The sequence below is a fragment of the Carcharhinus amblyrhynchos genome, chromosome 17 (assembly GCF_965287045.1).
Source record: "Carcharhinus amblyrhynchos chromosome 17, sCarAmb.v2.hapA, whole genome shotgun sequence".
Lineage (NCBI taxonomy): Eukaryota > Metazoa > Chordata > Chondrichthyes > Carcharhiniformes > Carcharhinidae > Carcharhinus > Carcharhinus amblyrhynchos.
Genome location: NC_137340.1, coordinates 50,687,320 through 50,831,498, shown reverse-complemented (window position 1 = coordinate 50,831,498; position 144,179 = coordinate 50,687,320). Strand labels below are relative to the sequence as shown.

The window sequence follows — 144,179 nt, the reverse complement described above, 5'->3', positions numbered from 1 at the left end:
TTTATCCTGAAGAATTCCTATGTTAAGCATCCAAATGTGAAATTAAATTTTAATGACCGATGAATTAAAAAAAGCAGTACTTCTGTTGAATGAGTGATCACAGTAGAGGACCCTTGTCAAAATATTTAGTGAGCTGTTAGTAGCAAAATCAATTCACCTAAATTTGATACCCTCTCCGGGGATAGACATTGTGAGAGCGCGTTGCATCAGAACATTGTTCTTTATCCACACTATACTCTCCATATTCCTGTCGACATGAGCAATTGGATTTTCTGACCATTGGATGTCATAGAATCATAGAATTCCTGCAATACAGAAGGAGGCCATTCGGCCCATCAACTCTGCACCGACAACAATTCCACCCAGCCTGCATCCCCGCAATCCCATGCATCCACCCTGCCATTTCCACTAACCTACACATCTTGGGACACTAAAGGGCAATTTAGCACAGTCAATCCCACTAAACTACATATCTTGGGACACTAAGGGGCAATTTAGCATGGCCAATCCCACTAATCTACATATTTTGGGATACTAAGGGGCAATTTAACACGGCCAATCCCACTAAGCTACATATCTTGGGACATAAGGGGCAATTTAGTGTGGCCAATCCCACTAAACTACACGTCTTGGGGCACTAAGCGGCAATTTAGCATGGCCAATCAACCTAACCTACACATCTTTGAATATCTAAAGCTTTAAGGTTTCTCAGACCCCTGGTTTCTGTCATTGGGATTGCATCTGTACTCTATAACGTGGCAAGAGCAAAGGAATTCTGACGAACCTTTATTAAACATTGGTTTAGCCTCAGCTAGGGCGTTGTGTACAATTCTGGGCACCACAATTTAGGAAGGATGTTAAGGCTCTGGTGAGATGGGAAAAGGTTAATAGGAATGGTTAGAGCGATGAAAGATTTCATTCCTGTGGGCAGACAGGGAAAATGGGGCTCCCACCCTTGGAGAAGAGGAGCTTGAAAGGAGAAGTGTTCACATTCGTGAAGAGTCTGGATGGATTAGATAGGTAACGACTGCCGCTATTGGCAGAAGAGTCAAGAAACAGCGGACACTGGTAATTGACAAAAGAACTCAAGGCGATACAGAATCCTTACAGTGCAGAGGAAGGCCATTCAGCCCATCGGGTCAGCACTGACCCTCCGAAAGAGCATCTTACCCAGACTCATCCCTTGCCCGATCCTCGTAACCCTGTATACTCTCCATGGCTAATCCACCTAACCTGTACATCTTGGGGCACTAAGGGGCAATTCGGCATGGCCAATCCATCTAACCCACACATCTTTGGACTGTGGGAGGAAACCGGAGTACCCAGAGGAAACCCGCACAGACATGGGGAGAATGTGCAAACTCCACACAGACAGTGACCTAAGGCCGGAACCGAACCCGGATCCCTGGCGCTGTGAGACAGCAGCGTCAACCACTGTGCCATTGTGTTGCCCTGCCAAGAGGAGGAACATTTTCACACGGCAAGTGTTTATTTATCTCAGGAGGTGTACCTCCTGAGAGTGTGCGGGAGGCAGTGGCATCATGGTATTGCCTTCTGTCCCTACTTGTGACTCCAGACCCATAGCTACATTGTTGACTCTTACATGCCTTCAGAGATGGGTAATAAATGCTGGCCCACCCACTGACACCCATAAACAAATATTTTAAAAAAAGTTTCGAAAGGGAACTTCGCAAGATAAAGATAAATGTTGCAGGGTTAGAGGGACAGGGCAGGGGAGTGGGATGAGATTTGTAGAGAGCCAGCCTGGGTACAATGGACCTCTTTCTTATGATTCAAAGCAGAAATCCAATTGGGATTTGAAGGGATGAAAGGAAGAAGTGGAGGAATACTTTAGAAAGTATGTCAAAGCCTTCCAGGAGCTCCATGTCTTGGACTGGGAGAACATTGTTCTTTATCCATGCCATACGCTCCAAAGAACAGAGAACAACCCAGCATGGGAAACAGGCCCTTCAGCCCAACGAGCCCGCGCCACCATCTTAACAAAGCATTTTCCTACACCTACCTTGACCCGTGTGTATGCGTATGGTACCCCCATTGGAAACCAGATTCAGGGGAGAATAGTTTAGGGACAATTTGTTACACCAATCAGCCTAAGAGCACATCTTTGGGGTGTGGGAGGAAACCGGAGCGCCCGGAGGAAACCCACGCCACCACAGGGAGAATGCGCAAACTCCCACAGACACAGGCCCAAATCCATGTACCTGCACAGCGAACAGTGATAGTCACTGAGCTGTTGTGGTGCCCATCTGCTGGTCCAGTTTTAAGCACACACAACGACACAAAGTACTAGGCCACTCTCAAAACATCCAAGAGCAGCCCATGCACGACCCACCGTGTGCATGCCCCTCACTAGACAACAAGGTGGACCGACTCACCTGCAGAGTAAAAGAGACAAAATATCAACATGTAGCATTAGATTTCCAGTAACGTCCCAAGGCTCTGACCCTTTTTAAAACCGTCTCCTATAACCCTCCATCCCTGTTTCACTCATGTGTCTATCTAAGTAAACCTTAAACAAGTCCAGCGCGCCTGCCTCCACCACCTTACTTGGTAGTGCATTCCATACCCCCACGACCCTCTGTGTGAAAAACCTCCCTCTAGTATCCAAATTATACCTCGCCCCCCTCACCCTTAGCTCGTGACCCCTCATGATATTTGTCTCCAATCTAGGGAAAAGCCTGCCACTGTTTACTCTATTGATACCCTTCATTATTTTATACACCTTTATGAGAACCCCCCTTAATCTAAGGAAAAGACCCCCAGTTTACCCAATCTTTCCTCATAACCCAGTCCTTCCATACCAGGCAGCATCCTGGTAAACCTCCTCTGCACTCTCTCCAGGGTGTCCACATCCTTCCGGTAGTAAGGTGACCAGAACTGGATGCAGTACTCCAAATGCGGTCTAGCCAACGTTCTGTACAACTGTAGCATTAGACGCCAGCTCTTATACTCTATACCCCTTCTTATAAAGGCTAGCATACCATAAGCTTTCTTCGCAACCTTCTCTACCTGGGATTGCCACCTTCAGAGACTTGTGCACTTGCACTCCCAGGTCCCTTCGCATTTCTATACTCTTAATTGGTCTACCTTTTATCATGTAACTCCTCCCTGCATTATTCCTTCCAAAATGCATCACCTTGCATTTATCAGGATTAAGTTCCATCTGCCATCTATCTGCCCAGTATACCAACCTATCTATATCCTGCTGTGTCACCTGACAATCCTCCTCGCTATCCGCCAATCCTGCCATCTTGGTGTCATCTGCAAACTTGCTGATCACACTACGTGTGCCCTCTTCCAAGTCATTTATATATATTACGAAGAGAAGAGGTACTGAGCCCTGCGGTACACCACTAGTGACAGACCTCCAGCTAGAAAAGGACCCTTCCACTACTACTCTCTGTCTCCTGCTGCCCAGCCAGCTTTCAATCCATCTAGATACCTGTCCTTGTATCCCATGTGCCTTAACCTTTTCTACCAGCCTACCGTGAGGGACTTTGTCAAACACCTTACTGAAATCCATATAGATGACATCAACGGCTCATCCATCGTCAACCGTTTTTGTCACCTCCTCAAAAAATTCTACCAGATTCGTAAGGCAAGACCTCCCCTGAACAAAATCATGTTGCGTATCCCTAATCAGATCGCAACGCTCCAAATGCGCAAACACCCTATCCCTAAGAATTTTTTCCAACAGCTTTCCTACCACTGATGTCAAACTCACTGGTCTGTAATTACCAGAGTTATCCCTACTACCCTTTTTAAACAGCGGTACCACATTAGCTATCTTCCAGTCCTCTGGGACCTCACCTGTGTCCAAAGAAGAGACAAAGATCTGCGTCAGAGGCCCAGCAATTTCATCTCTCACCTCCCTAAGCAGCCTGGGATAAATGCCATCAGGCCCCGGAGCTTTATCAGTTTTTATGCTACCTAAAAACCCTAACACATCCTCCCTCGTAATGGATATTTCCTTCAACTGGTCTACAGCTCCCTCCAAGACATTACACGACACCAAACTCCTCTCCTTCATGAAAACTGATGCAAAGTATTCATTCAGGATCTCCCCCATTCCCTCAGACTCGATGCATAGTTCCCCTCCTTTGTCCCTAAGAGGACCTATTTTCCCTCTAACCACCCTCTTGTTCCTAATATAAGAGTAAAATGCCTTTGGATTTTCCTTAATCCTATCAGCCAAAGCAATTTCATGCCCCCTTTTCGCCCTTCTAACTCCCCTTTTGAGCTCCCTCCTGCTCTCTCTATATTCCTCCAGCGCTCTCTCCGTTCCCAGTTGCTTAGACCTAACATATGCCTCTCTCTTCTTCCTGACCAAGTCCTCAATATCCCCTGTAATCCACGGCTCTCTAATCCTGCCTTTCCCATCCTTCCTCTTTGCCGGCACATGCCTTTCCTGCAACATTATCAGTTTGCCCTTGAAAGCCTCCCACTTGCCAACCGTGGACTTACCCGTGAACAACCTCTCCCAATCAGTGTTCTTCAGCTCCTTCCTAATCCGGCTATAGCTCACCTTCCCCAGTTCAGCACCCTCCCCTTCGGACGGCACTCATCCTTTTCCATTTTTATCCTAAAGTAGACGGACTTGTGGTCACTGTTAGCCACAAGTTCGCCTACCTCAACCTCAACCACCTGCCCTGGCTCATTACCCAACACTAAATCCAGTATAGCCCCCTCCCTAGTCGGGCTAGTTACGTACTGCTCCAAGGACCCTTCCAGCACACATTTTACAAATTCCTCCCCATCCGAACCCCCAGCTCTAGGCACCTTCCAATCCACTCCAGGAAGATTAAAATCACCCACTACAACCACCTTATTCTTTCTGCACCTATCTAAAATGTCTTTACAAATGCCTTCCTCCCCTGCCCTTGGGCTGTTGGGTGGCCTATAGTACACCCCGAGCATAGTAATCTCTCCCTCCCTATTCCTCAACTCCACCCACAGTGACTCAATCCCTAACTCCTCCATATTGTCCTCCCTCTACTGTGATGTGCTCCTTTACTAACAACGCCACCCCACCACCTCTCTTCAACCCTCCTCTGTCACACCTAAAACACTTATACCCAGGAATATTCAGCTGCCAGTCCTGCCCTTCCTTTAACCACGTCTTCGTCACTGCCACCACATCTAAATTCCTCAAGAACATCAAGGCTCTAAGCTCATCCGTTTTACCCGTCACACTCCTTGTATTAAAACAGACGCAATCCAACCCTCCATATTCCTGTCTACATGAGCAATTGGATCTTCTGACCATTGAATGTCATAGAATCATAGAATCCCTGCAATGCAGAAGGAGGCCATTCAGCCCATCAACTCTGCACTGACAACAATCCCACTCTGAAGAGGGGGCTCACCAGAATCGTAGCAGGGATGAGGGTTTTCAGTTATATGAAGACAGAAGAACACACCTGACTGTGGAAGAACCTGCACTGCAGCGGTTCAAGAAGGTGGCACTTTACTATCTTTTCAATTAAGGATAAGTGATTAAATTCTGGCTTTGCGAATGATGGTGGCCACATCCCTTGAATGAATAAGCAAAATGACATGTGTCCAAATGAAGCAGTCACATATGCTGAGACCTCAAAAACCATGGGCCTCTGTAATTGTAATAGACGCATTGAATTGTACAGTGTAGTGTATTGAAAAATGCATTTTGCATTTTGTCCACACTTATACCAGCAGAGGGAGTCTGTTCGGAAGAGGTAATAAAGGATCCAGCTCGCACAATTCTAATTCTAAATGCCTGAATATTAGACTATTTCTCTCCCAAGAACTTCACAGCAGGAATCCATTAATCCCACTGAGACCACGCTAGGTCTTTCAAGGAACAGTCCAGTTAGATTTTCCCTACATATCTCCCCCCTCCCTGCTCTTTCCCCCATCCCTGCAACCTTCTCCCCTTCAAAACCATACCCTATTCCATATCTGAAGCTCCCATTTACCACCGTATCAGACAGAATGCCAGTTTCAGAAAAATATTTTTCTTCAAGTTGCCTCTTGTTCCTTCACCTTTCACCTTTCACACCTGTGCCTTCTGGTTATTGGCCCTGTGGCCATTGGAAACAACTTTATTTATCCACTCTATCTAAAGCTTTAGTGATTTTCAACACCTCTATTGAATCTTCTCTTAACCTTCTCTGCTCCAAGGAGAAAAATCCCAGTTTTTCTAATCTCCCACATAATGTAATCCCTCATCCCTAGAACCATTCTAACACATCTCTTCTGTGCCCTCTCCAACACCTTCACATCTTTCCGAAGGCGTTGTGCCCTTAATTCCCTTTAAGGTCTGCATTGGTTTGCAGTACGGTCTTCTGGGGGGTTGGGAGGCAAGGACGATAAGAACAGCCAGATCCTCTGAAGCGTACAATAAATTTTCCGCAGGATCTGAATGTGCTCACACTGGCTAATACCTTCGGGAAAGCAAACAGCAGGATCATAACTCTCCACTAACAATAACAAGAGCAATTGGTTGTGCGGAGAGAATGGCAAGGTATTAGTTACAGTCTGTGTATTATTGTTAAAGAGTTTTATTGGTGTTTGGAATGTTGGTGGGGCTGGGCCAATTGTACACTTGGTGAGGAGCTCCCTTTTTGGATGGCTGTAGTCCGTGTGATGAAGTTGACTAGTACAATATGGGGGGGCAGGGGTGGTGGTGGGCGGGGGGGTGGGGGGAGGTGGTGGGCGTGGGGGTTGGGTGTGGCGAGCCGGGGGGTTGATATGGGGGCAGGTTTGGGATGAGTCAATCTGGAGGCCAATTAAGAGTCAGCCACGATCGCTGCGGGACTGGAGTCACATATCGGCCACACTGGGCCAGGCCAGAAGGTTTTCTTCCCCTTTCAGGACATTAGCAACCAGTTGTGTTTTTTTTAATGACAATTTGATAGCTTTACACTCACTTTTACTGATTCCAGTATTTTATTTATCCAGTGATTCCAAATTCTCAAACTGTCAAGGTGGGAATTGAACTTGTGTCCCCTGGGTTGGAGAACCATTGTACTACTGCTCTCCTAACAGCATGAGCTCACTTTGGATATAGCTGGCAATGTGGGGATTGTGGATTGCTTGCCCATTACATTACCCCACCTATTACGACACCTCACTTTTTATAGTACCCGAATTGTTACAACACCTCACCCATTATAACACTGCGCCCATTGCAACCCCCCCATTACAATACCCAGATTGTTACAACACCCTGCTCATTACAACACCCCACCTGTTACAACACCCCCATTACAACATCCTGCTTTTAAAGTTAAAGCTTATTTATTAGTCACAAGTAGGCTTACATTGAAAATCCCATATTTGTAGCACTCCGGCGCCTGTTCAGATACACTGAGAAAGCATTTAACATGGCCAATTCACCAAACCTGCACATCTTTTGGACTGTGGGAGGAAACTGGAGCACCCAGAGGAAACCCACACAGACATGGGGAGAACATGCACAGACAGTGACTCAAGCCAGGAATTGAACCCGGGTCACTGGCACTATGAGGCAGCAGTGCTAACCACTGTGTCACTGTTACAGCACATGCTCATTACAACACCATGATCATTACAACATCCTGGTCAAATACAACACCTCACCCTTTACTATACCCCGACCATTACAACATTCTGCTCATTACAACATCCTGGTCAAATACAACACCTCACCCATTACTGTATCCCACCCGTTACCACATCTTTCCCATTACAATATCCTTCCAGTTACAATACCCCGTCCATTTAAAACACATTCGCTGCACTGTCAGCCATTAAACAGCCTGCTTGTTAGACACCTGCCCATCATGCACCCTACCCACTATAGATCCTGCCTGTGTGAGCACTAATTTTTCAGCGACTTATGTAACTTGAATACACTCAGTTACTGGTGGAATCAAAGTTCCGTTGGCCTTTGGTTTCTCCTCTCTGAGGCCCTTGTGATGGTACTGTGCCTTTAAGGAAAGCATTTTAATTTTTTTTTGCAGGGTTTTCTTAAGCAGGCCTGGCTTTTTGTTTTGATGCTGTGCTGTCTGTAACCAGTATTTTCTATTGTTGCTAATTGATAATTGGAGCAATGTTTATTTTTAGCCTGGCCTACTGCAGTGTCCTGGAGGTTTTATGACCCTTTTGAATTGTTGTTGGTGAATGATTGACAGGTCAGGTAGTGCCTGGAAGAATTCTTTCACAGAAAAGTCTCAGGGTTTCATTTCATTTTGGTTCAGAAGCTGTTTGGACTTGAGGCAGAATGCGTCATTTTTTGTTTCTCTCTCTGGGGTGAAAATTCTGCTGTCTTTGAGTTGCTAGCTAGAAACTAGAGGCAAGCGGCCTCTCTACATTGGTCTCTCATGAGGTATGCTGCAAGTTTCAGGGCTGGGAAGTCTTAGTTGTAATCCAATATTTCAAAGGACCAGTTCCCAGCTGGTATTAAAAGCTGCATAATCCAGCATCACATGAGTATACTTGCTTTCTGGGCCAAATCAGAAAGATGCGCATGTTTGTGGGGTTGTTTGATTTGGAACAGTATAGTTAGCTGTTAAAATTTATACAATATTATGTTTTTTTTGTAGTTGGTAAAGGTTGTGCTAATTATTTTTGTTATACTGTAACTGTATTCTTAAATTTTGTATAGTAAAAGCTCCCTAGTGGGTCACTTGAATCATACCTGGAGTGAAACATCTCATTCTTACCCATGCCAAAATCAAAGTGAAGAAGTTATGCTCTAGGCTGACTTTGTCAAACATCTTGGAGTTTCTGGCCTGGATCATATCACCCTTGCTCACCCTCGATTTTCCCTCTTTGCCACCTTACTTTCCCTTTTCCACTGCTCTGGGTGACCTCCTGCTTCTCAGAACTGATTGTTCAAAAGCAAAACCGTAAACCAAAGGTCAACCGCAGGGGACTGACAAAGCTGCAGAGGTTAATTGGTCAGAGATCAGGTGATCAGGCATCACATGAACATATATCACATAATTGGCTGTCATATGATGAAGATGACATGTGATTAGATCACCATACAAAGAACAAAAAGCAAAGAAAAGCACAGCATAGGAACAGGCCCTTCAGCCCTCCTAACCTGCACCAATCATGATGCCTGTCTAAACTAAAACCTTATGCATTTACAGAGTCCGTATCTTTCCATTCCCATCCTATTCCTGTATTTATCTAGATGCCCCTTAAATACCGCTATCGTACCTGCTCTCACCACCTCCCCGGGCAGCGTGTTCCAGACATTCACCGCCCTCTGTGTATAAAACTTGCCTTGTACATCTCCTCTAAACTTTTCCCCATGGACCTTAAACCTATGCCCCTGAGTACTTGACTTTTCTACCCTAGGAAAGAGCATCTGACTATCCAGTCTGTCCATGCTGCTCATAATCTTGTAAACGTCTATCAGGTCACCCCTCAACCTCTGTCATTCCAGTGAGAACAAACCCAGTTCATCCAACCTCTCCTCAAAGCTAGTATCCTCCAGACCAGGCAACATCCTGGTGAACCTCTTCTGTACCCTCTCCAAAGCATCCACATCCTCCTGGTAGTGTGGCAACCAAAATTGAACACAATATTCTAACTAAGACTTAACTAAGGTTCTGTACAGTTGCAGCATGACTTGCCAATTTTTATACTCAATGCCCTGACCGATGAAGGTAAGTATGCTCGAAGGGCTAGATGGCCTACTCCTGCTCCTATTTCTTATGTTCTTATGTATGCCTTCTTGACTACCTTAACCACCTGCGTTGCCATGTTCAGTGATCGGTGGACATGTACACCCAAATCTCTCTGCCTATCAATACTCCTAAGGGTTCTACCATTTACTGTATAGTTCCTACAGGCATTGGACCTTCCAAAAGGCATTATCTCACATTTCTCCAGGCTAAACTCCATCTGCCATTTCTCTGCCCAAGTCTCCAACTAGTCTATATCTCGCTGTATCTTCTGGCAATTTTCTTCACTATCCCCATCTCCACCAATTTTTGTGTTGTCTGCAAATTTACTAATCAGACCAGTTACATTATCCTCCAAATCATTTATATATACTATGAGCAGTAAAGGTCCCAGAACTGTTCCCTGTGGAACATGGCTAGTAATCCAGAACTGTTCCCTGTGGAACATGGCTAGTAATAGCCTTCCATTCAAAAAAGCACCCCTCCGCTGTTATCCTCTGTCCTCTATGGCCAAGCCAACTCTGTATCCATCTTGCCAGCTCCCCTCTGATCCCGTGTGACTTCACCTTTCATACCTGTCTACTGTGAAGTACCTTGTCAAAGGTTTTACTGAAGTCCATGTACACAACATCCACTGCCTTTTCCTCACTATCATCTTCATCACTGCCTCAAAAAACATCGATCAAGTTAGTGAGACACGACCTTCCCTTCACAAAACCACACTGTCTATCACTAATAAATCCATTTGTTTCCAAATGTGAGTAAATCCTGTCCCTAAGAATCTTTTCCAGTAATTTCCCTATCACTGATGTAAGGCTCACTGGCCTATAATTTCCTGGATTATCCCTGCTGCCCTTCTTAAACATTGGAACAACATTAGCTATCCTCCAGTCCTCTAGAATTTCACCTGTAGCCAATGATGATACAAGGATTTCTGTCAAGACCCCACCAATTTCTACCCTTGTCTCCCTCAGTATTCTGGGGTAGATCCCATCAGGCCCTGGGGACTTATCTACTTTAATACTTTGTAAGACACCCAATACCTCCTCCTTTTTGACATTGACATGATCCAGAATATCGACACACCTTACCCAAAGCTCCTCATCCATCAAGTCCCTGTCTTTGGTGAATACTGAGGCATTTAGTATCTCGCCCATTTCCTCTGGTTCCGTGCATCGATTCCCTTCACTAACCTTGAGTGGAACAACCCTTTCCCTGGATAGTCTCTTGCTCTTTACATATGTGGAAAATGCCTCAGGATTTTCCTTAATCCTGTTTGCCAAGGACTTTTCATCAGCTCTTTTAGTCCTTCTAACTCCTTCCTTAAGTCCCTTTCACCATGTGGTGAAACCTCCAGAAATGCCTGAGATGGGAACTGACTTGTGAAACCAACTGTTGAAATCAGCCTCCAGACTGTTGGCGAAGTGCTGCAAATGGATTGCCTCTGCTGGTCTTCACATACCAGTGGTAATCTAATTTCACTAAAAATCCATGCTGCATTCTTCAGGTTCCTGACTGGATTTCCAGCAAGACTTCCTGGCATTTCTGGAGTTCTGAGTCATAGATAAAATAATGGAATTTGACACAAAAACCTTTTGCTAATGAAAGAAACAAGTAGCACTTTGTTTTTGGATTTTTGCAACGCATTTTCTCCCTCTTCCTGTCCCAGATCAAGTTCTGTTCTAGAGCACAAGATGGATATAGTGTTACCCAGCCCCCACTGAGGGGGGAAAGGAGATTAGCCAATCATCTTCCACTTTCTACCCTGTGATGTGCCTTGATTAAGAGATTAAGGGAAGGGGATATTAAGCAAAGATTTATGGAGTTGGGGTGGAAACTAAAGGCGAAGTCAGAAAGAGTAGTTATATCTGGACTCTTGCCTGTGCCACGGGATAGTTTAGAGAGGAATAGGGAGAGGGAAAGTTTGAACTCGTGGCTGAGGGGATGGTGCAGGAGGGAGGGGTTCAGGTACTTGAGCAATTGGGGCTCATTCTGGGGAAGGTGGGACCTCTATAAGAGGGATGGTCTACACCTGAACCAGAGGGGAATCAATATCCTGGGGGGTAAATTTGCAAAAGCGATGCAGGAAGGTTTAAACTGATTCGGAGGGGGGGAGGGATAGTGAGGAAAGGGGGTGAAAGTGAGGGGGGCATAGTTGGGGAATGCAAGGCACGGCATAGTGGGGGTGGGGCGGAGCAGGGTTTGAAATGCGTGTACTTTAATGCGAGGAGTATTCGCAATAAAGTGGATGAACTTGCAGCGTGGATCAGTACCTGGGACTTTGATGTTGTGGCCATTTCTGAGACATGGATAGAGCAGGGTCAGGAATGGATGTTGCAGGTTCCGGGGTACAAATGCTTTAGTCGGAGTAGAGAAGAAGGTAGAAGGGGGGGTGGGGTAGCATTGTTAGTCAAGGACTGTATCACAGTGTCGGAGAGAAAGTTTGATGAGGACTTGTCAGTTGAGGTAGTATGGGCGGAGATTAGAAATAGGAGAGGAGAGGTCACCCTGTTGGGAGTCTTTTATAGACCTCCTAAAAGTTCTAGAGAGGTTGAGGAAAGGATTGCGGAGACAATCCTGGTTAGGAGTGAAAGTAATAGGGTAATTGTTATGGGGGACTTTAACTTTACGAATATTGATTGGAGTTGCTATAGTTCTAGCTCGCTAGAGGGGTCAGTGTTTGTACAAAGCGTGCAGGAAGGTTTTTTGTCTCAGTATGTAGACAGGCCAACTAGAGGTGAGGCTATATTGGATTTGGTGCTGGGAAATGAGCCAGACCAGGTGCTAGACTTGGAAGTTGGTGTGCATTTTGGTGATAGTGACCACAATTCGGTTACGTTCACCTTAGTGATGGGAAGAGATAGGCATGAACCTCGGGTCAGCAATTTTAGCTGGGGTAAGGGCGATTGTGAGGCTATCAGGAGTGAATTAGGAAGCATGGATTGGATTAGGGGATTACAGGGACTGGGAACGTCTGAAATGTGGAGTTTTTTCAAGGAGCAGCTACTGCGAGTCCTTGATAGGTATGTCCCTGTCAGGCATGGTGGATTTGGTAGATCTAGGGAACCGTGGTGCACTAAAAGAGTTGAGTCGATGGTTAAAAAGAAAAAGGAGGCTTATGTTCGGATGAGATTGGAGGGCTCAGATAGTGCACTAGAAAGCTTTAGATTGGCTAGGAGGGAGTTGAAGAGTGAGTTGAGAAGGGCTAAAAGAGGACATGAGAAGACTTTGGCTGATAGGATTAAGGAGAATCCTAAGGCGTTCTATAGGTATGTCAAGAACAGAAGGTTGGTCAGGGCAAGATTAGGGCCAGTTACAGACAGCAGGGGGAAGTTGTGTGTGGAACCGGAGGAGATTGGAGAAGTATTGAACCAATATTTCTCTTCGGTGTTCACGCAGGGGGACATGAATATAGCTGAGGAGGACATTGGGTTGCAGGGGTGTAAAATAGACAGTATTACGGTTGATAAAGAGGATGTGCTGGAAATTCTTGAGGGGCTGAAAATAGATAAGTCCCCTGGTCCGGATGGGATCTACCCTAGGATTCTCTGGGAGGCTAGAGAGGTGATTGCAGAGCCTCTGGCTCAGATCTTCAGGTCGTCATTGGTCTCTGGTGTAGTCCCGGAGGATTGGAGGATAGCGAATGTTGTCCCATTGTTTAAGAAGGGGAACAGAGACTTTGCCGGGAATTATAGACCGGTGAGTCTTACTTCTGTTGTGGGCAAGGTTTTAGAAAAAATTATTAGGGATAGGATTTATAGTTATTTGGAGTGTAATGAATTGATTAGAAATAGTCAGCATGGTTTTGTAGCGGGTAGGTCGTGCCTTACTAACCTTATTGAGTTTTTTGAGAAGGTGACCAAAGAGGTGGATGGGGGCAAGGCAGTTGACGTGGTATACATGGATTTTAGTAAGGCGTTCGATAAGGTTCACCATGGTAGGCTTCTGCAGAAAATGCAGATGTATGGGATTGTGGGTAATCTAGGAAGTTGGATCAGGAATTGGCTATCAGATAGGAGACAGAGGGTGGTGGTGGATGGTAAATATTCATCATGGAGTACAGTTACGAGTGGTGTGCCTCAGGGATCTGTTTTGGGGCCACTGTTGTTTGTAATTTTTATTAATGATCTGGATGAGGGTATAGTTGGGTGGATTAGTAAATTTGCTGATGACACCAAAGTTGGAGGTGTGGTAGATTGTGAGGAAGGGTGTCATAGTCTGCAGGGAGACTTAGATAGGTTGCAGAGCTGGGCCGAGAGGTGGCGGATGGAATTTAATGCGGAGAAGTGTGAGGTAATTCACTTTGGTAGGAGCAACAGATGTGTCGAGTATAGGGCTAACGGGAGGACTTTGAATAGTGTGGATGAACAGAGGGATCTAGGTGTGTGTGTACATAGATCCCTGAAAGTTGGGAATCAAGTAGATAAGGTTGTTAAGAAGGCGTACGGTGTCTTGGCGTTTATTGGTAGGGGGATTGAATTTAGGAGTCGCAGCGTTATGTTGCAACTGTACACTACTCTAGTGCGGCCGCACTTGGAGTACTGTGTGCAGTTCTGGTCCCCGCATTACAAGAAGGATGTGGAGGCGTTGGAGAGGGTGCAGAGGAGGTTTACTAGGATGTTGCCTGGTATGGTGGGGAGGTCCTATGAGGAGAGACTGAGGGATTTAGGGTTGTTTTCGTTGGAAAGAAGGCGGCTAAGAGGGGATCTTATTGAAACATATAAGATGATTAGAGGTTTAGATAGGGTGGATAGTGATAGCCTTTTTCCTCGGATGGAGAAAGCTAGCACGAGGGGGCATGGCTTTAAATTAAGGGGGGGTAGCTACAGGACGGATGTCAGGGGTAGGTTCTTTACCCAGCGGGTGGTGAGGGATTGGAATGCCCTGCCTGCTGCGGTTGTAAATGCGTCTAGTTTGGGGGCGTTTAAGAGATCTCTGGATAGGTTTATGGACGAAAAGGGATTGGTATAGGCTAGTGGGTCATTGTTTTTGTAACTGGTCGGCGCAACATCGTGGGCCGAAGGGCCTGTTCTGCGCTGTAATGTTCTATGTTCTATGTTCTATGTTCTATTGTCTCATAAGAACATAAGAAATAGGAGCAGGAGTAGGCCATCCAGCCCTTCGAGCCTGCCCCGCCATTCAATAAGATCATGGCTGATCTGAAGTGGATCAGTTTCACTTTCCCGCCCTCTCCCCATAACCCTTAATTCCCCTGATTATCAGAAACCCATCTACCCGTGACTTAAATATATTTAGCGAGGCAGCCTCCACCACTTCAACGGGCAGAGAATTCCAGAGATTCACCACCCTTTGAGTGAAGAAGTTCCTCCTCAACTCCGTTCTAAACTGACCCCCCCCCCCCTTATTTTGAGGCTGTGCCCTCTAGTTCTGCTATCCTTTCTAAGCGGGAAGAATCTCTCCACCTCTACCCTATCTATCCCCTTCATTATCTTATATGTCTCTATAAGATCCCCCCTCATCCTTCTAAACTCCAACGAGTACAGACCCAGTCTATTTAGTCTCTCTTCATAGTCTAACCCCCTCATCTCTGGTATCAGTCTAGTGAACCCCCTCTGCACTCCCTCCAAGGCCAAAATATCCTTCCGCAAGTGCGGTGACCAAAACTGCACACAGTACTCCAGCTGCGGCCTCACCAAGACCCTGTACTGTCTCTCTGTAGCCTACCTTCCGGTTCATGGAAAGGAATTCATCCCCTGTCAGATTTTTTAAAAAACTGTGCATGAGACTTACCTTTCCTTTCTAATTTCTAGAATTATGGGATCATATAGTGTACAGGAGGCCATTCAGCCCATTGAGTCTGCACCAAACACTATCCCACTCAAGCCCTATCCCCATAACTCCATGTACTTACCCTCCTAATCCCTCTGACACGAAGGGACTATTTAGCATGGCCAATTCACCTGACCCACACATCTTTGGATTGTGGGAGGAAACTGGAGCACCCGGAGAAATCCCACACAGACACGGGGAGAATGTGCAAACTCTGCACACACAGTGACCCAAGCCAGGAATCGAACCTGGATCCATGGAGCTGTGAGGCAGCAGTGCTAACCACTGTGCCACTGTACTGCCCCAAATAAATTCCCTTTGCGATGGCTGTCATGTTGGGGTTTTATGGGCAAAAAAGGATCCGTTCTTGCGGGGCCAAGTCAAAGGATCCAAGATGCATACTGCTGCCACACAGTGGCATGGTGGTACAGTGGTTAGCACTGTTACCTCACAGTGCCTGGGACCTGGGTTCAATTCCCGTCCTGGGTCACTGTCTGTGTGGTCTCTATATGTTCTCCTTGTGTCTGCATGGTTTCCTCTGGATGCTCCGGTTTCCTCCCATGCTCCAAAGATGTGCAAGACATAGATGGTAGGAGCAGGAGGAGGCTATTTGTCCCCTTGAGCCTGCTCCGCCATTCAATACAATCATGGCTGATCATCCAACTCAATAGATTAATCCCCCCTTACCTTACCTTCGGTGATTGGTGCACAAGGACACCCAGGTCCCACTGCACACTCCCCTCTCCCAATTTACAGTCAGGTAGTAATCCGCCTTCTTGTTTTTGCTTCCAAAATAATCTCACACTTATCCAAATTATACTGCATCTGCTATTGATTGGATCACTCACCCAACTTGTTCAGATCATTCTGAAGGATCTCTGCATCCTTGTCACAGTTCACCCTTGCGCCCAACTTGCTATCATTTGCAAAGTTTGAGATGTTACATTTTATTCTTTCATCCTAATCATTAATATATATGATGAATAGCTGGGGTCCCAGCATCGATCCCTGTGGCAGCCACTAGTTACTGCCTGCCAATTTGAAAAGCACTCATTAATTCCTACTCTTTGTTTCTCTCTGCTTACAGTTCTCTATCCATCTCAATACAATTCCCCCAATCCCATGGGCTTTAATCTTACATGACAATCTCTTGTGCGGGACTTTGTCAAATGCTTTCTGAAAGTCCAAATATATCACATTGACTGGCTCCCCCTTGTCAACTCAACTAGTTATATCTTCAGTGAATTCCAACAGATTTGTCAAGCATGATTTCCCCTTTCCACGCTGACTCTGTCTGGTTTGGCTACTGCTTTCCAAATGCTCTGCAATAAAGTCTTTGATAACGGATTCGAGAATTTTCCTCAGTACCGATGTTAAGCTTACTGGTCTATAATTCCTATTTTCTCTCTATCTTCCTTTCTGAATACTGGAGTGACATTCACTACCCTCCAATCTGCAGGGACTATTCTCCACTCTATAGAATCCTGGACGATGGCCACCAATGCATCCACTATTTCTAGAGCCACTTCCTTAAGACTCTGGGCTAAAGATCATCAGGCCCTGGGGATTTATCTGCCTGATCCCCATCAAATTTCCAAGTCCCATTTCTCTACTAATGTTGATCTTCCTCAGTTTTTCCTTCCCACTGAATCTTGCATTCTCCAACATTTCTGGCATTTGATTTGTTTCATCTTTTGTGAAGACAGAACCAAAGTATGTGTTCAGTTGCTCAGCCATTTCTTTGTCCCCTATTATACATTCTCCTATTTTGTCAGTAGGGGACCTACATTTGTCTTCACCAACCTCCTTCTACACACATCTATAGAAACTCTTAGCGTCAGTACTTATGTTCCCTATAAGCTTACTTTCGTACTGTATTTTCCCCTTCTAAATTAAGTTGGAAATATATTGCCATTCCTTCACTGCCGCTGGGTCACAATCCTGAAACTCCCTCCCTAACAGCACTGTGGGTGTACCTACATCACATGGACTTCAGTGGTTCTAGAAGGCAGCTCACCACCACCTTCTGAAGGGGCAATTAGGAATGGACAATTAGGGATAGTGACACCTACATCCTGTAAGTGGATATGAAGAGACCAGCTTTCAATTCTAGACATTTTTTAAGATTGAACTCAAATTTCATTTATTACGGAATGATATGGCCGCAAAACTCAAACATAGTCTGGCCTCTGCATCACGAGGACAGCAAATATCACCAACTTTTATAGGTGCACCAGAGAAACCATTCTTTCTGGTGGCAACACAGCTTGGTATGGCTCCTGCTCTGCCCAAGACTGCAAGGATCATGTATGACGCCCAATCCATCACACAAACCAACCTCCCAACCATTGACTCTGTCTACACTTCCTGCTGCCTCGGCAAAGCAGCCAACATAATTAAGGACCCCACACACTCCGGACATTCTCTCTTCCACCTTCTTTCGTCGGGGAAAAAGATACAAAAGTCTGAAGTTATATACCAAACGACTCAAGAATAGCTTCTTCCTTGCTGCTGTCAGACTTTTGAATGGACTTACTTTGCATTAAGTTGATCTTTCTCCACGTCCTAGCTATGTCTGTAATGTTACGTTCTGCATTCTCTCATTTCCTTCTCTATGAACGGTAGATTTGTCTACATAGCGCGCAAGAAGAAATATTTTTTATTGTATGCTAATACATGTGACAATAATAAATCAAATCAAAAACATCATTGCCTCCCTCATCGCTTGTATTTAACACACTGCTCATGAAGCTCATTAGAACATTCTGAGGCATGTGAAAAGCACTTTATAAGTACAAGTTTGTTTATGTAAGGTGGAATTATAGTGTTTATTTTCAGTGCAACAGTAAAATGATTCATATTTCAATTGGAGGCATCTTTCTCCACTACCTCGGAGGTCTTGTTCCTCAGTGGGATAGTGTCTCTGTCTCTGAACCAGAAGCTCTGGGTTCCAGTCCTGCCCCAGGACTTGATGGCCAAGGAAAGTGTGTTCATAATGCGGCCAAACAGGTTGAGTGTCAACCTGTAAATCCTTCTGAACATGCCAATAGCTGGCGGTAAGAGTGGTAGAGACTCCTGGTCAGTCATACTTAATGTGGAGTGGCGCCCCTCAAACGATATGTTCCTGGCGATAGATTAGCGATCTGTTCCAGGGAGTATCAGCAATGGAAAAGATGAAAATCTGCCTCAGTGCACCATCAGGTGTTGGATCCGAATTGGATTGGGAAATTTCTCAGGTACCTTATTCTGAAGATTAAGTCCGGAATTCTCTCAAAAAATTCATTCTAAGTATCGAATTCATGTGAAAACTGGAGTAACTCACTTTGGTTTTTTTTCAGTGGGAGTTCAGAGAAGAATCTCTCACACTCTGTACACTGCAGAGGTCACTGGTGTGCATCTCATTAGAAATCAGTGCGCAGGGCCTATTCCTACTCGGGAAGCCGGCAGCATGGCACTGAGGGGGCCACTGCGCGTGTGCCAAGATTGGCGCATGTATAGTGGCTCCGTATTGCCGGCTTCCTGATTGTTGACCAGCTCGATCACTAACCAGCCATGCGATCCTCACAACACCGGCCCTCCAGCCCCCTCTACGGCCCAATTACTAGCTCCCCCCCGAACACTCTCTGGCCCAGCCTTGACACCCCCCTCCTCCTGGCCTGCCCCCGATCTCTAACCCCGTTGACCCCCAGCTGTTATCTCCTCCCTGCAACACCAACACTGCATTCAGCACTGTGTTTCCTTTCCTTCTCTATGAACGGTATGCTTTGTCTGTATAGTGTGCAAGAAACAATACTCTTCACTGTTCACTAATGCATGTGACAATAATCAAATAAATCAAACCTCAAGCCAGGAGGTGATTCACTCACCGCAGTAATTCTAACCTCTGACCTGCTGTTATAGCCACAGTCTGTGTATGTCTGAGCCAGTTCAGCTTCTGGTCAATGGTAACCCACCAGTCTATTTTGTTATAAAAACTAAACAATCTTTACTCAATGTTGCAATGATTTACAGAGTTAAATATTACAGGCAGACAGCTCCTGAATCATTCGCACACATGTTGGGGTCTCCTGGTCCCTCCTGCCAGTGGCATCTTACTGTTCCGCCTAAGTTGACTGGAAAATGTCAGCCATAATTTCAAATGTGTCTCTTTAAATAGGCTGAAGTGAATCCCCAGTGATGCCCACCAACTGCACGCAACAAAACTCGATTCAACACGAAGGTGATGGCCAAGTGTTATTTTCGCTAGACTATTAATCCAGAAACTCAGCTAATATCCTGGGGACCAGGGTTCGAACCCCACCATGGCAAGCGGTGGAATTTGAATTCAATAAAAACTATCAAAGGATCTACTGATGATCATGCAACTATTGTCAGAAAAACCCATCTGGTTCATTAATGTCCTTTAGAGAAGGAAATCTGCCGCCCTTACCTGGCCTGGCCTACATGTGTCTCTAGAGCCACAGCAATGTGGTCGACTTCAACTGCCCTTCAAGGGTAACTGGGGATGGGCAATAAATGCTGACCAGCCAGCGACGCCAATGTCCCATAAATGAATTTAAAAATATATTTTGGGAGAGTTGGGAGTTCGGCGCCGGTACTGGGGGAGGGACGGGGGCCTAAACACATCAGGGAGCCTGGCTTCAGAGCACTTGGGTGCTGTTGCACAAGGGCGACCCGGTTTTACAGTGTGCTGGGTGGCCCCCACCCTCCCCCAACACCCCATGGATGTCAGGAACCCCCATCACATCAGTAGCATGTTATCCCACCCCCTCCCTGACATGGGTCACCTGCATTGGGGAGTCAGGGCTTTCTGAGGGGTTCCCCTGCCTGACCCTCAACATCCCCCCATCAGGAAGCCCCACATAATCCTCCCATCACAGCCATTCCCATCGCAATCCCCACCACCCTCTAGGCACTGCCCTTGCCACACTAGTGCTACCCAATTGGCACGGCTGGGGCACCCAACAGGGCCATTGGGGTCCGAGCTGGGTCCTGCCAGGCCTGATGGACACTGCCTGGCCATACACCCAACTCCCCAGGGTCTTCAATGGCTTCTGAGACCCTCCCACCTGCAGTGTCTCCATTACTCCAGGTCTCTGCTTGTGAAGACCAGTAGTAACCTGTACCATTACGGCATCGTACCCGAAGTGCCGGAAGATTCCGTGGGTGGGCCATGCCTATTTAATTGCTACTTTAAATACGCTAATCTGATTCCTGCTGTTTCTGGGCCCAATCTGGTCTCTGCCATTGGAAAGAGACTGGGGGAATCACAAACTGTTTAGCGCCAGGTCTGAAAGCGGATTTTAGGTTTGCGTGTTATTCTCCGGGATTGGTGCTGTTTGCAGCGAGGCCAGACAGAGTAAGAGTATGGCAGCGTGGTATCGGTTACCAAGAGGCTTGAGGCTGCACTGCAGACCCTGTGGGCATGCGGTGTGAGCAGAGGCTGGTGATTTTTCATTGTCATCGATTTCAGGAAGCGAAAAGGAGAACATGCCCCGTTAGACATCAACGGGGACAAAGCAGAAAGGGTCGATAGCTTCAAGTTTTTAGGTGTACAGATCACCAACAACCTATCCTGGTACCCCCCATGCAGGCACTACAGTTAAGAAAGCCCACCAATGTCTCTGCTTTCTCAGAAGACTAAGGAAATTTGGCATGCCACCTACGACTCTCACCAACTTTTACAGATGCACCAGAGAAAGCATTCTTTCTGGTTATATCACAGCTCGGTATGGGCTCCTGCTCTGCCCAAGACTGCAAGGAACTACAAAAGGTCATGAATGTAGCCCAATCCATCACATAAACCAGCCTCCCATCCATTGACTTTGTCTACACTTCCCGCTGCCTCTGCAAAGCAGCCAACATAACTAAGTGCCCCACGAACCCCGGACATTGTCTCTTCCACCTTCTTCCATCAGGAAAACAATATAAAAATCTGAGGTCATGTACCGAACGACTCAAGAACAGCTTCTTCCTGGCTGCTATCAGACTTTTGAATGGAACTGCGTCGCACTTAGTTGATCTTTCTCTACACCCTAGCTATGACCGTAACACTACATTGTGCACTCTCTCCTTTCCTTCTCTATGAATAGTATGCTTTGTCTGTATACCGCGCAAGAAACAACACTTTTCACTCTACGCTAATACATGTATCAATAATAAATCAAATCAAATCAAAAATTAAATCTTGTGGCCCTGAACATTGTTCTAACCAGACACTGCCTCCACTGCCACCAGTCTCTGCTCTACACAGATGAATGGACGCTTGTGTTGAATAAAAACTGCAAGCTTGCAAGAGTTTGGAGTAGAGGGGGAACAATAAAAGAAAGGCTACAAGTGTGACATTATGGCTTGTTTTACAATCTGTATGTACCATGGAAAGAATATTAGGGGGGGCGCATGTGACGTGGGGAAGGTTGTGGGAGTGCGGGGTGGTGGGTAAGACAGAGGCAAAGCAGTATGGATAAGGGAGCGGCTTATACTCAGCAGTATGCTGATGCAATGCCTAACGTCAAGGATTCCTTCACAAACTGTGCGGAATCCAAGATAAACAAAAACTCAGCAATCTCGCCTCTCACTCTGTCTCCAGTTCCTCGCCTCTCTGGCTGCCAAGCTTGCATCCTGAAAGTAATAATCATCTGTTGCCTTTTCTCTTTGAAGGCATTTTCTGAGGCAAATAGTTTGTGCAGGATGAATGCAGTTTGTGTGCAATTCCAGCTTTTAACCCCCAACCCAGCAAGGAAAGAAAGAAGCAATTAGTGCATAGTTTGACCAACAATCTGATTGGACCTCTTGTGGCATTGCTCATGGTTCATCTGACAATGGTTTAAAGTTTATTTATTAATGTCACAAGTAGGCTTACATTTGGGGCAACACGGTGGCGCAGTGGTTAGCATTGCTGCCTCGCAGCGCCGGGGACAGGGGTTCGATTCTAACTTGGGTTACCGTCTGTGCTGAGCCTGCACATTCTCCCCGTGTCTGCGTGGGTTTCCTGTGGGCGCTCCGGTTTCCTCCCACAGTCCAAACATGTGCGGGTTAGGTTGATTGGCCGAGCTAAATTAACCATAGTGACAGGGGGATTAGCAGAGTAAATATGTGGGGTTACGGGAATAGGGCCTGGGTGGGATTGTGGTCAGAGCAGACTCGAAGGGCTGAATGGCCTCCTTCTGCACTGTAAGGCTTCTGTTAACATTGCAATGAAGTTACTGTGAAAATCCCCGGTGCCTATTCGGATACACTGAGGAGAATTTAACACAGCTAATGCACTTAACCAGCACATCTTTCGGACTGTGACAGGGAGCCCACATTAGTTTCTGATCCATCATTTAACATATGTTTGAAGTGCAGCAGCGTGTAATGTGCTGCGTCCCTTTAAAGCCACAAGTTGCGGTTGTTATGCTTTCCTATGTCAGTTAAGCATTAATTACAGTGAGAAGTCTAACAACACCAGGTTCAATTTGGCAACACAAGCTTTCAGGGCACTGCTCCTTCATCAGGTGAGTCCAGCCCTCCGAAAGCTCGTGATACCGAATAATCCTATTGGACTTTAACCTGGTGATGTGAGACTTCTCACTGCGCCCACCCCAGTCCAACACCGGCACCTCCACAACTAGTTTTAATTAGGCTGTTTTGTTCCCTGGGTCAGTGCCTTTGTTCAAAAAAAAAGTGCAATTCCAGAACAAATGACCAAAACAGCGATAACGGGAATGATGATCTTGACTTGTAAGGAATGTTTGAGGACTCTTGAGTCTGTTCTCGGTGGAGTTTAGAAGGATGAGGGGGGGATCTCTTTGAAGCTTACAGAATACTGGAAGGCCTGAATAGAACGGGCGTGGGGAAGATGTTTCCATTAGTCGGAGAGATTAGGTCCCCAGGGTACAGCCTCAGAGTGAAGGGAACAACCCTTTAGAACAGAGATGAGGAGGAGTTTCTTCAGCTAGAGAGTGGTGAATCTGTGGAATTCATTACCACAGAGAGCTGTGGAGGTCAGGTCATTGAGTGCATTTAAGAGAGATAGATAGTTCTTGACGGGTAAAGGGATCAAAGGTTACGGGGAAAAGGCGGGAGAATGGAGTTGAGAATCATTTCAGCCATGATTGAATGGCGGAGCAGACTCAATGGGCCAAATGGCCTAATTTTGTCCTATTCTTAAGGTCTTATGGGCTCCCATTTATATGGTGCCTTTATATGGAAAGGTGCCTCAAGGAGTGTTGTCAGTGTAGAAAGTGTTGGGTTGCAATAACTGGCAACCAAGGATTAGCAACAATGAAGATTTATTGATTATACAAAGCCGCCCTTACATTCTGTGTGTCTGCGCACTCCACAGGGGAGAACTTCCATACTCCCAACACACAACACCTTTTTTGCCCGCGTCCTCCCAGCGTCCATACAACCACCCAATCGACACACACTGACATATATAAAGAGACATTAGGACAAGTGAACAATAGCTTTGTCACAAGGGCAAGTAGGTGAGAATCATGGTGAGGTTTAGGGAGGGAATACCAGAATCAAACCCCCAAACAGCTGGAAGCATAACCATAGCTGATGGAGTAATTAAAATTGAGGTTGAGTAAGAGCTTGCTTATTTATTTATTTTTTAGTGTGACAAGTAGGCTCACACTACCACTGCAATGAGATTATAGTGAAAATCCCCTAGTCGCCACACTCCAGTGCCTGTTCGGGTACACTGAGGGAGAATTTAGCCAAGCGAATCCACCTAACCAACACATCTTTCAGACTCTGGGAGGAAACCGGAGCACACGGAGCAAACCCAAGCAGACACGGGGAGAACATGCAGACTCCACACAGATAGTGACTCAAGAGAGGAATCGAACCCGAGTCCCTGGCACTGTGAGGTAACAGTGCTAACCACTGCGCCACCGTACCACCCTGAACTGGAGGAATGCTGAGATTGCTAAGGATTCTAGGGTTTGAGGAGGTAATGGATATAAGGAGGGGGGTCAAGAAAGTTTGAAAATATGTCTGGTATGTTGAGGGAGAGAGGGGAGAGATTTCCATGGGGAATTAATTGAAGTGAGGTAAGTAAGTTGCATAAGGCGCCAACTTACTTGCCTTGAAGAAGGAGCTCTAGTGAGGTGGCAAAGTCTCAAAACTAGCCACTAATCCTAAGAAATTGGTGTTTAATGTGGCCATGCGTTCTCACTATTTCCATGTAGTCGAAAGGAACTTGTGAGCGTGTTAACCAGGAAATAACTTAGAGTACTACTGGAAATCTATCTGTGCAACTTTCTGTCCAAAGGTGTGTAGGTTAGGGTGGATTGGCCATGAGAAATATGTTGAATCGCGGGATAGGATAGGGGAGAGGGTCCGGGTGAGATTGTTTTGTCAGAGAGTTGGTGCAGACTCGATGGGCTGAATGGCCTCTTTGGCACTGTAGCGATTCTGTAATTCTATGATTCTATGAACCAAGAAACCAGTCAACACATAACAGCCAGAACCAAAAGAGAAAATGCTGGAAAATCTCAGCAGGTCTGGCAGCATCTGTAAGGAGAGAAAAGAGCTGATGTTTGAAGTCCAGATGAACCTTTGTCAAAGCTAAAAGGCGTAGAAAGTTCAACACTTGTATTTCTTTCTTGTCTTTCTTTATTTTTCTTTTCTCCCCACTCTTCCCCCATTTTTTATCTCCCCTTTTCTTACCTTTTCTCCCTCTTTGCTTTCCCTTTCTCCCTTTATTCTCAATTTTACCTCTCTCCCACCCATCACCCCCTCCCCCCACAGCTTTATCTGTCACAGTTTACCCACTGATTTCGGCTTCTCTGCCATTTGGCCATCCACACCTCCTATTCTGTCTGTGGGCTGCCATTAGCAGCCTTTCCCCTTGTTTCTGTCGCTAAGACTCATCTTTCATTCCCTACCCCTGCAGTATAAATATCTCTCACTTTCTACGCCTTTTAACTTTGACAAAGGGTCACCTGGACTCGAAACATCTGCTCTTTTCTCTCCTTACAGATGCTACCAGACCTGCTGAGAATTTCCAGCGTTTTCTCTTTTGGTTTCAGATTCCAGCATCCGCAGTAATTTGCTTTTATCCAGCACATAACAGCCGGACATCAACAAATATTCCAATGCTGTAAATGACTGTGGGATGTCCTGAGGTTACGAAAGGTACTGTGTAAGTTTGAGAAGTGTTCCAATGGTCAAATTCGGTGTCCTGAACCATTATTGGGCAAGAGTCTTAGTCCCAAACTGAGAAAGTGAAAGACTTGGATAAGAGATTTCAAACCATAATTCTGTTCTTTCCACTGAGAATGACTTTGCCCTTTCTGACCCCAATGATATATTTTAAGTGGACACCATTGGCAGTGGAAATTTCTGTAGGCCAGTGTTGCTTGAACTTGTTAAAATCAACGGTGTTAGGTAGGAATAGAAGGAATTCTGAAACGGATCCTTTCTACCCTGCCTTTCAGATCATCTTCATTGAGTCCACAGAACATAAGAACATAAGAAATAGGAGCAGGAGTAGGCCATCTAGCCCTTCGAGCCTACCCCGCCATTCAATAAGATCATGGCTGATCTGAAGTGGCTCAGTTCCACATTCCCATTTTCTCCCCATAACCCTTAACACAGGGTCAATAGCACTCACTATTTCATTAATGGCTAATTGATTTTTGTGTGATCAATAGGCAGCACGGGGGCACAGCGGTTAGCATTGCTGACTCACAGTGCCAGGGACCCGGGTTCAATTCTGGACTCAGGTCACTGTCTGAGTGGAGTTTCTCCCCATGTCTGCGTGGGATTCCTCCAGGTACTCCGGTTTCTTCCCATAGTCCAAAGATGCACAGGTTAGGTGGATTGGCCGTGCTAAATTGACCCTTAGTGTCTCAAGATGTATAGTTTAGGAGAGTTAGCAGGGTAACTACATGGGGTTACAGGGAGAGGGCCTGGATAAGAGAAAAAGGTGACAGAAAAATGCTGGAAAACCTCAGCAGGTCTGACAGCATGTGTAAGGAGAGAGAATAGAGCCAATGTTTCAAGCCCAGATGACCCTCCGTCAGAGGCAATGGGACTGATTTAATACTGTAAAATTTGTGTTGGCTAGCCAGTACTCAGCTTACGCCAGTGTTAAAACCCACCTTCCAGTTTGTATTTCCGCTGAAGTTGTTATCTTCCAGTTCATGCGTAACAATTGTGCAAAAACCCACCCTCATTGTTTACCTCTCTCTCCCTTCCAGCCCTGAAGAGCTTAATAAAGGTACATGATCAATTGTTAAGAGGCTGTGAATCTTGGCAGTGCTGTGGTTGGATTGCTGGGAATCACAGACAGATGTCCTCAGGAAGTCTGCGATCGGGGGAATCTGGAGCATGATTAAATCTTATCACTTTCCTTGGGTTAATCCACTGGGGCATTGGTAGTTTATCCTCGGACTGTTTGCTTTCTAATCCCCTGTTTACATTCAACTTGCTGAATTAATATGTCCCTCTTTATTTTCTTTGATTCCCTGAACTCCTGGGGAAAGATCATCTGGGATTTTAAAATAATATTTGCTGGCTTTTTAAAAATTTGTTTGTGGGACGTGGGCATCACTGGCTAGGCCAGCATTTGATGCCCATCTCTAATTGCCCCTTGAGAAGGTGGTGGCGAGCCTTGAACCTGCTGCAGTCCATGTGGCGTAAGTACACCCACAGTGCCGTTAGGGAGAAAGTTCCAGGATTTTGTCTCAGAGGCAGTGAAACAACAGCCGATATATTTTAAAGTCAGGATGGTGAGTGACTGGGAGGGGCATTTCCAGCTGTTGGTGTTCCTATGTATCCCATGTATTGGGTGGCACGGTGGCACAGTGCTTAGAGCTGCTGCCTCACAGCTCCACAGACCTGGGTTCAGTTCTGGCTTCGGGTGACTGTCTATGCAGAGTCTACATGTTCTTCCCCTGTGTCTGTGTGAGTTTCCACTGGGTGCTCCGGTTTCCTCCCACAGTCTGAAAGACGCGCTGGTTAGAGGTGCGTTGGCCATGCTAAATTCTCCCTCAGTGTACCCGAGCAGGCGCTGGAGTGTGGTGACTAGGGGATTTTCACAATAATTTCATTGCTGTGTTAATGTAAGCCTACTTGTGACACTAATAAATAAATAAATATCTGCTTCCCTTGGCCTTCTAGGTGGGACAGGTCACTGGCTTGGAAGGTACTGATATTGCATTTATAAGTTTTAAGTTCAAGTTGATGTATTAGTATTAAAAAGTAGGCTTATATTAACACTGCAGTGAAGTTACTGTGAAAATCTCCTAGTTGCCACACTCCGGCACCTGTTTGGATACACTGAGGGAGAATTTACATGGCCAACGCACCTAACCAACACATCTTTTGGACTTGGGAGGAAACTGGAGCACCCAGAGGAATCCCACTCTGAAACCGGGAAAATGCAGAGACTGCAAGACAATGACCCAAGACAGGAATTGAACCCAGATCCCTGGCGCTGTGAGGCAGCAGTGCTAACCACTGTGCTGCCCTTATATATATCATGAATTACAATGTGTTGAAGTGCCCAGAGTAGTTGTATGGAATGAACAGATTCTGACCTACAGTGAGTTAAATGAATTTTGCAGAACTCCACATAATCACGTATGGATTGGCCATGCAGAATAACCTGTTCATTCTTCTCAGGTCATGTGGGTATTTAGGGAGGAACGTTGGCCAAGGACATCTGGACAAATTTCGGCTTTTTAGCAAATAATATCATTAAACTTTCACTGACTGCTTGAACCAGGGAAGAATGAGTAGATAACGTCTCATTTTAAAATCTTGGCCAAATCTTGTTATGAGCTGGAATGAGGCACCAACTTTCTTGCCCTAAAGACAAGAGTTCTGGCGACTAAATTGTCTCAAACTAGCCACGGATTGGCCATTCAAGTTTCTTAGCCTCTCTCCTCCCTTGAACATTAGAACAGCAGTAGTTAGAGTGTTTTTTTATTGGTGGTGGTCATTGCCTGGCATTTGTGTGGCATGAATGTTACTTGTCACTTGTTAGCCCAAACCTGGATATTGCCCAGATCTAGTTGCATTTGAATATGGACTGCTTCAATATCTGAGGAGTCGTGAATGATGCTGAACATTGTGCGATCGTCGGCGAACGTCCCCACTCCTGACCTTACGATGGAGGGAAAATTATTGAGAAAGCAGCTGAAGCTCCTATGAAGTAACCAACCAGAAGGTAAATCTATCAGACAACTTGTAGCTACTTTGGAGAAATTAGCTGAATTGTCTTGAATGACACCATTAGAGACAGACTAGTGTGAGTTAAGAAGCAGAGCTACCCGGGAAAGGTTATTAACAGAAAAGAAATTAAACCTGAAGAAGGCTTTATATATTGCGATCCCTCTGGAATTATTAGCCAAAGAAGCCCAACAATTAGGCTTGAATACTAAAGACCAAAAAGTATCGGCTGAAACCTGAACAGTTTTGAAATTGCCCCTGATGTGCAAAAATTGGGCACACAGCAAAATGCGGGAATTGTGGTGAAAAGGGGTGGATTGAATGTATATAACGGAGAAAGCAGGGAGTTCCAAACAAAAGTTATTAAAGGCAAGAACCAAGTCTATCAAATAGAAAGCCAAACTGAGGATAAAGGATACAAAAATGGTGTGAGAATTCACAAATTATCTAAAGGATCCAGTCCTTATCATCCTGCGGTAAATGGGTTGATGGAAAGGTTTGTTCAGAAAATGAAGAATTTGTTGAAGGTGTTGTGTCCATTCATTCGTTTGAACAGAGGAGGAGACAGCACTGATACAAATTTAATAATGGTTTTCTTTTATTGGACGGAACTTAAAAAATCAGTATGATGGAAGAAAAATCGAACTTGGAGACTGGTTTCTCAGCCAGGCTCTGTGCTGACCTGAACACACTGAACTGGATCTCGAAGCAACTGAAAACCCACGCACTAAAATCCAAACTATATTCCAGTTTTTATCTCATTATTGGAAATGTTTTTTGCAGGCTGTCTCTGAATTCCTTGCAGCTGCGGTTATGAAAATCTTTTTTGCCTGCGTTGTGTATGCTTCAGGAACGCAGTCAATTTTTCAGCTAACCTTTTGCTTCAGATTCTACATGTAATCAAGTCAGCAGTCAATTGTCCAGCTTAACATAGGCAGAAATATCTTAAAATGAAGCCTTTGCACAGACTGAAACAAACAGGACGAAGCATACACAGGATCTTTCAAAGATAACTTGTGAGAAAGGTTCATTGTTTTAACGATTGAGCCAATCCCAGGAACGCAATACATTCAACAAGCTAAAGTTGTCCGGAAATTACTCATGCAAAACGTCAGCTAGGCACAGTGTTTGATTTGTGAAGCTGTTTAAGACAAGGGAAATTGTTGAGAGGAAAAAGCAAAGTCAGATTTTGTGATATGAGAGCAGGCTAAACACTGGGGGGGATCTTTCCCATCCTGCCCGCCACGGGAATCAGAGCGGGCGGGATAGAGGGTGCATGCAAAGTTCCGTTGACCTTGGGCGGGATTTTCCGGTTTTGGGACGAGCGGGGCTGGAAAATCCGGCCCACTGTATTTTTCAGAAAGGTCAGAAAGTATTGGCAAGGAATCGAATCACCAGTGAGAAGTGGGTACCTACTATCGTATTCGCATAAACAGGACTGGCCACGTACACCGTTTAAACTTGATATGATGTAGTGTGGAGAAGACACACTGATCAACTTTTAGCAACTAGAGCTAGTTTGTCAGAGACTGAATCAACTAAGAGTTCACAACAAACTGTGAAGAACTGGACAGTTCTGAGAATGAGCAAATACCATAAACATCCCTGGAAGACAGTACCTCATTGGAGGAACTTCAATCCTGTTGTGGACCCTATGTATGGTTTTCTTCATTTATGCAAAGAATTTATTTTAAGATAGATTCATAGAATCATTCAGTGCAGAAGGAGGCCGTTCGGCCCATCGGGTCTGCACTGACCATGATCCTATGCAAGCCCTATCCCCATAACGCCATACACTAGCTAGTCCCTTTGACACTAAGGGGCAATTTAGCATGGACAATCCACCTAACCTGCACGTCTTCGGACTGTGGGAGAAAACCAGAACACTTGGACGTAACCCACACAGACATGGGGAGAATGTGTAGACTCTTCGTAGGCAATGGCCCAGGCTGGGACTTGAACTCTGCTCCCTGGTGCTGTGAGGCTGCAGTGCTAACCACTGTGCCACTGTGCCACCCCAGATATTTCTGCCTCAGCAATTACGTTTAAATGCGAAACTTTTAAAATTAACTTGACCCCATTATAAACTCAGCAGGCATGCTGGGATTAGTTTGAAACATTGACTGCTTTCTTTGAAATTACAACGCAAGCAGAAACAGGCTTTTTTCATAAGCCAAAACAAAGTTATTCATGGCCACAGCTGCAAATTGTTTATGAAAGTTAGAGACAGCCTGCACCAAACAATTTCAATACAAGATAATGGAAAACAGGAAATTCTGTATTCAGTCCTATGTTTTCAGTTTGGTCATGACTGTTTTCGAGATCAGTATAATGCTGGGTTTTGCCAGTATCTCTCTCTCCTTTCTCTATCTCTATTTCCAGTCTTTTTTGGTTTCTGTAATGTGTTAATTTTAAATTATGTTCAACAAAATAAATTCAACGTGTCAGTGCTGCCTCCGTCTATTCTGAGGAATGAACGAATCCTACAAACCCCAAGTCAACTTCCGAAGCCTGTGTCGAGTCCGGCTGCGGCAGCTAAGGACAACATCCAAACTCAACCAAAAGTACCAGAGGTTGCAGTCAACACGAAAAAGCAAATGCCTGAGGTTCGCCGGCAACAACACAGGAATCGGCATCCTCCGAAACATCTAACCTATGGGCTGTTGTATTTCTTAATTATTCATATTGAGAACCTTGACTGTTAATGTTATATTGGTGGGAAAATCTCAGCCCAAGACAGACTAACATTTCTCTGGTGCATTTCACAGTCTCAGAATGCCCCCAAAGTGTCTTACAGTCGAAGGAATACTTGTGAACTGTCGTCACTGATGTAAAAGAAAAGACAGCCAATTTGCACAGAGCAACCTCCCACAACAACAATGTGATAATGAGCACATTATCTATTCTTAGGATGTCATTTGAGAGATAAACATTGGCCAGGACAGTGAAGGTAAATGTGATATGATCGGTTACCCCTTCCTGGGAGGACAGAAGTTGCCTTGATTTAATCGTTTGATGGATCATTGGAAAGATGGCACCTGTGACAATGCAGCACTATCCCTTGGTGCTGCGTTAGAGCATAGCTTAGATCTTGTACAAGCCCAAACTGTGATCTTTCTGACTCAGTAGAAGAGTGTGCTGTTCATTGAGTCATAGCTGGCACACAAAACAACCTCACTCACAGCACTCTAGAAGTTAAAAGTGCCAGGGTGGCAGAGTGGTTAGCATATCTGCCTCACTGTGCCAGGGACCCAGATTCAATTCCAGCCTTGGGTCACTGTCTGTGTAGAATCTATACATTCTCCCCATACTCAGAATCTCCCCATAATTTTCTTTACTCGAAGGGTAGTTCTTTACTCAGAGGGTAGTAAGGGCGTGGAATGCCCTGCCTGCAGCAGTTGTGGACTCGCCAACTTTAAGGGCATTCAAATGGTCAGTGGATAGGCATATGGATAACATTGGAATAGTTTAGGTTAGAGGGTCATTAGATTGGTTCCACTGATCGGCGCAACATCAAGGGCCGATGAGCCTGTACTGCGCTGTAATGTTCTATATCTGCCTGGGGTTTCCTCGGGGTGCACCAGTTTCCTCCCACAGTTCAAAGATGTTAGGTTATTTTGATTAGACGTGCTAAGTTGATCCTTAATCTCAGGGGATTAACAGGGTGAATATGTGGGGTTATGGGAATGCGTTTGGGTGGGATTATGGCCAGTACAGATTCGATGGGCTGAATGGCTTCCTTCTGCACTGTAGGGATTCGATGATAAAAAGGAACTGAATGGCTACGTTGCTGTGAAAGGAGATGAAGACCAAACGTATAAATAAACAGATGTTGTACAGAGCAGAATGACTCGTGTTCCCTTTAGACAGTGTGGATATGATGTGTGGAAGGGGTCAGTCAAGGTTGAATGATTTACACGATTGCCATTTTGTGGCTTGGACTGAGATGTTCGCTCAGGGAGATATTTACATTTGGGAATCTGCTGGTCGTCAACCTACTGTGGAGGGGGACAAGCTCCTGGGCTACTTCTCCGTACAGAAAGATTCTGCAACGTGTCCCCAGCTGCTGAAGCCAATGAGTCTTTGTGGGGATATTGCTGCAGGAACACAAGGCATTAGCTACAGTTCAATAGTTCATAACCCAGCCTCTGGGACAGACACTTAATGAATTCTCCATCCTTGAGGATAAGTTTAAGCTAACACATCAGTCAGAAACACTGGGTGGGAAAAGTGGTCAGTAGCTTGCCAATGGCATTGGTGAGACTTTACACCACATTTTTTGAAGAAAAGTTTGTATAGTTTTCACACTGAGTCTGTAACGGGCTGTTTCTGAATCCCCAACCCTGACCCACCCCCTCACTCTAAGCAGGGGATACACCAATGTTACCACTCCTGCTTGGCAGGGTTGGTAAGTGCCAGCTCTCCCACACAAGAGGACAAGCACCCAGTGCAGGGAGAAGATGACTGACTTCCTCCAGGCAGTCAGGGTAAGCCACTCTCCTCGTTTGCCACCGCTCGCACACCCATCACCCATCACTCACCGCCACCTCAGGGAGCTCCACCACTCACCCTCCCACACACATAGAACCATAGAACATTACAGCTCGGAAACAGGCCTCTTGGCCCCTCTTGGCTATGCCGAACCATTTTTCTGCCTAGTCCCACTGACCTGCACCTGGACCATATCCCCCCACACCCCTCCCATCCATGTACCTGCCCAAGTTTTTCTTAAATGATAAAAGTGACCCCGCATTTACCACTTCATCTGGCAGCTCATTCCACACTCCCACCACTCTCTGTGTGAAGAAGCCCCCCCCCCAATATTCCCTTTAAACTTTTCCCCTTTAACCCTTAACCCACGGTCTCTAGTTTTATCCTAATCTCCCCACCGTGCGGCTCCTCTGCTCATCACACCCTAGTCCCCACTCACCAACCACACATGCCAGGCATCCTTACCATCTGACCCATCACACGGCCAGTTTACACTCTCCCCTGTCTCCATATTGGCAAGTTAGAATCATAGAATCGCTGAAGTGCACAAGGAGACCATTCAGCCCATCTGCACAGATCCTTCAACAGAGCATTCCGCCCAGGCCCTATCCCTGGACCCCACTAATCCTCCTAACGCACAATCCAGGAACACTAAGGGGTAATTTAGCATGGCCAGTCCACCTAACCTGGATATCCTTGGAGTCATGATAAAATAGAAAGAATATAGGTGTGAAGAGGTGTGTTGAGTAAAGGTTCTCTCACCATTCGAGGTATGCAAGGGAGGAAGAGGACCTTTCTTGTGCCGAGGGCAAGTGGGAACAAGAGGAAAAAGGGAAGATCCACAATACAATCAACCATCTCGCCAACCTAACATGGGTTCTCTCTTGCCCATTCTAAAGCACACACCTTGTGATAATGCCATCCCCCTTTCCCTGTAGATAAATGGATAGATTATTATGGCCCATTGGCAGGGCATTGGAAGGGACCAGAGTGGGCAGCTCCATATGTTGTCTGATGTTCCAATGGGAGAGGTGTCACAGCTGTCACCAGCCCCCTGCACCACTCAGGGACCCACACCTTGGTGGTAATTACCAATGAACAGGCTTCTGGGTCACTCACCAGTGAGCACCTCACTCCTGATGATCCACAACAAGTGGATCATCAGGATAGAGGGAGATAGAACATAAAAACAGAGAGGTCTTGCTGCAACTGTACAGGGCACTGGTGAGGCCGCAGCTGGAGTACTGTGTGCAGTTTTGGTCACCACACTTGCGCAAGGATATATTGGCCTTGGAGGGAGTGCAGAGGAGGTTCACTAGGCTGATACTGGAGATGAGGGGGTCGGACTATGAAAAGAGGCTGAATAGACTGGGTCTGTACTCATTGGAGTTTAGAAGGCTGAGGGGGGATCTTATAGAGACGTATAAGATAATGAAGGGGATGGATAGGGTAGAGGTAGAGAGATTCTTCCCGCTTAGAAAGGATAGCAGGACTAGAGGGCACAGCCTCAAGATAGTGGGGGGGGGGGCAGTTTAGATCAGAGTTGAGGAGGAACTTCTTCACTCAAAGGGTGGTGAATCTCTGGAATTCTCTGCCCGTTGAAGTGGTGGGGGCTGCCTCGCTAAATATATTTAAGATGCGGGTAGACAGGTTTTTGGTAGACAAGGGGATTAAAGGTTATGGGGAGAAAGCGGGAAAGTGCAACTGATCCACTTCAGATCAGCCATGATCTTATTGAATGGCGGGGCAGGCTCGAAGGGCTAGATGGCCTACTCCTGCTCCTATTTTGTTATGTTCTTATGTTCTTATGTGGAGGCAAATATGTCCCAGGATCCAGCAATGAGGGGATTTCTGGTTGCCAAGTCGCTGCTGTGGCCTAGTTAGATGATGGACCTCTGGATTCAGTCACGCCTCAGTTGCTGCAGCTCCAAAGTCGAGGTCAGGAACATCAGGAAGGAATGTCAGCATCACTCCTCGGAGTGCAAGTCCCATTGCCTTCCATCTGAGGGAATGGTGTTGGCATTCTGAGGCAACCAGTCCAATGCTGTGAGGGTGGTCTCCACTATGGGGACCTTGGCTCTAGATGGCCATCTCTCATGGTGGGGGGGAGCTGGTGGAAGTTCACTACTTGCTTCAGGGCACAAACTCCGTAATGCAGGGCATCAACTAACTATGGGGGGCACGGTGGCATAGAGGGTGGCACTGCTGCCTCACCGTGCCAGGGACCCAAGTTCAATTCTTGGCCTCAGTCACTTCTGTTTGGGGTCTGCATAATCTCCCCAGGTCTGTGTGGGTTTCCTCCGGGTGCTCCGGTTTCCCCCCACACTCCAAAGATATGTGGGTTAGGTGGATTGGCCACGATAAATTGCCCCTTAGTGTCAGGGGAACTAGCTCGGGTAAATGCATGGGGTTTTGGAGATAGGGTGGGCTTGTGGTCAGTGCAGACTCGATGGGCCGAATGGATTCCTTTTCCACTGTATGGATTCTAAGATTCTAGCTCCATGGTGTAGATACTTGTGGCCATCCATGGGTGTCAGGGCCAGAGGCCTCTGGCCTCTTGTAAGATTTTGCGTCCAAGTTGCCATTTAAAATCATCGAATCCCTACAGGGCAGAAGGATGCCATTCAACCCATCGAGCCTTCACTGACACCAATCCCACACAGGCCCTATAGCCATCAACCCACGTATTTACCCCACTAATCCCTCTAACCTAGGCATCCCTGGGCATTAAGGGGCAACTTAGCATGGCCAATGTACCTAACCCACACATCTCTGGACTGTGGGAGGAAACCGAGGCACCTGGAGGAAACTCAAGCGGACCCGAGGAGAATGTGCAAACTCCACACAGATTGTTACGCAGGCTGGGAATCGAACCCAGGTCCCCTGGTGCTGTGAGGCAGCAGTGCTCACCACTGTGCCACTGTGCTGCCCTTTGTCCGTGCGGAGATGTTACAATACCATTCCGTCTGCCCTCGCTGTGTCTGGAACCGATCCATATATTGAAGAAAACCGGGGAAGGTCTCCACGGTACCCTGGTCAATATTTACCCCACATTCCGAATCACCAAAATCAGATGAATCTGGTCATTGCCTCTTTTCTGGAATCTTTCTTTGCAGAAATTGGCTGCTGTGTTTCTGAAATTACAACAGGGGTGATAATGCAAATGTGTTTCATTGATTCTGGAGAGCAGGACGACACAGTGGCACAGTGGTTAGCACCGTGGGTTCGACATCCAGCTTGGGTCACTGCCTGTGTGGAGTTTGCACATTCTCCCCGTGTCTGCGTGGGTTTCCTCCAGGTGCTCCGGTTTCCTCCCATAATCCAAAGATGTGCAGATTAAGTGGATCGGTCATGCTAAATTTTCCCTTCGGGTCCCAAGATGTGTAGGTTAGGTGGATTGGCCATGAGAAATGTGTGGGGTTATAGCGAGGAGAGGACCTTGATACTCTGTCAGAGAGTCAGAGCAGGCTCGATGGCCCAACTGCCCTCTTCTACACTGTAGGGATTCTATGACTCTTGAGACTCCCTGCACATCCCTCCCAATCTGGATTGCAACAACCGTCCTGGTGAAAACCTCCTTCTCATCTCCTCTCTCCACCATTTGTTGATGAATTAAAATCAGTGACCTCTCCTTATTTTCTGTTGTGAAGTTTCTCCACCCAGAGGGTGGTGAGTGTGTGGAATTCACTACCACAGAATGTAGTTGAGACCAAAACTATGTCTGATTTCAAGAAGAAATTAGATATGACTCTTGGCGCTAAAGGGATCAAGGGGATATGGGGGAAGGGGGGATCGGGATGTGGAATTCCATGACCAAAATGCATCGTGGAGCAGGCTCGAAGGGCCAAATGGTCTGCCCCTGTTTCTATGTTTCTGTTTGCCAGAGGAACAGTTTTCATCTCTATTTCATTCCTCTATAATCCCCAGGACAGGGGGCATGTTTTCTCGAAGAAAGCTTTGTGCCTGTAGGATCTCATTCCTCCGGAATACTAACTCCTCCAGGGATCAACTGGTTGAAATCAAATAATACAATTTTGATTTGATTTATTATTGTCACATGTACAAGTATACAGTGAAAAGTATTGTTTCTTGTGCACTATACAGACAAAGCATACCGTTCATAGAGAAGGGAAGGAGAGAGTACAGAATGTAGTGTTACAGTCGTAGCTAGGGCGTAGAGAAAGGTCAATTTAATGCGAGGTAGGTCCATTCAAAGGTCTGACGGCAGCAGACAAGAAGCTGTTCTTGAGTCGGTTGGTGCGTGACCTCAGACTTTTGTATCTTTCTCTGGACGGAAGAAGGTGGAAGAGAGAATGTCTGGGGTGTGTGGGGTGCTTCATTATGCTGGTTACTTTTCTGAGGCAGTGGCAGACAGAATCAGTGGTTGGGAGGCTGGTTTGTGTGATAGACTGAGCTTAATTCATGACGCTTGGTAGTTTCTTGTGGTCTTGGGCAGGACAGGAGCCATACCAATTTGGGATTGAACTTAGCATTTTCTAGGTGGGCAGTTCTGCGAAAAACAAGGCAGCACTCTACCCAATAGAGCCATAAGGAGAATCTCACTTGTAATAGGGACCTAGTCATCATATATCAGACCTCTGATGTTTGATCTGTCTTCCATTTTTCATCAATAAAGTTCCCATTACACAAACATCACTGACACTTTCTACAAGGAGGTTGCCGTATATACAACAGTTACTGGAGGGAGTTGGGATTTCACGAGCAGCTATTCCTTAATCATTTAAATTTGCCAAATATTTGCACCCAGTCATGATCCTCGCAACCCCCACTGCCTCCCCTTCCCCCAACAAAAGAAAGCTTTGATCTCATTTTGTGCCCCAAGCAAACAATAAATGCAAGATATTTTAAAATGTGAAATGTTGAACTAACAGCAGTCCACCAACAGAGCCCCTCCTTCTGTTTAATGTTAATGGCTGCTGTTTTCTGTCAGAATGTTGTCATTTCGAGAGTTGGATTATCTCAACACAGATTATTAATCACTTCCTCTGTTGCAGACATACAAGAACAAAGGACAAGGGAAAACACAGCAAAGGAACAAGCCCTTCAGCCCTCCAATCCTGCACCGATCATGATGCACTAACTAAACTAAAAGAACCTTCTGCCCTTACTCGATCTGTATCCTTCTAATCCCCGCCTTTTCATTTATCCATCCAGATGTCTCTTAAATGTTGCTAATGTCTGGCAGCGCGTTCCAGGCACCCACCACTCTCTGCGCGAAAAACTTCCCCCGCACATCCCCCTTAAACTTTCCCCCCTTCCCACTTAAACCTGTGCTGCCTTGTAATTGGCATTTAAAGTTAAAGTTTAATTACTAGTGTCATAAGTAGGCTTACATTAACGCTGCAATGAAGTTACTGTGAAAATCCCCTAGTCATCACACTCTGTTAGGGTTCACTGAGGGAGAATTTAGCACGGCCAATGTATCTAACCAGCATGTCTTTCAGACTGTGGGTGGAAACTGGAGCATTCAGAGGAAACCCATGCAGACATGTGGAGAATGTGCAAACTCCACCCAGGCAGTGACCCAAGCTGGGAATTGAACCCGGGTCCCTGGGGCTGTGAGGCAGCAGTGCTAACCACTGTGCCACCGTGTCACCTTCCACCCTTGGAAAAAGTCTCCGACTGTCTAATAGTTTCTATGCTGGGGAAGTGGGCACACGGGGTGGATTCTCCTGCTCTGTTGAAGCAATCCTCCTCAACACCATTCTCACAAGCCGTGACGTAGTTCAAGCCACTTACCGGATAGGTAGTAAGAAGCATTTAGTACCATCTACTGAGCTTGTATTCTTGTAGCTTCAGTTCCATCACAGCATCAGAATGAGTTACAACATGAAAAGAGACCATCCAACCGTGCCAATCCTCTGGTGAGCTGTCCAATTAATCATACACCCTTGCTCTTTCCCATTCCCATTCTCTTTCCGCATCTATTGGTGCACTAAAGCAGATTGCTCTCTGTTTCCATAGCTAGTAATTCCCAGAGCAGCTCACTAGTCTGTCGCCAGGAGCTTATAACTTGAGGGGCGCCACTCCACATCAAGTGTGGCTGTCCAGGAGTCCCTCTTGTTATTACTGCCGGCCATTGGCATGTTTGGAAGGTTTTGCTGGTTGACACTCAGCCTATTTGGCTGCGTTATGACCATCAAGCCCTGAAGTGGTACTCGAATTTGGAACTCATGGCTCAGGGGCAGTGATACTAACCCACTGCCCCACGAGACCTTTCAGTTTCTCTCATAGCCCAATGGCCAGTTATAAAATTCTATTCAACAAATCTATGTTGAAGATTAAGGAATTATCAAATTGAAGTGTTTAAGGTGATGAAATAATTTGATAGTGTGGATTGGAACATGCTAATATCCTCTGTCAGGGGGAGAGCCCAGGACTTGGGAGCGGCACGGTGGCAAAGTGGTTAGCACTGCTGTCTCACAGTGCCACTGGCCCAGGTTCAATTCCTGGCTTGGGTCACTGTCTGTGTGGAGTTTGCACATTCTCTTCGTGTCTGCGTGGGTTTCCTCTGGGTGCTCCGGCTCCCTCCAACAGCAGGGAGACAGGCCCTTCAGCCCAAACAGGTCCATACTGAGCAAAATGCCCACTTAAGCTGAACCCACTTGCCTGCATTTGGCCCATATCCCTCTAAACCTTCTCTCAGGAAGGATATATTGGCCTTGGAGGGAGTGCAGAGAAGGTTCACTCGGTTAATACTGGAGATGAGGAGGTTAGCCTATGAAGAGAGACTAAATAGACTGGGTCTGTACTCGCTGGAGTTTAGAAGGATGAGGGGGGATCTTATAGAGACGTATAAGATAATGAAGGGGATGGATAGGGTAGAGATAGAGAGATTCTTCCCGCTTAGAAAGGATAGCAGGACTAGAGGGCGCAGCCTCAAGATAAGGGGAGGGCAGTTTAGATCGGAGTTGAGGAGGAACTTCTTCACTCAAAGGGTGGTGAGTCTCTGGAATCCTCTGCCCGTTGAAGTGGTGGAGGCTACCTCACTAAATATATTTAAGTCGCGGGTAGATAGGTTTCTGATAGACAGGGGAATTAAAGGTTATGGGGAGAAAGCGGGAAAGTGGAACTGATCCACTTCAGATCAGCCATGATCTTATTGAATGGCGGGACAGGCTCGAGGGGCTAGATGGCCTACTCGTGCTCCTATTTCTTATGTTCTTATGTGTGGGTTAGTTTGATTGGCCATGCTAAATTACCCCTTAGTGTTGGGGATGGTGGGGGGAGCTATCAGGTTAAGTAATGGGGTTAAGAGGATAGGGCCTGAATGGGATTGTTGCCAGTGCAAGGTCAATGTGTGGATAGCCTCCTTCTGCCCTGTAGGGGTTCTATGACTTAGGGGGCAACAGAGTCCTTATTTGCCCTCCTCAATGAAATTTCCTTTGAGGATTCTTGATGAACTTAGATTCTTGACTAGCAAGGGAGTCAAAGGTTATCAGGGTAGGTGGGAGTTAGGGTCACACTCAGATCAGCCATGATCTTATTGAATGGCGGAGCAGGATCGAGGGGCCAAATGGCCTCATCCTGCTCGTTATTCCTATAACAAAATTAGAAATAGTGAAGGGAGATTTAACTGAGGTGGATAAAGTTATGAGGAACCTTGATTGAGTGGATAGGAAGCGTCTATGAGTTCAACGATTAGGAGTGTAGCCACTGGTAGAAGGATTAGAGAGGATCTGTGTGACCCAGAGGGTTGTGGGAGTCGGGGACTCACTGCCTGAGACGATGGCCGAATCAAAACACTCGCCGCGTTTCAAAAACACTTGGATATTCACTTGAAGCATTGTAATCAACAGAGCTATCAATCAAAACCAACCAGGGAATTTAGAATAGGCTGATAGCTCTTTCTGAGCTAGTACCTATATGATGGGCCCAATGGCCTCCTGCCATGCTGTACATTTTCTGCATTTCTATCTTCCCCCGTCGAGTTCCGGTGGGAACGAAACATGAAATTTGGAAAGTTCCCAGGCATGCTCAGGAATTCTCAAATTCCCATTTGTTGACTTGTACAACTCCTGTCTCAGGGAAACATTCATTACACATGACTGAAGAACTCTAAAATCTCCAGACTAACAGCAATAGGTGAAAAGTCCTCATTTTGATGTGATTGAGGGGATTATACTGGAATCAGAGTGAGCTGCTCAGTCAGTCCACCGGATATACACTTATACAAGGTGACGGCAGGCATGGAGAGCGGGGAAATAAGAATACTGGTCCGAACATTTCCCTTATTGGGAATTGTGGAGCTGGATTGTCCTCGATGATTCTTCTCAAAGCAGCGTTAGACAGCAACAGAAATTGATGCCAAATTATTCCTTTTAATTCTTTCACGGAATGTGGGCATTGCTGGCGAGACGAACATTTATTGTCCATCCCTCGTGCGTACAAACGTACAAATTAGGGGCAGGAGTAGGCCACTCGAACCTGCTCCGCCATTCAATAAGGTCATAGCTAATCCAATTGTAACCTCAACCCCACATTCCTGCTGACCCTCGATAACCTTTCACCCCCTTGTTAATGAAGAATCTACTCTCCTCTCCCTTAAAAACATTCAAGCACTCATTCTCAGCCAGCTTTCGAGGAAGAGAATTTCAAAGACCCTCTGAGAGAAAGTTTTCCTCATCTCTCAGCAAAATCGGTGACCCCTCATTTTTAAACGGTGACCCCCTGGTTGTAGATTCTCCCACAAGAGGAAACATCTTCTCCACATCCACCCTCAGGGTCTTATATGTTTCAATCAAGTTGTCTCTTCTAAACTCCAGTGGAAACAAGCCTCAGCCTATCTAACTTTTCCACATAAGACATTCCTGGTATTAGTGCAGTAAATCTTCTCTGAACTGCTTTTAATGCATTTATAACTTTCCTTAAATAAGGACATTAATGATGTACATAATACTCTATATGTGGTCTCACCGATGTTCTGAAAACTGGAACATATCCTCCCAACTTCTGTATTCAATTCCCCTCACGATAAACGATGACACTTGATTTGATTTATTATTGTCACATGTGTTAATATACAATGAGAAGCATTGTTTCTCGCATGCTATAAAAAGCATACCGTTCATAGAGAAGGAAAGGAGAGAGTGCAGAATGTAGTGTTACAGTCATAGCTAGGGTGTAGAGAAAGATCAACTTAATGCGAGGTAAGTAAGCAGCAGGGAAGAATCTGTTCTTGAGTCGATTGGTAAGTAACCTCAGACTTTTATTCCTATTTCCCAACGGAAGAAGGTGGAAGAGAGTATGCCTGGGGTGCATAGGGTGCATAGGGTGCATAATTATGCTGGCTGCTTTTCCAAGGTAGCAGGAAGTGTAGACAGAGTCAATGGATGGGAGGCTGGTTTGTGTGATGGATTGGGCTACATTCATGACTCTTTGTAATTTCTTGCTATCTTGCACAGCGCAGGAGCCATACCAAGCTGTGATACACACAGAAAGAATACTCTGTATGGAGCATCTGTAAAAGTTGGTGAGAATTGTAGCTGACGTGCCAAATTTCCTTAGTCTCCTGAGAATGGAGAGGCATCGGTGGGCTTTTTTAATAGATTCAACATTCTATTGGCTTTGCTGATTACTTGCTGTGCCCACATACTAGCCTTTTATAACTCACGATGGTGAAATACCTCCATGAACTGTTGCAGCCCATGTGGTGTAAATATTCCCAAGTGCTGTTAGGGAGAGAGTTCCAGGATTTTGACCCAGCGACAGTGAAGGAATGGCCAACATATTTCCAAGTCAGGATGGTAAGTAGGTTGAAGGGTACTTGCAGGTGTTGGTGTTCCATGTATCTGCCCTTATCCTTCTAGGTGGTAGGGGTTTTGAATGTACTGCCATAGGAGCCTTAACAAGTTGCTGCAGTGCATCTTGTAGATGGTACACGCTGCTGCTACTGTTGGCGGGAGTGACTATTGAAAGGGTTGGATGGGGTGCTAATCAACTGGACTGCTTTAGAATCATAGAACCATACAGTAATGAAGAGGCCCTTCGGCCCATCAAGTCTGTACGACCTATGAGGAAAACCTGATCTCCCACTTAATCCCATTCACTGACACTTGACCCATGGTGCTCATCCAGTACTTTTTAAAGGATGTGAGGCATCCTACCTCCACCACCCTCCCAGGCAGCGCATTCCAGACCCTCACCACCCTCTGGGTAAAAGATTTTTTTCCTCACATCCCCTGGATGTTGAGTGTTGTTGGAATTTCACTTACCCAGGCAAGCGTGCGTTTTTACATGCAAATCCAAAATGTAAATTCTAAAACAAAATAGTGTGGATGACTAAAGTCAGTAATAAAAACGGGATATCCTGGAAATGCTCAGCAGGTTTGGGGCAGCATGGTAGCACAATGGTTAGCACTGCTACCTCACAACGCCAGGGACCCAGGTTCGATTCCCAGCTTGCGTTACTGTCTGTGTGGAGTTTGCACATCCTCCCCGTGTCTGCGTGGGTTTCCTCCGGGTGCTCCGGTTTCCTCCCACATTCTGGAAAGACGAGCTAGTTAGTGTGCATTGACCTGAACAGGTGCCGGAGCATGGCGACTAGGGGATTTTTGCAGTAACTTCATTGCAGTGTTAACGTAGGCCTTATTTGTGACTAATAAGTAAACTTTAACTTTAGTTTCTGTGCAGAGAGAAACAGAGTTAGCGTTTCGGGTCAATGATCTTTGGTGGTCATTTGAACATCCATTTCTGCAGCTCCCATGCGATTACTAAACAAATCTTCCCCTCTCCTCCCCTCCTCTTTCAGTGTTACAACGGGCCGTTCCCTCCCTGGTCCACTCTCCCATCATACCGGACATTCATTCCTGTTTCCCTGTCACCTGACTGCGTCAGTGTGGGTGATACAATACTTACCCTTTCCCCATCTCCCTCTGCAGTGTACAAGGACCCAGACATTCCTTCCAGATGAAACAGCAAATCATAGAATCAAAGAATCATAGATTCCCGACAGTGCAAAAGGTGGCCTTTCAGCCCATTGAGACCACAATTCCACCCAGGCCCTACCCCTGTGACCTCTATTCCTGTAACCCCACACATCTACCCTACTAATCCCCTGACACTAGGGTCAATTTAGCATGGCCAATCCACACATCTTTGGACTGTGGGAGGAAACTGGAGCACCTCGAGAAAACCCGTACAAACATGGGGAGAAAGTACAAACTCCACCAAGGGCGGAATTGAACCCGGGTCCCTGGCGCTGTGAGGCAGTGGTGCTAACCACTGTGTCACCGTGCCGCCCAATCAAGTTGACTTCTTCCTGTTTAATTGGCCCTATTGAACTGCTGATGATGCGTTCCCTCTACATTGGCGCGTTGAGATTGGGTGATAGCTCTGTTGAACATTGCATGCCGAGAGCACGAGAATGGCTTTGAGCTTCCTGTCATGTCGATCCTCTACCCCATTCACAATCTAATGGGCGGAATCCCCTGGCCTCCTATGGCAGGAGATGGCATATCCCTCACCGGTGGAGAGATCTTCCAGTCCCGCCTCCGTCAATGGCATTCCCAAATGGTTTACCCCATGCCGCTGATCCATCAGTGGGGGCAGGAAGATCCCATTGGTATGAATGGCCAACAGCCTGAGAATTCCGGCCAATCTCTCTGTTCTCAGTCTCCTCCACTATTTCAATCAAGTTGAACTGCAGCTGCTTTAGAATTCCTGCAGTACAGAAGGAGGCCATTCGGCCCATCAAGCCTGCACTGACAACAATCCTACCCAGGCCCTAACCCCGCAGCCCCACATATTTACCCTGCTAACCCCCCTGATGCTAAGGAGCAATTTAGAATGGCCAATCCACCTAACCTGCACATCTTTGGAGTGTGGGACGAAACCCACACAGACACAGGGAGAACATACGAACTCCACACAGACAGTGACCCAAGCCAGGAATTGAACCCAGGTCCCTGACGTTGCGAGGCAGCAGTGCTAACCACTGCGCCACCGTGTTGCTTGAGGTACAGCCCTCACCTTTCCATTGCAGTCATTGTCTTAACGGCTGTGGATTTTGTGCTGATGTTCCAGATTTTCCGCATCTGCAGTATTTTGCTCTACGGTTGCACCTTGCTCACCCAATTTCCCAGGAAGACCTCATCTCTCAGTAGAAGGAGAGGCAAATTAGTTTATTATTTACCGTGCACAGATCTGCTATTCTACCGCCAAGGCAAACGATGATCAAACTTCACAAACAGGTAGCGCCTGGGCTTTGAGAGGAGTTGAGGAGGTGAAAGGTTCATAGATTCATAAGATATGGGGACAAGGCTGGCGTTGTGATAATCTTACTGGACTAGTAAACCTGGGTGAATCCTCTGGAGACACAGGTTCGAATCCCACTACGGCAGCTGGGGGAATTTGAATTCAATAAGTTAGGAATGAATTTTTAATGTAGTTGTGACAGAGTGGCTAATGCAATGGACTGGAAATCCCTTGAGGTCTCCCCTGCGCAGGATCGAATCCTACCGACTACCTTATCCATATTTCCCATTACGTTTCACATTTTCCCACATTATTTGTGATGAGTCGTGTCTGACACACAATGGAATCTCACACCTTTCAAAAACAAAAATTGTTTTGGGAGAGGCGCCGCGATGGTCAGCATTGCTGCCTCACAGAGGCCAGCGTTCGATTCCAGCCTCGGGTGTCTGTCTCTGTGGAGCTTGCACATTCTCCACGTGTCTGTGTGGGTTTCCTCTGGGTGCTCCGGTTTCCTCCCACAGTCCGGAGATGTATGGGTTGTTTGTCCATGCTAAGTTGCCTCTAGTGTCAGGGGGATCAGCAGGGTAAATGTATGGGATTGTAGGAAGGGGGCTTTGATGGGATTGTGGTCAGTGCAGACTTGAAGAGCTGAATGGCCACTTTCTGCAACGTAAGGATTCTGTTACCTTACTGGGTAAGGATGGCAGAGTTCCTTCCCTAAAAGATTTGTGAACCAGATGGGTTTTTACAACAACCAACATGTAACATCGTGCTGCCAATATCAATCCCGCAATCAATGTCACAGATTATCTACTCATCATCACATTGGTGCGTGTGGGAGCTTACTGTGTGCAAATTGGGTGCGGTGTTCTCTATTTCCCTACACTTCACGTAGAGTTCATTGGCTGCAAAGAGCTTGGGGATGTTCTGAAGTAGAGAATGTTCTTATATAAGTGTAAGTCTTTCTTTAATTCCAGTCTATCCGCTCTGTATCATCACGAAACGCTTGGTCACCTCGAGTTTAAAGGTTGCACAGCTGGATTATAATGAAAGGGAAATATTTGTACAAATATTAAATAAAGTTGTGCTGAAGGCATGAGGGTAATTGAAGTTTGTTCTTTCCCTACTCAGTACACTTGTTAACATGTCAGCAAGCATTAACAACTGTCACAAATCAGGCAGCCCTTTCGCTAATGTAAACCTTATGGTCGCAAATAAAAACTCTGGAGAATGAATGGGAGGTGAAGAGGAGATCTGATTGAGGGGCTTCAGATTGTACGAACATGCAAAAGCGTAATGGGTGGAGGAAGGATCATCAAACTTGATCCACACACTCAGGACAGTCGAACTGGGACCAGGCACTCACTCCATCCCATCATCTCCTGTCACTCCCTTGGGATTGGACTTGCTCCCACTCCGATTTGGTGGATTCTGAAATGGATAATAATTCCAATACCCAATTGGCAAAACCTTCCACATGTGGGATTTTGATTTGGTTTGATTTATTATTGTCACATATATTCGTATACAATGAAAAGTATTGTTTCTTGTTGGCTGTGCAGACTAAATTCATAGAGAAAGAAAAGAGGCAGTGTGGAATGTAGTGTTGCAGTCATAATTAAGATGTAGAGAAAGATCGACTTAGTGCGAAGTAGGTCCATTCAAAAGTCCTGATGGCAGCAGGGAAGAAGCTGATTTGAATTGATTCATTATTGTCACATCTATTAACCAACAGTGAAAGGTATTGTTCCTTGCGCGCTATACAGAAAAAGCATACCCCTTAGTATCCAAAGATGTGTAGGTTAAGCAATGGTAAATGTACAGGGTTACAGAGATAGAGTGGTGGTTCAGCCTTAGTAGAAAGCTCTGTTGGACAGTGGGTGCAGACTTGATGGGCTGAATTGGCCTCCTCTGCACTGTCAGGATTCTATGATTCTAAACTGTGAATTCTTTGCTCATCAATTGAACCCTTCTTTAGAGGTGAGTCACAGAGTGATGTGGTGAAAGGTAGCTTCCCTTCATTCTATTTCTGACTTCTCATCACTTATTGAGCAGCTGAAGATGTCCAGGAATTGTGAGTATAGTCATGTACATGTGGGGTTTTTCCAAGCTGTATCATTAACCTCGTTTGGACCAAGCACATTGTGTGTGTTGAATTTAGCCAACGCAGAGAAGGAAAGTTTCTTTCACACATTACACACCTAATAGAAGTTTATACAATTGCAAGAGGTATGGATAGGGTGAAGGGCTGGAAGCTTTTTCCCAGGGCAGAAATGACAATTACAAGGAAGCACAAGCTCAAGGTAAGGGGGGGAATGGTTCGGTGGAGAGTTTTTTTACACAGAGGGTGGTGGGGGCCTGGAATGCACTGCCAAGTGAGGCAATTGAGGCAGTTACATTAGCAACACTTAAGACTTATCTGGACGGACACACGGGCCGGTGGGGAATAGAGGGATATAAGCGGTTGCTCTAGATAGGACAATGTGATTGGTGCAGGCTTGGAGGGACAAAGGCCTTGTTCCTGTGCTGTACTGTTCTTTATTCATGAACTCTGAATGTCCTGAAGCTTCCTGTAACCAATAAAACATAGCCTTTGTATACAACAACCAATCTCTGCACAGTACTCTTCCAAAATGTGATCTTTACCACATTTCTTTATGATGTTGGATGAGGCAAAAATATTGGCCAGGACACCAGGGAGATTTTTAAAATTTATTCGTGCTTCATGGGCTTCACTGCCTGGCCAGTATTTATTGCCAATACAGAATTGCCCCTTGAGAAGGTGGTGGTGAGCTGCCTTCTTGAATCGCTGTAGTCCCTGTGGTGTAGGTACACCCAGAGTGCCGTTAGGGAGGGAATCCCAGGATGTTGACCCAACGACTGCGAAGGAAAGGCCGATATATTTCCGGATCAGGATGGTATTGGAGGGGAACTTGTAGGTGGAGGTGTTCCCATGTTGCCCTTGTCCCTCTAGATGGAAGTGGCCATGGGTTTGGAAGGTGCTGTGTAAGGAGCTTAAGTGAATTGCTGCAGTGATTTACTTGTAGATGGTACACACTGCTGCTACTGGGAGTTGGTAGGAAGGGAAGGGATGTTTGTAGATGTGGTGCCAACCGAGCGGGCAGCTTTGTCCTGGATGGTGTTGAGCTTCCTCAGTGTTGTTGGAGCTGCATCAATCCAGGCACTTCTTCAAGTGTCACTGGATCTTTAAATGTTCCCTTAGAGGGTAGCTGGGTTAATGTTGTATCTGAGGGCTGATACCTCTGACAATGGAGCACTCCCTCCACTACCCCAAAGGGTCAACCTTGAGGGTCTGGGCATGAGGATCAGACTCACAACTTTCTGACTGGGGTAATGGCGATACCTCCTGAGTGCTGGCTGACAGCCGAGGAAAGGCTGTCGTCAATTTTTGCTACCTGACAGTAAAGGGAATCTTGATTTTTGTCTTCTCCCGTTTTGCCCCAGTTGGTGTGAAAGAACGGAGCCTTGCCGGGGTCAAAGGGTGAAAGGTAAAGCAGTCATAGCCCCAGATGAGCATTGGCTGTTCTTTCCTTTGAGGGGGACAGCTGGCTGGTAGCGAATTAAACTGTGGCAAAGCTCTGGCCTGGTGTTATTACTGCTAGATTATTAATCCAGAAACTCAGCTAATGTTCTGGAGATCCGGGTTCGAATCCCATCACGGCAGATGGTGGAATTTGAATTCAATAAAAGTATCTGGAATTAGGAATCTACTGATGACCATGGAACCATTGCTGAATGTCAGAAAAACCCATCGGGTTCACTAATGTCCTTTAGGGAAGGAAATCTGCCGTTCTTACCCGATCTGGTCTAACATGTGAGTCCAGAGCCACAGCAATGTGGTTGACTCTTAACTGCTCTCGAGCAACTAAGGATGGGCAATAAATGCTGGCCAGCCAGCGACACTCATGCCCCATGAATGAATAAAATGAAAACCTCTCAGATGAAGGGCAATGTTGTAAATGGTGGGGCCTTCACAGTCCTTGCCAGGGTCCAGTTCTTGTGGACCTTCCATTATTTGGCCCAAGTGGTCATGTGTGAGCCCGGAGAGTGGCAGTTTATTTACTCAAGGGGAAGTGGGGAGGCAGACACTGGACCATTCTAGAATGAGAGGTCATAGTCTTAGAATAAGGAGTAGAAAATTTAAAACAGAGTTGAGGAGAAACTACCTCTCCCAAAGGGTTCTGAATCTGTGGAATTTGTTACCCCAAAGTGAGGTGGATGTTGGGACAGTGAGTAAATTTAAAGAGAAGTTAGACAGGTTTTGAATTGGCAATGTGTTGAAGGGTTATGGGGAGAAGGCAGGAAAATGGGGATGGGGAGCATATCAGCCATGATCGAACAGCAGAGCAGGCTCGATGGGCTGAACAGCCTAATTCTGCACCCATATCTTATGAACTTATGAACTCAATTCTCACCCATTGTCCACATTCCTGAGTAATTCCTAGAATTGAATAGTGTTCAGGGGACATCTCAGCGCCTCCCCAGCTAAAGTGAACAAGCTGAGGATTGACACCCAGGGTCTCCTCGGTCTACAAGACTCAGGTTAACATAGAGAGAGCTTCTACACCTCAGACAGTAAAATTAATTTGCTATGGGAGCCTCATGAAATAAGGCAATCGATAAATGCAAGCGCTTGCATACAAATCAAACAATTGCACATTCTTAAAGGCTAAATGGAAGCAATTTTAACCAAATGCCATTTGGAGAAAGCTGGCTTTACATTCCACTCAGCTTTACCCACCATTCAAAGATGTGAAACCCTAAACTGGGGATATTGGGGTGGGGAGGGGGGGGCGGTGGCTGCCAGGCCAATAAGCTCAGTCAAAGAGTGAGGTCTGTGTGTGGCTCAGTTTGCAGCATTCTCTCACCTGAGTTACAAAGTTGTGGATTCAAGTCACACTCTTGAAACTTGAGCACAGTATCTAGGCTGACACTCTTGGTTTATCACTGAGGCCAGTGCGGCACTGTCGGTGGTGCTATCCTTTGGACGAAGCTTAATCAGAGGCCCAATCTGCCCCCTTAGTGACACAGTGGTTAGCACTGCTGCCTATCAGCGCCAGGGAGCCGGGTTCGATTCCGGGCTTGGGTCACTGTCTATGTGGAGTTTGATGTGGAGATGCCGGTGTTGGACTGGGGTAAACACACTAAGAAACCTGACAACACCAGGTTAAGTCCAACTGATTTATTTGATAGTAACCTATCTATTAAATCCATTTACTATCAAATAAATCTGTTGGACTCTAACCTGGTGTTGTCAGGTTTCTTACTGTGTGGAGTTTGCACATTCTCCTCGTGTCTCTGTGGGTTTCCTCCGGGTGCTCCGGTTTCCTTCCACAGACCAAAAAGAGGTGTGCGTTAGGGGGATTGGCCATACTAAATTGCCCCTTAGTGTTGGGGGACTAGCAGGTTAAATATGCGGGGTTACGGGGTTAGGGACTGGGTGGGATTGTGATCGGCGCAGGCTCGATGGGTCAAATGGCCTCCTTCTGCACTGTAAATTCTATGAAGGGCTGGAAGGTTATTCCCCTTTTCCTGTTCAATGTATCCCCCAAACACTGTGGCCGGAATGTCACTACCGTTATGGGATTTTCCCATTCCGCAGCACTGAACAGAGATTTGGCTGGCTGCCAAATTCTCCGACCTCACTGCAGCAGAACCGTGGCGCGAACGACTGGTAAGATCGCGTCCCGTCATTTAAAATAGGATCACATTTCACTTTGTGGAATCTTGCTGTGTATAAATTGGCTGCCGCGATCTCTGCACTACAACCAGTGACCGCATGTGGAATAATATGTCACTGGCTGTACAGGAGCTCTGGGACCTCGTCAGGCTATGAGGTGCAGAATAGAAATGTAAATTCTTTATTTAGTGGCAGGCAGGTCCAGGGATCCTAGTTCTGGATAAATTGCAGAGTAGGTTGTTAGGTGGCCATTATTAAGCGTTCCACAGTGAGACGAACAAACCCCAGCCCACATTCTTCAGCATTTGTCATCAAGCTCGAGGTATGAAGCTTGCAGCGTTTAGGGACAGAAAATGTTAATCACTCCAAAAACCTGTGCCAAAATATAGAGCCGCAATTATTACTAATTCACGCAAGTCATTCAGAGCAAGACAGCTTTTTACTGCTGAGCGTCTTCTCAATTGTTACTTTAACTGCCAAGTAGATGGTGCCAAGAAAATCCACTGCAGCTTTTTCCATTCGTTTCAGAATGAGCCTGACTCACAGAGAATGTTCCTCTACCTTGGCTACATTGTGGGTGCAATGGCCGTAGGGTAAGTTTTAAATTATACTCCTCCAGGGACAGAACTCTGCACGATTCGAGCGCAGAGTGGGAACTGGGCCGACCTTATGCAGTGCAATCGTACAATGATTACAGCTCAGAGGGAGGCTACTCGGCCCATTGTGTCTGTGCTGGAACTCTGCAACAGCAATTCACCCTTAGCCATTGATGTCAACTCGAAAGAGTTTGAAGGCATGAGTCCCCTTCCCTGTGAGCCAGCAAGTTGTAGAATTCATTGTCCACTTGATCATCCCCGTGCAGGACTGAGGGAGGTGCTGCACTGTCAGAGGTGCCCTCTTTCAGACAAGTCACTAAACCATCTCCCCTCTCTGGCAGGATCCCATTTGATTTGATTTACACGTGTTAGTATACAGTGAAAAGTATTGTTTCTTGCGTGTTATACAGACAAAACATTCCCTTCATAATAAAGGAAAGGAGAGAGTGCAGAATGTAGTGTTACTTTTACAGATGCATCATAGAAAGCATTCTTTCTGGTTGTATCACAGCTTGGTTTGGCTCCTGCTCTGCCCAAGACCACAAGAAACTACAAAGGGTCATGAACAAAGCCCAGTCCATCACAGAAACCAGCCTCCCATCCATTGACTCTGTGTACACATAGGGTGCAGAGAAAGATCAACTTAATGCAATGTAGGTCCATTCAAAAGTCTGATGGCAGCAGAGAAGAAGCTGTTCTTGAGTTGGGTGGTAACTGACCTCAGACTTTTGTATCTTTTTCCCGATGGAAGAAGGTGGAAGAGAAAATATCCGGGGTGTGTGGAGTCCTTAATTATGCTGGCTGCTTTTCCAAGGCAGCAGGAAGTGTAGACAGAGTCAGTGGATGGGAGGCTGGTTTGCGTGATGGATTGGGCTACATTCACGACTTTTTGTAGTTCCTTGTGGTCTTGGGCAGAACAGGAGCTCATACCAAGCTGTGATACAACCAGAAAGAATGCTTTCTATGATGCATCTGTAGGAGCTGTTTCATGATAGTAATTGACTTTTTTTTATTCATTCACGGGACATGGGCATTGCTGGCTGGCCAGCATCTATTGCCCATCCCAAGAAGGAGCTCCTACAGTGCTATTTGCCTGCTGTATTTAAGGTCGATGTTACGTTGTAGTGGACACACCAGGTGACTGAGGGAGATCCAGATTTTGACACAGCGCCTGACCTCCAAGTCATAGAATCATAGAATCCCTGCAGTGCAAAAGGAGGCCATTTGGCCCGTTGTGTCTGTACCAATCACAATCCCACCCAGGCCCTATTCCCCTAACCCCACATATTTACCCCGCTAATCCCCCTGACACTAAGTGGCAATTTAGCATGGCCAATCAACCTAACCCGCACATCTATGCGGAGCACCCGGAGGAAACCCACACAGACACGGGGGAGAACGTGCAGACTCCACACAGACAGTGATCCGAGGCTGGGAATCGAATCCGGGTCCCTGGCGTTGTGAGGCAGCAGTGCTAACAACTGTGCCACCGTGCTGCCCCATCAGGATGGTACGTGTGTGATCTGGAACCTGGAGGTGATGGCGTTCTCAAGCACTTTTCCCTCATATGTTGCTGGTGGGTCGCAGGTTCGGATGTTGTGGTTGAAGAAGCCTTGGTGACTTTCTTCTTCTCCTGCCGTGACAAGAACACTGTCCCTTTGAATAAAAGGGGAGTGAAAGGAACACGCGGTGAGATATTTAGAACATACCATTGTGCTAACTTAGGTTACTTACTTTTTATTATTTAAACGTGAGTAGGTTCTTGACCAAGGTAGCCTGTGGATGGTACCTCATACAGGAGGTGCCATTGGCAGGCATTTTAAAAACAAAAGGATTGCAAATTGAAATAATATTTAAAAAAAGAAACAAAATAATCACGGTTGGTATGTAGTTCTAACATACATAATGTTGCATATAGGCATACACTGTAAAATAACACTCTGCCATTATCATGCCTTAGGATTATAGTAAGTTTTTTCACATTAAAGGTTTCAGTACACAATAACATTTAATCCACAGTAGATGACCAGGACAATTATCGCCATGACGATAAACTCATAGCCAACAATCCTCATTAAAGACACACAAGATGGTTCTACCCTTAACATTGGGTAGGAGAGTCCCATCTCTCTAGTCAGACAGCAGGCTAAGCTACCGCACGCCGTCACTCCTGGTTTCGTTTCTGGTCAACCCAAGGTCCTTCCTTCAACCCAACTCTCACCCAACCCCAAGGAGTCCGTGTCATGTCCAAAAAAGCCAGGATCAACCTCTTGGTTGCAGCAAGTTTCCTTTCAGTTTTAAGATGCCACAAGAGGTCCACCGAGCTGCTAGTTCACTGGAGCGTTCCTACGTACGGCGACCTCCATCAGTAATACATCCCGGAACATCCTTCATCCCCACAACTCGGGGAGACTCAGACAATTTTCCTCATGTCAGGTTATCTAAACGGTACTATTTTGGAAGAGGGAAAAGGAAGAGATAGAGAGAGACGTTGGCTTATTTTTTTGCCCTCTGATTTTGCATTCATCAATCATCTTCATCATTTAAAGCACGCTTAAACTTTCTATTCCATCTGGTTATTGAGGCAAGGTCGATTATAAAGGAATCATTCTATAAGGAGAAAGTTGATTGATAAAGATTGGAAGAGTGTTATTTTTTAACAAAAAGGAAATATAAAAGCAAAGTTTTGAAAGTTTGCTTTAGGTTTCTATCCAAGTGAACGTCTTTTCCCGAATGCAGTCATTGAAAGACATGATGATATGTTGGACATTGGTAAGTTTTCATGATCTTCACAGCGTAACGCAGGTCCTTGTTCTTCTTGTCCCATTTGTGGATGACAGTGAGGAGAAGTTGGTTGTCCCATTTCCTGCCCATTATTAGGAAGTTGCTGTTGGGGTTATCCAGCTGGGTACAGGGGCAGCTTGCTCCGTTTTTTATAAACAGAACCAACTTCTTCAGGTCTTTCTTTTTCAAAGGTCCCATCTTCAGGACTTTCTTCTTCCTCTGTGAGATGATCTTGCGGTCTCCCTTCTCCCTCTTTATTTCTTTGATCTTCATCTTGAGTGCTACAGAAACAAAAACCGCAATCATTAACATTCTGTTTCACTCCCCCCACCCCCCCTTCCCGGCCCCAACTCAACTGGGATAAATTAAAACACACTGCCCAGTCTCGTGGCAGATTGGTAAAAGAGCGTAAGGTGTCTTCTATGCACACCTCTGTTATCTTGAAGACATATGTTCACCCACAATCTTCGCCAGGGCAATTAGATATGGGTAAGAGGTGCTGGCCTTGATAGAGATGCCCATTGCCAAGAGAGAATTTTAAAAAAATGCAAGTTCCTGGCACCTGGGTATGGTATGATAATGTTTTTTCTCTTTTCATTCACAGGTTTTAAGTCGGTCCACCTCGTGTCCAACGAGGGGCATACACGCGATGGGTCGTACTTGGGCTGCTCTTGGTTGTTCGAGATTGGCCTAGTGCTTCATGTCGTTAGTGTGTGCCTAAACTGGACAAGATACTGGGCAAGATAACAGCTCAGTGACTATCGCTGATTGCTGTGCAGACACGCGGATTTGGGCCGGTGTCTGTGGGAGTTTTGCGCATTCTCCCCGTGCTTGCGTGGGTTTTCTCCGGGTGCTCCGGTTTCCTCCCACACCCCAAAGATGTGCTGTTAGGCTGATTGGCAGGAATAAATTGTCCCTAAATCAGTTTCCCTCAATCTGGATGGCCATAAAACATTAGACAGGGGTCGTGGGTGGAGAGGGAGGGACTAGTGGTGTTGAGATGGCGGCGCGGGCTCGTTGGGCCGAAGGGCCTGTTTCCCGGGCTGTTTTTGTTCTTTGTTCTTTGGGTATTAGCCATGACGAGGTTATTTAAAATTTTAAAATTTATTTATTAGTGTGACAAAGTAGACTTACATTAACACTGCGATGAAATTACTGTGAAAATCCCCGAGTTGCCACACTCCGGTGCCTGTTCGGGTACACTGAGGGAGAATTTAGCATGGCCAATGCACCCTAACCAGCACGTCTATTGGATTGTGGGAGGAAACTGGGGCACCTAGAAGAGACATGGGAGAATGTGCAGACTCCGCACAGACAGTGACCCAAGCTGGGATTCGAACTCGGGTCCCTGGTGTTGTGAAGCAGCAGTCATCACCATTGTGCCACCATGCTGCCCTTCAGAAGATTGTAGTTTCGAGTTCTATTCCAGGCATTCCAAAATCTAGACTGGAACTCCAGAGCAGTATTAAAGGAGTGCTACACTGTCAGAGGTGCCATCTTCCACAAACCCTTGCCTCCCTCACAGACAAACTTTAAAGATCCCTAGGTCCCATCTGAGGGGGAGCGGGGGAGGGTTGACACAATGTTGTGGCCAATGTTTATGCCTCAATCAACATCTGCAAAAGAGATTAGCTGATCATTATCTGCTGTTTATGAAGCTTCTGTGTGTGTAATGGCGGCTGCACTCCCTACTTTACAACCGGGACTACGCTGCAAATGTACTTCATTGGATGTAAGGCACTTTGGAGTCTCTTGAGATGTGAAAGGTGCTATAGAAATTTCCCCAAAAGTCCAAGCGCTCGATTCAGTGAAGGGAACACCCATTCTGTTGGTTCCTGGCCTCAGAGGTTTGGGGATCTTGTCAGCCCATCAGGGAGATGCCTCGGAGAGGATTGTGGGTAGTTAGCATAATAGAAAAAGCCAAATTCAGGAGATAGGTTTGAATTAATTGTAAGAGCAGTGAGCCCCTGTTTATGTTTGAGTTTGATTTCCAGAATGTGATTGGTACACATTCTGCTATTAGAACATAAGAACTAGGAGCAAAGAACAAAGAACAAAAGAACAAAGAACAAAATAGCCCGGGAAACAGGCCCTTCGGCCCAACAGGCCCACGCCGCCATTTTAACATTACGAGTCCACCCTCCACCCAGCAGGAGTAGGTCAGCTGGCCCCTCGAGCCTGCTCTGCCATTCAGTAAGATCATGGCTGATCTTTTTGTAGACTCAGCTCCACTTACCCACCCGCTCACCATAACCCTTAATTCCTTTACTGTTCAAAAATCAATCTATCCTTACCCTAAAAACATTCAATGAGGTAGTCTCAACTGCTTCACTGGGCAGGGAATTCCACAGATTCACAACCCTTTGGGTGAAGAAATTCCTCCTCAACTCAATCCTAAATCTGCTTCCCCTTTATTTTGAGGCCATGCGCCCTAGTTCTAGTTTAACCCGCCAGTGGAAACAACTTCCCTGTTTCTATCTTATCTATTCCCTTCATAATCTGATATATTTCTATAAGATCTCCCCTATTCTTCTAAATTCCAATGAATATAGTTCCAGTCTACTCACTCTCCTCATAAGCCAACTCTCACAACTCTGGAATCAACCTAGTAAACCTCCTCTGCACCTCGCTATTATACACAGCCATGGTATGTTGCGATGACATTTTAAAATATTTATTTATGGTGGATGTGTGTCACTGGCTGGCCAGCATGTATTACCCATGCCTCCTTGAGGATTCAGAGTTCAGAGTCAACCACATTGCTGGGGCTCTGGAGTTACATGCAGGTAGGGACGGCAATTTTTCTTCCCTAAAGGACATTCGTAAACCAGATGGGTATTTGCGACAATCCACAATGGTTTCATGGTCATCAGTAGGTTCTTAATTCCAGATGTCTTTTATTGAATTTGAGTTCCACCATCTGTCGTGGTGGGACTCAAACCCCAGAACACCACTGAGATTCTGGATTAATAATCTAATGATAATACGATTCAGCCATCGCCTCCTACATATTAAAAGACTTGTGCTACCCTTGTGGTGCTCTTGTTCAAAAAGGGAAGGGGGAAAAATGCAGGAGATGAGAGGCCAGTTTGTCTGTTTTCAGTTATTGGATAAATATTACAATTGATGATTAAGGAGTGCATTTGGAAAGACATAATCTGACCAATCAGAGTTAGCATGGCTTCACGAAGGGGAAATTCATGTCTGACAAATATAGTCATAGAGGTTTACAGCATGGAAACAGGCCCTTCGGCCCAACTTGTCCATGCTGCCCTTTGTTTTAAACGCCTAAGCTAGTCCCAATTGCCCGCATTTGGCCCATATCCCTCTATACCCATCGTACCCATGTAACTCACTAAACGCTTTTTAAAAAACAAAATTGTACCCGCCTCTACTGCTGCCTCTGGCAGCTTGTTCCAGACACTCACCATCCTCTGTATGAAAAAATTGCCCCTTTGGACACTTTTGTATCTCTCCCCTCTCACCTTAAACCTATGCCCTTTAGTTTTAGACTCCCCTACCTTTGGGAAAAGATATTGACTATCTAGCTGATCTGTACCCCTCACTATTTTATAGACCTCTATAAGATCACCCCTCAGCCTCCTACGCTCCAGAGAAAAAGTCACAGTCTATCCAGCCTCTCCTTATAACCTAAACCATCAAGTCCTGGTACCGTCCTAGTAAATCTTTTCTGCACTCTGTCTAGTTTAATAATATCTTTTCTATAATAGGGTGACCAGAACTGTACACACAGCATTCCAAGTGTGGCTTTATCAATGTCTTGTACGACTTCAATAAGACATCCCAACTCAATGTTCCCACGGATGAAACCAAGCATGCTGATTGCCTTCTTCACCACTCTGTCCACCTGTGACTCCACTTTCAAGAAGCTATGAACATGTACTCCTAGATCTCTTTGTTCTATAACTCTCCCCAATGCCCTATCATTAACTGAGTAAGTCCTGCCCTGGTTCAATCTACCAAAATGCATCACCTCGCATTTGTCTAAATTAAACTCCATCTGCCATTCGTCAGCCCACTGGCCCAACTGATCAGGATCCCATTGCAATTGGAGAAAACTTTCTTCACTGTCCAGTATGCCACCAACCTTAGTGTTATCTGTACTAGAGTTCTTTGTAGAGGTACCAGCCAGAGTGGATAAAGGAGAATTAGTCGATGTTGCATATTTGGATTTTCAAACGGCATTTGATAAGATGCTACATGAAAAGCATTACACAAGATACATGGTGTTGGAGGCAATTATTCTGGCATGGATAGAGGACTGGAAACAGTGAGTAGCGATAAGGGGGTCTTTCATGATTTGGAGAGCAGTAACCAGTGGAATGCCAGAGAAATCATTGCGGTCTCAACTTTGCTGCATTCTGAATCTATCCCACTCTTCTGGCCTACCCCTGTCCTTTGCCAGCTTATATGTTTCCACTTTCAAATTAATATCTCCTTAGCTTCTTTGATTTTCCGTGGTAAGTTCATGGAATCATAGAATTCCTACAGTACAGAAGGAGGCCATTTGGCCCATTGAGCCTGCACTGACGACAGTCCCGCCCTATCTCTGTGACACCACATAAACACCCTACTAATCCCCCCCCGACACGAAGGTCAATTAATCAACCTAACCCGCACATCTTTGGACTGTGGCAGGAAACCGGAGCACCCTGAGGAAATCCACACATACACGGGGAGAACGTGCAAACTCCACACAGAGAGTGACCCAAGCTGGGAATCGAACCCGGGTCCTTGGTGCTATGAGACAGCAGTGCTAACCACTACGCCACCGCGCCGCCCCCTCGAGTCTTTCTTCCTCATTGGGATGTATCTTTGCTGGGAGTTGTGAATGATCTCCCTAAAAGTCTGCCACTGCTCACCTATTGTCTTAATGACTAACCTACATGACCAGCCCACTTTGGGCAATTCCATTCTCCGAGCTTTGTAATTCCCCCTTTTTTAAAATTTAACATCAATATTCCTGTGCTCTTTTTTCCACTCTCAAGCTGAATGCTACATTCCATCACACTGCGATTACTACTTCCTAGGGAACCCTTAACTTTGAGTTCATTTATTAAACCTACCTCATTACACATTAGCCGATCCAAAATAGCCTAATCCCTAGTTGGCTCCATAACATATTGCTCCAAGCAACCATCTCGAATACGCTCTGAGGAGGGAACTTTCCTATTCCACCTGCCGTGGCAATCGGAGCAGGCGGGGATGTGGACCATGCAAAGTTTCATTGGCCTTGGCTGGGATTTTCCGGTTTGGGGGTGAGCGCATTCGGAAAATCCCGCCCTACGGATTCATTCTCTTGGCAGCCATTTGCAATTTGATTGGGGGAGGCAATGGCACGGTGGTATTGTCACTGGAGCAGTAATCCAGAGACCCAGAATAATGCTCTGGGGTCCCGGTTCGAATCCCACCACGGCAGATGGTGGAATTTGAATTCAATAAAAATAATCTTAAGAATCTACTGGTGACCATGGAAATATTCTCAGAAAAACCCATCTGGTTCACTAATGTCCTTTAGGGAAGGAAATCTGCTGCCGTTACCTGGCCTGGCCTACATGTGACGATGTGGAGATGCCGGCGTTGGACTGGGGTAAACACAGTAAGACGTCTGACAACACCAGGTTAGAGTCCAACCAGTTTATTTGATAGTAAACCCACAAGCTTTCGGAAACAGTGCTCCTTCGTCAGGTCCACACACCTGACAAAGGGACACCGTTTCCAAAAGCTTGTGGGTTTACTATCAAATAAACTGGTTGGACTCTAACCTGGTGTTGTCAGACTTCTTACTGTGTCTACATGTGAGTCCAGAGCCACAGCAATGTGTCTGAATCTTAATTACTCTCTGAAATGGCCTAACAAGCCACTCAGTTCAAGGACAATTAAGCATGAGTAACAATGCTGCCCATCCCCTGAATAAACTTAGAAAAACCCAGTCAATACGAAAATTGAAGTCACCCACGTTTAATGTAGTGCTTTTTTTTCACATGCATTAGTTATTTCTTGATTTAAACTCATTCCTGCTACTTTTCCGAGGCCTATACATATATTCAGAGGGCGGCACGGTGTCACAGTGGTTGGCACTGCTGCCTCACAGCACCAGGGACCCAGGTTCAACCCCAGCCCGGGGTCACTGTCTGTGTGGAGTTTGCACTTTCTCCCTGTGTCTGTGTGGGTTTCCGCCAGGTGCTCTGGTTTCCTCCCACACTCCAAAGATGTGCAGGTTGGGTTGATTGACTGTTCTAAATAGACCCCAGTGTCAGGGGATTAGCGAGGTAAATGCATAGGGTTATGGAAATCACGGCTGGGTGGGATTGTGGTTGGTGCAGACTCGATGGGCTGAATGGCCTCCTTCTGCATTGTAGGGTTTCTATGATTCTATACAACACCTCTACCTTCATCAAGAAAGAATCATAGAATCCCTACAGTGCAGAAGGAGGCCATTCAGTCCATCAAGTCTGCACCAACAGCAATCCCAACCAGGCCCTATCCCCATAACCCCATGTATTTACCCTGTTAATCCCCCTAACCTACATATCGTGGGACAATAAGGGCAATTTAGCAGCCTAAGGGCCTCCCCTTAGCTCCTATCATTGGCCTCCATCCTGTTGCCGCCACTATCGACCTCTATCGCTTCACTGAATGAGCAAAAGCTCTGGGGATGGGAGTGAACAGACCATTTGGTTTCTGTTCTGTCTCCCCTTTTCCCGCTGAGACATACAAAATTCAAATCCGAAGCATGCATTTTATTTATTATATACAAATTATTATTCATTCTGGCAGAGATAATGGGTAATTTGCTGAGCATTTGGCTTACAAATGCCAAATTTCCATTTTGCAACTACCAATAGGGCTTTTTTTAATATAAAAAAAGGCTCTTTAGGTAAAAGAGCTTGCTGATCTCTATTGCAACAAGGGTAGTTTAAATGAGATGACCCTCAGTGATGAGATCTTCAGCCTTGTATGTTTAAATATGGACCACGTTTTGTTAGCCTTTAACTATTTACAGGTTCCAGGTTAGCGCCATGCTGCTGTTATGCACGAATGGCTTCCCGAGTGTGTTAGATCTGAATCTCTTACCATGTGACTCTATACATCTTACTGTGTGCAGTGCCATTCTCCAGTAGCATGTTAATCCTTGCTTGCTGAACATCTTTATAATACAATGGCACGCACACAATGTCAAAACAATCCCTGTCCCAGCTACTAGTTGGATTAATCCTCATGTTGCGTCTATTTCCTTTGCCAAAGAGGTTATTTCTGAATCCTCTGCATCCTATCATTGGGAAACTTTTTTGGTCAGAATATTTAAACGGCGGATTTTCCCTTCTCTCCGCCTGAGGAGTTGGCGATCTAACATTGCTGTTAATACTGACTGTCTCACGCTTCAAGAAGTATTAGGTAGCTGAATGTGGGACTTTGCTCAGAAGGAAATCTCACCTCAGAAAGCTACAGGCCAAACTCAATCCTTGGAAGGGAGAGTCATGGGATCATAGAATCCTACAGTGCAGAAGGAGGCCATTTGGCCCATTGAGTTTGCACCAACCACAATCCCACTCAGGTCCTACCCCCATAACCCCATGCATTTACCCTAGCTAGTCCCCTTGGCACTAAGGGTCAATTTAGCATGGCCTAACCCTACACGCACATCTTTGAACTATGGGAGGAAACCGGAGCACCCGGAGCAAACCCACACAGACACGGGGAAAATGTACAAACTCCATGCAGACGGTGGCCCGAGGCCGGGAATCGAAACTGGGTCCCTGGCGCTGCGAGGCAGCAGTGATAACCACTGTGCTGCTGAGTCCTACCAACCACCTTCAGGACACGCCATGCCCTCTTCTCTTCTCCGGCCAAGGAGAACCAATTCACAGAGGAACACTCCAGGAGTGAGATACGTAACATTGAGAATTGTGAGGCTGATCACTAAACTCATTGAAATGTGAGGAGTGTTTTACCGATGGGATATGTCAAGAGAGGTTGGACACGTAACTAAGACCCCCTCCAATGTGGGTGGGTGCTCTCACTTCTGTCTGTGTATTTCCACTGATGTCTCAGTGGGTGAGACGTAACTCAAACCCAACTGGACTGACCAGAACATGACAAGTTCATGTACAATTTTAATTCCTCCCTCTAATTTTAACCCACCTTACTTTGTTCTTTTAAAATCATTTGTGGGACATTGGTGTCATGGGCTGGGCCAGCATTTATTGTCCATCCCTAGTTGCCCTTAAAACTGAGTGGCTTGCTAGGTCATTTCAGAGGGCAGTTGGGAGTCAACCACATTGCTGTGGCTCTGGAGATACGTGTAGGCCAGACCGGGTAAGGACGGCAGATTTCCTTCCCTAAAGGACATTAGTGATCGAGATGGGTTTTTCCAACAACATGATCATTAGTAGATTTTTAATTCCAGATTTTTTTTTATTGAATTCAAATTCCACTATCTGCTGTGGTGCGTTTCGAAACTGGGTCCCCAGAACATTAGTTGAGTTGTCGGATTAATAATCTAGCGTACCACTAGGCCAATGCCTTCCTGATGTGACTTTATGCTCCACCAACATCCACTGAGAGTAAAATTCTAATGGGGAAAGGGGGCTGTAAACAACTTGCATTGGTTAAGTGAACCTCCAAGACTCTACAGTTGAAGTTGATGCTTGCAGGGTTTCACTTCATTCTTCATATGCTTTGTGTTAACTCGTGGAGAATTCCCCGTGCCATGCTGAGACTCAATTTTTAAATCTTGTTTGGCTGAATGAAAGCAATTTCCTCCTCGATTCTTATCGGCTCGAGTCCAGAGATCTCAGCCTCTCTCACACTGCTACATTGCCTATTGATGTGGAATTGCATCTGTCCATGAATAACATTGGCCAGATGCGATTATAGCTGAACTTTTGAAAGAATAAGGAGCTGGGCTGTGCCTGACTGCACATTTAAATGGATTAATAGCCTACTGTTCCCCATGGACACTGACATACAGTGAGAGGAGCAAGGAGACCAGGCAGATAATGAGGAGCTCCTGACTTACGCTGCACATAGTCCTCCCACTCTCTCTCCCCCTTAATCAGACTGCACTCCAATAGTAAGTCCCCTGCTTAATCCAGACACCAGGGACCGAGTTACAGGCTGGAATCTAATTAAGAGGTTTGGGTGGTTTGTATATAGATTAGCAGATAGCCGGGAGTGAGTTACAGACTGGAATCTAATCAAGGGGTTCGGGGTGGTTTATATATAGAATAACAGATACCCGGGAGTGAGTTACAGACTGGAATCTAATCGAGGGGTTCGGGGTGGTTTATATATAGAATAACAGATACCCGGGAGTGAGTTACAGACTGGAATCTAATCGAGGGGTTCGGGGTAGTTTATATATAGAATAACAGATACCCGGGAGTGAGTTACAGACTGGAATCTAATCGAGAGGTTCGGGGTGGTTTATATATAGAATAACAGATACCTGGGAGTGAGTTACAGACTGGAATCTAATTGAGGGGTTCAGGTGGTTTATATATAGAATAACAGATACCCGGGAGTGAGTTACAGACTGGAATCTAATCGAGAGGTTCGGGGTGGTTTATATATAGAATAACAGATACCCGGGAGTGAGTTACAGACTGGAATCTAATCGAGGGGTTCGGGGTGGTTTATGTATAGAATAACAGATACCCGGGAGTGAGTTACAGACTGGAATCTAATTGAGGGGTTCAGGTGGTTTATATATAGAATAACAGATACCCGGGAGTGAGTTACAGACTGGAATCTAATTGAGGGGTTCGGGGTGGTTTATATATAGAATAACAGATACCCGGGAGTGAATTACAGACTGGAATCTAATCGAGGGGTTCGGGGTGGTTTATATATAGAATAACAGATACCCGGGAGTGAGTTACAGACTGGAATCTAATGGAGGGGTTCGGGGTGGTTTATATATAGAATAACAGATACCCGGGAGTGAGTCACAGACTGGAATCTAATGGAGGGGTTCGGGGTGGTTTATATATAGAATAACAGATACCCGGGAGTGAGTTACAGACTGGAATCTAATCGAGGGGTTCGGGGTGGTTTATATATAGAATAACAGATACCCGGGAGTGAGTTACAGACTGGAATCTAATCGAGGGGTTCGGGGGGGTTTATATATAGAATAACAGATACCCGGGAGTGAGTTAATAAACTGGGGGAAAAGGTTATTTAGAAACAAGTAACAAACTGATATGGAAGTGACTGGTCTTTTGTGCTGCAGAAATGTGGACATTGCGATTAGCAGCAGCGGCAGAGAATTGAAGAACATTTCACCGTTGAACAAAGAATCTAGAGTAACATGTTTTGCTTGGATGAGATGTTTGAGTGTAACGCCAGTGAATGGGAAACCATTTGGACACATTGCAATTTGACACTAGGAACAGCATTATGCTTGGACCAGAAGCATGCTTTCTTTGGGATTAACAATAAGGAATAAATTAAATCCTTTTACAAAAGAAAAATATAAGGTGATACTGGAGAGAAGTGACCTGTGTTTCAGTCAACCCATTTAAGCAACAATTGTTGGCTGGGATCTCACTCACTCAGTTTCAAATGATCGAATCTCACAGCACACAACCAGGCTGTTCAGCCCATTATTCCTCAGCTGGCCAATGAGCAGGCCTGCACCCCTTGCCACTGAGCTTTCCTCGGTGCCCTCCCTGTGCTGTGTTTTTCACATGTATATCCACTTCCCTTTTCGAAAGTTTCTATTACATCTGCTGCCACAGCATCTTCCGAGAGGTCACTGCTCCAACAAAGGTATCTCACTCTCCCTGGTTGTTTTGGCAATCATAAAGTCATAGAGGTTTACAGCATGGAAACAGGCCCTTCGGCCCAACTTGTCCATGCCACCCTTTTTTTAAACACCTAAGTTAGTCCCAATTATCCCCAACTTACCTATCGAACTATCTAAACATTTTTAAAAGACAAAAATTGTACCCACCTCTACTACTACCTCTGGTAACTCGTTCCAGACACTCACCACCCTCTGTGTGAAAAAATTGCCCCTCTGGACCCTTTTGTATCTCTCCCCTCTCACCTTAAACTGATACCCTCTAGTTTTAGACTCCCCTATCTTTAAGTTGAATCTTTTACAATTCAATACATTCTTAGATTATGATGTGCAGTGGCCAGGGGCCCCCAGAAGATGGAAGGATAAAGGGATATTCTCAGATTTAAAAGCCATTATAGACACACCAGAAGGGTGTGCAGTCATTAACGCAAGACTCATACGAGATCAAGGTGATCACAGAGAGATCAGTACTGGCTTACACACACTAGGTGGAGTATTGAAGGCTTATGGCCCAGGAAAATAGGCATGATGTGGGTATGCCGGCGTTGGACTCTCCATTCACCTGACGAAGAGGCAGTCCCCTCGAAAGCTTGTGAGTATATTATCAAATAAATAGGTTGGACTAAAACCTGGTGTTGTCAGACTTTTTACCAGGAAAATAGGAACAGGAGGAGGCCATTTTGCCCATTGAATCTGTTCCGCTCCTGAATGTGATCGTAGCTGGTATTAGACTTAACTCCACATAGAATCAAAGAACCCTTACAGTACAGAACGAGTCTGTTCATCTCATCGAGTCTGCACCAACCACAAACCTACCCAGGCTCTATCCCAAAACCCCATGCATTTGTCCAAGCTAGTCCCCCGGCACTAAGGGGCAATTTAGCATGACCAATCCACCTAACCCGCACATCTTTGTCCTGCGGGAGGAAACCGGAGCACCCAAAGGAAACCCACCCAGACACGGGGAGAACATATCCTCCGATAACAATAATGGGCTGGAGAGTCAAGGATGTTGTCTCAGACCATTGTCTCAGAATAAGGGGTTGGCCATTTTATCCTGAGATGGGGAGAAATGTCATCACTCAGAAGATTGTGAATCTTTGGCAGGGAGCTGGAGATATTAGTTGTTGACCATATTCAAGAACGGGATCGATAGATACTTGAACTTTTAGGGAATCAAAGAACAGGGCAGGGAAATGTAGTTCAGGTAAGGATAAATCATGTTCTTATTGAATGGCAAAGCAGGCCCGAGGGGAGAAATGACCCACTTCTGCCCCAGTTGTGACGTTCTTTTGCTCCCCCCACCCCAATTCACCAGGGATCTGAATGTCAGCGTTTAGCGAGGCAACGAGATTGTGAGGGGGAGGATTTAGGGGAACGACTTGCGAGTTTGGAAAAGAAAGAAAATGACACAAGGTTCTCTTCTGGCCGTGATTTGACAATATTGGCTGGTAATGCAAAGCAGAGCCTTCCTTGTAATACAAATCCCCCAAAAATCTGCACGCTCTTTCCCATCCCAGTTGTGTGAGCAACTCCCAAAACAGCTCTTTCCTGTTGCGGGTCTGAAGCCTAAGAGTATAACCCAGCCGTATGAGTTCCAGTTTCCTTTGGCTCGGAATGTTACCCAGGCTATAGGCTTAAACCCCCTCACCTCCACAATTCCAGCACATTCTTGTTTCAGAACAGTCCCCATCGCAGCAAATGAATTGAAAATATAATAGGAAAGAACATGCCGAGTTACTGGTGACTGATAGGAAACTAGTTGCTAAGAGGCACCAAGTCTGTACCTCACAAGACACAAGGGAGCAGAAAAACTTATTGGATCCGATACAAATGGTTTGTTTTTCCATCGGCATACACTCTATTAATGCTAATGCGCAAAAGCATTGTAAGTGGTGTTAACCCTTTCATAGAATGCCTGCAGTGCAGAAGGAGGTCAATCAGGCCTTTGAGTCAGTACTAACCACAATCCCACTCAGGCCGATTCCCATAACTCCACACATTTACCCTGCTAATCTCCCTGACGCTAAGGGGCAATTTAGCACGGCCAATCCACCTAACTCGCACATCTTTGGACTGCGGGAGGAAATCAGAGCCCCCGGAGGAAACCCACGCAGACATGGGGAGAACGTGTAAACTTCACACAGACAGCGATCCGAGGCCGGGATTGAACCCAGGTCCCTGGCGTTGTGAGACAGCAGTGCTGCTGACCACTGGGCCACCTTGCTCCCCACAGGCCAGAACAGATTCAGGGTTTGTTTGGTGCTGATCTCAGCTGGCAATGGTGGCAAGCTTATTCTAAATTGGATGCAGCCTATCTGGGTTAGGCTGGTGGGGCGGGAAGTACATACAATCATGCCTCCTCCTCCTGACTGTTGTCTGGCATTCCACATGGGAATTTTTTTTAAAATCTAAAGTTTATTTATTAGTGTTGCAAGCAGGCTGACATTGACAATGCAATGAAGTTATTTTGACAATCCCTCGGGCATGTCTTCGGGTACGCTGAGGGAGAATTTAACATGGTCAAAGCACTTAGCCATCACGTCTTTTGGACTGTGGGAGGAAACCGGAGCACCTGGGAGAAACCCATGCAGACATGGGGAGAATGTGCAGACTCCACACAGATAGTGACCCAAGCCGGGAATCGAACCCGCTTTCCTGAGTGCCTCCAACCGAAGAAGTGCTGGTGCCAATCTTCAGATGAGGTGTTAAACAGAGGCCCCATTCACCCTCTTAGGTGGATGTAAAAGATGTCATGGGCAAAGCTTTTTGGAAGGGCCATAGAGCTCTCCCTGGTGTCCTGGCCAATATTTGAGAGAGCAATTGATTTGATTTTGATTTAATTTGATTTATTATAATCACATGTATTAACTTACAGTGAAAAGTATTGTTTCTTGCGTGCTATACAGACAAAGCATACCATTCATAGAGAAGGAAAGAAGAAAGTGCAGAATGTAGTGTTACAGTCAGGGTGTAGAGAAAGATCAACTTAATGCAAAGTAGGTCCATTCAAAAGTCTGACAGCAGCAGGGAAGAAGCTGTTCTTGAGTCGGTTGGTACATGACCTCAGACTTTTGTATCTTTTTCCCCGATGGAAGAAAGTAGGAGAGAGAATGACTGGGGTGCATGGGGTCCTTGATTATGCTGGCTGCTTTGCCAAGGCAGTGGGAAGTGTAGACAGAGTCAATGGATGGGAGGCTGGTTTGAGTGATGGACTGGGCTTCTTTCACGAATCTTTGTAGTTTCTTGTGGTCTTGGGCAGAGTAGGAGCCCATACCAAACTGTGGTACAACCAGAAATGCTTTCTATTGTGCAAATGTAAAAGTTGGTGAGAGTTGTCGTGAACATTTACTTAATCTTTTGAGAAAGTAGAGGCATTGGTGAGCTTTCTTAACTATAGCGTCCACATGGAAGGGCCAGGACAGGTTGTTGGTGATCTGGACACCTAAAAGCTTGAAGCTCTCGATCATTTCTACTTCATCCCTATAGATATAGACAGGGGCATGTTCCCCAATAAGCATCTGAAGATAACTATCTCCTTCATTTTGTTCACATTGAAGGATTGAGTATTTTCGCCCAGGAACCCAGGTTCAGTTCTGGCCTCGGATCACTGTCTGTGTGGAGTTTGCACGTTCTCCCCATGTCTGCGTGGGTTTCCTCCGGGTGCTCTGGTTTCCTCCCACAGCCCAAAGATGTGCGGGTTAGGTGGATTGGCCATGCTGAGTTGCCCCTTAGTGTCGGGGGAGTAGCAGGGTAAATGCGCGGGGTTACGGGGAAATATCCTGGGTGGGATTGTTGTTGGTGCAGACTCAATGAGCCGAATGGCCTCCTTCTTCGCTGTAGGGATTCTGCCCTGGTGTCCACTGCACTTGGGGGTGCAGAATTCCACAGAATCACCTCCTTTTGGATGAAGTATTTCCTCCTCATTTCTGTTTTAAATCTGCAACCCCTTGGCCTAAAACTATGGCCTTTTGTTCTAGGATGTCCAACAAGGAGAAACATCCCACTCTATGTCTACCCTGTCACCCTCCTTTAGCATCTTATACACCTCAATTAGATCTCCTCTCATTCTTTAAAACTCCAGCCAGTATAGACCTAAACTGCTCAACCTCTCTTCAGAAGACAAGTCCTCCATCCCTGGAATCAATCTACTGAACCTTCTCTGAACCCTTTCTAATGCATTTACATCCTTCCCTAAGTAAGATGACCAAAACTGTGCGCAGTACACCAGATACAGTCTCACCAATGCCCGACACAGTTGCAACAACTCTACTTCTATATTCCATTCACAATAAATGCCAAAATTCCATTTGCTTTCCTTATTACCTGCTGCATCTGCATTCTAACTTCCGGCAACTCATGCACAAGGACGCCCAGATCCCTCTGCACAGAAGCACTCCAAAGATTCTCTCCATTTGGATATGAGATGGAGAAGCTGGTGTTGGACTGGGGTAGGTACAGTAAGAAGTCTCACAACATCAGATTAAAGTCCAACAGGTTCATTCTGAATCACGAGCTTTCGGAGCACTTCTCCTTCATCAGGTGAGATTTCTTATTGTGCCCATTTAGGTAATAAGTTGCCTTTTTCTTCCTCTGACCAAAATGGATAACCTTACACTTATCCATATTAAACTCCATCTGCCAAATGTTGGTCCATTCATTATGTCCATATCCAGTTGTAACCTTTTTATTTCCTCATTGCGTCCTGCTTTCCCCTTATTTCAGTCTCACCTGCAAATTTAGCTACAGTACATTCTATCCCCGTGACCAACTTATTAATACAGGTTATAAATAGCTGGGGCCTGAGGACCAAACCCTGTGACCTCCCGCCCCCACCACCCCCTGCCATGAGTTCCACATTGCCAACCAGAAAAATCCCATTTATCCCCACACTCTGCCCTCTGTCAGTTGGCCGGCCTTCTTCCCAAGCCAACAAATTACCCAATGTGACCTTATCTTGTGTATTAACCTTCTGTGTGTCACCTTATCAAACACCTTCTGGAAGTCCAGATATACTACATCTACAGGATCCCCATTATCCACTTGGCTCATTACATCTTTGAGGAATTCTAGCAAATTAGTCAAGTACGATTTACCCTTCATAAAACCATTCTGACCCTGATAGAATGAACAAAAGAACATAAGAACATAAGAAATAGGAGCAGGAGTAGGCCATCTAGCCCTTCGAGCCTGCCCCGCCATTCAATAAGATCATGGCTGATCTGTCGTGGCTCAGTTCCACATTCCCACCCTCTCCCCATAACCCTTAATCCCCTCGCTTATCAAAAACCTATCAACCCACGTCTTAAAAATATTTAGCGAGGTAGCCTCCACCACTTCAACGGGCAGAGAATTCCAGAGATTCACCACCCTTTGAGTGAAGAAGTTCCTCCTGAACTCCGTTCTAAACCGCCCCCCCTTTATCTTGAGGCTGTGCCCCCTAGTCCTACTGTCCTTTCTGAGCGGGAAGAGTCTCTCCACCTCTATCCTATCCATCCCATTCATCATCTTATACGTCTCAATGAGATCTCCCCTCATTGTTCTAAACTCTAACGAGTACAAGCCTAGTTTATTCAGCCTCTCCTCATAAACTAGGCTTGTACTCGTTAGAGTTTAGAAGAATGAGGGGAGATCTCATGACTTTCCAAATGTCTCATTACTACTTCCTTAGTAATGGATAATAGAATACAAAAGCAGGGATGTACTGTTGATTTGCATAAGGCCCTGGCCAGACCCGATTTGGAATATTACGGGCAGTTTTGGGCAGCGTTCCGAAGGAAGGATGTGAAGGGATCCAGAGGATGTTCACAGGAATGATCCCAGGAATGAAAGGTTTGTCATATGAGGAGCGCTTGAGGAATCAGGATCTATACTCCATGGAGCTTAAGGAAGATGAGGGACTATCTAATGGAAACTTACAGAACACTAAAAGGCCTGGATAGAGTGGAAGCGGAGAGGATGTTTCCATCAGTGGGAGAGACTAGGACTCGGGGGCACAGCCTCAGAGTGGAGGGACGCTCCTTTAAAACTGAGATGAGGAGCAATTCCTTCAGCCAGAGGGTGGTGAATCTGTGGATCTCATTGCCACAGAGGAGGCCAGGTCATTGAGTGTCTTTAAGACAGGGATAGATAGGCTCTTGATCAATAAGTGAATCAAGGGTTACGGGGAGGAGACAGGAAAATGGGGATGAGAATCATATCAGCCATGATTGAATAGCAGAGCAGACACGATGGACTGAATGGCCTAATTCTGCTCCTGTATCTTATGGTTTTATGGATTCCAACAATTTCCCAACAACAGACTTTAGACTAACTGGTCTATAACTTTCTACTTTCTGCCTTTCCTTCTTTTTGAATGGGTTGTTGCGTTAATTTTTTTTTCAATCCACTGGAACCATTCCAGATTCCAGGGAATTTTGGAATATTATAACCGATGCCTCCATGAGATTCGCAATATGCATTTTGGTAGCGCCTTTAACACCCTGAAGCTTGCTTCGCAAGAGCAGAAAGGGATAAAAATGAAACCCAAACCAAATGAGGCACTAGGACAAGTAAGCAAACTCTTCGGCAAAGAGGGAGCTTCGAAGACCATCCTGATGGAGGGATGGAAAGGTATGGAGAGGAAATTCCAGAACTTGGATCTGGATGGCTGACGGTACAACACAAATAGTGGGAAAAGGTAAAAGTGGATTGGCAAGAGGCAAAAATGGGCGGAATGCAAAGTTCTCCGAGGGTTGCAGGGCTGGAGGAGGAGGTTGCAGGAAAGAGGTTACAAAGATAGAAAGTCTGTAAGCAAAACTTCCCTTTCTACTCGCATTGCTCCCTTTAGGCTGTGTGTCCGTACCCATATCATGTAATTCATATTCGCTGACATTGAACTGCTGAAAACAGATTGCTTCAACATCTCAGTCCCGTGGGATTATTTTTTAGTGACTTGAGAGGACGTAGCAGACATCAGCTCAGCCTCTCATCAGAAGGACGCGCCCCTGACAGTGCAGCACTCCCTGAGTACTGCCCTCAGGTGTCAGCCTAACATGTGTGCTCAGATCTGCAGGGAGGGAGTTAAACCTGCAAGCTTAGACCTGATAGATCCAGAGGGTGCTAGCGATTGAGTGACTGCTGCTGACACCCTGTCTGAATGGTTTGAGACTACCAATGCCTCTACTTTCTCAGAAGACCAAGGAAATTGGCATGGTCAGCTCCGACACTCACCAACTTTTACAGAAAAGTTGAAAGCATTCTTCCTGGTTGTATCACAGCTTGGTATGGGCTCCTGCTCTGCCTGACACTGCAAGGAGCTACAAAAGGTTGTGAACATGGCCCAGTCCATCACGCAAACCAGCCTCCCATCCATTGACTCTGTCAACACTTCCTGCTGCCTTGGAAAAGCAGCCAGCATAATTAAGGACCCCACGCATTGCGGACATTCTCTCTTCCACCTTCTTTCATCAGGAAAAGGATACAAAGGTCTGAGGTCACATACCAACCGATTCAAGAACAGCTTTTTCCCTGCTGCTGTCAAACTTTTGAATGGATTTACCTTGCATTAAGTTGATCTTTCTCTACACCCTAGCTATGACTGTAACACTACATTCTACACTCTCTCATTTCCTCCTTTATGAACAGTATGCTTTGTCAGTACAGTGCCGAAGAAGCAATATTTTTCATGGTATGCTAATACATGTGACAATAATAAAACAAATCAAATCAAATTGGAGAGATTGTGAATAATGTTGCATGCGCAGTGAAAAACAATTAAACCATCTGGGAGTAAGGACTTCTGCATGTATTTAAGCAAAGCTCCCACTTGGATTCTCAGCCAGGCAATATAAATACAGCTGGCTGTGTGCATATGAATATCAGAGCAGGAAGTGTTAGATCAGTAAGCAAAATGCACAAGCAGATACATGACTGCAGAACCAAACTGGATAGACACTGAGCTGCTGCGGGGGCGGTGGTGGGGGGGGGTTGGGGGGGTTGGGGGGGGGGGGGGGGGCAGTGGGGGTGGGGGGGGGGGGTTGGGGGGGGCAGCTGGGGGGGGTGCGGAGGGGGCGGTTGGGGTGCTAGAACCTGCTGCATTGTGGACGGGGTGCAATGGATGGGATTCTCTGCTCATGCACATTCTTCAAATCCTCTCCTCAAACAAATCAACATCAAACTCTTTCTCAATTAATCAGTTAACATAAAAGTAAAAAGCTTCTATTAGTGTCACAAGTAGGCTCCCATTAACACTGTAATGAATTTACCATGACAATCCCCTAGTCGCCACACTCTGGCGCCTGTTCAGGTTACACTGAGGGAGAATTTAGCACGGCCAATGCACCCTAACCAGCACGTCTTTCAGACTGTGGGAGGAAACCGGAGCACCCGGAGGAAACCCACATAGACATGGGGAGAATGTGAAGACTCCACACAGACAGTGACCCGAGCTGGGAATTGAACTCAGGTCCCTGGTGCTGTGAGGCAGCAGTGCTAATCACTGTGCCACCGTGAAGTCCATCAGAAATCCATCAAAAATCAAAAGTTATTGATTAGTGAGAAACTGCTTCGATTCCTGGACTGTGTACACTCTTCAGACACATCGCCACTTGCTGACTCTGATCTATGAGTGGGTTCATTTAGGTATCAGCTCTCGGTTGGTGGCTGCCACTCTCACCCCTGGATCTGCAGGTCATGAGTTCAAATCCCACAGCACAGACTTGAATACAAGGTCTAGGCTGATGATTGCAGTGCAGGGCTGAGAAAGTGCTGCACTGTTGGAGGTGCTGTCTTTTCAGCTAAAATGTTGAACTATCTACCCTCTGATGGGGACATAAAAGACCCTCGATTTGAAGAAGAATCAGACAAGGGTGACATGGTGACACAGTGGATGGCATGGTGGCACAGTGGTTAGCACTGCTGCCTCACAGTGCCAGGGACCTGAGTTCGATTCAGGCTTTGGGTCACTGTCTTTTTGCATGTTCTCCCCATGTCTGCACGAGTTTCCTCTGGGTGCTTTGGTTTCCTCCCACAGTCAAAAGATGTGTAGGTTGGGTGGATTGGCCACGCTATGTTGCCAATTAGTGCCCAAAGATGTGTGAGTTAGGTTGATTGGCCACGCTAAATTGCCCCTTAGTGTCCCAAGGTGTATAGTTTGGGGGGAGATTGGTGAGGCAAATGTGTGAGGGAATGGGGATAATAGGGAAGGGGGGAGGGGTGGGGGAGTGGATGGGTGGGCCTGGGTGAGATGATCAGGAGAATCAGCATTGACTCAATGGGCCAAATGGCCTCCATCTGCACGATAGAGATTTTATGAGGTGTGCAGCCAATATTGTTCTCCCAATCAAAATAAAACAAATGATTGGGTAACATGGATAACCATATATGGTTAGGTGTGTGTGCGTGTGTATGTGTGTGTTTGAACGGGGTGAGTGCGTGTGAATGGGGTGTGAATGGTGTTAAGGATGCTGAACCCATTTTGGGGCTGTGTCTGTTCTGTTAATGTTAGTGAAGGACAGTTACCATTGGTTCCTCCAGCCAACATTATCTCAGAGGGGAATGGGTTAATCAGAGCGTGTCAATCTGGAACTCCCAAACACAGGTCACGCTTAACCGACCTTAGAGTATTCTTTGAAGAAATAAGAGAGAGAGAGAGATAAATCAAGTACATGGATGTGGTTTATATGGGATTTCGCAAAAGGCACCACATGAGAGGCTTTTACCAAACAGTAATTGAATTAGAGAGAATGGGACCACATGGATAGGACAAAGAAAACCAAGTATAGACAGCCAGCAGGAATTTACTCAGATTGGAATGATATGGTAAATGGTGCAAAGGATTGTGTTCAAACCTTGAAGGCACGAGGCAGCACTCATCTCATCTAAGACGTTATCATAGGATTATACAGTGCAGAATGAGACCATTCCATAAGTGGCACGATGGTTAGCATTGCTGCTCCTCAGTGCCAGGGACCCACGTTTGATTCCCGGCTTGGGTCGCTGTTTGTGTAGAGTCTGCATGTTCTCCCCGTGTCTGCGCGGGTTTCCTCCAGGTGCTCCGGTTTCCTCCCACAGTCTGAAGGATGTGCACTTAGATTGATTGGCCATGCTAAATTGCCCCAAGATGTGTAGGTTAAGGAGATTAGTGGGGTAAATATGCGAGATTAGGGGAATGGGGTCTGTGTAAAACACTCCATTGGAGAGATGGTGCAGACTAGATGGGCCAAATAGCCTCCTCCTGGGCTGTAGGGACTCTGATCTTTTAGTATCCTGGCCAATGCACATCATGTAATCAATACCAAAAAACAGATTAAAGCAAAACACTGCGGATGCTGGAATCTGAAACAGAAACAGAAAATGCTGGAAAATCTCAGCAGGTCTGACAGCATCTGTGGGGAGAGAATAGAGCCAACGGTTCCAGTCTTTGAAGGGTCATCCTGACTCAAAAGCAGATTCTCTGATTATTTAAAAAAAAATCATTCATGGATCATTGGTGTTGCTGCCTATTTCAGCTTTTACTGCCCATCTGTAATTGCCCTTGAGAAGGTGGTGGTGAGCTGCGTTCTTGAATCGCTGCAGTCCATGTGGTGTAGGCACATCCCCAGTGCTGTTAGAGCGGGAGTTCCAAGGTTTTGACCCAGCGACAGTGAAGGAACGGCGATATATTCCCAAGTCTGAATGATGAGTGACTTGGAGGTGGTGGTGTTCCCGTGTGTCTGCTGCCCTTATAGTTTGTGGGATCCTGCTGTGCAAAGCTTAGCTGCGGCATTTCTTGCGTTACATCTAAATATAGAAACTAGAAGCAGGAGTAGGCCATTTGGCCCTTCAAGCCTGCTCCGTTATTCATTTTGATCATAGCCGATCATCGGATTCGATGTTGGTTGAGTTGGGGAGATGATGGCCTCGTGATATTATTACCAAACTGTTAATCTAAAAACCCAGCTCATGTTCTGGGGACCCAGGTTCGAATCCTGCCATGGCAGGTGGTGGAATTTGAATTCAATAAAAAATATCTGGAATTAAGAATCTACTGATGGCCATGAAACCATTGTCGATTGTGGCAAAAACCCATCTGATTCATTAATGCCCTTTAGGGAAGGAAATCTGCCATCTTTACCTGGTCTGGCCTCCAGACCCACAGTGATGTGGTTGACTGTCAACTGCCCTCGGACAATGAGGGGTGGGCAATAAATTCTGGCCAGCCAGCGATACCCATGTCCCACGAATGAATTTTGTTATGAATTTCCCCATATCTAGGGAGAAGAGCTGTATTGAATTTTTCCTTGAAATCAGACAATGTTTTGGCCTTGACTACATTCTGTGTCAGTGAATTCCACACATTCACCGCCCTCTGAGTGAAGAACAGGTGAAGTTACAACATTGACAACACTTCAAAAGTGCTTCACTGGTTGTGAAATGTTTCGCATTAACCAATTACTGCAGAAGATGTTATCGAAATACAAGTCTTTCAGTTACTTAAGCTTGATAAAACAGGCAAGAGAGTGAAATGCAGTTGTCTGTAAGCATTTGTAGTTATTCCACAGGCTCACGCACTCCCCACACCCTCCCCCACCTCCCTCCTTACTCCGAGAAACCTTCCTCAAATCCTCAGGCAGTCTCTGTTCTTCCAACTCTATCCTCAATTTCTCAATCCTCTATTTCTCTCCTCCCTCTAGCTCAGATGCCAGGGCCAATGTCTGGGCCTCTATCGTTGCTACATAGCAGGAGAGAAGCAGAAGTCCATTCAGCCCATCGAGGATGTTGCACCATCCAGCGAAATCATGGCTGTGTGGCATGGTGACACAGTAGTTAGCACCGTTGCCGCACAATGCCAGGGACCGCTGGTTCGATTCCCAGCTTGGGTCACTATCTGTGTGGAGTCTGCACATTTTCTCCGTGTTCTGCGTGCGTTCCCTTTCACAGTCCGAAAGACCTGCAGGTTAGGTACATTGGACATGCTAAATTCTCCCTCAGTGTACCGAACAGGCGCCGGAGTGTGGCGTCGAGGGGAATTTCACAGTAACTTCATTGCAGTGTTAATGTAAGCCTAATTGTGATAAATAAATAAAGTTTGAACAATCTCAACGTCATTTTGCTATCAATGCCAAAGACCTAACCCAGCAATAATCTCTTGACCAAGTTTAAGTTGATCCTGACAACATCAATCCACATCTTCAGAGTTCTTCATAGCATCGTAAAATCCCCACTGTGCAGAATGAGGCCATTTGTTCCATTGAGTCATAACCCCACCCAGACCCTATTTCCATAACCCCACATATTTACTCTGCTAATCCCCCTGTAACTAAGGGGATTCAACATGGGCCAATCTACCTAACCAGTACTTCTTTGGACTGCAGGAGGAAACCAGATCACCTGGAGGAAACTCACACAGACACGGGGAGAACATGCAAACTCCACACAGAGAGCCGAGGGGTGAATCGAACCGGAGTCCCTGGCACTGTGAAGCAGCAGTGCTGATCACTGTGCCATCATGCTGCCTACCACTTTGACCAAAGTCTCTGTCCTTCCCAAACACTGCTTCCAACACTGATCCCTGGCTGTATTGGTTCTGGCCCAGTGAAACAACTTGAGACAGTTTAGATAAAAGAGAAACCAGAAATGTCAGCCTATAGCCTGGGTGTGTAGGCTGAACAATGATTCTGCATTTGGCAAGTGCCCCTTAAGTGACAGGATTGCAAAGACATTCATACACATGGGATTGAACAGTTGGCTCTTTAGTATGCATTGGGAAATCCTGAGGCTGTGAAAGAAATGATATAAATGCCAGTCTTTGTTTGTCTGTATTGGAAGCAGGAAGGTCAAGGGAGTGATTTGAGACGGGAGAGGCTTATGAAGATGTGAGGTTGTCTGCTGTCTGGGAGCTGTGAGAAAAAATATAAGATAGCCAGCTCATTGAAACCCGCCCAGGCCTGTTAGCTGAGCTAGCACAGAATCCTGAAAGGCCTGGGTTGGGATTCTCCGATTTCATTCACCTTGCCACTGCGACCAGAGAGAATGGAGAATTTAGCACTCAGCCCAATCTCCATTCACTGCAGCGGGACTGGAGAATCCCAGCAGCGGGCGAGGTTGGAGAATTCCTGCTCTGCTGTCAGAGGCACAGGGCGAAATCTGCCCGTCCCACTGGCAAGGATGGTCTCAACAGGGATCTTGGGTTCATGTCGCACTATCTGTAACCCCCGTGACTTGCCTGGGTTTGCAAAACCTCACTTACTGTACTGTCTGGAGACAATACACATCTCTTTAACCTGTGATCAGTTCTCCTTCCACTCACATTGTCGGCCACTTCAGGTCTTGAACAGCAGGTTAGGTGTAAGGATTTGCATTCTAATCAGTAATCTGTAAACTGTCTGTGCTTTATATGCTCTGTCTGAGGCCAGAACTCTCCATTCACCTGACGAAGGGACTAACCTGAAAGCTTGTGAGTCTATTATCAAATAAATCGGTTGGACTAAAACCTGGTGTTGTCAGACTTTTTACTGTGTTTACGCCAGTCCAACGCTGGCATACCCATATCGTCCCACTGGCAGCAGGGAGCGTGGTGAGTGTGGAACTTCATTGGCAGGAGGCGAAAAATCATTTTCCTGCTGTCGAGATGAACCGTAGACGTCCTGTCCTCGGGAATTTAACGGTGGGTTAAAAGCGACTCAAGCTTCCCGATGGGCAATGTTGAGAATCTCCTTTGCATCGTTAGCATCCCGTGCACGCTCATTAAAAGGCCACCTCACTGGAATTAACTTCCCCAGCTAGCAACGAATTAGAACATTCACTTTGTAGGGTGAATGAGGTGCGTTACAGTCGACAGGTCCAACATCAACAGCCTGACCAGCTCTCAGAGTCCAAGCTACACCCAGCACCCACTCCCCTCAATGGAATTAACCAACCACAAGCAAATCACAGCAATCAGAGCAAGCAAACTTCAGATAGAGTGAAAGAGGAACATAGATAGATAGATAGATAGATAGGTAGATGGATAGACAGATAGGTAGATATACAGATAGAAAGATAGATAGGTAGATGGATAGACCAATAGATACATAGCTGGATAGACAGATGGACAGAGATAGATAGATAGATAGACAGGCAAACAGACAGATAGACAGATGAGGGATGGACAGATAGATAAAGTAGGGAGGTCTTGCTGCAGCTGCATAGGGCACTGGTGAGGTCGCAGCTGGAGTACTGTGTGCAGTTTTGGCCGCCGTACTTACGCAAGGATATTTTGGCCTTGGAGGGAGTGCAGAGGAGGTTTACTAGGCTGATACTGGAGTTGAGGGGGTTGAACTATGAGGAGAGGCTGAATAAACTAGGCTTGTACTCGTTAGAGTTTAGAAGAATGAGGGGAGATCTCATTGAGACATACAAGATGACGAATGGGATGGATAGGATAGAGGTGGAGAGACTCTTCCCGCTCAGAAAGGACAGTAGGACTAGAGGGCACAGCCTCAAGATAAAGGGGGGGCGGTTTAGAACGGAGTTGAGGAGGAACTTCTTCACTCAAAGGGTGGTGAATCCCTGGAATTCTCTGCCCATTGAAGTGGTGGAGGCTGCCTCGCTAAATATATTTAAGAAGCGGGTTGATAGGTTTTTGATAGGCAAGGGGATTAAGGGCTATGGGGAGAGGGCGGGAAAGTGGAACTGAGCCACGACAGATCAGCCATGATCTTATTGAATGGCGGGGCAGGCTCGAAGGGCTAGATGGCCTACTCCTGCTCCTATTTCTTATGTTCTTATGTTCTTATAAAGACACTGAAGTGATCCATATCCAAATGCAGCAAGACCTGAACATGGCAAGTAAACTTTGCAGCACACAAGTGTCAGGCAATGATTATCTCCAATAACAGAAAATATAACGTATCACCTTTCAACATTCAATGGCATTTTCATCACTGAATCCCCCACTGTTAACGCCCTGGGGGTTACCACTGACCAGAAACTGAACTAACTGGCCATATAAAAGCTGTGTTTACAGGAGCAGGTCAGAGGCTAGGAATCCTGTGGCGAGTAACTCACCTCCCAACTCCCCAAAGGCTGTCTATCATCTACAAAGGCACAAGTCAGGAGTGTGATGGAATACTCTCCACTTCCTCCAAAAACACTCAAGAAGCTTGACACTGTCCAGGACAAAGCAGCCCACTTGATTGGCACCCCATCCACAAACATTCACTCCCTCTGTCACCAACATTCGGTGGCAGCTGTGTGTACCATTTCCAAAATCCACTGTAGCAACTTAACAAGGTTCCTTAGGCAGCACTTCCCAGACAAAAGACCAATGCTATCTTGACAGACAAGGGTAGCAGATTCCCTCCAAGTCACTCACCATTTTGACTTGGAAATTTATCGCGCCGTTCCTTCACAATTGCTGGGTCAAAATCCAGGAACTCCCTCCACCAGCAGCATGGTGGGTGTACCTACACCAAAAGGACTGCAGCGGCTCAGTAAGACAGCAATTAGCAATGGGCAATAAACTCTGGCCTTGCCAGCGAAACCCCTATCCCTTGACTGAGTAAAAATAAAGATAGATAAGCAGACAGACAGATGGAGGGACACAAGAACGAAGCTTTAGATGTGATTTGATTTGATTTAATTTATTATTGTCTCATGTATTAGTATACAGTGAAAAGTATTGTTTCTGGTGCGCTATACAGGCAAAGCATACCATTCATAGAGAAGGAAAGGAGACAGTGCAGAATGTAGGCTTGTGGTACACAAATAGGATACACAAATAGGGTAAATTGACTAATGCTAAGCTATGTGCAGCAAGGTGCTGTCAAAGGGACGATGGGTCAGTGAATGTGAGATAAGTTATGTCCAGAATTGCTGGCCAGAAAATGTATCTATTAAGAAAGACAGGGTTTAGAAGTAGGTAAACTCTTGAAACATGAACAATGCTATGTTGCGATCAGAACCTTGCCCTTGACACAAAAATTGGTGGAGTTGCAGATAGTGAACAGGAATGTCGGAGGATACAGCAAGAAATAGAGCAGTTGGAGACTTGGGTGGAGAAATAGCAGATGGCTTCTAAGTGTGAGATAATGCATTTTGGAAGGTCTAATGCAGGCAGGAATTATACAGTAAATGGCAGAACCCTTCAGAGTATTAACAGACAGAAATATCTGGGCGTACCTGTCCACTGACCACTGAAAGCGGCAACTCAGGTGGATAAGATAGTCAAGAAGGCATACAGCATGGTTGTCTTCGTTGGTTGGGGCATTGAGTATACAAATGAGCAGGTCATGCTGCAGCTGTACAGAAACTTAGTTAGGCCTCATTTGAACATCGTGTACAATTCTGGTCGCCACACTACCAGAGGATGTGGATGCTTTGGAGAGGGCACAGAAGACGTTTGCAGGATGTTGCCTGGTCTGGGGGGTATTAGCTATGAGGAGCGGTTGGATAAACTGGGTTTGTTCTCACTGGAACAATGGAGGTTGAAGGGTGACCTGACAGAGGTTTACAAGATAAAGAGCGGCATGGACAGAGTGGATAATCAGATGCTCTTTCCTAGAGTAGAAAAGTCAAGTACTCGGGGACATAGGTTTAAGGTGAGTGGGGAAAAGCTTAGAGGAGATGTGCGAGGCCAAGTTTTTTACACAAAGGGTGGTGAATGTCTGGAATTTGCTGCCCGGGGAGGGGGTGGGCGGGGTTTGATAGCGGCATAGAAGGGGTAACGAGACAAATACATGAATAGGATGGGAATGGAAGGATAGGGACTCTGTAAGTGCGCGGTTTTAGTTTAGGCAGGCGTCACGATCGGCGCAGGTTTGGAGGGCCGAAGGGCCTGTTCCTGTGAGTTTCTGTCCTCCGTTCTTTGTTCATTGAATACATGTGAGCTGCCCTTGTTTCAAGTTCCAAGGTAGAGTTTACTGCTTGACAATGACAGGAGGGTCTGTTAGCTATCATTCCGTTCCTCATAGTTGTCTCTGTCAGATTCGCCCTCAATAATAGGGGATGTTCCTCTTCTTTGCGCTGTGTTTGACAGAGTCGTGTTCAGTCTCATGCCAGATGTTTGCCCCATGACTGATTGCCTGCCAATGTCAGTAATAGCTGGTGTAAGCCAGACTCCACTATCCTTGGGTGGTTTTGGCAGCCCTCAGACTCAGCGTCAGAACAAAAGAAGTACAATCAACAAAACAAGGCTATATTTTTAAAAAGATTATTGATAATAACAGATTCTGCACTCAGGAAATGTCCCTGAAACCATTTTCATAAGCATCTGTCTAAGCCTGAGAATTTGCTTATTTGAACATGGAATTGAGGCAAAGCAAAAGTGCTTCGCGTTTATACTCCAGGGTCGCAGAATTACGGTACTGTTACAGCACAGGAGGAGGCCATTCAGCCCATCATGTCTGCACTAGCTCTCTAACTAAACCACTCACTTAGTGCCATTTCCAAATAACAGGCTCAATCTCTTCTAAATGCTTCAATTCACCATTATCTCAGGCCATGCAGACCTTAACCACTCACTCCCTGAATTTGTTCCACTGTTTGCCAATTGTGTTAAACGCGTGCCCTCTTGTTCTCCACGCTTTCACCCGGGGGAACAGTTTCTCCCTCTCTGTCCTGCCCAGCCCCTTCACGATTTTGAATATCCCCATCAAATTTCCTCCAAGCCTTCTCCTCTCCAAGGAAAACAGTCCCAACCTCTCCCCAGAACTGAAAGTAAAGTTTATTTATTAGTGTCACGAGTAAGCTTACATTAACACTGCAGTGAAGTTACTTGGAAAATCCCCGAGTCGCCACACTCTTGTTCGGGTACACTGAGGGAGAATTTAGCATGGCCGATGCGCCTAACCAGCACGTCTTTTGAATTGTAGGAGGAAACCGATGCACCCGGAGGAAACCCATGAAGACACGGGGAGAATGTGCAGACTCCGCACAGACAGTGACCCAAGCCAGCAATCGAACCCAGGTCCCTGGCGCTGTGAAGCAGCAGTGCTAAACACTATACCACCCTGACGCCCATGGGTTTTGCCCATAACCCTACATTTTTATTGAGGGGCAATTTGGCATGGCCAATCAGCCTAACCCGCACATCTTGGGAGTGTAGGAGGAAACTGGAGCACCCAGAGGAAACCCACACAGACACGGGGACAACTTGCAGGCTCCAAACAGTCACCTGAGGCCGGATTTGGACCCGGGTCCCTGGCGCTGTGAGATAGCCGTGCTAACCGCTGTGCCACTGTGCCCCCCCAAGGGTTTGCTGCCCATGTTCCACTGGGTGAGGTAGAAGTCATGGGTTTGAAAGGTGCTGTTGAAGAAGGCTTGTGGGTTGCCAGACCGCACCATGTGATGTGCATTGATGGGGGATGGATTGAATGTTTAAGCTGGTGGATGGGAGAGGGATCAAGTGGATCACTTCATCCTGAAGCTTCCTGAGTGTCGCTGGAACTGCACTTACCCAGGGAAGTGGAGAGAATTCCACCACACTCCTGAACTGTGCCAACGAAATGCTTTTGCATCGTTGTAATGTAGGGAATGTGCCGCCAATCTGTGCACAGCAAGATCCCTCAAACAGCAAGGTAGAAAATCAACGCATAATCTGTTTTCAGAGGTGTTGGTTGAGAGCTGAATTTTGGCACAAACAAAGGTGGGCTCGGGGGATGGGGGGGTGGGTGTGGAAGTACCCTTCTTCGAATAGTGACCATGGGATCTTTCAGCTCCACCTGAGGACAGACATCCTCATCTGAATGATGATGTGGAGTTGCTGGTGTCGGACTGGGGTAGGGCACAGTAAGAAGTCTCACAACACCAGGCTAAAGTCCAACAGGTTTATTTGGTAGCACGAGCTTTCGGAGCACTGCTCCTTCATCAGGTGAGTGCGTATTCCGAAAGCTTGTGATTCCAAATAAACCTGTTGGATTTTAACCTGGTGTTATGAGACCTCTTACTGTGTGTATCTGAAGGATGCCACTCAGATGTGAGGGGCACTGTTTAAACATAACATTTTCCTTTTTTCCCTTTTAACTTGCTGGCATATTGGGAGAATGTTTGGAGCAGTGAGCTCCAGGGGATGAGGTTTTCTAACAAGTGACAAAAATTTCATTGGTCCCATTAGTTGAGTCCTCACCCATGCTGCGGTTACCAACGTACTCCCAAGCTCCCTTTGAAAGTTTACTGCCAATCATACTCTTTACACCCAACCACAGCCAGACTGTGGCTTCATTCCGCATTCCACATGCCTCCGGGAGATTCCTAATCCTGGTTTTTTTTTTATATAATCATTACAGAGCACCAGTCTGCCGGCACCATGCCCTGGAAATGTCTGCTTCCCTCACGCTAACATGCATGACACCCTACTACCTTCCATCTGCTGTCCCACCGCTCAAGGCAAAGTGGTTGGAGCAGACGGTTGCACCATCACCGTTCCTCTGATGTGACAGATGCCGCTGTGGACTATCTTTTCCTCACATTTTTTGGTGCTGATTATTTTGGGTTGGAAAGAGCAGAATTCCAGATGGTCCAAGTGGAACAAGCTTTTCCCAATCATTGCTCTGTTTCTCCCCACACCCTGGTCTCTCAAGAGAGATTAGCGTTCTACTGGCCCTGCTTGCTGCCGATGATTCAACACTTATTTATCTCTTTATTTCTCTCCTTGTTTTCTGTCTTTCTGCCTTTCTCTCTTTCTTTCCCTCCTTCTGTCTTTCTGTCTCTTTCTTTTTGGTGGTGGAGTTATTTTGTTGATTAAAGATGATATTGAAAGTATATTGAGGAAAGATATTAGTATCGATGATGTGGGATGTGTATGGGTCGAGTTAAGAAACAAAAAAGGGCAAAAAAAAATTGGTGGGAATGGTATACACACACCAAACTGGAATGGCAATATTGGGGATAGCATTAGACAGGAAATCAGAGATACATCTGTTCAAACAACATCTGTGATTACGGGCGACTATAATTGTCTTTCTTTCTCTCCTTCCATTTACAGGCACTGTGTGTATGATGAACAACAATTCCCCTTTTACTTGTTACCAACCCTGTCCCTGTTCGTCTTCTGCTGAAACTCATGGCTCTGTCTCTAATTCCAGAGCTTTCTATTCCAATGCTCTCCCTGCCAGAGCCCCGCCTGATAAACCCGAGTTCACAAATGTGAACAACAACACATGTGTTGCCTAACTCACAGCAGGTTCTCCTGCGCTCCCTTACCTCCTGTACTCCCCGATCGACACTGGCTCCCAGTCATGCAAAGATTCAACTTCAAAATGTTCCTCCTTGCTTTCCAATCCCTCCATGGACTCTGTGCCCTCCTCCCTAGCTCTGTATAACTCTCAGCAGCTTTAGAATTCTTGAAGCTATCTGTAATCCGTTTTTTCTGGCCTCTTGCACATCCCCTACTTCAGCCATTCCACTGTTAGACACCATGTCTTCAGCTTCCAGCATCCTAATCTCTGGCAATCTGTCCCTATAAGTCTCTCCACCACTTGACCATTCTTTCTTTTAACCTAACCTATTATCTTTTTATGTGTCTCAAAGCCCCAAATTTTGTTGGATAATGGTCTTGTTTTTCATAATCGCACAATCGTTACAGCACGGGACGATGCCATTCAACACCAGCTCTCCAAACAAGCATTGTGGTTGGTGTCATTCCCTGCCTTTCCGCTGTGCTATTTGTTTCGATTCAATAATCATTGATATCCTCTTGATTGGCCCGATTGAACCTGCCTCCACCACACTGCCAGGTGGAACGTTCCAGACCCCAGTGACTCGCTGTGTGGAGAAGATTTTCCCACATCACGGCAATAGACTATCCACCAATATCCATTACAAGCCCACTGATTCCCATCTGGAATACAGCTCTTCACACCCTACATCCTGTAAGGACTCCATCCCTTTCTCTCAGCTCCTTTGCCTCTGTAGCATTTATTCCGATGATGCCACTTTCCAAAGTGGTGCTTCTAAAACATGCTCCTTCTTCATCAACAGGGGATTCCCATCTACAGTTATCCACAGGGCCCTCAACAGCACACAGTCCATCTCCCATGCCACAACCCTCGCCCTCCCCCTTCCCCTCCCAGAACAAGGATAGAGTCCCCCTTGTTCTCACATTTCACCCCGTCAGCATAATCCTCCGCCATTTTCACCAACTCCAGTGTGATGCCACGACCAAATACATCTTCCCTTCACTCCCTCTGTCAGCATTCCGCAGAGACCGTTCCCTCCGGGATAACCTAGTCCACTCCTCCACTGGAACGTACACCTCTTCCGTCATCCATGGCACCTTGCCATGCAATCGCAGGACGTGTAACACCAGCCCCTTTGCCACTTCCATGCTCACCATCCAAGGTCCAAAACACCCATTCCAGGTTAAGCAGCATTTTCACTTGTACCTCTTTCAATCTGAGCAGTTAATAAAGCTTAGTACTCTGGGCTTTATTGATAGGGGAACAGAGTACAAGGGCAAGGAGGGTATGCTGAACTTAAACAAGACACTGGTTGGACCTCAGCTGGAAAATTGCGTACAGTTCTGGGTGTCACACTATAGGTAGCTTGTGAACGCATTAGAGAGAGTGCAGAAGAGGCTTATAAGAATGGTTCCAGGGATATGAAACTTGAGGACAGATTGGAGAGGTTGGGACTGTTCTCCTTGGAAAGGAGAAGGCTAAGAGGAGATTTGATAGAGATGTTGAAAATCATGAGGGGGCTGGACAGGGGGAAACTGTTCCTGATTGTAAAATGATCGAGAATGAGAAGGCGCAGATTTAAAGTGATTTGCAAAACAAGCAAAAGTGATGTGAGAAAACTAAAAGAGAAAACGCTGGAAAATCTCAGCAGGTCTGGCAGCATCTGTAAGGAGAGAAAAGAGCTGACGTTTCGAGTCCAGGTGACCCTTTGTCAAAGCTAAAAGGTATAGAAAGTGGGAGATATTTATACTGCAGGGGGAGGGAATGGAAGGTGAGTCATTCCTCATCTCCATAACCCTTCAACCCATTACCAATTAAAACTCTGTCTAACTCCTCCTTAAATCTACTCACTGTCCTGGCATCCACCGCACTTTGGGGTAGTGAATTCCACGGATTCACAACCCTTTGAGAGAAGCAGTTTCTCCTCAACTCTGTTTTAAATTTGCTGCCCCTTATCCTAAGACTATGACCTCTCGTCTTAGAATGTCCCACAAGAGGAAGCATCCGCTCCCCGTCTACGTTATCTATACCTTTTATCATCTTGTGTTCCTCATTTGGGTGGCACGGTAGCGCAGTGGGTTAGCACTGCTGCTTCACAGCTCCAGGGTCTTGGGTTCGATTCCCGGCTCGGGTCACTGTCCGTGTGGAGTTTGCACATTCTGCTCGTGTCTGCGTGGGTTTCCTCCCACAGTCCAAAGGTGTGTGGGTTAGGTTGATTGGCCATGCTAAGAAATTGCCCCTTAGTGTCCAGGGATGCGTGGATTAGTGGGTATAATATGTTGGGATATGGAGGTAGGGTCTGGGTGGGATTGCATTCGGTGCAGACTCGATGGGCCGAAGGGCCTCTTCCTGCATTGTAGGGTTCTGTGGTTCAATTTGATCTCCCCCATTCTTCTAAATTCCGAAGACTATCGGGCTAAACTGTTCAATCTCTCTTCATACGACAAACCCCTCATCTCTGGAATCAATCTAATGAACTGCCTCCAATGCCACTACATCTTTCCTCAAACAAGGGGACCGAAACTGAGCACACCACTCCAGGTGCGACCTTACAATGCCTCGTATTGTTGCAACAATACTTCCTTACCTTTATATTCCATTCTTTCAGCTCCAAATGCCAACATTCCATCCCAGCTTAGTTTGGGTGTAACCTGATGTGGAGATGCCAGCATTGGACTAGGATAGATACAGTGAGAAGTCTCACAACACCAGGTTAAAGTCCAACAGAATTATTTGGTAGCAAAAGCGCTACCAAATAAACCTGTTGGACCTTAACCTGGTGTTGGGAGATTTCTTAGAAATAATCCGTCCAGTTTATACAGGTTTATTTCCCCCAGAGCCAGTCCCAGTGTTCCAGGAATCTAAAGCTCTCCCTCTTGTACCATCTTTCCAGCCACTCATTCATCTCCCTATCCTTCTCTTTCTGTACTGACTTGCATGTGGCATTGGGAGTTAACGATGTTAAAGGTTCATTTTTTTTCAATTATTAGTGCCACAAGTAGGCTTACATTCACACTGCAATGAAGTTACTGTGAAAATCCCCTAGTCACCACACTCCGGTGCCTGTTTGGGTACACAGAGGGAGGATTTAGCACAGCCAATGCACCTAACCAGCACATCTTTCGGACTGTAAGATGAAACTGGAGCGCTCAGGGGAAACCCACGCAGACATGGGGAGAATGTGCAGATTCCACACAGACGGTGACTCAAGCCAGGAATCGAAACTGGGTCCCTGGCGCTGTGAGACAGCCGTGCTAACCACTGTGCCACTGTGCCACCCCATTATTATGTATGTTGGGGGCATAGCCCCTTTAAGGGAATGGGTCAGGTGATTCTGGGTGTGGGACAGTCTGCCCGGGACTGTCCTGGGAAGGCAGTTGTAGTTGGGAGTGCGGAGCGAGTGAGACCTGGAATGAATACCTGAGTTCCCCAACTGCGGTCTGAGTTCTTGGGAATACAGCCCAGTAATAGAGACTTTAACAAAGGTGCTGTATAAATGTAATTTGTTGTTGTTGGATAACAAACTGGATACGCAGGGCTGAATTTCCCAGTCGGGCTCACCCTGAAACCAAAAAAATCCCATCCCAGGTCAACGGGCCTTTCCATGGTCTGCCCCTCGCCTGCTATGAATCCTGCGGTGAGTGGGACGGGAAAATCCCCCAAGATGAATCACAAAACATTGAACGTATTATAGAGGCAGCTGGATATAGACGAACGGGATCAACGGTTATGGGGAGATTAGGCTATTGAGTTGGGCAATCAGCCATGATTGTGATGAATGGCGGAGCAGGCTCGAAGGGCCAAATGGCCTCCTCCTGCTCCTGTCTTCTATGCTTCTATGGAGGCTGAGTGAACTGGTGCCCTGGCCTATTGTTTGGATTAATTACAGAAATGAGAGGTTAATGTTTTATTCCTGGCACATTGAGCCATTGCTCAGGAGATCTGTGCATGTGGTTCAGGCTTCTCATCACATCATTATTGCTTTTTGGGCATTTTCCAAAGCTCTCTGCATTGATGTTCTTTCTGCATGAGGATATTTTTATGAACTTTGCTCTAACTAGTTTTAATTGAGAAAATGTGTCTTCCACAAAGTGCGGTGGACAAGGCTGGAAATAGATCGACACGAGACTGCGTGAGCTGACTGGTCCCAGAGTTTGTCTTGACTCGGAGACAGCCTCACTGGCTCTGTTTGGAAGTAGCATGCCCACTGTGAAACATTTGAATGGTATGTACGTGGTCTGTGGTGAGCCCATTGATCTGAGCTGTGAAGGCAGCGACTGTTCTCACTCACAACGAAAGGCTCCCTTGCTCTTTAGAACAAGTCCCCTCACTTCACTAAAGACTGGAATCTTTGAGCCATCCCCTAAGTTCTCTACAAAGGCAACAACAACTCGCACTCATCGCCAGCACAGAGAAATGTCCCAAGGTGCTTGCCCTGAGTGCAAATCAGAGAAAAGAAAGTCGTGTCCCGCCATTAGACCCTCCTGGGGGTATCTATTAAATTCATTTGACAGGACGTGGGCATCGCTGGCTGGCCCCAGCGTTCATTACCCATCCCTAACTGCCCTCCATTTCAGTGGGCAGCTGAGAATTGACCACATTGCTGTGACTCTGGACTCACATGTAGGCCAGAGTAGGTAAGGGCTGCAGATAAGTTTAAAGTTTATTTATTGGCGTCACACATTAACACTGCAATGAAGTTACCGTGAAAATCCCCTAGTCGCCACATTCGGAAAGTGAGGTGCTGTTCCTCCAGTTTGGGAGGGAAGATTTAGCTTGGGGTTCGCTAGAACATTGCAAGAGGCCAAGGGCGGACGTGTGGACAGGGGAGTCGGGTGGGGTGTTGAAATGGCAAGCGACAGGATGGGGTGAAAGGTGATAACAAGGGGGATCCTATCCTGGTCCTGGGAGCGGGGGACAGGGTGAGGCAGCTGGAAATGGATCAGATCCGGTTGAGAGCCCTGTCAACCACAGTGGGTGGGAAACAGCAATTAAGGAAGAAGCACTTCTGACTCACAGCGAGTGGGACCCGGGTTCAAGTCCAGTCTCCAGTGACTGTCTGGAGTTTGCACATTCTCCCCGTGTCTGCGTGGGCTTCCTCCGGGTGCTCCGGTTTCCTCCCAAAGATGTGCAGGTTAAATTGTTGTTAATTGCCCCTTAGAGTCCCAAGATCTGTAGGTTAGGGGGGTTAGCAGGGTAAATGCGCATGGTGCAGAGAGTGAGCCTGCGTGGTGCTCTGTCAGAGAGTCAATGCAGACCGATGGACCTTCCTTCTGCGCTGTAGGGATTTTATGATTGCAGGAAGATATATCAACTGCGCCATTTTGGAAAGTGGCCCCATCAGAACAGACATGATGGAAGGGCCACTGCGTCCTCCAGATAACTGACACGATGTGGTGATGTTGGTGTTGGAGTGGACAGAGTAAGAAATCTCAAAACACCAGGTTAAAGTCCAACAGGTTTATTGGGGATCACGAGCTTTCGGAGTGCTGCTCCTTCATCGACTGACTCACCTGATGAAGTTGGACTTGAACCTGGTGTTGTGAGACTTCGTAGATAACTGCAAAGTAGCATTTAAGAAGCAGGCGTAGAGTGAGGTAAATAGGCAGGGAGCTCTAGAAAGCAAACTGCAGTTGACCAGGGCCCAGCCATCTGAAGGCAAGTTCACATATGGACAACAGAGTTTTGGATGAGTTCAAGTTTAAGGAGGGTGGAAGGTGAGATGTTGGCCAGGAAAGTATTAGGAATTGATTCTGGAGATAAGGAAACTTCTGGATGAGAGTGTCAGCAGCAGATGTGCTGAGGCAGCCACAGATATTGGCAATGTTATGGAGATGGAAGTATGCTGTCCATAACTTTGGACAAGGGCCAGAATCCCATAAAGACCGAGTGAAAAATAGCAGGAATGGGAAAAGAAATGTTAAAAATGCTCATCTTAAGGTTTTGGACCTGAATGCTCGGAGCATTCGAAAGAAAATTAGTTGCACAGATAGATGTAAAGGGTGTGATATAGCTGGCATTACGGAGTCGTGGCTCCAAAGTGTGCGAGGACGGGAACTAAACATAGAGGGCTATTCGGTGTTTAGGAAGGACAGATGCATTGCTGATTAAAGATGATATTGATATGATTATTGAGGAAAGATATTAGCATAGATGAGGTGGAATCTGAGTTAAAAAACAACAAGGGGCAAAAAGCATTGGTGGGGTGTTATACGGACCTCCTAATTGCAGTGGTAATGTTGGGAAAAGCATTAGACAGGAAATCAGATATGTGTGTGTTAAAGAAACATCTGTGATTACGGGTGACTTTAATCTGCAGATAGATTGCAGGAGTCAAATTAGTCACAGTGCAATAGAGGAGGAACCTCTGGAGTGCATACGGGATGCTTTTCTGGAGCAATATGTTGAGGAACCAACAAGGGAACAGGTCATCTTCATAAGAACATAAGAAATAGGAGCAGGAGTAGGCCATCTAGCCCTTCGAGCCTGCCCCGCCATTCAATAAGATCATGGCTGATCTGAAGTGGATCAGTTCCACTTTCCCGCTTTCTCCCCATAACCCTTAATTCCCCTGGAATCTTGGACTGGGTGCTGTGCAATGAGAAAGGATTAGTTGGCAACCTAGTCGTAAGAGAACCCTTGGAGACAAGTGACCATAATATGGTAGAATTTTTTACAAGGTGGATAGTGATGTAGTTGATTCTGAGACCAGGATCCCGAATCCCAATAAAAGGAACTATGATGGAATGAGGCATGAATTGACCATGATGGATTGGGAAATATTACTGAAAGGAGGGACAGCGGAAAGGCAATGGCAGGCATTTAAAGAACAAATAGGTGAACTCCAGTAGTTGCTTATTCCTGTTTGGCACAAGATTGGTAAGGGAATTGTGGCCAAACCAGGGCTTGCAAGGGAAATTAGAGATAGTATCAGATTCAAGGAAGAAGGTCAGGAAAAGCAATAGACATGAGGATTGGGAGCAGATTAAAAATTTCAGCAAAGGAGAATGAAGTGATTGATTAAGAGAGGAAAATAGAGAATGAAAGTAAGCCAGCAGGGAACATAAAAACTGACTGTTAAAATTTCTATAGGTACGTAAAGGGAAAAAGATTGACAAAAACGAATGTAAGCCCTCTTACAGTCAGGAACAGGAGAATTCATAACGGGGAATAAAGAAATGGCTGAGGAATTAAATTTGTACTTTGTTTCGGTCTTCACAAAGGAAAACATGAGTAATGGACTAAAAGTGTTGAGAGAAATATGTTTTAGTGAGCAGCTGGAGGAAATCAGTGTTAGTAGAGAAACGGTTTTGGAGGAAATTGATGGGATTGAAGGTGGATAAATCTCCAGGTCCTGATAATCCACATCCCAGAATACTTAAGGAAGTGGCCCTGGAAATAGTAGATCCATTGGTGGTTATTTTCCCAAATTCTTTGGACTCTGGAACTATTCCTACAAATTGGAGGGTAGCTAATGTAAGCTCACTATTCAAAAAGGGAGATAGAGAGAAAACAGGGAACTATTAATTAGTGAGCCTAACATCAGTACTGGGGAAGTTGCTAGAGTGTATTATCAAGGATTTCATACTTCAGCATTTGCAAGACAGTTTCTTTTTAAAGTTTATTTATTGGTGTCACAAGTAGGCTCATGTTAACACTGCAACAAAGTTACAGTGAAAATCCCCACACTCCAGCACCTGTTCGGGTACACTGAAGGAGAATTTAGCATGGCCAATGCACCTAACCAGCATGTCTGTCGGACTGTGGGGGAAAACCGGAACATCTGGAGGAAACCCACACAGACACGGGGAGAATGTGCAGACTCCGCACAAACAGTGACCCAAGCTGGGAATTGAACCCGGGTCCCTGGCGCTGTGAGGGAGCAGTGCTAACCACTGTGCCACAGTAGTTATAATCTGGGGGAAGGCAGATCAGACAAAGTCAGTATGGATTTTCAGAAGGGAAACCATGCTTCATGAATCAATTGGATTTTACTGAAGATGTGACTAGTAGAGAGAACCAGTGGAGGTGGTTTATTTAGACTTTCAGAAGGTTTTCGAAAGGTCTCATGTAACAAACTACTATGTAAGGTTAAACTTCATGGGATTACAGGTAATGTCCTGAGATGGATAGAAAGCTGGTTAGCAGGTAGGAGGCAAAAAGTTGGACATTTTTCTGATTAACAGTCAGTGACTAGTGGGGTTCTGCAGGGATTGTGCAAGGACTCCAACTGTTTACATTATATATTAATGATTTGGAAAAGGGAACTGAATGTATTATCTCCAAATTTGCAGATGAGACAAAATTGGGTGGGAGGGTGGGCTGTGAGGAGGATGCAGAGATGCTTCAGCGTGATTTGGATAGGTTAAGTATGGGCATCTGCATGGCAGATACAGTATAATGTGGATAAATGTGAGGTTATCCACTTTGGTAGCAATAATAGGGAAGCAGATTATTACCTGAATGGATGTAAATTGAGAGAGATGGATGGACACTCAGCGAGACCTTGGAGTCCTCGTGCATCACTTACTGAAAGTAAGTGCGCAGGTACAGCAGGCAGTAAAGAAGGCAAATGGTATTTTGGCCTTCATAACGAGAGGATTTGAATATAAAAATAGGGACATTTTGCTGCAATTGTATATGGTGTTGGTGAGGCCACACCCGGAGTATTGTGTGCAGTTTTGGTGTCCTTATCTGAGGAAGGATGTCCTTGCTATAGAGGGAGTACGGCAAATGTTTACCAGGCTGATTCCTGGGTAGGCAGGTCTGTTATATGAGGAGAGACTAAATTGGTTTGGATTATACTCACTGGAGTTTAGAAGGGTGAGAGGGGATCTCATGGAAGTTGATAAAATTCTAACAGGGTTAGACAGGGTAGATTCAGAAAGAATGTTCTCAAAGATGGGGGAGTCCAAGATTAGGAATCATAGTTTGAGGACAAGGGGTAAATCTTTCTGTACTGAGGTGAAGAGAAATTTCTTCACCCTGAAGATGGCGAATGTGTGGAATTCACTCCCACAGAAAGTAGCTGATGCCAAAACATTGTCTGATTTCAGGAAGAAATTAGATATAGCTCTTGGAGCTAAAGGGATCAAGGGATATGGGAGGAAGGAGAGATCAGGATATTGAACTTGATGATCAGCCATGATCTAAATGAATGGCAGAGCAGGTTTGAAGGGCTTCTAGTTTCAATGTTTCTTGGTTTCTGTGGAAATACGCTGTCTTTGTAATTGGGAGGGGAAGGCATCATGCACAACTCCAGGTCAAACGGGGTGGCCATGGGGAAGGGAGTTGGGCCTAGGTAATAGAGTGGTTATGTTACTGGATTAATAACCCAGGAGCTGAGAGATCCCAGCCGCAGAACTGGAGAATCCTGCCCCCAGGGACTGGAGAATCCCAACCCTGAGACTGGAGAATCCCAGCCTAAGGACTGGAGAATCTCAGCCACAAGAACGGAGAATCCCAGCCTCAGGACTGGAGAGGCCCAGCCTTGGGGACTGGAGAATCCTAGCCTTGAGACTGGAGAATCCCAGCCTCGGGGACTGGAGGATCCCAGCCTCAGAACTGGAGAATCCCAGTCATGGGACTGGGGAATCCCAGCCTCGGGAACTGGGGAATCCCAGCCTCAGTGACTGGAGAATCCCAGCCTCAGGGATCATAGAATCCCAGCCTCGGGGACTGGAGAAGCCCAGCCTCAGTGACTGGAGAATCCCAGCCTCAGGGATCATAGAATCCCAGCCTCGGGGACTGGAGAAGCCCAGCCTCAGTGACTGGAGAATCCCAGCCTCAGGGATCATAGAATCCCAGCCTCGGGGACTGGAGAAGCCCAGCCTCAGTGACTGGAGAATCCCAGCCTCAGGGGTCATAGAATCCCAGCCTCGGGGACTGGAGAAGCCCAGCCTCAGTGACTGGAGAATCCCAGCCTCAGGGATCATAGAATCCCAGCCTCGGGGACTGGAGAAGCCCAGCCTCAGGGACTGAAGAATCCCAGCCTTGGGGACTGGAGAATCCCAGCCCTAGAGACTGGGGAATCCTAGCCTCAAGGGCTGGAGAATCCCAAGCTTTGGGACTGGAGAAGCCCAGCCTCAGGATTGGAGAATTCCAGCCTTGAGACCGGAAAATTCCAGCCTCAGGGACTGGAGGATCCCAGCCTCAGATCTGGAGAATCCCAGTCATGGGACTGGGGAATCCCAGCCTCGGGACTGGAGAATTGCAGCCTCAGGGACTGGAAAATCCCAGCCTTGGGCAGGGTTGGAGAATCCTGGTTTCTGTTTAAGCAGGAGAGGTACATGTGACGATGAGACTTCCTGATGATACAGCGGAGGAAGAAATGAAAGGGAATGGTAGCAATGGATCGCGACTGAAGGAGACGTGTCTGGGAATTGGATCGCAGATGGAAACCACAAGATGCCGACAGTAATTTCAGCGGGGAGACTCTAATTCTGCTGTACACGGTTCAGTGAAAGAAAAGAAAGAGGTCTTAAAGTGACATCACCCAGACTGCAGTTGTCCATCTGGGACTGATTTCCACCCAGTTAGCCTACAGGCCAGGAACACAGTTCCAATTGGAGGCATTCCTGGTGGTTGCATCACATGACCGCCTGGCCCCAAAAGGCCCCACCCTCCCCCACCCACACTCCCACCGTTGCCTATCCTCACGGCACCCTGTCCACCCTCATTCACAGGCACAACACACTGAATAAAACATTGAATGTATCCAAGAGGCGGCTGGATATAGCACTTGGAGCGAACGGGATCAAAGGTTATGGGGAGAAAGCGGGATTGGGCCACTGAGTTGGATGGTCAGCCATGATAGTAATGAATGGCGGGGTGGTTCGAAGGGCCAAATGGCCTCCTCCTGCTCCTATCTTCTATGTTTCTATTAGCTATTCCTCAAGTTTAAAAGTTTATTTATTAATGTCACAAGTAGGCTTACATTAACACTGCAATGAAGTTACAGATTCATAGAGGTTTACAGCATGGAAACAGGCCCTTCGGCCCAACTTGTCCACGTCATCCTTTTTTTTTAAATCCCTAAGCTAATCCCAATTGCCCACATTTGGCCCATATCCCTCTATACCCATCGTAACTATCTAAATGCTTTTTAAAAGACAAAATTGTACCTGCCTCTACTACTATCTCTGGCAGTTTGTTCCAGACACTCACCCCCCTCTGTGTGAAAAAATTGCCCCTCTGGACACTTTTGTATCTCTCCCCTCTCACCTTAAACCTATGCCCTCTAGTTTTAGACTCCCCTATCTTTGGGAAAAGATATTGACTTTCTATCTACCTTGTCCATAAGAACATAAGAACATAAGAAATAGGAGCAGGAGTAGGCCATCTAGCCCTTCGAGCCTGCCCCGCTATTCAATAAGATCATGGCCGATCTGAAGTGGATCAGTTCCGCTTTCCCGCTTTCTCCCCATAACCCTTAATCCCCTTGTCTATCAAAAACCTATCTACCCGTGACTTAAATATATTTAGCGAGGTAACCTCCACCACTTCAATGGGCAGAGAATTCCAGAGATTCACTACCCTCTGAGAGAAAAAGTTCCTCTTCAACTCTGTTCTAAACTGCAGCCCCCCCCCCCCCCCCCCCCCCCCCGCTTATCTTGAGGCTGTGCCCTCTAGTCTTGCTATCCTTTCTAAGTGGGAAGAATCTCTCTACCTCTACCCTATCTATGCGCTTCATTATCTTATATGCCTCTATAAGATCCCCTCTCAGCCTTCTAAACTCCAATGAGTACAGGCCCAATCTACTCAATGTCTCCTCATAAGCTCTCCTCTGGTATCAGCCTGGTGAACCTCCTCTGCACTCCCTCCAAGGCCAATATATCCTTTTGTAAATGCGGGGACCAAAATTGCACACAGTACTCTAGTTGCGGCCTCAGACTTGTTCTCCAGGCTAAACTTGGAGTGTTGGAAATCCTAAACCCAACACGTCATGTTCTTGAATAGAAAAGGGGCTGAAGTTCGAAAGTGTTTATGATTGGCTGAAAGGTGCTTTGGGTTATGCTACGGCAGTAGAAAGCCACAATAGTAATCCAAGTTCATTCTTAGTGTGGGGCAAGATCAGAATGTGTTCCCTTCCAGAGTTACAACTAACCACCCAGAACACAGAGAGGTCCACAAAGTTGGTCTAAGACTAGAATCATACATGCGCCAGACCAAATAAGGATACCAGGTTTCCTTCCCTAAAGGACAGCATTGAAACAGTTGGGTTTTACCAACATCATTCACATCACCTTTTATCATAGAATCATAGAATCCTACATTGCAGAAGGAGGCCATTCAGCCCATTGAGTCTGTGCTGATCACTGTCCCACCCAGGCCCTATCCCCATAACCTCATGCATTTACCCACTTACTGCATCCAGTTTTTTTTGTTTTCAGTTTCTCTGGTACGAGCATGATGAGGCCTAGTTTCTGTGATTTTTGAAGAATTGAATTGCAGAACCACAATGTTGGAGCTGAACCACGCAAACGTTAATGCAGATTTCTCTCTACAAAGTCTATGACATAACCACTGCACTAGCACAGACACACGCATGGAGAAATAGTGGGATTTTACGGCCTTGCTCATCCCGAAACTGTAAAATCCCGCCTGAGGTCAATGGATCTTCCCATTGTCCGCCCCTCACCTGTCCTGATCCTTATGGTAGCTGGAGCAGTAAAATTCCGGCCAGTGACTCCTTATTGGGCTACAGGTCAAGTGAAGAGTTATCAAACTCTCAAAACCGTCTAAATTTACCCCTCCTTGCGGTAAGAGGTCAGTCACCGTGACACCACCAGAGTTAACACTCCCATTTCTCGTCTTACCAAAATACACAAAGCAATTGAATTACCCTTGAGGCCTTGACTGTCCAAGTTGTGGGGACAGTGGAGTTCATCAACACACCACAGAAGAGAAAACACTAACTATTTTGTGAGGCACCGTGAAATAACGTTACTCAAACTGGCTGCTTGTACCTGTATTATTGAGCTTCCGCTATTGAGTTTGTTCTCTCAGATAGAATTATAGACACCCTACAGTGCAGAAGGAGGCCTTTTGGCCCATTCACAACAATCCCACTAGGCCCTATCCCAGTAACCCCTCATATTCACCCTGCTAGTCCCCCTATTCTACACGTCCAGGGACCCTATGGGGAAATTTAGCATGGCCAATGCACCCAACCAGCACATCTTCGGAATCTCATGACTTTTTCAACTGCCTGACCCCCACAGATCAGTTTAACATCCTTTGGAATCTCTGTGCCCCTTCCAATTCTGACCTCATGAGTATCACTGATTGGAATCTCGCCATTATTGGCGGTCCTGCCTTCAGCTGCTTCCTCCCTGAGCACTGGAATTCCTTTCCCAATTATCTTCCGTCCTTTAAGATGCTCCTCAAAGTTTAGATCCTTCACCAAGCCTTGTGTTACTGTCCGAATGCCCCTGTATGTGGCACCATCGTTCCTTGTGCTCCTATGTGTTTGTGTTCCTACGATTTGTGTTCCTATGAAACTCCCGGGGGATAAATTTATTTTGTTAAAGGGCTGGGTAAATGGCAAGCTCTTTAGGAGTAAAATTGATTTATTAGTCACATGTACATTAACACTGCAATGAAGTTACTGTGAAATTCTCCTAGTTGCCACACTCCGGCGCCTGCTCGGGTACATTGAGGGAGAATTTAGCATGGCCAATGCACCCTAACCAGCACATCCTTGGAGTGTGGGAGGAAACCAGATTATGCGGAGGAAACCCACGCAGAAACGGGGAGAATGTGCAAACTCCACACGGACAGTGACCCAAGTCGGGAATCGAACCCGCGTCCCCGGTGCTGTGAGGCAGCAGTGCTAACCACTGTGCCATCGTGCCGCCCCATCTAATCTTGCTGCTGTGATGTAGAGCTAAGAAGGCGAGAGCCCAGAGGAGTCGTCACATGAGTCCCTGCTGTAGGAACATTCGCCAGGAGAAATGGAAATCAGATGTGTGACTGGTGTTTAATTTGCGGGAATTGCCGTGTGGGCCTGATTGAGAAGGATTCCATTCATGACCAAAACAGGAATTCCACTCGGTCACTCACACACCACATCCAGGCCGTCGATCAAAGATATCCCGGCAAAAGAATTAAATTGCATGATTCAGGGGAAACCTACCATAGAAATTCCTTCAAACACAGTAATAATTGTCATTTTTAATCCTGTGTTTTGCTAAACAGAAGGCAAAAGTCTACACCCAGCACACTTTTTCACCAAGTCCCTAGCTGTGTTGAAATCTTCGTTGAAAAGTGGGATGCTGTGAGAAATGCCTCCAATCCTTTCCTAAACTGGTCTCGTTTCTGTAACTCACTCCCTGTGCGTGGGCCTCACTAACATGGCTGACAGTTTGCCTCAAGCCCAATTCACCCATCGCCCTGGATTGGCTCCCAATCCAGCAATGCCACACTTTTAAAATTCTCATCCACCATGACTTTGCCCCCTCCCTGTCTCTGCCACCTCCCTCAGTTCCACAACCCGACACGGTGGCACAGTGGCTGGCACTGCAGACCCACAACGCCAGGGTCCCTGTGGGATTGGATGGTGTGAGTTGCTGTCTGATGGTCACCCACCCAACATCCTACCCAGACACACAGGGGTTAAAATCAGAATTAGTTTGTGTTACAGTCGGGGGAATAAAGCAAAGAATTTCATTCTGAGCTGGTTTCAAACTCCGTAGATGTGTGGAGACTTTATAAAACGCTGATTATATCGAAGCCATGGACTGACACAAAGACTGGCCATTATTTTTCGATTTAATCGATCAAACCTGTCCATTAAGTTGCCGGTGAGTCCTGAAATTTAATAAAGCTGTGCGAATATCGGAGGAATCTAATTACAGAGGAGCTCATCCTGTATTATTGTTATCAGTGCATTCTCAGGATGTGGGTGTTACTGGCAGGGTTAGAACTTATCACCTAAAACAACTGCCTTGGGAAGACGTAGAGTTTTAATCTAAAATAATCATAGAATAGGAGTTAGAGAAACTATCATCACAGCAGTTAAGTTCTTCTGTATCTTCTCCTTATGTAAGAACATAAGAACTAGGAGCAGGAGTAGGCCATCCAGCCCCTCGAGCCTGTCCCGCCATTCAATAAGATCATGGCTGATCTTTTTGTGGACTCAGTCCCACTTACCCACCCACTGACCATAACCCTTAATTCCTTTACTGTTCAAACATCTACCTGTCCTTGCCTTAAAAACATTCAATGAGGGAGCCTCAACTGCCCCACTGGGCAGGGAATTCCACAGAGTCACATCCCTTTGTGTGAAGAAAGTTCCTCCTCAACTCAGTCCTAAACCTGCTTCCTATTTTGAGGTCATGTCCCCTAGTTCTCATTTCACCCATCAGTGGAAACAACTTCCCTGCTTCTCTGTTATCTATTTCCTTCATAATCTTATATCTTTCTATAACATCTCCCCTCATTCTTCTGATTTCCAATAGTCCCAGTTTACTCAGTCAGTTCTCATAAGGCAATAGGGCAGCACCATAGCACAGTGGTTCGTACTGCTGCTTCACAGCGCCAGGAATCCCGTTCAATTCCTGGCTTGGGTCACTGTCTGTGTGGAGTCTGCATGTTCTCCCCGTGTCTGCATGGATTTTCTCCGGGTGCTCCAGTTCCCTCCCACATTCTGAAAGACATGCTAGTTAGGTGCATTGACCTGAACAGGTGCCGGACTGTGGCAACGAGGGTAATTTCACAGTAACTTCATTGCGGTGTTAATACAAGCCTTATTCTGACTAATAAATAAACTTTAAAATGCTTTCAACTTTGGAATCAACCTGGTGAATCTCCTGTGCACCCTGTACACAGTACTCCAGGTGTGGCCTCACCAGCACCTTATACAGCTGCAACATAATCTCACTGTTTTTAAACTCCTTCCCTCTAGCAATAAAGGACAAATTCCATTTCCCTTCTTAATTACCTGCTGCATCTGCAAACCAACTCCTTGAGATTCCTGCACAAGGACACCCAGGTCCCTCTGCACAGTAGCATGCTGCAATTTTTGTACCATTTAAAGAATGTCAGGAACAGTAAGAGTCCACTCTGCCCCTCGGACCTATTCTGTCATTAAATTATTCCGGGCTCGCAGCTCCATTTGCCCGCCTTGTTTGTGAGCCATCTCTGCAAAGACCACAGCTGGCCAGAAAGGTAACTCACCACTGCCTTCTCAACGTCAATAAGGGCTGGGCAATTAATCCTGGCATTGCCCACAATGCCCACATCAGCAGGGCTAACATAGAACCAGAGCTTCAAAAGTAATTGATCACATTAAATACTTTGAGGTTTACTTGAGAGATATTTTAACAGGGTCTGGCATTAGATACCAAACCCTCTGGAACTCTTCCAGAACTGCTCCAATCACCTTGACATAAACTCAATTCTGTCTTAAATGAAGAGTAAGTGGCCTAGTAGGTAGGGATATGATCAATGCAACTTGTGGGCCAAAGGGCCTGTTAGTGCAGTGGTTTTCTATGTTCTATGATGGTAAGGGGTAACTGGTTGTTAATATTTAGCCAAACCCATTCACAGCATGACCCCTTGTCACACAAATCTTCAATAAACAGTTTACTCAACAACACACTTTAACCAGTGATTGGAAGCCAAGGGTGGCACGACGGTTAGCGCTGCTGCCTCGCAGCGCCAGGGACCTGGGTTCGATTCCCAGCTTGTGTCATTGTCTGTGCAGAGTCTGCAAGTTCTCCCCATATCTGCGTGGGTTTCCTCTGGGTGCTCCGGTTTCCTCCCACACTCTGAAAGATGTGCTGGTGAGCTGCATTTGACCCGAATAGGTGCCAGAGTGTGACCGACTAGGTGAATTTCACAGTAACTTCATTGCAGTGTTAACGCGAGCCTACTTGTGATACTAATAAATAAACTTGAATTTTAGCAAGTGTAGTACCCAACTTCAGAGTAGCTGAGCTGCAAATATTGAGGCCTAATCACAACAATATAAAATCTCAAAATATCCTTTTCTAAACACAAACAAGAATAATCTTTGCTGTTTGGAGAGGGTTTGTTGTGTACAAGTCCATTGCAATATTTGCCCAATTAACAATGGTTATGACACCACAGTAGCTGTGAAGCACTGAGATTGTGAAAGTTATTCTATTCATTCGTGGGACATGGGTGTCACTGGCTGGGCCAGCATTTACTGCCCATCTCTAGCTGCCTGAGGTCAAGTTGGGAGTCAACCACATTGCTGTGGCTCTAGAATCACATGTAGGCCAGACTGGGTAAGGGACGGCAGATTTCTTCCCTAAAGACATCAGTGAACCAGATGGGCCTTTTCAACATTTGATAATAGTTTCATGGTCACTAGTAGCTTCTTAACCCAAATATTATTTATTGAATTCAAATTCCACCAACTGCGCGATTCGAACCCGGGTCTCCAGAACATATGCTGAGTTTGTGGATTAATAGTCTTGTAATAATACAACTAAGCTATTGCCTCCCCTTGGACTTCTTGAGTCAATGTTAAGTTTTGCCTTCCTTCTTTTGCGTGATGATAAATGCGGCTCCAACAGCACTCAATATCTTAGGCAAAGTAGCCCACTTGATTGGCACTACATCCACAAACATTCACTCCCTCCACCACCAACACACAGTGGCAGCCGTGTGTACCATCTACAAGATGCACTACAGCGACTCCCCAAGGCTCCTTCAACAACACCTTCCCAAACCTACAACCTTTACCACTTAGAAGAAGGGCAGCAGAACACCCCTACCTGCAAGCTCCTCTCTAAACCCCACACCATCTTGACTTGGAAATATATTGTCATTCCTTCACTGACATTGGGTCGGAATTCAGGAACTCCCTCCCTAACAGCACTGTGGGTGTACCTACATTACATGGATTGCAGTGGTTCAAGACAACAGCTCATCACCACCTTCTTGAGGGCAATTAGGGATGGGCAATAAATGCTGGCCTAGCCAACGATACCCACATTCCATGAATTAATAAATTTAAAAAAATCCAAATGCTTTCTTGAGATCTGTCATCATAGATATATTACAATCAAATTGGTTTTCTCAGTTATTTAACCATTCAGTCTCTGAGGGTGCAACTCCATTCATGGACTAAAAGTCACCTCTCTGGGAGTTGTGAATTTTAACACATAGCCTGCATTTATTGAGTGTTTTTAATGTTGTGATGTTGAACTTGTACACTCCCTGTGCTAATACAGCTGGCGCTGTCAACAGTTCTACTCTCTCTTCTGTTAAACAGGTTAGAGGCACTGGAGAATGTTCAAAATGGATGTAATTTGGAATATTGTGAGCAGTTTTGGGCCCGTATCTAAGGAAGGATGTGGTGGCCTTGGAAAAGATCCAGAGGAGGTTCACATGAATGATCCCTGAATGAAGAGCTTGTCGTGTGAGGAACGGATGAGGACTCTGGGTCTGTACTCGTTGGAGTTTAGAAGAATGAGGGGGGATTTTATTGAAACTTACAAGGTACTGTGACACCAGGATAGAGTGGACGTGGAGAGAATGTTTCCACTAGTAGGAAAAACTAGATCCAGAGGGCACAACCTCAGGCTAAAGGGACAATCCTTTAAACAGAGATGAGGAGGAATTTCTTCAGCCAGAGAGTGGTGAATCTGTGGAACTCTTTGCCGCAGGAGGCTGTGGAGGGCCAGGTCTTTGAGTGTCTTTAAGATAGAGATAGATAGGTTCTTGATTAATAAGGGGATCGGGGTTCTGGGGAAAAGGCAGGAGAATGGAGATGAGAAAAATATCAGCCATGATTGAATGGCAGAGCAGACTTGATGGGCCGAATGGCCTATGTCTGCTCCTATGTCTTACGGCCTTATGGTAATAGATGGGAGGTTCTACTCATCAGGAAAGAATGCACAGGCTGGTGCTCTTTTCACCAGCAGAGATTGAGGGATATCCTGACAGGGGAATGGTGAGAGAGTTGGAGAGGGGAACCAAAGAGAAAATGTTCCAACTTCTGATGTGAGAAACACATGGGGAGTTGGTGACGTGGCGATAATCTCACTGGACTAGTCATCGCGAGGAGAATGTTCTCGGGACATGGATTCAACACAGTCGGTGGAATTTAAATTCACTTAACACAAAGAAATCTGGAATATAAAGACAATCTCAGTAACGAACTGATGAAGTGTATCCCAGGACGTTGTGGGAGACTAGGGAGGAAATTGCAGGTCCCCTAGCAGAGATACTTGAATCATCGATAGACAAGGGTGAGGTGCCTGAAGATTGGAGGGTGGCAAATGTTGTACCTTTGTTTAAAAAGAACTGCAGAGAAAAGCCTGGGAGCTACAGGCCAGTGAGCTAATGCCTGTAGTGGGTAAGTTGTTAGAAGGTACTTTGAGTAACAGGGATCCAGAGGCATTTAGAGACGCAAGGACTGATTAGGGACAGTCAGCATAGTTTTATAAGTGGAAAATCATGTCTCACAAACTTGTTTGAGCTTTTTGAAGGAGTAACTGAGAAGGTAGATGAGGGCAGTGCAGTCGACATTGTCTAATGGACTTTAGCAAGGCCTTTGATAAGGTACCGCATGGTAGGTTGTTGCACAGGTTAAATCTCATGGGACCCAGGATGAGATAACTAAATGGATACAAAATTGATGAAAGAAGCCAGACGGTGGTTGTAGAGGGCTGTTTTTCAAACTGGAGGCCTGTGACCAGCGGTGTGCCTCAGGGATCAGAGCTGGGCCCACTGTTATTTGTCATTTATATTAATGATTTGGATGAGAATATAGGAGGCATGGTTAGTAAGTTTGCAGACGACATCAAGATTGGTGGCATAGTGGACAGTGAAGAAGGTTATCTCCAATTGCAGCGGGATCTTGATCAATTGGACTGGTGGGCTGACGAATGGCAGATGGAGTTTGGATCAACGTCAATATTGGGAATAACGTGCTGGAGTAACAGGGAAGGCAGCCGTTTGGGATTGTCCTTAAACGGTTAAAGGCAATTGCCAAGAGGTTACAGACAATAATCCAGATCTCTCCCAACTTCAAACTAAAGGTAGCAATCCCAATTACACGCAGCAAAGATAAAAGGTTTTATTCAATCAGAGTCAGTTCTGCAATTCAAATCACAGGCACCGGTTAACTAAATCAGCGCACAAATACCAACATGTGTCGGCAGCCATCTTTGTGGCCATTTTGTGTTGGCAGCAGACATGGTGGGGGAGAGGATGGGGGTTTGTGGGTGGGTGGGGGGGGCAGAGAATCCAATGGGGGCCCCAAATGCATTTAGATTTCCCACTGAGATTGCGTCTCCCCACTCTCGCCCCCTCCACCATTGGCCCAACGGGGTTTCCGGCGACGAAAGAGCGGGAAGCCGGTTAGCATCCATTAACATCCATTTCGAAGGCCTTCCTGCTGTATCACACCCCCACCCCCACAGAGGAAATTCCACCCCACCCCCCCACCCCATTTACTCCCCCACCATCTCTTGTCCATGGGATGTCTGGTCTGCAATGTTCACAGGTTTTTACAAATAGGGACCATGGGAGCAAAACTTGCTCTGGGGGTGGGGGTGGATGAGTGGGGGGTGGGGAAGCGGGGTTGTGGGGGGGGGGGGGAGTGAGGGGTGAGCACGGACCCAGGAAAGAGTGGGGGGGCAACGACATGGGGGAGGGTTCAGTACCCTGGCATTGCCCACTGTTGAAAAAATATGGCAGGGACGGTAGCCGATAAGTCAGCTGACAGACTGTCCACTGGTCTTCCCGCTGGAGACAACACTTTGAATGAAAAATGGAAGACATGTGTTGGTCCTGAAGGAGGCAGCAACACATCAGAGTGGCCACGATTGAGATAAAGATCTCAGGCTGGGCTGTCCACCCCCGGTTGTGTTTTGGTGAGGGGGTGAAATCTGGGCTATTGGCGAAACTGCAGATACGGCCACACTCTTTCCCACTGATTTTACTGCAGATGAAAATTGAGTGGCGTTCAGACAACGCTGGATCAGTGGTTCGAGCTGCTGCCTCACGGCGCCAGGGACCCCGGTTCAATTCCGGCCTCGGGTCACTCTCTGAGTGGAGTTTGCACATTCTCCTCGTGTCTGCGTGGGTTTCCTCCGGGTGCTCCGGTTTCCTCCCACAGTCCAAAGATGTGCGGGTTAGGTTGATTGGCCGTGCTAAGAAATTGCCCCTTAGTGTCCAGGGATGCGTAAGTTAGAGGGATTAGTGGGTATAATATGTAGGGATATGGGGGTAGGGCCTGGGTGGGATTGTGGTCAGTGCAGACTCGATGGGCCGAAGGGCCTCTTTCTGCACTGTAGGGTTCTATGATTTTCACAGTCACTTCATTGCAGTGTTAATGTAAGCCTACTTGTGACACTAATAAATAAACTTAAGCTTAATTGCTTCTCACATCCAATATTCTTAGAAAAGAACACAGAAAGACTTCCATTTACATAGCACTTTTCACAACTGCCGAACTTTTCAAAGTACGTTACGATGTGAAGCGCATTCACTGTCGTAATGTAGAAACTACAGCAGCCAACTTGTGCTCAGCAAGATCCCACAAGCACCAATGTGATAATGTTGATTTGAGGATGAACAGGGACAAGGAGATGATGGAGAACTCCCGAGCTCCTCCTCTAAATTCTATTCCCGCAGGAGGAGGCCAGCGAAATTCCCATCTGAAAGACAGCTCCTCCAACAGTGCAGCACTCACTCGGAGTGCCAGCTTTGTTTGCTGCGCGAAAGCACTGGAGTGGGTCTCGAACCTGCAGGAAACTTGGCTGGGTTTTCCAGCCCCGTCGCAATGTGTTTCACGACAGCAGAGACGGGACCTACTGGCCCTGTCAAGGATTATAGCGTCTTGTATGGCTTACTTGTCCCATCGTGTCAGGGGAGTTGCTGCCGGTGGGGCAGGAGGGGTGGGGGAGGGGCAGTGGAAACGTGGGCGTGGGGGGTGGTCACCTTCAGCAGAACCAGGAGATCTCGCTGGTGGGAAGAGATGGAAGATAGTGCCTTTTGTGACTCAGGCACCTTCCAAACTTATAGACACTTCCTTCTAGAAGGACAAGAGTGCAAACACCAGCAGCTGAAGTTTCGCCTCCGAGCCACTCACCTTCCTGACTTGTGAAGTTTAAGTTTTTAAAGTTGATTTATTCGTGTCACAAGTACGTTTACATTAACACTGCGATGAAATTACTGTGAAAATCCCCTAGTCACCACACTCTGGCGCTTGTTCGGGTACACTGAGGGAGAATTTAGCATGGTCAATCCACCTAAGCAGCACTCTTTCGGACTGTGGGAGGAAACTGGAGTACCCATGCAGACATGGGGAGAATGTGCAGGCTCCACACAGACAGTGACCCAAGCCGGGAATCGAACCCAGGTCCCTGGTGCTGTGAGGCAGCAGTGCTAACCACTGTGTCGCTGTACCGCCCAATGATTTGGAAATATATCGCCGTTCCTTCACTGTCGCTGGGTCAAAATCCTGGGAAATCCCAGCCTAACAGCACGGTGGGTGTACCTACACCATACAGACTCCAGCGGGTTGAAGGAGGCAGCTCAGCACCACCTTCTCAAGGAGGAGTTAGGGAAGGGAGCCTAGCCAGCGACTTCCACATCCCAGGAATGAATATAAAAGGAGGCTTGGGTCCTTCTAACAGACCAAAGGCTGACAGCAGTGAAACTAGCAAACAAACCTTTTCAAGGAAATAATCAGCTAAAAAAAAAGCACTTTTCTCAGACATTCCTTATGGTTTTTCTGCTGGGTTTGCTTAGATCATTGTCCTGTCCCTTCAATCCTGAAGACTCCAGACTATACGGCATGTCCACTACAAATCTCACCAACGTCCACAGTTGCACTGTAGAAAACATTCTTTCTGGTTGTATCACAACTTGGTATGGGCTCCTGCTCTGCCCGAGACCACAAGGAATTACAAAAGCTTGTGAATGAAGCCCAGTCCATCACTCAAACCAGCCTCCCACCCATTGACTCTGTCTACATTTCCCGCTGTCTCGGAAAAGCAGCCGGCATAGTCAAGGACCCCACGCACCCCGGACATTCTCTCTTCCACCTTCTTCCATCGGGAAAAAGATATAAAAGTCTGAGGTCACGTACCAACCAACTCAAGGACAGCTTCTTCCCTGCTGCTGTCAGACTTTTGAATGGACTTACCTCGCATTAAGTTGATCTTTCTCGACATCCTAGACTGTAACACTACATTCTGCACTCTCTCTCCTTCCCTTCTCTATGAACTGTATGCCTTGTCTGTATAGTGCGCAAGAAACAATACTTTTCACTCTACGCTATTACATGTGACGATAATAAATCAAATCAAAATCAAATCAGATCAAAACCTGGGATGGTTGGCAACCAAATAAACCTAACGGACTTTAAACTTCTTTAGTCAGAGGGTAGCAAGGGTGTGGAATGCCTTGCCTGCAGCAGTTGTGGACTCATTAACTTTAAGGGCGTTCAAATGGTCATTGGATAGGCATATGGATAATATTGGAATAGTTTAGGTTCGAGGGTCATTAGATTGGTTGCACTGGTCTATGGTGTTGTGAGACTTCTTACTGTGCTAACCCTATCTCAACCCATGACCTCCCTACTTCCCTCCCTTCCTCCCTCCCTCCTTCCCTCCCTCCCTCCTTACCTGTCTCCCTCTCACCCTCCTTCCCTACCTCACTCCTTCCCTCCTTACCTCTCTCTCTCCCTCCCCATGATCACTTGTCCTGTTTTTCTTTTAGCTTTTGGTGTTTGATATCAATCCACGCACTTGCGATGGTCTAATTTTTATAAGAAATGGCCCACGGTGCAGAACTTACTTTCTTTCCAAGGCTAATTATCTGCCGAGAATTAAAATAAGGATTACTTCAGTGACGTATGGGGCCTCGAAATGGAATGCTGTGAAGTGGTTTGGCCGTTAATCACCAAAGATTAATCTTACTGATTTAAAAACAACATTTTTTGAGCGTTGAAACATTGACACAGCTTTCGAGTTAAACAGTTCTGAAACAAATAGGTTACAGATTTCAGAGGGTCATTTATCACTCGCTGCCGAGAACCAGCTATCTATTCTTTTTTGGAAAAGGAAAGTCTTGCTGCAAGGAGTGACATTTTGCAGAAGTTTCTCATCTTGCACTCATCAGGACAAATACAAGAATGCCAAACTTCAGAAAAGGCCGTCTTCATTGCCAAGGTAGAATAAAAATTACTGGAATCTGAAACAGAACACGGAAAATGCTGGAAAATCTCAGCAGGTCTGACAGTATCTGTGGGGAGAGGATAGAGCCAACGTCTCAAGTCTGGATGACCCTATGTCTGAACTCCTTGTTGTCAATGTCAGGGATGAGCAGTTTGAGTGATTCATTCCATTATGTTGCTGTGAGTAAGAGGAAGCATACATAGATAATAGTTAATAAGGAGCAACATGGCCTGGCTTTTTAATTCGACTTATTCAGGGAAATAAAGGTCAGGATAGTGGAATAGTTCCTCCTCGCTTCAGACTCTTCGTGCAGAAGTCTCTGACTCCCTCTCTCACTCCCTCCCTCTCTCCTTCACACCCTCCCTACATCCACTCACTCTCTCTCTCCCCCTCCCTTGCTCCCTCCCCCATTCTGTCACTCCCTCCTTCCCCATCTCCCTTGCTCGCTCCCTGTCTCTCCCTCCCTCCCTTGTTCCCTTCCTCCCTCACTCCCTCCCTTGCTCCCTCCCTCTTTCCGTCCCTCCCTCCCTCCCTCGGTCTCTCTCTTGCTTTGCTCCCTCCCTCCCTCACTCCCTTCCTCCCTCCCTTGCTCCCTCCCTCCCTCGCTCCCTTCCTTACTCCCTCCCTTGCTCCCTTCCTCCCTCCCTTGCTCCCTCCCTCCCTCGCTCCCTTCCTTACTCCCTCCCTTGCTCCCTCCCTCCCTCGCTCCCTTCCTTGCTCCCTCCCTCACTCCCTCACTCCCTTCCTCCCTCCCTTGCTCCCTCCCTCCTTCCGCATCCCCTTTGCTCACTCCCTTCCTCACTCTCTTCCTCCCTTGGTCCCTCCTTCCCTCTTTCCCTCCCTTGCTCCCTCCCTCACTCCCTCATTCCCTCTCTCTCTGCCTCCCTCCTTCGCTCCCTCCCTCGCTCCCTGTTTCGCTCCCTCCCTGACTCCCTCTTCCCTCTCTCCCTCCCTTGCTCCTCCCCTCACTCCCTTCCTTGCTCTTTCGTTCCTTCCCTCCCTCCCCCCCTTTAGCCTCAGCCTGACTTTGACGTTGCCAGTTCCAGAGTGCAGTTGTCCTGAGAGCCTCCCCCTATCCAGTAAGCAGGGGTGCAGAGCGTGTACACAAACACGTCCCCCGTCGCTCATCCCGAGAGCTCCAGAGGAGGCTCCCTCAGCACTTTTTCAAAGGAAAACTTGAGGTTTGGCACAACCTAATGACAGAGGCTGAGCTCGGGAAAGTGGATCCTGTCCCTGCTGCCCACACATTGGGCACCCCCTTCCACCAAAGACCCCCACCTGCGCTCCCCCCACACCCAGCAGCCTGCCCACGCCTATCCATCAAATGTTTGCCGTAGCATTTCAGAGCTGAAGACGGGTCCAACTGGACTCCATACAATCCATACAACCCTTACAGTGCAGATGGAGGCCATTCTGCCCATCAAATCTGGACTGACTCTCTGAAAGTGAACCTTACCCAGCCAAACGCCCTACTTTCCCACCCCCTCCAACGCTCACCCCACACTCCCCTACCCAATCCCCGTAACCCTACATATTTAGCATGGTCAGTCCATCAAAACTACATGTCTTTAGACTCAAAAGGGTGACCAGAATTTCAACGGCATCCTCCCTTGGTCTCGGACGGGGGTGCCGGTAAAATTCCAGCCGTCGTCGCTGTTTCTCATCCATAATCGGTGCCAGGCATCCTGAGTTTTTCCACCGCTTCCTGTTTTTATTTCAGATTTCCATCACCTGCAGGATTTTGCTTTTATTACAACAGTTTTACTGTAGGAGAAAAGGGTGCTGATTGGTTTTCAAGTTGATTCCTAAACTATTAACTCTCTTGTTCCTCCCATTGTTAATAAGAAGCACAGTACAGGCCCTACTCAACCAGCCCGCGCTTGGGAAACCCAACGAATCTGTCACGGTTAGATGTGATTCTGTGATTGGGCAGCACTTTCTGAATAGCCCTGAGAGCTATGCTAACAACCAGTTTAAGTTAATTAGTCAAGCTCCAACAATTGGCTCATTAATCCACATTGGAAGTGACACACATTCATATACAGAGGCCTAGGATGAGATTGTAAAATCCTACCTGAGGCCAATGGAGTTCTGCGAGCCTCACTCATCCCGATTCTGGGTTGGGTGAGGCGGTAAGATTCTGGCTACGTTCTCTGCAAGCTAAAGGAACATGTCCAAGCCTTGTGCCTTTTTGTGAATTACCCAGAAGCTTGAAGAATCCATAGTCTCCTTGCTGCTTCTTCCTTGGCAACACTTCAACCAATCAGAGTCGACTTGCCAGCCAATTGGCAGCCTTTTCTTCTGCAGTGTAATTTGTGGTGATTGTTTGGAAATTTGATATTCTTGTGTTTGCCCTGATGAGTGCAAGGTAGGAAGCTTCAGCAGCATGTGTCTTTTCAGTAATATTCAAGTCCTTTACTGCCTCCCTGAGCCGGGAGGGAGCTTTTCTCATTGTGCTGCTTTTAACTGGCCAGTGGGAGAGGGGAGGTTGAAATGAACTTGAAGAAGTTATTCCTGTCACTTCCGGAACTTTCTTGTGCTGAGCCCAGAGTAACCTGTTCTTTGAACCGGCAAATTGGCCCACTGTGTTTTATCATTATAATTGGAGCCCAGCGCAGTATGGGCAGGGAGGAGGTGGGACAAAAGCGAGTGGGTAAGGAGTGAGGTGGGTGTCGATGCTCCCTCTGCCACCAGATCAAACCTGCTGCACAACCATTGAAACCTGAACCTGTCCCACACGTACACCTCCCCCCTCACACTCACCTCCCCGCTCTCCTGTTCCCCCCCTAACTTCCACTTTGGAGCTTTAGCTTAACACATTGACCGTATCCACATCAGATTGAAGCCCCCAGACCATCCTTCAGCATATAGAATCTCTACAGTGCAGAAGGAGGCCATTCAGCCCATCGAGTCTGCACCGACCACAATCCCATCCAGGCCCTATTCCCATAACCTACGCATTTACCCTAGCTAGTTCTCCGACACTAAGGGACAATTTAGCATGGCCAATCCATCTAACCCGCACATCTTTGGACTGTGGGAGGAAACCGGAGCATCTGGAGGAAACCCATGTAGACACGGGGAGAATGTGCAGGCTCCACGCAGACAGTGACCCAAGCTGGGAATCGAGCCCATGTCCCAGGCGCCGTGAGGTAGCAGTGCTATCCACTGTGCCTCCTTGAAATTGGTACAGAACAGAAGAGGGCCATTCAGCCCGTTTTATCAGAGCTGGCTCTCCGAAGGAGAAATCTGGGTGCTGCCACTCCCCACCCTCATCCCACATCTCTGTATGTTTCTCCTTGTCTTACAAGAGGTTGACCCACCCAGCTCACAATCAGACCCCACCTCTGCCACGGGTCAGCCCCTGATCATCACACAGCCCCCATGTCACACTCATCATGCACCCACCCACCCCACCACACACACACACACATACACACACACACACGCCTCCTCTACTGCACCCAAACTCTTAAGTCAATGTCACAGAATTGTCCCCATGGGTCCAAAGATTTTTCCCCCAGGTCACTGCCTGGGTATCATCGTCATGGGTCTCTGTCAGAGAATCTCCCCCCATGGATCACTTCTGTAAGTTTTTGTCTCAGGTTCAGTAAGAACTCTGTCTGTCTGACTGTCAGTTATGGATCTGCAGCAGACTACTTGAATAAAGCCTCGTTCATCCACACCGCTCCCTGTCCCACACCACTCCACTTCACCCCATAATATCAAAGCCTTTGGATCCTGGGCCACTGAAGAGGTCTATTCGGCCCATCACAGCCTGTGCCAGCTCTCTAAACGAGCTGGTGCAGTCTGTTGGTGCCAACAATCAGTGGGAACTCTCTTTGTTCTTTTGGCAGTTTTTAACATTTGACCCTCACGCTGACCTCTGCCACTCCAACGGGCGATGGGGCCTGTCTGTGATTCCAGAGAACTCTGGAGTTTCTTGTAGATTAACCTCAGCCTGGTGGAGGAGGGGGGAGGTAACACGAGGACATTTAACAATCTTCTCCTTGCCACGAATGGAGAAGGGTTGGGGAGGGGATGGGAGATTAAGACTCACCAAATTCACTCGCACAGAAGTGCTCCAGAATGACGTCTGCCTTCATCTCGTTGTCGCAGGGAGGACAGATCTTCGAGACTGCAGGAGGGAAAGAAACAAAGTCAAGAGATTTAGCCTTTGTGTTCTGGAGCAGGGAGTTACACCTGCTGAGGGATCTTGTGCGCATTTTGCATCCGTCTATATAAAGACTTCATTTTAAGATATTTATTGAAACTGATAGCCAAGTTCTGCATGAGGATGGCCTCAACTGGGATCTTGGATTCATGTCACACTACATGTAACCCCCACCATTTGGCCTGAGTTTGCAAAATCCTACGAACTGTCCGGGCTTGAGACAATTCACCTGTGACTATCCCTCTCTCCGCTACTGTCTGTACTTGTAAAGACTTGATTACCTGTAAAGACTCACATTCCAACCATTATTTTGCAATTGAGTCTCTGCCTATAAATGCCGTGTTTGTGAACCCATCTCTCCACTCACCTGATGAAGGAGCAACGCTCTGAAAGCTCGTGATTACAAATAAACCCACTGGACTTTAACCTGGTGTTGTTGAGACTTCTTACTGTGCCCACCCCAATCCAACGCTGGCATCTCCATATTATAAGATATTTCCGCTGATACAATTACATTTAAATGCTACAGTGTAGGGGTTAACTAACTTGACCACATTGTAAAGCTAACACTTGATTATATTTTCAAACTCAGAAGGCATGCTGGGTTAGATAGAAATTGACTGCATTTTTGAAGGGTACAATGCAAACCAAACAGGCTTTTCATAAATAACATCTGCGAGGCCTGTTTCTCCAAGTTGGAGACATCATGTGCAAAACAATTTCAATAACAAGATAACAAGTGCCATATATTGTAGTTTCAGCTCTGTGTTCAGCTTTGTTTTTGAGTTCAGTGTGTTCAAGATTAGTGAAGGGACTGGCAATAAAGAAACAAATCTCTCTCTCCAGCTTTTCTCCTTCTTTTTGCTTTTGTAATGATTTAATTTTGAGTTCTGATCAGTAAAAGAAATTCATTTAAGCTCCGTATCAGTGCCCTATTCAAAGCAATGGATGGGCCCTACAAAACCCCAGCATTGGCTTCTCGATCTGATTTACTGTAAGTACAAGCTGCCTCTCTCCCTCAAAACTTGGTCAAAGAAATGGGATTTATGGAAAGTCTTAAATGGAGAAAGAGAGAGAGTTAGGGAGGTCAAGAGGTTAGTGAGAGAATTCCGGAGTGCGTTCTCGGTGGAAGATAACATGCCAGGGGTGAAAGGGGGAAGGAGTGCACAAGAGGCGAGAGTTAGAGGAATGGAGGAAGTTTGGAGGGTTATTGTGCTGGAGGAGATTATGTTGCTAAAGAGCATTGTTAGGCTGGAGAAGGTTATAGAGATAGGGAGGGTTGTTGGGCTGGAGAAGGTTACATAGATAAGGAAGCCACGGAAGGTTTCAAACATGAGATACAAGCTTTACTTAGAAACATAGAAACTAGAAGCAGGAGGAGGCCATTTGGCCCTTCGAGCCTGCTCCGCCATTCATTTTAATCATGGCTGATCATCAAACTCAATATCCTAATCCCTCCTTCCCCTCATATCCCTTGATCTTTTTAGCCCCAAGAGCTATATCTAATTTCTTTTTGAAATCATACAAAGTTTTGGCCTCAACTACTTTCTGTGGGAGTGAATTCTACACATTCACCACCCTCTGGGTGACGAAATTTCTCCTCACCTCAGCTCTAAAAGATTTACCCCTTATCCTCAAACTATGACCCCCTGTTTTGGACTCCCCTACCATTGGGAACATTCTTTCTGAATCTACCCTGTCTAACACTGTTAGAATTTTATAAGTTTTTATGAAATCCCTTCTCAGTCTTCTAAGCTCCAGTGAATATAACCCGAACCGACTTATTAACCGACTTTAACTTGGAGTTGAACTTTGGAGCCAGAGTAGGTCAGGGGTTAGCGAAACTTGGTGCATCAATAGCAGGGTAGTTCTGCCTCGATTTCCCAGTGTGCTTTGTCTACAGGTCTGCCCACCCAAGTGTGGACAAGAGAATAGGAGGAATAGGCCTCTTCCCTACTGCCCTCTTCCCCCCACTTCCTATAAACCCGTTCCCCAGGAGCCTCGTAATCCTGGGCCTACGGAATGACAGATCACAATGGGAGAAGGGACAGAATCAATTGTGGGTTTTTGGTTTTAAATTGAATTCTAGATTTAAAAAAAAATTAAGGATTGAAAGTCTTTAAATTCCAGCAAAGCCTTAGATTATATCTGGCGGACTTAATTAAATCGAGCTTAATTCAAATATTAAAACATTGTTATCTTAAATCTCGCCAAATTAAATTACTTCAAGGCAATGATATTACGGCTGACCTTCTCTGCGGCTCAGATGAAATGTTCTCCGAGTATAGAGAAGGCATTTCACTCTGCCACTGATGGAAACGAACCACATCTGCAAGCTGAGATATTTTATAGTCGGAGGATTCTGAGCCCAGGCCCTATCTGCTGTCTTGTACGGCTGGAAGAGATCCAACAATAACCCTCTCAAAGAACACCAGTGGGGAGGAGTGGGGATGTTGGGGGATTTGTAGGGGAGGGGGTCTGTTAATGGTTTGGTGGGTTGGAGTGGGTGGGGATGGGTAGGGGTGGGGGAGGGACTATCCCCAATGTCTCTCTCAGCCAACCCAGCGAAATATAGACAGGTCATCACAGCGCCCTGTTCACATCTGTTTTTGTGCGTGATTGCGGATTCGCTCTTTATCCTTTGACGAGACAGGGGTGTTAATGGCTAAATTGCCACTCGGGCGAGATTGAAGGAAGAGGCTGGCTAGGGTGAATGTTGGTCCTTTAGAGGATGAGAAAGGGGACCTAGTGGTAGGGGATGAGGATATGGCTAAGGTATTGAATAAATTTTTTGTTTCTGTCTTCACGGAGGAGGACGTGAATAATTTGCCGGGTTTAGCGATGGAAAGGTGGTAGGACTGGAGGGTCTTAATGACATTACTGTTACTAGAGAGGCGGTGCTCGACAGACTGGAGGGGCTGATTGTGGACAAGTCCCCAGGACCGGATGGAATGCATCCGAGGGTTCTGAAAGAAATGGCGGAGGTGATAGTGGATGCCTTGGTGGTTATTTTCCAGACGTCGCTGGATTCCGGGGAAGTGCCGGAAGATTGGAAAACGGCTAATGTTACGCCGTTGTTTAAGAAGGGTGCCAGGCAAAAGGCGGGGAATTATAGGCCGGTTAGTTTAACGTCTGTGGTAGGTAAAATGTTAGAATCTGTCATCAAGGAGGAAATTGCGAGGCATCTTGAAGGGAATTGCTTGATAGAGCAGACGCAGCACGGTTTCATTAAAGGGAAGTCGTGTCTGACAAATTTACTGGAGTTCTATGAGGATGTGTCTAGGGCGGTGGATAGAGGAGAGCCGGTGGATGTGGTCTTTCTAGATTTTCAGAAGGCGTTTGACAAAGTGCCTCACAAGAGGTTATTGCAGAAGGTCGAGGGACATGGAGTTGGGGGTAGGGTGTTAGCGTGGATAGAGGATTGGTTGTCAAATAGGAGGCAGAGAGTGGGGGTCAACGGGTGCTATTCGGATTGGCGGATGGTGACTAGTGGAGTGCCCCAGGGGTCGGTGCTGGGGCCTCAGCTTTTTACCATTTATATAGATGATCTGGAGGAGGGAACCGAGTGTAGGGTGTCGAAATTTGCGGATGACACCAAGATTGGGGGAACGGCAAATTGTGCGGAGGGTGTGGAGAGTCTACAGAAGGATCTAGATAGGCTGGGTGAATGGGCCAGGAAATGGCAAATGGAATTTAATGTTGGCAAGTGCGAGGTGGTCCACTTTGGTAGGAAGAATGGTAGGAAGGACTATTACTTACGGGGCGAAAAACTGCAGCAGGCGACGGTGCAGAGGGACCTCGGGGTCCTTGTGCATGAGTCGCAAAAACCCAGCTTGCAGGTGCAGCAGGTGGTCAGGAAGGCAAATGGGATGCTGGCCTTCATAGCGAGGGGGATTGAATATAAAAGTAGGGAGGTCTTGCTGCAGCTGTATAGGGCACTGGTGAGGCCGCAGCTGGAGTACTGTGTGCAGTTTTGGGCGCCGCACCTGCGCAAAGATATTTTGGCCTTGGAGGGAGTGCAGAGGAGGTTTACTAGGCTGATACCGGAGTTGAGGGGGTTGAGCTATGAGGAGAGGCTGAATAAACTAGGCTTGTACTCGTTAGAGTTTAGAAGAATGAGGGGAGATCTCATTGAGACGTATAAGATGATGAATGGGATGGATAGGATAGAGGTGGAGAGACTCTTCCCACTCAAAAAAGACAGTAGGACTAGGGGGCACAGCCTCAAGATAAAAGGGGGGGCGGTTTAGAACGGAGTTGAGGAGGAACTTCTTCACTCAAAGGGTGGTGAATCTCTGGAATTCTCTGCCCGTTGAAGTGGTGGAGGCTGCCTCGCTAAATATTTTTAAGACGCGGGTTGATGGGTTTTTGATAAGAGAGGGGATTAAGGGTTATGGGGAGAGGGCGGGAATGTGGAACTGAGCCACGACAGATCAGCCATGATCTTATTGAATGGCGGGGCAGGCTCGAAGGGCTGGATGGCCTACTCCTGCTCCTATTTCTTATGTTCTTATGTTCTTACGTAATTGCCCATTGAGAAGTCGGCCGGAATTCTCCAGCCTCACCCGCGGCGGGGGTTCTCCAGTCCTGCTGCAGTGAATGGGGTTTTGGCTGAGCGCCAAGATCTCCGCTCCTCGCTGGCAGTTGGAGGCGGGGAGGTGAACGAGACTGGAGAATCCTGGCCGTAGATGCCACCTCGATGATCGCCTGGCGACATTTCAGCGGGCTGTGGGTCTGGAGTCACGTGTAGATCAGGCCAAGTAAGGATGGCAGATTTACTTCCCTGAAGGACATTAGCAAACTAGCTGGAGTTTGATGATAATCTAGTAATTACACAGTCATCGTTGCTGACGAGAGCTTTGAATTCCAGATTGACTTCAGGAATTGAATTTAGATTCTCCCAGCTGCCAGGGTGGGATTTGAACCCATGTCTCTGGATTACTTGTTCAGTAATATAAATAATGCTACCGTATTCCCTACTGGTTGCCAGATTTTCTATATTATCCGAGTGACTTCAAAGTATCCATTAGCTGCAAACTTCTTGAGGTGGGGTGGGTGTCTTCTGAGGTTGAGCTAGATGCTATAAAAATGCAAACCCTTTGTTTCCTTAATATTAACTTAGAAGCAGACAAAACCTCCTCCCCCTACCCCCACCACTTCCACCAGTATCTGTTTATTTGGACGGGGCCTGGTGTAGTAGACAGCTGGATCTTGTGAATTAATCAGTTCCATGTCACCTAATCTACTCTCAAACATTCTGGGGTACTCGTTATAAACAGAGTTCTCTGCAAGGCGCACACTTAAATCATTCCTCCAAATAACTGTATACAGTTGCCTTCACTTAAGCGAACATCCATTCAGAATAATGGAGCGCCATTCATTCAGCTTGACGTGAAGTTGTATACATAATGCTCACTCAAAGGCAATGATGAATCCTCGCAGACGACATTTTAATTCACAATTCTTTCCTACTCATGTGTAAATATAACAGACATATGTAAAGACTGCAGCGTATTTAGCCACTGCTGTTTTTCCCCTGAGGTCAGGCAACTCCAGATCCAGGGCTGATCCCAATCCCAGTCTCCCAATGCATGAGGGCTTTCCATCTCATTGCCATAACCCACGATTCCATTACAGATTAAATATCTGTCTATCTCAGCCTTGAGCGTACTTATTGACCCAGCCTCTGTGGAAAAGAACAGATTCATTCCCCTCTGAGAGAAGAAGTTCCCCCTCATTCCCCCTTTCCTCTGAGATTCTGGTCCCAGAATCTCCCATAAGGAGAAACAGCCTCTCAGTATCTACCTGTCGATCCTCTACATCTCAATAAGGTCGCCTCTCATTTTCTAAACTCCAATGAATGCAAGCCCAAACTTACTCAGCCTCTGTTCAAAAGGACTTCCCTCCATAGCCGGGATCAATGTAATGAACCTTCTCTGCCGTTCTTTACTCAGAGGGTAGTAAGGGCGTGGAATGCCCTGCCTGCAGCAGTTGTGGACTCGCCAACTTTAAGGGCATCCAAATGGTCAGTGGATAGGCATATGGATAACATTGGAATAGTTTAGGTTAGAGGGTCATTAGATTGGTTCCACTGGTCGGCCCACCATTGAGGGCCAAATGGCCTGTACTGCACTGTAATGTTCAATGTTCTATTGTGTTTTTCCTTAGATAAGAGAACCAAAACTGTTCACAGTTTTCCAGGTATGGTCTAACTAGTGCCTTGACTAGATTTAACAAGACTTCCCTATTTTTATATTCCATTACCTTTGAAATAAAAGCCAACATCCCATTTGCCTTCCCAATTATCTGCTGATCTCACGTGCTGGCTTTTTGTGATTTGTGCACAAGGACCCCAATTCCTGCTGTAGCTTTCTGCAACCTTTCTCCAGTTAAATAATATTCAGCTCCTTTATTCATCCCACTAAAGTGCATCATTTCCCACGGTATATTCCATCTGTCAAGTTTTTGCCCACTGACCTGTCTGTGTCCCTCTGTAGATTTTCTGGGGGTAATTCTGAGCCCGCCCTCTGTGGGAATGGGAGCGTGTATTTAAAATCCAGCAAACACAGTTCGTGCAGGCTAGTTTCCAAGTTCCAATGGCGCGAAGCTTACCAAAAATGGCAGTGTTGTTTCCGCTGGAAAAACCGGCTGGTTTTCTCTCCAGATCTTATGATACTCTGCCAGATAGGACCGAGGGGGTGGGATTCACACCATCGTATAAGGGGGAAGATCAAAGCCTAAACATGGTGACAAAACCCTGCTGCTCAAAGGTTGGGGCGCCATCTTTAAAGATCGCCCCACTCGTAACAGGAATAAACTTCCCCCTCCCTCCCCCATCCCATACCCAGACCCAGTCCCAGCCCACCACAGAGGTGACAGGTACACCCCTCCCTGTCCCTGATTGGAGTCAGCACTTCTCTACCCTCCCCTCCCCGCTCATCGACCCCTTGCTCCTCTTCACCCAATTAAAGCCCTTCCCCCTGACCCCACAAGTGAAGCCGGCACCAATCACACCCTCCCCCACTCCCCACCCCCCCCACCCCAACAGTCTTCACCAGCATCCCCCTGCTCCTCCGTCTGCTCCCCACCCACAACCAAATCCAAATGAATCCCCTCCTCTCCCATGAGGCTCCCAATGGGACCAGCACTCTGACACTGGTTGGCACTGCCATGGTGCCAGGTTGGCATGGACATGGTGCCAATCTGTGCCAAGGGGCAGCGCCAGGGGATGTTGCCAGCGCACTACCTGGTCATGTCCGTCTTCCCCTTTGGGCTATACTCACCTTTATGCCCTTGGGGAGACACTCACAAGAGGCTCACAGTTCGATGAGCCTGTTATAAAAAGCGCTGGTGTGCTGTCACGTCAGAGCCCGCTGAATATCCAGCGAGGGGAGAGATCCCGGAGAGAGTGCTTGTGAATGATATTCTAATGTGTTAAAATGAGCTTCCTGAGGTCCCATGTGTTTCAGACTCCTAGCCGGTAGGATCGGAATTTGGAAACTCACTGGCATGAATCATGCTTTCCGGATTTTGGGCGCATGCCATCATTCCCACGGAGGAGAGCACAGGCTCAAAATTACCCCCAACCTTACTGCTGTTCGTGCGTGCCTGTGTGTGTGCCAGCGTGTGTGTGCCAGCCTGTGTGTGCAGTGTGTGTGTGCCAGTGTGTGCCTGTGTGTGTGCCAGCATTTGTGTGCCTGTGTGTGCAGTGTGTTTGTGCCTGTGTGTGCAGTGTGTGTGTGCCAGTGTGTGCCTGTGTGTGTGCCAGCATTTGTGTGCCTGTGTGTGCAGTGTGTGTGTGCCTGTGTGTGCCTGTGTGTGTGCAGTGTGTGTGTGCCTGTGTGTGCAGTGTGTGTGTGCCTGTGTGTGCAGTGTGTGTGTGCCTGTGTGTGCAGTGTGTGTGTGCCTGTGTGTGCAGTGTGTGTGTGCCTGTGTGAGTGTGTATGTGAACAAAGAACCGAAGAACAAAGAAAATTACAGCGCAGGAACAGGCCCTTCAGCCCTCCAAGCCTGCACTGACCATGCTGTCTGACTGAACTAAAACTCTGTACCCTTTTGGGGACCTTATCCCTCTATTCCCATCCTATTCATAGTGTACATCTGTCAGTGTTTGTGTGCGTGAATATGTCAGTATGTGTATGTCAGAATGTATCAGTATTTATCTGTATGTTAGTGTGTGTGTGCCTTTGTGTATATGTGCGTATCAGTGTGTGTATCAGTGTGTGCATGTCTGTGTGTGTCAATGCACATATGTGTGTGTCTGTCAGTTTGTGTGTATCAGTGTGTGTCTGAACGTTTGTATGTATTAGTGTGTGCGTGTCAGTATGTGTGTGTGTGTGTGTGTGTGTGTGTGCCAGTCTGTGTGTCAGTGCGTGTATGTTTTGTCTGTCAGTTTGTGTGTATCGCTTTGCGTATCTGTGTGTGTGTCAGTTTGCATATCTGTGTGTGTCAGTTTGCGTATCTGTGTGTGTATCGGTTTGCGTATCTATGTGTGTCAGTGTGATTGTGTCAGTGTGTGTGTCAGCTGAAATGCTGGGTGGAACAGGATTAGGGTTTGGTTGTAGCACCCCATGGATGAGTAGTCTGAAGCCACTGACTATTGAAGTCACTCAGGATGTGTCAGATGACAGAGGTGAGGCCTGCGCAAGATCAGCACAGGGACATCCCCAAGGATCATCAGGATGGTAAAAAGAGGAGGAATTGGGGGGAATGCCATCATCTTTAAAGTAAAACTGAGGACTATCAATATAGGCGCTCAACTGAGAAACTGGCATTGGATCAAAGCACTGAGGCACAGTACATCCACATCACACACACCAGCATTACTCCCAGAGAATGGAAGAGTAATCCATTGGGAAGCTTGGCTCAGTTCTCCAATTATTCCCACTCACTCGGCACTTTTCCAATAGGCTGGCAAAATCTCCTCTTGCAATTATTATCCAATTCCCTCTGGAAAGCTCTGACCGAGTTTGCTTCCACCATCCTCCCAGGAAGCACCTTCCGGATTCTGATCCTGTTGGGAGATTCGGGATGGGTGTGGGGGTTTTGAACCTTTCGCTTGAGCAGCAAACTCCTCTGTTCCTCCTCGCAATGAATGCTGCAGATTGGAAGGAATGCCCAGTAATGGAGACTTGCCCAGTGGTACCCGGTGCGGAGAGCACTAGGATGAGCGAAACGTCGCACTCCGTCAACCCAGGTTGTCCATTCATACTTTGTCCTGCACATCAATGCCATCTACGGGGCAGGGAGCAAAACTGCCACCACCTTCCTGGTTTGTCTCGATTAGAAACCCACAGGGATTGGGGAGGGGGGTTTGGTTTGGAGAGCTGTAGATCGGGGAGGGAGGATTAAACCTCATTGACTGAGTATTTGCAAGGCAGGTGGGGCACAACAGTCCCACCGTCCAAACGAGAATGGAATCCATGGCATGCCAGCTCACCACGTGGGTTTACAATCTATCATTGCCCGCAGCCAACTGTTCCTAAGGGTGCTTGTGAAGGAGTGGTGTCGCTGGAAGGAGAGACGAGAGGAAACTTGACTAATGTGATGCTTTTTTGGAGGAGGATTTTACAGGCAGGGAGGTATTGGGTACGCAGTGTGGTGTTAACATTACCGGACTGAGAGCATAGAGACTTGGACTCTTAAAATCATAGCGTCCTGACAGTGCAGAAGGAGACCATTTGGCGCATTGAGTCTGCACGAATTCTCTGACAAAGGGTCCCACCCATGCTCGTTTCTGTAACCCCATGCATTCACCCTGTAAATTCTCCTAATAGTGTGTATGAGAGGATGTGTGCATGCATATATGCTCAGTATATATGTCCCATCTTGGGACACTAAGGGGCAATTTATCATGGCCAATCCACCTAACCTGCACATCTTTGGAGTGTGGTTGGAAATCAGAGCACCCGGAGTAATCCCAAGCACATACAGAGAGCACGTGGGTGGCCCAGTAACATAGAGGTTAGCACTGCTGCCTCCCAGTGTCAGTGACCTGAGTTCGATTCCCAGCTTGTGTGGAGTTAGCACATTCTCCCCGTGACAGCGTGGGTTTCCTTTGTGTGCTCCGGTTTCCTCCCACAGTCCAAAGTTGTGCGGATCAGTTGATTTGCAATGCTGAATGTCAGGGGGGCTAGTAGGGTAAATAGGTAGGGCTATGGGGATAGAGGCTGGGTGGGATCAGTGCAGGCTCGATGGGCCAAATGGCCTCTTCTGTACTATTGGGATTCTATGATTCTATGGATGTGCAAACTCCACAGACAGTGACCCAAGTTGGGAATTGAACCTGGGTCCCTGGCGCTGTGAGGCAGTTGTGCCACTGTGTCCTGAAGACACAATTTCAAATCCCACTGTGGTAGCTGGGAGAATTAATTAATAAACCCAGAATTGAAAGCTTGTCTTACTCTTAGCAATTGGTGACATAAAACTCCCAGGCTATTGTAAAAGCCAAACTGATTCACTAATGTCTGTCAGAGACTCCAGGCATTCAGCAATATGGACTGTCCTTAACTGCTCTCTGAAATGGCCAATAGCTCAGTTGTATCAGTCTGTACCTGCATCACACGGACTGCAGCAGTTGATCAAGGAAACTACACATCAGCACCGTCTCAAGGGCAATCAGGGACAGGGAAATGTTGGCCTTGCCGGTGGCACTCACCTTCTGTGGAAGAATAAATAATAAAGCTGAGGGAGATTGAGATGAATGAAAGTGTTTAGAGCAGTGTTGCAGGGAGGGAGAGTGTACGGGAAGCCAGACTGACAGGGCAGAAAGCCACAGCCCGAACACAATACATGGGAGAAATTGGATTATATTGGCGGACTGAGAGAATTTCCACGTGGATGGTGATTTCAGAATGTTGGGAGCAGCAAACTAATGGAAACGTGGCTGAGGTTGGAGCCGGTGAGAAAGTGTGTCTTAGAACAGCGTGTGGAATGTTGCGGAATGATTCTTGTGGAGTTTTTAAATAAGTTTCCTGTTTTCATGCACATTTTACATCTTTTCCAGTAACTTCACACACACACATACACTCTCACCCTAACTCACCCTCACACTCACATCACACACACACACACACACACACACTCACTCACACACATACCCTCTCATACACAAACACATACATACACACACTCACACACACACAAACACACACACTCACACACACACAGACACAAACATACGCAAACATACACACACACACACGCACACACACACTCATGGAACTGAAGGTACCAACACCAATGGTGGGTGAGGAGTGTGTAAGGGTGCAGAGTTAGCAGAGCACAGACATCTCTAAGCGGTGAGGGTCTGGGGGAGATTACAGAGACTGGGAGGGAGGGAGACCATGGAGGAATATGAAAACACGGATGAGAATTTTAAAATCAAGGCATTGTTTGACTGGGGCTAATATAAGTAGCGAGTAGAAAAGGACTTGCTTCAGGTTAAGACAGGGTAGCCTAAGGAAGAATAAATGTACCTTTGAGACAGTGCAATGTGAGTTCACTGGACTGATTCCTGGTGTGAGGAGATTGTTCAATGAGGAGGGATTGAGTAGATCGGGCCTGTATTCTACAGCTGATCTCACTGAAACATAAAATCTGAAGCAAAGCTGCTGGGAGAATGTTTACCTCTCTCGCTGGGGAATCCTGGACACAAATTCATTACGATCATGGCTGATCACCCAACTCAGTAGTCTAATCCTGCTTTCTCCCCACAACCTTTGATCCCATTCACCCCAAGTGCTATATCCAGCTGCCTCTTGAATACATTCAATGTTTTGGCATCAACTACTTCCTGTGGTAATGAATTCCACAGGCTCACCACTCTTTGGGTGAAGAAATGTCTCCTCACCTCCGTCCTAAATGGTCTACCCAGTATCCTGAGACTGTGCATCCTGGTTCTGGATACGCCCACCATTGGGAATATCCATCTACCCTGTCTAGTCCTGTTAGAATTTTATAAGTTTCTACGAGATCCCCCCTCATTCACTGGAACTCCAGTGAAAGCAATCCTAACCTAGTCAATCTCTCCTCATACACCAGTCCCACCATCCCCGGAATCAGCCTGGGGAACCTTCACTGCACTCCCTCGAGAGCAAGAACATCCTTCCTCAGAAAAGGAGACCAAAACTGCACACAGTACTCTAGGTGTGGCCTCACCAAGGCCCTGTATAATTGCAGCATGACACTTCTGCTCCTGTCCACCTTTCATTGGGAAAAAGACGCAGAAGTCTGAGGTCACGTACCAACCGACTCAAGAATAGCTTCTTCCCTGCCTCTGTCAGACCTTTGAATGGACCCACCTCGCATTAAGTTGATCTTCCTCTACACCCTAGCTATGACTGTAACACTACATTCTGCACTCTCTCAGTTCCTTCTCGATGAATGGTATGTTTTGTCTATATAGTGTGCAAGAAACAATACTTTTCACTATGTTAATATATGTGACAATAACCATTCAAATCAAATTAAGTCCTCCCACCATCCAAAGATGTGCAGGTTAGGTGGACTGGCTACAATATATTGTCCCTTAGTGTCAGGGTGACTAGCAGGGTAAATACATGGGGATTACGAGGATATGGCATGGATGGGATTGTTGTCAGAACAGGCTTGATGGGCCAAATGGCCTCTTTCTGCATTGTAGGGAGGCTTGGATTCTATTCTCTTCTATCAATATCTGTGATAACAAATAGTAATGCTTGAATATTCTTCCATGTTGCAGGGTAAGGTCTGCCCTAGACTGATATTCAGTGATGAGGGATTATCTACCCCTTCTCTTCCCCCTCCTTGACTTTGTCCATTTATTTCCCATCAGTGCCAAGGTTTTAGTTTCATTTTTGTCAGAAGCTGTTCGGGCTGCAGGCTAAAAGCAGGGTTTTTCTCTTTCTCTGGAGTGAAATTTCTGCTATTGGTGGGTTGCTAGCTGGAAGCTAGGGGCAAACAGTCTCTCTATATCTCTCTCCCTCTCTCAACGTGTGCGGTAAGTTCCAGGACTGGGAAACCTCAATTGTAATCCAACATTCCAAAGGACCAATTCCCAGCAGGTGTTAAAAGCTGCAATATCCAGCATCCATGAGTAGATTTGATTTTTGTACCAAATCCAGAAAGAGGTGTATGTTTGTGGATGTTGTTTGATTTCCCCCCCCATGCCGACACTATATTAAGAAAGTCCACCAGTGCCTCTACTTGCTCAGAAGGCGAAGGAAATTTGACATCTCAGCTACGACTCTCACCAATTTTTACAGATGCACCATAGAAAGCATTCTTTCTCCTTGTATTATAGCTAGGTATGGGCTCCTGCTCTGCCCAAGACCGCAAGAAATGACAGAAGGTTGTGAATGTAGCCCAATCCATCACTCAAACCAGCCTCCCATCCATTGACTCTGTCTACATTTCTTGCTGCCTTGGCAAAGCAGCCAGCATAATTAAGGACCCCCACACACCTACGACATTCTCTCTTCCACATTCTTCCATCAGGAAAAAGATACCAACTGATTCAAGAACAGCTTCTTCCCTGCTGCCATCAGACTTTTGAATGGATAAGAACATAAGAACATAAGAACATAAGAAATAGGAGCAGGAGTAGGCCATCTAGCCCTTCGAGCCTGCCCCGCCATTCAATAAGATCATGGCTGATCTGTCGTGGCTCAGTTCCACTTTCCCGCCCTCTCCCCATAACCCTTAATCCCTTCTCTTATCAAAAACCCATCAACCCGCTTCTTAAAAATATTTAGCGAGGCAGCCTCCACCACTTCAACGGGCAGAGAATTCCAGAGATTCACCACCCTTTGAGTGAAGAAGTTCCTCCTCAACTCCGTTCTAAACCGCCTCCCCTTTATCTTGAGGCTGTGCCCCCTAGTCCTACTGTCTTTTTTGAGCGGGAAGAGTCTCTCCACCTCTATCCTATCCATCCCATTCATCATCTTATACGTCTCAATGAGATCTCCCCTCATTCTTCTAAACTCTAACGAGTACAAGCCTAGTTTATTCAGCCTCTCCTCATAGCTCAATCCCCTCAACTCCGGTATCAGCCTAGTAAACCTCCTCTGCACTCCCTCCAGGGCCAAAATATCCTTGCGCAGGTGCGGCGCCCAAAACTGCACACAGTACTCCAGCTGCGGCCTCACCAATGCCCTATACAGCTGCAGCAAGACCTCCCTACTTTTATATTCAATCCCCCTCGCTATGAAGGCCAGCATCCCATTCGCCTTCCTGACCACCTGCTGCACCTGCAAGCTGGGTTTTTGCGATTCATGCACAAGGACCCCGAGGTCCCTCTGCACCGTCGCCTGCTGCAGTTTTTCGCCACGTAAGTAATAGTCCTTCCTACCATTCTTCCTACCAAAGTGGACCACCTCACACTTGCCAACATTAAATTCCATTTGCCATTTCCTGGCCCATTCGCCCAGCCTATCTAGATCCTTCTGCAGACTCTCCACACCCTCCGCACAATTTGCCGTTCCCCCAATCTTGGTGTCATCAGCAAATTTCGACACCCTGCACTCGGTTCCCTCCTCCAGATCATCTATATAAATGGTAAATAGCTGAGGCCCCAGCACCGACCCCTGGGGCACCCCACTAGTCACCATCTGCCAATCCGAATAGCACCCATTGACCCCCACTCTCTGCCTCCTATTTGACAACCAATCCTCTATCCACTCTAACACCCTACCCCCAACTCCATGTCCCCTGACCTTCTGCAATAACCTCTTGTGAGGTACCTTGTCAAACGCCTTCTGAAAATCCAGAAAGACCACATCCACCGGCTCTCCTCTATCCACTGCCCTAGACACATCCTCATAGAACTCCAGTAAATTTGTCAGACACGACTTCCCTTTAATGAAACCGTGTTGCGTCTGCTCTATCAAGCAATTCCCTTCAAGATGCCTCGCAATTTCCTGCTTAATGATGGATTCTAACATTTTACCTACCACAGACGTTAAACTAACCGGCCTATAATTCCCCGCCTTTTGCCTGGCACCCTTCTTAAACAACGGCGTAACATTAGCCGTTTTCCAATCTTCCGGCACTTCCCCGGAATCCAGCGACGTCTGGAAATCTACCTAGCATTAAGTTAATCTTTCTCTATACCCTAGCTATGACTGTAACATTACATTCTGCACCCTCTCTTTCTTTCCCTTCTGTATGAACAGTATGCTTTGTCTGTATAGTGCACAAGATACAATACTTTTCGCTATGTTAATACATGTGGCAATAATAAATCAAATCAAATTAAAATATTGGCAGTCAATTGGAAACTTTTGACCCTTGAGATTTGATCTTTCAATCGTGTAGGAGGATTGGAAATTCCGGAGATAGGGAAGGTAATGGGACCTGACGTCGTGACCAGCTGTAACCTGATGGATTGACGGGACTGGCTTAAGAAATTGAACAGTGAAGTTCTTAAATTTATGTCTCTCTACTTGTTGAGTCACCAGCCACAATTTCCCGATAGCAAACTTCCTGATAGCAAATATCCCCTTCAAATCCCCACAGAACCGGGTCTGTTCCAAATGAAAGGAGCTTCATTTCCTCCAGTCACTCCTGATACCCAACACCTCCTTCAGAGATTACAGCAGTTGATTGCTTAGTGGTATTATTGCTATTAATCTAGGAACTCAGCTAATGTTCTGGGGACATGGGCTCAAATCCTGCCACGGCAGATGGTGGAATTTGAATTCAATAAAAAATATTTGGAATTAACGATCTATTGAAAACCACAAAACTGTTGTTGAGAAAAACCCATCAGGTTCACTGACGTCCTTTAGGGAAGGAAATCTGCTGTCTTTACCCGGTCTGTGGTGGGAGGTGGGTGAGTGGGGTTGAGTAGGATGTCTGTGGATGATACTTGTGTGGGGGGGGGGGGGGAGTAGGGTGAGGGTAGGTGATGTTTGTGGGTGGGTGATGTGTGTGGGTGGGGGGCAGGCTGGGTGTGTAGGGTGGGTAGGGTGTGGGTGGGTGATGTGTGTGGGAGGTGGGCAGGCTGGGTGTGTAGGGTGGGTAGGGTGTGGGTGGGTGATGTGTGTGGGTGGTGGGCAGGCTGGGTGTGTAGGGTGGATAAGGTGTGGGTGGGTGATGTGTATGGGTGGTGGGCAGGCTGGGTGTGTAGGGTGGGTAGGGTGTGGGTGGGTGATGTGTGTGGGAGGTGGGTGTGGTGTGGAGGGGGGGGTGAGTAGGGTGTCTGCGGGTGATGATTGTGAGGATCCAGCACCAATAACTGTGATCAAGTCTTTCCCCAACACTGGCACTCCCAGCAGACAGGATCTCCGGTCTGGAGCGGAAAGCTGGTTGGATTTTCCGATCTAACACTGATCGTGTGGTTAATGCGACTCCAGCGAGGGGCCTACCTGATCACCATTCCATCATTCAACTCACTTTCCACTGCATCTCTCAATTCACAGAATGGCCCATTATCTCATGGCTGTTTGAGCTTGCTGTGCGCAAATTGACTGCTTCAGTTCCCATGGCGACTACGTAAGGTGATTTGGAATGTCCTGAGGTTATGAAAGAAGAGAGGTACAAGTCTTTAAATCGTTCTTTTTCCACCTTTGAAGGGGTTTGAGATGGTTACAGGCGGGGGGGGGCAGCGCAGTGTACGTCAGCGAGGACATGAGGTGAATGTTTTGACATGATGTTAAAGAGAACTCACTTTTAACGAAGAGTTTATGAGCAGTGAGCAAATACCTTTGAAAATGAGGAAGTGACGTTCGTGGGAGAGGGTAATCAATGTTAGATGTGCGGATCTATAAAATAATGAGGGGCACAGACCAGCTAGATAACCTATATCTTTTTCCAACATTAGGGGAGTCTAAAATTAGAGGGCGCAGGTTTAAAGTGAGGGGGAGAGATACAGAAGGGTTCAGAGGAGCAATTTTTTCACTCAGTGATGAATTTCTGGAACAAGCTGCCAGAGATTGTAGTAGAGGCGGGTACAATTTTGTCTTTTAAAAAGCATCTAGACAGTTACATGGATAAGATAACTATCAAGGGATATGGGCCAAATGCTGGCAACTGGGACTAGCTTAGTCATTACAAAAAAGGACAGCATGGACAAGTTGGGCTGAAGGGCCTGTTTCCATGCTGTAAACCTCTACGACTCTCTGATTGGAGGTGATTTTCTTTTGGCTTTAACCTGCACGCATTGTCTGTGCTAGTTTCTGAGAGCAGTTTTCCTAACTGACTGAAGACAGTGGGGTCCGCATACATCCCCACATCTGTTTTGCTGCAAGAGCATTTTTATTACATCTTACCACTAACACACAAAGAAAAACATTACCAAAACAAAGTTGATGTATTTGCCACAGAGAGAAAAAGAAGTTAACCCTTCCTTCGTCACGGGTTTTGTCTGATGTGAAATTCATTGGCAAGGTTGGCACTGACTGCCCACCAGGTGATAACCCTACAACCAGTCAACTTCCTGGTCAGAAGCTGACAATTCTCTGGGGCTTTTGGAGGTGAAACCAGCTTTCTGTGCTTATACAGAAATGGTTCCCTCAGGGGTCAGTCCTCTCGTACCCACTCCCTTCAACATATAGACCAGTCTCTCCCTCAATATCTCAACTCTTCACCTAAACTGAGAGCTCAGTGCTGATTTTCATGGCTAAAGGACTCCAGGACATTGAGAAAACACTCATTGATGATCAACAGAAAGTCTCAGCAGGTCCCACAGCATCTGTGGGGAGAGAACAGAGCCAATGCTTCGAGTCTAGGTGACCCTTGGTCTGAAAGGTCATCCAAACTTGAAATGTTGGCTCTATTGTCTGCTTAGATGCTATCAGACCTGCTGAGATGTTCCAGCATTTTCCGTTTAGATTCCAGCATCCGCAGTATTTTGCTTTTAACTCACTGAAGATCTATGTTCTCTGGAAGTATTTCATAAAATGGACACTTCTCCCAACCCTGCCAAGACTGCTGTTTCAGCTTTGCACCTAGACAACTCAAAGGCCAGTGAAGAACTTTGTGTCCAGTGCTGCAAATCACCATTCTCTCATGACCCAACACCAAGATAACTTGGAATCAATCACTCCTGATCATACATTGGCTGCCCGCCCCTATTATCTCTCCCCCCTTCCCCACCACCCACCCACTCTCATTACTGGCAGCATCTCTGCAACGCCAGAGACAAGGTCAAGACGAGGGTGAATCTCACACAGAAACCGGTGGGTACCACCTAGAACCAACTCAGTGCTTCACCCACCCCAGTCAACTCAACAGCGGAGTCCCGCTGCTCCTCCTGGCTCCAGTGCCACCACACAGATGTGATCATCATCCATTTCTGCGAAGCCATGAGGATTATTCCTGGGATGTTGAGGCCAATAACGGCTTCCTGCGCTAGCACATATTGAACCCCCTGATGTCCATGAGGGAAACAAGTCCCTTCAAAGAACACCACCCTTTGGCACAGCGCTTCAAAAAGATGCTCTCATCGATGGTAAGAGCAGCATTTAATACCCATCCCCTAACTGCCCTTGAGACATTGTTGATGAGCCTTCTTCTTGAGCCATAGTCTGTGGAGGAATATAGGAATTAGGAGTGAGAGGAGGCAGTTCAGCCCTTCGCTCCGCCACTCTATCTGATCATGGCTGATTTCCATCTCATTCTAACTCCACTTCCCTACCTTTTCCCCACAAACCATTATCCCACTTTTGATCAAATATTTATCTATCTCTTTCTTGAATCCATTGATTGATTCTGCATCCACTGCACTCTGGGGCAGTAAGTAAGTTCCATAGATTCACAACCCTCTGTGAGAAGTAGTTCTCCTCATTCCTGTCTTCAACCTTCCCCCTATTACTCTGCCACTATGATCCTAGACTGCTCAAGAAGGGGGAACATTTGGTTAACATTTATTTTAATCAATCCCATTAAGTATTTTATATACCTCAATCAAATTCTCCCTCCTGTACTCCAGCGGGGAATATAGGTACGCCCACAGTGCTGTTAGAGAGGAGGCTTTAAGATATTGACTCAATAATGGAATGGCCAATATATTTTCCAGTCAGTGTTGTGTGGGGTATGGAGGAGGCGACAGTGCCCCAGGCCTCTGCTGCACTTGTTAACAGTGATGGGTTTAGGGAGAAGTTACCGACTATTTATAGTTGGAGTGGCTGCTATAGATAATGACATTTAGAAGTCCAAAATTTAAGTGTTCACGTAATTGTCAGATTTCTCACTAACTTCCTTTCTTGAGTCACCTGGGTGTAGTTTGGTGTAAGCTTTGACTCTGTTGGTAACAATTCTGCACTGGGTCAGAAGGTTAAAAGGCTCACTCCACAGTCTAGGGAATTGCTCCCAGTGCTGTACTGAGGGACTGCCACACTGTTAGAGGTTCAGATAAGAAGTTTAACTTATGCCCTTGCTTCTTTCTTCCAGTGGTTCAGATGTCCTACACTGCACTCCATACTCAAACAAGACCAATAAAGGTAACACCATTCAGCTCATTCAATCATCGAAACCCCAGAGCACAGAAATAGGCCATTCGGCCCATCGAGTCTACAATACCACCCAGGCTCTATCCCCATAGCCCCACTTATTTACACCACTAATCCTCTGGCAATAAGGGTCAATTTGGACTGGCCGCCTAACCCACACATCTTTGGAATGTGGGAGGAAACCGGAGCGCCTGGAGGAAACCCACGCAGACATGGGGAGAATGTGCAGAATCTGCATAGTCACTCAAGGCTGGAATTGAATCCAGATCCCTGGGGCTTGAGGCAGCAGTGCTAACTGCTGTGCCCCTGCGCTGCCCATAGATTTTGAGATGTTGTTGAGCTTGGAATGGCTGACCACATAACCACAGTCACAACACCGTAAAATAACTGGCTGTACATGACAGATTTGGGATATTGCTGAGCAATGTTGATAAGAGTTAAGGAAATGCCAATGGTTCCCTCAAAGTGGTTATTGGGATGATGCTTTTTATTGAAGCAGGATATTCAGAGGGAGGAAAACACAGAGGGCAGAAGTCTGAGTAGTGTTGAAGAGCAGAAGGATCTAGGGGTCCGGGTCCACAGGACTCTTAAATCGGCCTCGCAGGTGGAGGAGGTGGTCAAGAAGGCGTATGGTGTACTGGCCTTCATTAATCGAGGGATTGAGTTTAGGAGTCGGGAGGTAATGCTGCAACTTTATAAGACCCTTGTCAGGCCTCATTTAGAGTATTGTGCGCAGTTCTGGTCGCCTCACTATAGGAAAGATGTAGAAGCTATTGAGAGGGTACAGAGGAGATTTACAAGGATGTTGCCTGGACTGGGAGGCATGCCTTATGAAGTTAGGTTGAGGGAGCTGGGACTCTTTTCCCTGGAGAGACAAAGGTTGAGAGGCGACCTGATAGAAGTTTACAAAATGTTGACAGGAATAGATAGGGTGGACTCTCAGAGGCTATTTCCCCGGGTTGAAATGGTTGCTACGAGAGGACACAGATTTAAGGTGCAAGGAGGGAAGTTCAGAAGTGATGTTAGGGGTAAGTTTTTCACTCAGAGGGTGGTGAGTGAATGGAATCGGCTGCCGTCAGTGGTGGTGGAGGCGAACTCGCTGGGGTCTTTTAAAAGACTTCTGGATGAGTATATGGGGTTTAATGAGATTGAGGGTTATAGATAGGTCTGTAGGTTGGTAGGTGTTGATGTGATCGGCGCAACTCGTGGGCTGAAGGGCCTGTTTGTGCTGTAGTGTTCTATGTTCTATGTTCTATGAATAGATCGAGTGGTTGATTCTGAACCAACGTGGGGTGGCATGGTGGTTAGCACTGCTGCCTCACAGCGCCAGGGACGTGGGTTCAATTCTCGGCTCAGGTCACTGTCTGTGTGGAGTTTGCACATTCTCTCCGTGTCTGCGTGGGTTTCCTCCAGGTGCCCTGTTTTCTTCCCACAGTTCAAAGGGTTAGGTGGATTGGCCATGTTAAATTGCCTCTTAGTGTCCCAAGATGTGTAGGATAAGTGGATTAGCAGGGTAAATGTGTGGGGTTATGGGGATAGGGCCTGGGTGGGATGCTGACGGATGCAGCCTGAATGGAACAAATGGCCTCCTTCTGCCCTGCAGGGGGATCCTTGAGCCTGCACTGCCATTTGATAAGATCTGAGTGGGCTTCCTCCGGATGCTCCGGTTTCCTCCCACAGTCCAAAGGTTAGGTGGATTGGCCGTGCTAAATGTACAGGGTTATGGGAATAGGGTGAAGGGGAAAGCCTGGATGTTCTTTTGGAGAGTCAGTGCAGACTCGATGGGCCGAATGGCCTCCTTCTGTACTATGGGGATACAATGGTTCTATCCACCCCCATGTGACAGGGAAGGGGTAGAAACTTTCAACCAGGAAACTTCTTGGATCAAGACTGAACTCACTTCATCTCCCCCTTTGCTGTGGGGGCGCCAGTTTTCAAACAGTTTTCAAACCTCTGGTTTCAAAAGATCATGGGAGGGGATTGAGGTTAATGGGGGCATTTTGAAACAAGATTTGACTTTAACATCGAGGGGAAATGACAATTGCCTTGGGAGAACTGGACAGATCCGTGTCTGATTGTCTAACAATCCCTCGGTATGTTAGAGTGACTGGAAACCAGACTGGGCTCCCCACCAGCCCGCCACTATAATGAGGGGACTCCTACCTTGTTTCCATTCTGATTTGATTAATACCTACAGCCCTAATCATATTGAAAAGTATCCACGTTACATTCTGCTGATATACCTACAAATTTCCTCTGCATCCCTTCAGAAACTGGGGAAGGAACTTGAATTTCCGAAAGCTTTCAGTTGTGAAGCTGTGACTGTGCGCGGCTCTCACTTTCCGATGCAGAGGTGGAGATATTGAGGGAAATGGTGAAGGGTTTGTTTTGACAGCGTTCTCCCTTTATTCTGGAGATTAAACAACATTTCTGTCTGGTGTGAGTGGAGTGAGCTGGGATAAAGTTGGACAATTTAAAGGCAGGCTGTGCTTGTTACTGTCGGAGCTCCTGGCACAGACTGTGTCAATGAGAGTGTGCCTGTTACACGGGGAGAACCAGTTGCTGTACAGGTGCTGGAATATCCACTCGGATTAGCTCATACACTTATCTGGGATCTTCACCCTAGCTGCGCCAGTCGATCTACAGAATAGTATTCTACACGGGCACAAATAAACCACACTCACACACACACACACACACACACACACACACACACACACATATGCACACAAGCTCACACACATATATGCACTCACGCTCACATGCACACACACACACATATACACACACACACACACATTCACAGACACAGACACAGACACACACGCACACACACACACACACACATTCACAGACACAGACACACACACGCACACACTCATAGACACACACACGCACACATTCACAGACACACACACATGCACACACATGTGCACACACACTCACAGGCACACACACACAGTCTCACAGACACATAAACACACATATGCACACATACACTCACACACATACACACACATATGTACACACATGCACGCACACACACACACACACACACACACCCCGACACTCGATTGAAAGTAGAGATGCTTTGTGACTTTTTTCATTTCCATTTAACCCCAACACTACCAAATGTTGAATTTTCAGCAAAGCATTCCCATCTGTACGAAATATAACATTTTGGAAGAAATCAGGGAAATTGCAAGGAAGTGGAACAAACCCTTCAAAGAGCCAGAATCAGTGTAATGGGCTGAATGGCCTCCTGCAGTGGTGTAAAATTCTAGGATTCTAACTCTTTTGATAAATGTAGCACAGCAAGTATTTCAGTCAGAAGCACACAGATTTATTTCTGGCAAGGTTTTCGAAAGCAGGTTTCTGTTAAAATCTTTAACTGGTAAAATAATTCATCTCCCCTCTCCTCTCCCCGCCGCTTCTCCCCACTCTGTATCCCACCGCCCCCCACCTCCCCCTCTTGTCCCCTACCCACCAGAAAGCCAGGGGTTGAAAGGTTAATCACAAGACACCATGTCTTGTGGGGATATGTGTCAAGGCAAAACTGTTTTGAGCTGTTTTTTTTCTGGCACTTCTGTAGATTTTCTTTTAATCCGATCTGTTGGAGTTTCTAGAACAATCCGGCTGTGCTGCATTGCTGATTACCAGGTCACGAGACAAGAAGGGCAACGGAACCCAGAGAGTACAATTCCCTCCACCTACCAATCATTCTGTCAATCCCCCAAATTCTCCTCTGTACCACACTGCGCTGTCAACTTACAGGGTTAGGGTAATCAGTTAATAGGCCAGGAGGGAGATGAGGAAAGATATTTTTAAAATAATCTGGCCTACATTCCATGAATGGGCAGTGGAGGTAAAGTCAATAGAAAGCTGGATAAACACTGAAAGATCCAAATCGGCAAGGCGATGGTGAGAAAGCAGGGGGAGTGGGACCAGTTGGATAGTTCGTTCAGAGCCCCTGTACAGGAACTGATGGGCTGAACAGCCTCCTCCTGTACTGCCCCATTCCTCAAACCTAACCCTTAAGCAGATCCGGAGATAGGCACGGCGGACAGCACATTAGCGCAGCGGTTAACGCTGCTGTCTCGCAGCGCCAGGGACCCGGGTTCAATTCAAGCCCCCGCATCACTTCCTTGTGTGGAATCCCCATGGATTTCCTCCGGTTCCCTCCCTCACTCCGAAGATTTGTAGGTTAGGTTGACCGGCCGTGCGAAGTTGTCCCTCAGCGTCGGGTAAATGCGGGGATAGAGACTGGGTGGGATTGTGGGTGCAGACTTGATGGGCCAAATGGCCTCCTTCTGCACTGTAGGGACTCTATGATTCTAGGCTTCAGGATGAAGTGTGGTCCAGCAACTAAGAGTTGCAAGCGCTAACAAAAGGGATCCTTTACCCAGTTAGTGGGTTTTGCACCAATCTCCACAAGACCCCCTCCCCACACCCCCCGATGCCCACTCCCCTTTTTGGATTGCCCCGCATCATCCTCTGCCCATGAAGGTGGCCAATAAGCAATTGATGCCAAATATCCCTTGAGATTCGGGGGCAGGAGAGTACGTGGGAGTATCCTATGGGGTAAGGGGAGGGGTGTGGGGTGGGGGGTGACAGAGGCTGAGGGACATCTCTAGTGCACTGAACCTTTATCCCCACCCCCCCCAGGACTGAGGGGAATTGAACCGAGGGACACTCTGACCCCAGACCCATCCGGTATATTAGGGGATTTACAGTAAGTCGTCCCACAAATCTTCCAGCTAGAAGCAGGATTCTCCGTGAAGGATAACATTACCTGACAAATCACTTATTCATACATAATAAAAAACACGCAATGAGGGACTAAATGAAAACAAATCACCCCTCAATGGTTTGCACCAACATTTTCACAGCATTGCCACAAGTTTCCATCCTCCAGTTTCCCAATTACATCAGAGGAACCCGTTAAACGTAAAAGATGCTTTTAGTCTGAAACCCTCATCATTTTCATTCTCTACCTTCCCTCCTTCAGCCAGCCTATCCATCTCTCTTTACTCAATCGCTCTGTCTATCCTTCCTCCCCAATATCCCCTCCCACCCCCCACCAGCCTCTCTCCTTCTGCGAACACCCCTCTCCACGTCCCTTCTATCTGCTTATCTCCCTTTTTGCTGTTCTATCGCCGTCCACTTTCCTTCACCCTCCACCTCCCCTCGAAGACTTTCTCTCCCTTTATCACTCCTGCTCCGCTCCTATCTCTGCATTATCGCTCCCGGCCCAACAGTGACTGGATATTTGAGATGTCCTGAGATCATGATAGGTACTTTATCAGTGTGCTTCACTCAAGATAAATGTTTACCTGTCTTTCTCTCTCTCTCTTTCTCTCTCTCTCTCTATGCCTCTTTGGTTGTCACCCTTTCTTTCCATATCTCTCTCATTCACTCTCTCACATTCCCTGTCTCTTTCCTCCTTTCTCTCCTTCCCTGCCTCTCTCCCTGTCCCCTCTCACTCACCCTCTTTCTCCATATCCCTCTTGTTCACTCTCTCACATTCCCTGTCTCTTTCCCACTTTCCCTGTCCCTGTCCCCTCTCACTCACTCTCTCCATATCCATCTCTCACATTCTCTGTCTCTTTCCCCCTTTCTCTGTCTCTGTCCCCATCCCCACTCATTCTCTCTTTCTCTCCCTATCCCCCCCCCACCGTTCACTCTCTCAGTCCCTGCCACTTTGCCCTTTTCTCTCTTTCTCTGCCCCTCACTCCCCCTTTCTCTCACTGCCCCTCTCATTCACCCTCTCTCAGTTCCTGCCTCTTTTCTCCTTTGTCTTTTTCTCTGCCTCTCCCTGTTCCCTCTCAATCTCCTTTTCTCTCACTGTCCACCTTCCTCTGTCCTGAGCTCTAGCCTCTCTCTCCCTTTCTCCCTCTGTGCCTGTCACTCTGTGTCTCTCCCTTTGTCTCTAACTCTTTATAACTCTCTCTCTTGCTCTCCCTCGCCCCGTCCCTTCAACTCTCTCTATCCATTTCACTCTGTTTCTCTCTTTTTGTCCCTCTCTCCCCCCTCAGTCTGAGCCTCTTTCCTCCTCTGTCCCTTACTCTCTGCACCCTGTTTCTTCTCTCTGTTTCTCTCTCTCTCTCTCTCGCTCCGTATCTGCCACATTAAGTCCTCATTAATAACCATCTCTGACGTTTTCCAGGCAATATCGCGGCCGTAAGTTTCTTTGCGAAAGCAGGGAACTGTGTTTCTTTTTGAAGAAGGGGTATGAAATGCCCAAGCCAAGAACACCTGGAACGCCCCCCCCCCCCCACCTCTGCCCACCCTCCACCCCCCTTCCCCACCACCTCTGGGTGCCCAGTTACCTGGTGGTTGAGTGGCCTGGTTGCCAGGCGACTGCAGCGAGACACAGAGATCGTTGTCGAGCGGGAAGCGGTCACACCTCAGCATCTCTGGCCAGGGAAAGCCGAAGGACTCCATGACGGGCGAGCAGCCGTCGCGCACGGCCTGGCACAGCGAGCGGCACGGGTAGATGGGCCGATCCAGGCAGATAGGGGCGAAGAGGGAGCAGAGGAAGATCTGGGTGTCCGGGTGGCACCTCTTGGCGAGCAGAGGCACCCAGCTGCTGGCTTGCTGCTTGATCTCGGGCAGGGTGTCGTGCTCCAGCAGGTTGGGCACCCGCATCTTGCGGTAGCCGATGTTGTGGCAGAGCCGCAGGTCGCTGGGGATGTCCACGCACTGCGGCTGCTTGGCGTAGAAGCGCCCGCCCTGCAGGTGGTCCGACTGCCAGCCGTAGTACTCGTACTCCTCGGCGCTGGCCCCCCGGCTGGGCACCGGCCAGACGGCCAGCAGCAGCCCGAGGAACGCGGCGAAGAGTTTCCGCATGGTCAGCGCCTGGCTTCAGCTCCAGCCAGGTGCTCCGGGGGTGCCCACCTCGCCCGCCTGCTGGCAGACCCTCTCGATCGCGGAGCTCGGACAGTAAGAAGCAAGGACTTGAAGCCACTCCTGAGTCCCGTCCCTTATCTCCCAGGGGAGGGGGAGGGGTGGGGAGGGAGTGGGGGTCAAGCAGCTCCGTGAGTGGCAGGCGTGGCCAGGTGGGCAAATGGTGGGCGTCTCTAAGAGAACCTACTGCCCCAAAATTTCAGCAACTTGGCTGGGTGTTGAAGAAAGGGAGAGATATAGTGGCTCTCTCTCTCTCTCTCTCTCACTCTCCCTCTCTGCGTTCCTTGGCTTGATGCACGCTCTCCTTACTGCCTCTGAGATGTGAGTGAACCTCATGCGGTGCATAGACTGTACCCTGCGCTCACATACACACTGCACACACACACACACACACACTCTCTCTCTCGCTCACATACTCAGCTCTGGCAGACTGTGTCAGCTCCCTCCTCCTCGCTCTCTCTCTCTCTCTCTGCTGTGAGAGCTGAAACTGGCCCTGTAGCCTTCCCCACAAAGCCAGGAGGATTCCACAGCAGCCAATCAACTGGTGGGCTGACTTTGTCCTGTTAATCTGAGTGTATGAATCACAGAGCAAGCTGTCAATCACTCCAGGCCGTTGCCTCGCTCTGTAGCTCACCGTACTGACACAGCTTTTTATAAGCACAGTTCTCTCTCTCTCTCTTGTCTTTATCTCTCTCTTCCCTTTTTGTTTTCTCTTCTCCCTCACTTCTCTTTATCCCTCCCCTTTCACACTCTGCCCCTCGCTCTCACTGCTTTTGTCTCTCATTCCCTTTCCTCTTTTATCCCTCTCTCTCTCTATTTCTGTTTGGCTTGCCCCTCTCTTTCTCCTGCTCTATCTCCAGCGCACGTGTGCGTCTCTCAGCCTCGCGATTGTCTCTGGTTTTGACTGTCTCCCTGCCTTTCTCACTGCCGCCTCCTGTGTGTGCCTCAGTTCTCGTGTGTGTACATCCATCTGCCCTTGGAGTCTATTTTCTTCTCTTTTTAACTCCCTCACTCTCGCTTTCTCTTTCTGTCTCTCTGAGGGCGGCATTTTCCAACCTCACCCGTCCCGAAACCGTAAAATCCCGCCCGAGATCAATGGATCTTCCCATTGTCAGCCCCTCACTCACTCCTGGGTTCCATGCCCGGCTCGGGTCACTGTCTGTGTGGAGTTTGCACATTCTCCTCGTGTCTGTGTGGGTTTCCTCCGGGTGCTCCGGTTTCCTCCCACAGTCCAAAGTTGTGCGGGTTAGGTTGATTGGCCATGCTAAGAAATTGCCCCTTAGTGTCCAGGGATGTGTACTTAGAGGGATTAGTGGGTATAATATGTAGGGATATGGGGGTAGGGCCTGGGTGGGATTGTGTTCGGTGCAGACTCGATGGGCCGAAGGGCCTTTCTGCATTGTAGCGTTCTATGATTCTATGATTCTGTGGGATGGTAAAATTTTACCCTTTGTGCCTAATCTTTTTCTAGTCTCTTTCATCCTCTATTTCGTTGGGAGCAAAGAACCATTCTTGAGGTTTGCCACGAGCATGCGGGGTGGCACAGTGGCGCAGTGGTTAATGTTGCTGCCTCATAGCGCCAAAGACCCGGGTTCAATGCCCAGCCTCAGGTCACTGTCTGTGCAGAGTTTGCATGTTTGCCCCGTGTCTGCATGGGTTTCCTCGGGATGCTCCGGTTTCGTCCCACAGCCCGAAAGGTGTGTAGGTTAGTTGGGTTGGCCATGTTAAGTTTCCCCTTAGTGTTCCAAGGTGTGTAGGTTAGGTGGACTAGTCATGGTAGATATGTGGGGTTACAGGGCTGGCAGACAGAGCCTGGGTAAGATACTCTGTCAGAGATGCAGAATCGATGGGCCAACTGGCCTCTTCTTGACACCTCCTTGCAAATCCCTCCCAAGTGCACATTATTCATGCCATGCCAGAGGGTTGCTGACCATTACCTGGGGCGGCACGGTAGCACAGTGGTTAGCACTGCTGTCTCACAGCTCCAGGGTCCTGGGTTCGATTCTCGGATCGGGTCACTGTCTGGGTGGAGTTTGCACATTCTCCTCGTGTCTGCGTGGGTTTCCTCCGGGTGCTCCGGTTTCTTCCCACAGTCCAAAGATGTGCAGGTTAGGTTGATTGGCCACACTAAGAAATTGTCCCTTAGTGTCCAGGTTAGAGGGATTAGTGGGTATAATATGTCGGGATATGGGGATAGGGCCTGGGTGGGATTGTGTTCGGTGCAGACTCGATGGGCCGAAGGGTCTCTTTCTGCACTGTAGGGTTCTATGATTCTTGATTCCAAAGATGCGCGGGTTAGGTTGATTGACCATGCTTAGTGTCCTGACATGCTTAGGTTAGAGGGATTAGCAGGGTAAAAATGTGGGGATAAGGATTGGATGGGATTGTGGTTGGCGCACACTCGATGGGCTGAAGGGCCTCATTCTGCCCTGCGGGGTTTCTATGACTCTAAGATTTTTTGCAGTGACAGAATGAGTGACTCCTCGATAATTAACACCAACCTTTGATTTGAAATCGCTGGGGAAGATGGTGCAGAGGAAGCAGCGCCTGTCAGACACCCGGTGGTTTGTCTTTGCCAGAAGGCGGCCCTCGCAGATCAGGCAGCTGGGCACAAGTTCCTCATCTCCACCCCCACCACCCACCAACTACACTACTCACTTGCTGCTTGCTGGAATATGATGCTAACTAACAACCCAACCCGCTGGTCTGTAAATATACCAGCCTGCAAGGATAGGAGCCATTTGACTGTGGGAGCTTTCATCCAGCAGTAGTCATTGGCTAAGGACAGAAGAAAATACCTTAGTCCCTTACCCTAATTCGACTGACCAAGACACATTCATTTTACTCTCTTCTGACAAATTTACTGGAGTTCTATGAGGATGTGTCTAGGGCGGTGGATAGAGGAGAGCCGGTGGATGTGGTCTTTCTGGATTTTCAGAAGGCGTTTGATAAGGTGCCTCACAAGAGGTTACTGCAGAAGGTCAGAGGACATGGAGTTGGGGGTAGGGTGTTAGCGTGGATAGAGGATTGGTTGTCAAATAGGAGGCAGAGAGTGGGGGTCAATGGGTGCTATTCGGATTGGCGGTTGGTGACTAGTGGGGTGCCCCAGGGGTCGGTGCTGGGGCCTCAGCTATTTACCATTTATATAGATGATCTGGAGGAGGGAACCGAGTGTAGGGTGTCGAAATTTGCTGATGACACCAAGATTGGTGGAAAGGCAAATTGTGCGGAGGGTGTGGAGAGTCTGCAGAAGGATCTAGATAGGCTGGGCGAATGGGCCAGGAAATGGCAAATGGAATTTAATGTTGGCAAGTGTGAGGTGGTCCACTTTGGTAGGAAGAATGGTAGGAAGGACTATTACTTACGTGGCGAAAAACTGCAGCAGGCGACGGTGCAGAGGGACCTCGGGGTCCTTGTGCATGAGTCGCAAAAACCCAGCCTGCAGGTGCAGCAGGTGGTCAGGAAGGCGAATGGGATGCTGGCCTTCATAGCGAGGGGGATTATAAAAGTAGGGAGGTCTTGCTGCAGCTGTATAGGGCATTGGTGAGGCCGCAGCTGGAGTACTGTGTGCAGTTTTGGTCGCCGCACTTGCGCAAGGATATTTTGGCCTTGGAGGGAGTGCAGAGGAGGTTTACTAGGCTGATGCCGGAGTTGAGGGGGTTGAGCTATGAGGAGAGGCTGAATAAACTAGGCTTGTACTCGTTAGAGTTTAGAAGAATGAGGGGAGATCTTATTGAGATATATAAGGTGATGAATGGGATGGATAGGATAGAGGTGGAGAGACTCTTCCCGCTCAGAAAGCACAGTAGGACTAGGGGGCACAGCCTCAAGATAAAGGGGGGCGGTTTAGAACGGAGTTGAGGAGGAACTTCTTCACTCAAAGGGTGGTGAATCTCTGGAATTCTCTGCCCGTTGAAGTGGTGGAGGCTGCCTCGCTAAATATTTTTAAGACGCGGGTTGATGGGTTTTTGATAGGCGAGGGGATTAAGGGTTATGGGGAGAGGGCGGGAATGTGGAACTGAGCCACGACAGATCAGCCATGATCTTGTTGAATGGCGGGGCAGGCTCGAAGGGCCAGATGGCCTACTCCTGCTCCTATTTCTTATGTTCTTATATGTGGTTCAGT

The 144,179-nt window shown here is 46.9% G+C and overlaps 1 protein-coding gene across 1 annotated transcript; it reads right to left on the bottom strand.

Annotated features, from left to right (window-relative positions):
* Positions 1-53,361: 53,361 nt before the first annotated feature.
* sfrp5 (secreted frizzled-related protein 5) lies at positions 53,362-140,128 on the bottom strand. The gene is made up of 3 exons (XM_080205326.1): positions 139,477-140,128; positions 113,604-113,681; positions 53,362-54,709 (listed from the first exon to the last, which is right to left on the bottom strand). The coding sequence occupies exons 1-3, from the start codon at positions 139,994-139,996 to the stop codon at positions 54,384-54,386; spliced, it is 924 nt and encodes a 307-aa protein (XP_080061452.1). The 5' UTR covers positions 139,997-140,128; the 3' UTR covers positions 53,362-54,383.
* Positions 140,129-144,179: the final 4,051 nt, after the last annotated feature.

Excerpts from the sequence above, each read along its gene's own strand:
- sfrp5 (XM_080205326.1), bottom strand. The coding sequence starts at position 139,996 with ATGCGGAAACTCTTCGCCGCGTTCCTCGGGCTGCTGCTGGCCGTCTGG. Across the intron at positions 113,682-139,476 it reads CCAGGCCACTCAACCACCAG|TCTCGAAGATCTGTCCTCCC; the intron begins GTAACTGGGCAC and ends TCCCTCCTGCAG. Across the intron at positions 54,710-113,603 it reads CTTCTGTGCGAGTGAATTTG|CACTCAAGATGAAGATCAAA; the intron begins GTGAGTCTTAAT and ends TTGTTTCTGTAG.